This window comes from Nyctibius grandis, chromosome 1 (genome assembly GCF_013368605.1).
Source record: "Nyctibius grandis isolate bNycGra1 chromosome 1, bNycGra1.pri, whole genome shotgun sequence".
NCBI classification, from domain to species: domain Eukaryota; kingdom Metazoa; phylum Chordata; class Aves; order Nyctibiiformes; family Nyctibiidae; genus Nyctibius; species Nyctibius grandis.
Genome location: NC_090658.1, coordinates 64,403,745 through 64,547,923, shown reverse-complemented (window position 1 = coordinate 64,547,923; position 144,179 = coordinate 64,403,745). Strand labels below are relative to the sequence as shown.

The window sequence follows — 144,179 nt, the reverse complement described above, 5'->3', positions numbered from 1 at the left end:
GTCTGCATCGAAGTGCAGACCTCATTTACTCACATACATATGCTACTATATTGCAGCCTTCATGGTGAAATATGAACTGCAAAATCCACAGCATTTTGCTGAATTAATATTAATAAATCAATAATAGACTAAATACAGTAAATGAATAATTTGCGTTGAATATATACACTGTACAGGGGAGTGCATGAAGAGGTGCTGAGCTTGTATAGACCTACACTGGAACATCCACAGCAATGAGCTGCAGCACCGTGAAGAGGTAGTAGCTCCATCATGAAAGCAGTTTGAACGGGTTAATGTGACACCGTGCCTTATCTCTAATCAGAGGTAGCTTATTAGCCTGGTGGTAGATTAGCAGTGGTGTGGCTACTTTGCCTCTCATTCTCCAGTCAGTGCAATTCTGGCTAGCTGAAGCATCCTGCCAGCAGCTCCCCAGTGGTACGGACACGGCCAAATATCCCAGTGGTTGTGAGGTCCATCGGGGCATTCAATAAGCCTCTGTTAGAGCAGGAGACATTTTTACAGATTTAGCCTTGGAATTTGAATGTCACTTAAAGCCAAAGCCAACTATGAAGACACCTCAGTTGCTGTTTTGGGTGGGAAATAAGGGACAACCTCAAGTATTCTTTGTAAAGGACACTTTAGGGAACCACCATTTCCTTAGAATATTCTATATCTTCCCTTGTAGTCCACATTTGTACTATCCACAAATTCAGTTATTGTTAACCTAAATATAATGTTTAAAATGCCATTTACTGGTTCTATAACGCTGCAATAGATCATTTTTTATGCATGATTTTAAAAAATATTTACATTAAAACAAATATCATTTGAAGCTCACCCTTAGTGCAATATACTGGTACCTTCAAGCTGTCCAGGTCTGTTTACACACATTCTTTCTGTTGCCACAGCTGATGTAGAAATGGGCACAATAAACTCCAAAAGATTGAGAGAACACAGATTTGGATTTGGATATTAAATCTTTTTTAAAAGATGGCTTCAGAAACACTCATGCATGTGGCTGTAGCTGAGCCCTCACTCAGCTGTCTGTATCAAGTCTCTTACCAAGTTTCAATCCTTCAAGAATAGTTACAGTTTTCTTAAAAACTCAGCCTTTTTTTTTTTTCCTCAGAGAATCAAGTTAAAGTGATTTTGTAGCTGAAATGCAGTATGAAGTCAGGCATTGTTGGGTATTTGAGGTCCAGCATTTGCTGAACAATAAAATCCTCTTCCCTGCTTTTTGAATGCTCAGTCATGTTTCAGGTAGGCATTTATGACCAAAGGATTTGTCATCAGTTTTTGTTACAACTCCCCTGTGGACGAATGCATGTTTTCACAAATGTTAGCATTTGCGAGATGATACCACAGAACATATTATCACGCTGTGAAAGAAAGATGAGTAGCGTTCAGTCACCGCGGGTGTTTCTGCATCTTGCCCATCTTTGTCATCCTTAAGTAACTTTGAACTACAAGCAATCGTCACATTCAATACAAGGGTAATTTGTGGTATCTGGAACAGCAGAGAGGTAGATGCGTTCAAAGGTGACAAAATGAAGTATATCTCGTGTAATTCTATGGCAAACAGGGAAAAATGATTGAAAACTTTTGTTAAGGAGTCTGTGATTTGAAGTGATTACTTACCCACAATGTGCTTTGTATTTTGCAGTGTATGAGCTGGGTGTTTACATGAAAGCAAATGCTTTCCCCTTTCTACTATCTGTGGAGAGTCCCTGCCGGTTAACCCCACCATCATCTGTTGAAAATGAAGATACATTATCAATGTTTAAACTGTTAGACTGTAGGGCACTTTCTGCACCTGAAAATATTTCTAATGAATCTTCATTGCTACTTGAAGTAATCAAGTAAGCAGTAGGATATTGATAAAACAAACAATTCTATGGCATTAGACCTAAAAATAAAAATATGCCCTTTTCAGCCAAGACACAAATGGTTTTCTCAGTGGAAGGAGAAGCTAACAAATGATTGGCAGCACATTTTCATCCACCTTTAGTCTGCTGACCTGGTCAGCCGATCTATATGAACGACTGGATTGACATGGGCTGACCAGCTGTGGTGCATGTTCATGACTTTTGCAGCAAGCGCATTTTCATTCTCTAATATTCGCACTCTTACCAACAAGAAGTCCCCAGAGTTTGGTTTTTAGAATCTTTTCTAGGATTATTTTATGATCCATTCTCTTGTGTGCTATCTTACATCTAACAAGTCACCCTGAGCAACTGAGAAACATTTTCTGCATGAGCTATCATAAATCTTATGACTATTATTACTATCTTTATTAATCCATTTCCAACCATAGGTCCTTTTTCTCTGGTAATGCCAATCTGCAGTTTCCCATTTCCCTTTGGAGAGTCTTGCACCTTGCCTTGCACCTTTCTTACTTCCCTTAGTGAGGTTACATGTACAAAACCAGAAGATTATCACAACAGCAGGTTTTAACAGCTGAGTCACAAACAGGAGGCTGCATCCAAGGTTGCTGTTTCTGTGATCAATTCAAGGCTGTATTAGGAAAACACAAATTAGGAAAACACAAAATTAGGAAAACAGAAAAGACTCTGTGTGCCTGAGCATGGATTTCATTTTCAGCTAGTTTTTGCTAAAGAACACAGTTTCTTCAGGGTGGGCTTTATACTGGAACAAGGTTTAACCCCAGTTATTTCTTATGGATGCTCTGCAGAAGTTTGAGGAATCCAGCCTACCCCCCAGGCAAATGGCTGACATCAAGGGTGTCCTGTAAACCCACTACACTGCTACCAGCTGAGATGGCTTCTGGCCACTTGTAACTATTGTGAGGGTCTGTATCTTCCTCAGGTGGCTGCCAGGAGTGCAAGCTCTCTGATGGGCGTACATGAAGCTTGTTGCATACAGGGTTTCAATGAATTGTGTATAAGCCGTTTGAGTGGCAGAGTGCAGCCCTGTTCTACATATGGGATAATTTTATGTAAGCTGCTTGCTTTGGGCCCCACAACTTCTCTGTGGCCCAGCTAGGCTAAATATGTAGTCGTCCCATTGTAGTGGATCATAACAGTAACTCCTTTTAAAACATATTGCTCAGCTGCCTTAGGAGAGGAATAAAATCAGCCTTACATAGGTAATTCCCAGGTGCCACACCTTTGCTACTTACATTTTTCTGTCAAAGAAATCGCTTTCATTTACTGTGCCTTATGGGTCAGTTGGGAACAGCACCAGCTTCTTCTTTAAGCACTTTGAGATTCAGAGATAAGACATGCATACCAAGCATATCTTTAAGAGGCCATGAATTTTCACTTTGAGATTCTCCAGCCAAAAGAAGGGTTTCACTGAAACTAAAATGTTATATGGAAATGACTGCTTCAGTTTTAAATGTTTGATACGGAATTGATTTGGGAAGTGGGCTGAAATGAAAATGGTGGTCTCCTATCAACTTTTTTAACTTTTCCTATTGTCTTGATACAAAATGCCAGTTATAATTTTCCCAAGTTTTGTTCTGCAAGTTGTTTTGTCTTTCTATTGCAAATCAGAACAGAAACTAAATTTCAAGTATCATGAGTCATCTAAATTCTTTTTTCACAATAAGCTCTGCTTACTTCTTGTCCTATGGGATTGCTAACACAGAGTTTAAAAACAGGCTGTCTACTGAAAAGGGATTGTAATGGCCACATGTCATCTCCTGCCCCAATTATATACCTCCGTATGTATTCAAGACCACAACAGTCCACTGATGTACTTTAACATGTGATCATTTCCCAGGGCAGCACAGTGGAGGACAGGAGTTAGCTGGCTTTTAGGCTCACAGTTTCACATGTGAACCCTTCTGCGCCCTTTCAAACTCAGTGCACCCTGATTTCTGATGCGTCCCCTTCATGCTTAGCAATTTTTAATACTTATAAAATATTTCCATCACAGAATCACAGAATCAACCAGGTTGGAAGAGACCTCAGGGATCATCGAGTCCAACCATTGCCCTTACACCACCCTGTCAACTAGACCATGGCACTAAGTCCATATTCTCAAAGATCCCTATGGAAAATAATAATGTGCTGCCCACGATCCCATAAACAAATAAAAAGCAACAGTCATACCAGTCCTTCTAGTAAATATTATCCAATCCTTCAAAGACGTATCCATGAGAAATATAATTCGTGGAAAGATTTGTATTTATTATTTATATTATACAATGCATATTGCTTATCATACATTATTATTTATAATTACAATATTTGTATTATAAAGCCCTAGATATGCCTGCATATGCCTGCATGTTTTCCACTACAGTCTTTATTATAAATTCAGTTTATTAAATTTAGGTATTCAAAAATCATCATTAAAAAAACCTTTGGATTATTCTGACAACTCCCAACAATTTTATAGAGGCAAAATTTGAGGGCATTGACTTTTTGCCTGGAATTTCTGGATGTCAAGCTCCATAGCTTGGAGTAGCTTGGCCCACACATTTGAATACGAGGAAAGCCCCAACAAAAGGCTGCTTACTATATCAGTGCAGACCTGCGCCATGGATGCATCAGATCTATCTTATAAATACGCTGCACATGCACAGCAAAATGGACACATTCTTGGTCAATGGGATCTACACAGATACACTGCTGTACCTGTGCAGTAATGCTGACATATCCCAGGTGTTGTGGACTCATTGCAGATGGATTTCACTCCTGTGCATGTACTTGTTACAGGAATTGCATTCAGAAACTCAGCATCCTTACTTTTGGCAAACTTTCTCTTCCTCATTTGATCATGCTTTATTCTGGTTGAGAGTATCACCTCCCAAGTTAATTTTAAAATCTGTGCAACTTCAACTACTAGCACTGGAACCCCTGTTTTTTCAGGGTGCTGTTCCGTATTGCCAGTAACCTCCGCTGCTCTGTGTTGTGGGACCACTACCTTGGCTCTCTCAGCTGCTGTACATCTCCTAACGCATTTTGGTTTCCATTGATGTATGTGCTTGGTTCATTGTTAGCAAGTGCTCAATGATCTCAGCAACTCTTTTTTCTGTGTGTGTAACCTTCCCATTTAGTACATAGGTGTTTTTGTTTCTGTAGTGCTTACCACCATAACAACCCTCCCTCCCACAAAAAAATTACCTTGAATGATCTCTTAATACACTGTCTTGATTTCTATATGTATTCTAGGTCCAAAAGTCCTTAGATGCAGGATGTAAAGGTCAGGTGAATGCTTCTTAGAATTTTACATTGTCAAGGAATTGTCTAGAAAATGAGTCACTTGTTACGTCAACTAAAAATACAAAATCCCAGTGCGGTGTGGCAGCTGTTTCCCATATCCATGAGATTTAATCATTAATCATCCCATTCAGGTCATTTAGCCTTCCCTAGCACCCAGTCTTACATGGTTTTGATTGTTCATAACCTGCCCTGAGACAAGAGCCAAGTGCGCTCTGATTCTCCCAAACTGCTCTCTCCTCTCCAGTGTTGGGTTAGAAGGGGCTACCCTGCAGCCTGAAGCTCGCAAGAGTTGTTCAGGACATTTTAGTGAGCACAGAATTAGGCTGCAACTGAATACAGACTGGTAGGTGAACAAGAGTACAAATGTTCTTCATCAAAAAAATGGGCATTGTACAAACCCTCCAGTTATCTTCAAAGCATTTAGGAAAATCTAAAAGGACCAAAACTACTTTCCCTAATTGTGTATTTAAAATTAAGAGTAATTAAAGGAGGCAAGGGGAACCCAAAAACCAAAAGAAACCCATGCAAGCCGCCAGAATCCAGGGTGGTAAGTGTGTTTCAAAAGGAAGACATTTAAGGAAGAGGACAGCTAAAAAAATCAGGAAAATGGTAAACCTGTCTTTCTAGAAATCAGAAGCTGCAGCTTGGTTTAAGATAGCAGTGGCCAACAGGATATTTGCTCGCTGTAAAAACAGAGGGAGAAAGAGCTGTTCAGGATACGGAATGCCACTAGCACAGGGCTATATGCAGGCCATGCACAATCTGAAGTTAGAAATGGGAAGGTTTCTAATCACAGAAGTGCAGTCTTCCCCTGAAAATAGGAAGTGAGTACTTCATCTTTTTCTCCATATTTAAAGTTCTTGATCTGATTTAAAGTTCAGTATATGAAAACTATTTGGCACAGTTTTGATAAAAAAAGAACAGGCTTCCCACATCTGAGACCTCCTGTAGACCATAATGTTCTTGAAATGTTTAGGGTTCCCCCCTCAAGTTGTGATGCATTTAAGAGGTTTTGGCTTAGCAAAGAGTTGTCTATGCCTGGTACTTCTGATGAAAGCATACAGCCATGCTTTGCAGTGTATACCCAAGCTTATTTGACTAGAAAATGAAGTCGTTGCCTCCTGGACATATGAGGTCATTAACTTCATTTTATTAACCTGACACTTCATGCATACTGATATTCACGTTAAGAGAAGTAAAGATTGGCTATTTGCTTGAGTTTATGAAATAAACCCATGAACCACAAACACCAAGTTTCTACAACCATCAGTTAAAACAGTTTTAATTAAGCCACCAGATTTGAAAGGAGTGCCACATACATTAGTATCACTTGAGAGTAATTAATGAGTATTTGCAATAGCTTTTTCCCGAACATCTCAGTTGTGTAACATGCTGGTTATGGTTCCACCCCACCCAGTGTATTCAGAGCCAAGTTTATTTTACATTTGTGCCTTTTTGACAAGTTATGACAATGCTTATAAAAAAAACATACAAAAGACTTAAGTTATGCTAAACCCTGTAACCATACCATCCTCCCTCTCATTAGGAAGGGTGCCCATTTTCTTATATGTTTTCTTCTCAGCTTTACCTGTGCAAGGATTTTTCAGACTTTGGATTCTCTGCTGTGTTTTGAATTCACTAGAAAGTTAGGTATTAACAGTACTCACGATACAGAGAAGTCTACACAGTATTCCCCACCAGCCAGTATTGTACAGAAAAGGGAGAGGAGAGGAAAAAAAAAAAAAAAAAAAAAGACAAATTTGTCACAGGATTCTCTTCTTCAGCAAGAATCATAAATACAGTTGATTGTATATGCCATGACTGAGCTTGTAACATAGCTCTGAAGTCTGCAGATGTTTATTCTCTGTAAAGCTATAAAATACAGGCCTGGAAAGGACCTTCAGAAGTCACTTGGCCCTTCCAAAACAGGATCACATGCAATATACAGAATTACCAAATTAGAAAAGGTGTTACAAAACAGAAAGCTATACAACAGATAATACAAGAAATATTGGGCACTGAAAAAGCTTAGTTCTAAGAGACTTTAGTTTTACAGTATGCTCGTTAATGCTTTATAAGTTCTATTTTGTACATGTGTGTGAATACATATACCCACACACTTACACTCTCCTAAGTACTGGGTTCACAATAGTAAGAAATAAGTCCCCAGCTGCTCTATACACAGAGTAACACACAGCATTTGCTTTCTACCCTACCTATACCCCCCTCAGAAACCTGTCTCTGCTAAAGCTACTTCCCCCATAGCTGGAAGAGAAGCTCCACAAATAAGCCTCTTCCTCCTTGCTCAGCTGAAGAAAGCTCTGACAAAGATTATAGACCATAATTAAGTCTGCTGTAAGCTGCTGCAGGTCCCTGACCAACACAGACACAGCTCTGCCTTGCTGGAATACTTATTTGGAATCGCTGGCTCCAGAACCACAAGCTAGGAGCCAGCCAGATTACTCTCCAAGACAGGTATCTGTATGGTTTGCATACATAAATTGCTCACAGAACTGCTTTTCTATTTTTACCTGTTATCCCTAGTGACTCACAAAGCATCCCCCTGTTTACTAAACTCTGGAGTACCTACAGTGTGCTTTAGAAACTTTTGGAGGTTTTCAACACCTTGTGCTAAGATTTCCCTCCAAGGCACAACTGATAACTAAAATACCGCAGTTTTTAAAAGGTAGACATAAAGAACAGTGTATGTTTCTACTCAGTTATTTTTCTAAATTAGTATCCCTCAAATACCATGTAAAAATGTATGTAGTCCAACATCTGAAGGTTTATTGATTCTCTCTGTGACAATGTATATTAAATTGTATGTGGCTCCATCACAAGACCTGGAGTGGCCACAAAAACACCCATAAGTGTTACATTACCCACTGTTTTACACACCAGCTCCATGCTTTAGAGGAGATCACCATCCAACAGCACCAATTGCTGGGAAATAAGTTTTAATTTTATTTTCCCCTTAATTCAAATAGGTAATAGTCAACAATAGTCCAGTAACAGGAATGAGAAGAGATTCTTAGGCAGCAGGTGACTGCTATAGTCTCAGGAAGCTCCTTCCTTGGGACTGACTTTGGTGGAAGAAAAAGCATTCTTTAGAAGGTTTTTTTTTTTTTCTAGTTCCATTTAAGGCAATTTTGTCAGAGGTGAAAACAAAATAACTTGCAAGTCCCTCTAATGGGTTCTTTAAAATCTCTCCTCTTCCTTTCTACACTTGAAATACTTCTTTATTCATAAGCAAGTGTTTGAATAAAATAAGGATGACTCAATTAGTTGGGAAGGGAAGGAGCAAGTAAACCACCCAAACAGAACTGACATGAGAACACACAAATAATACTTTAGGTAAAAGCTATTTGCTTAAAGATGCCAATGTTTTTACTAATTTATTACCAGGGCTAGTAAGAAATACTCTGGAAAAATAAGGTGTTTTTTTTCTAGTCTCCTACAATCGCACCAAATTTACAGCAGGGGTGCGCCTCTCTTGTTTTGACAGTTGATTGTACTTGGATTTAATCTTTCAGTTTAAGTACGGTGCTCTCTCTGGGGAGGAGTAGTAATAGGTAGGCTTGATGTTTCCCAGGACTTCATCTTCCCAGTTGGGAAGACAGCAGAAGAAGAAAGCACAACCTATTACAACAACAGTGCTGGCCCAACCAAAGCCATAGGCCCAGCTGAACATATTATCTCCCGTCAGTGGAATGTCTTCTGCGAATTTCACTGGGTAGATGACCAAGCCTATGATCTGGAATGCGGCTAGAGAGAGAAAGAAAGGAAGCAAAGCAGGAGTAAATGACAATGAATGTATTATATTTCCACTAAAAAAGGTACCTGGAGACAACTGCATATCATTTTAAGATATGTAAGGATTAGCTTCAGTCCTACAATCAAATCTGCATTCTTACAGAGGTACATGACTCCTGGCCAAGGCAGATCCCCACGCCTCTCTGGCTGCAGCAGTTACGGCTGACACTGCCAGGTTGCTAAGGCACTCACCTGCATGACATGACTAGCCCTGTCCTACAGTCAGGCACTGTGATCCCTGCAAAGCCAGTTACCTCCCACTTGTACCATAGCCCCATCACTCCGCCCCTCGGGACGGTGGGAAGCACCTGGGTCTCTCAGCTCGTAAGTCTTAGCATGTGACGCACAGGGTCAAAGGTGTTGGTTGCCCCCATAAACTGCTTTTGGGAAAGTGCTAACTGACAAGGCCACTGGAGCTTCCCTAATCATTTTCCTCTAAGAGTATAAATCAACCTGCCCTTGTTCCCCATAAATATGACTCATAAACAAGACAAGACAGCTTATTTCATAAGGGAGGCTCCATCTAGCATGTTTTTCTGCTGATGCCTGTTTTACATCTAAAACAACCTTGTCCTTGTGCCCAGCCTTACCAACAACAAAGAGCAAGCCTCCAATCCCTCTCACAAAGTTGAAGCGGAGTATCTCAACCGAGAATGCGATGACTGCAAGGGCAAAACAGATGACCAGGATCACAAAGCCAACGAGGTACGTGGCAGCTGCTGCTCTCCCCCATCCTTGAAGAGAAAACAAGAAAGATGTTACATACAGCAGTGCACTAAACTGTAGGTCATTGCAGGTCTTTGGTCTCCTTTAATCATTTTTTTATTGAAATCCTTTACTGTAAGAAGCATGCCCTATGACAAAGCAATATTGGATGCCTCCAAAGTGCACAGTTGCAGAGCAGAGAGGCACAGTTGTTGGTGGAGCAGCACAGAACTCCCTGCCCGCTAACTTGTCCTGCTGAAAAGAGGGATATAGTGCAGCATGGTAACGGAGATAACACTGCCAAACTCCGTATCTGTAAGAGACTCACAGACAGCTGAGCAGACGGACACAACCGCTGACAATATACTTTATAGTTACCATTCCTGTTCAACATGCAAGTTTACAAAACCACTTCCATGCGTGGGGAAGTATGAAAGCAGAGAAGAGGGTACCACCACAGGAGATAACTGCTGCAAAATAATACTGCTGTCAGCACACAGCTTCTTGCCTGTTTGTTTATGACAATAACAATGAATGTGGAGCAAAATTAGCATGACCAAAAAGAAATAGATTTGGAATAGCTGAAGTGAGAGATTACAAAGAAAAAGCTCTTGAAGATAAATATCTATTCACAGCTAAAAAAAAATTTAGAAACAGCTAAAATGTAGCAGGTGGAGGAGAAACAGCAGAATCTGAGGTAAAGTGGAAGAGTCCTCTTTGAATCATTACTTTAACATTTGATGGGACAGGGTGGTGCAGATCCTTAGGATCAAGCAACTGGAGGCTGGAGAGGCTCAGGCACGAACCAAGTGGCCTTATCCCAGCAAAGCAGCACCAGAGTCCAGAACTCACCCACTACAGGCCTGGGCAATGAAGGTAAGAAAACCTTCCAGAAAAACAGCATGCAATTCCCCTTCTGCAGTAACATTGGCTTGGGAAAAGGCCCTCATTATGGCCAGACCCTGTCATCTTTAGAAACCAAGGAAGAGTTGAGGTGAGCCCAATGCAAACAATAACAAGCAAGGGTGTTCCTGCCCTGCAGGCAGGATACCTGCCCACATGGGCTAAACCATACGGTTAGTGCTTTGTTTTCCATCCAGCTGTCATCACAGCACACTTCCCACATCTGCATAACATGGGTTTCCACTTCCATGCACTCAGACAGAGGTAGGGCCAGATCCCGAGCTCCCTCTAATGTAGGAATAAAGAGAACAGCGAGATCTAGGTCAGAACATTTTCTTAAAAAAAAAAAAAAAAAAAAAAAAAAAATCTCTCTTTCAAAGCTGTCTATTCCAATATAGCTGAAGCGACTCTGGAGACATCCTGCTTTCAATGTAGCCTCTATTCTTTCCGTGCAAAAGCTAAGAGGAAAAAGACAGTGAGACAGAGAACCTTTGCCTAAAGAGTTACAGTCCTCCACCTTAACTCACGTACTCTACTTAATTTCCATAAATGGGGAAAAACTAGTAATTTGAGACAGAGAATGCAGTAAAACTATTTCAGACACCTCTACTATGTACATCAATTTACCCTCTGAAAGCAAAGCATTGTTTTACAGCTATTTTCATTAGATCAGCCTGAACTGGTTTCTTTCCCCCCTGTTCCAACAGCAAAAGTGAAATACAGCAGCCAACCATCAGCCAGATCTCAGCCCAAAACCCACAGTCATGCTGGCATAGAAAGGGTGAGGAAAAGGGTTTTCTTTCCCCTCTCCCCTCTTGGAGATACTCAAGACAGGAAAAACTTTTCACATTAGTTCTCCTTCAGCCAGTTGTGCATGTTTCATACCCCTTCCCTAAGAGAGGGCTGCAGGGTAAGGAGGGAAGGAGGGAGGACACCCAATGAGCGTCTGGAGATTAAAGCTACGTAAAGGATCTGATAAAATCTTTTCATACAAAATATTCTCTGACATACTTAACGCAGGTACTGGATATTGTCTCCACAATAGGATTTATTTAGGGATAACTAACATAAATGGATATTTAACCATTACACACAGCCAGCCCAGGAAAAGTGATTCAGGCTAAATGACCTAGGAATGCTATTTATTGATATTTGCTCTATCAAGGAAAAAAAGCACAACAACAAGAAGGAAGACTTAGTTATCAAAGCACACTCCCTTTCAAATGCATTACATATGCTGGCACAGTGTAGGAAGCCAAGTCTGGCATCTGCCTGATAAAATTTAGGTTGCAAACTCAAATACACCTCCAGGTTAGACACCTTGGGGTTTGGTGCAACACAAACACGACTGGAAGAGATACAAGACAGAAAGCCCCCAGTGCTGTCTCTGCTATTTCCATATCCTCTATACTTACTTTGCAAGCGTAACAAGCTTTTGGATACAGGTCAGCCCTGGCTCTGCTCACAGTGTTTTATTTTCTTGTTTCTTGCGATATGAAAATGACAACACATATAGTAGTAGGAGATGTCTTGTCAGGAAGATTAATATCAAGACCAGCTTTGTTTCAGGTCTTCAGAAAAACGGCAGTAGTAGGTACCACCATTATGAAATTCAGTGGGTTTTGTGCTCATGTGTGACAGAGCTCGGTGCTGGTGACCCCGTACCATCCTCTCCTTCTCCTGATGGATTATGTTCTCCAGCAGCAGTTATCAGCATGTTGATACTGATTAAGACTGAGTCACAGGTGCTGGCCACAGTGCTGGATGGGTCTACTCTGGGCAAGACTAGACAATAGCCATCAAAGGGCCAGCCTGCCACATGAGCACTGGTGGGAGTCACAGGAAGAGCAGCGAAAAGCTCTGGACTTGTATGCATAAACAATGGAAGAGAATCCTCAAAAAGTTAACTTGAAGTCTTTGAAGAAGCAACTGATCGAAGAGGTTGGGTTGGGAGGCTGCACCCATACCAAGTGTAGGGTGGCACGCTCCTTTCCCTCACAAACTGTTGCTACCCCCACCAATGGGGAGAGCTTTCAGTGGAGGGGCTGCTGCAGGGCTCTGACTGAAATCAGTGTTTCTCCATTAGGGATCCCCCTCATCCTCACACCTATCAAGTCAGACTTTCCCAGCTCCTTCTCCTCCCAGAGGCTCCTGAGAGCTGACTGAGCCGCCGCAGGCACCCAGCACTCTGTCTGCAAGATCCTCCGCCTACAGCTCCTGGCTGCCAGGAGCAGAGAGGTGCAGGTTTACACTCTCACTGCTGCCTTAAGAGCTGGAGAGACCTGCTCACACTCAGAGAAAGACAGATCCATCTCAGTTTCTAGCTGGTTTGTGCTCAGAAGTACCTTGTAATCATGAGACATTTAGCCAGAATTTAAGTTTTCCATAAAAAAAATTGGTAATTCTCAGGTCCCTTCACTTGGCAGAGAGTGTTTCTTACTCAAAATAGGCATAACTATGATGTTTGTTTATGAAATCAAACAATAACACCACGGTAATTTGGGACTGCATGAATAGGAGAGCCGAAGAATAGTTGGAGGTATTAGCATTCCCCAGGTCTGCTTTGCCTCAGAGAGTCAAGTTCTTTGCATCTAACCAGCAGAAAAGTATTTATTAATTAGGTGTGTTGAAAGAACATTAAAAAAAACCCACTGTTTGGGGGGCTGCAGGTCTATAATTATTAGGAAGGATTAAGAGTTCTATTATATAGCTTGATTAAAGATGACTATGGAAAGGAACTAAGCTGCAAATGTTATTGTGCAAATAACTAGGATAGGTCGGGATTACTCAAAGTTAACGATGAGCATGAGTAATATGATGAAATAAAAAAAAAGGCAACAGAGCCTTAGTGTTAGGTATATTTCCTGATTTTATTCAGCCGTGCCTCCGCCTCACCAGGAAGGAGATGGAAGCTCTACAGAGTAGGATATTAAATCTAGATTTCCCTTTAGAAATGAATAAAGGACAGGGAAAATAGTCTAGCAGGAAGAACTGCTACAGGATTTGAAGTAACAAGCCTTTCTCATCTTTGTTCACTTATTTACAAAACCAGAAGCTAGTTGCTAGGTTGTGAACAACTGGAATCTTAGGGTAATGTTTTTACCATGACATGCATAGATGAGGCACATTTTTACACTGTAGTTATAATATTTTTCTGTATATAAGTGGCAGTAGCAATTCTGGTTCGGCCTTGAGACCCCATTACATGGAATGCCCAAAAATATCTGCTTTTGTTGACAAAACAAAGGAGTACTGGACTGCGAGCAAGAGAGCACTGTCAGTAATATTTTCCTGCTCACATGATGTGCAAACTTCCACGGTAGCATGACTGGTGAAGGGAAGGTATTTGCATACCCACCATGAGCACAGGACAGCCCAGAATCAAAGGTATGCCAGAACTGCTGGCTGGGAATTAATACTGGGAATGACAGCTCTGTTCTGGTTTTAGGAGTGCAGGAAAATCAATTGCTATATTATCAAACTATTAAATAAAAGCCCACTAGTACAAGCTTGGCTTCAGCCACTTGGCTCTGCCAGGAGCTCAGAAGAGGCACAATCCTATAAATTTCCAACTTTTAATGCCTTCGGGTTGCTAGCAGTGGAAGTGTGCATGACTGGGGGCCAGCAAAGCCTCACCTGCTCGCTGGGATCTTTTACTGGGGAGTTCCAGTAAATGTTTTCTGGGTGTAGACAAGGACACCAACTGCTACACTTCTTCTATTAGCATTTTCTGAGTGCCTGCACTCAGCTGACACTATAAACTAAGTTAGTTTGTCTCGAATACATCCTGGCATTGTAAATCAGACAGAAGCAAGCCTGGAAAGAGGCGTAGGGAAAAGATAAGCGTACCTGTAACATTCCTCCTTTATTTACCTGGCCCTTCAGTGAAGTCGACACATGCACTCAGCTTCACCAATAATCTGTGGTATCAAAGTCCATGCCTCTAGGGACACAGGTACAGTGGCACAGCCGCAGTGAAACATGATTCACAAAGGCTGGGCTCCTGCTTCTAGGTTCCACTTTTTTTTTTTTTTGGCACTTACTAAGGATCCAGATGAATGCTTCCCTTTTTCTAGGTCACCTGTTGTGTACTTAATTAATACCAACTGGCTGTTAGGAATATAAGAAAGAGTTAACCTCCATGGGATCACCTTTACTGCACACATACACACCCATCTTTTACAGTGATAATTCAAAGCAAAGTTGCTGGGAGCAGCCATTCAGAACCAGGACACAGCCATCCACAAACATTGCTCCTAAACTTACAGCCTCATCACTATAAAGACAACCACCCTCTCCAAGTAACCACATTGCAAACAATCCTTGTCATAACTGATGGCTTACTGATACGTTTTAAACACACAGCCAACAGTTTAAACCTGCAAAGCTCCAGACTAAGTCATCTTGAGTCATATTATAGCACAGTACAGCAGCTCTGCATTGCAACATTTTGATAATACCCAGACGCTGCCAGACAGGTACTTCCCAGATGCAAACCAGTACAAAGATCTAAACAAAATCCTTCCCCGCCTCCCTACTGAATGACATCCCACACTTCTTTTTCCCTTTCCACTTCTTCCCTCTCATGTGGCACTTGCAAATGTGCATTAAGCAGCCATGCAGTTTAGGAGACACTCATATTTGAAAATCTTTGTCTGTTCTTGCCCCTTTTTCCCCCCCATTTAAAGTGACTCGCCTGCTTTTTCTCTTCCTCTTCTCAATACACATGCCACAGCTCAGTTAAGAAACTGTCTAAAGGAGCTTTCTATTAATGGGGATCCACTCAAGTTTTTGTTTCATCAAGAGAGGCACCGGATGGTTAGTGCATACTAGTTATTGTATGCAAAACATAAGTTACGCATCTCAGTTAATTAACTTTTATTTTCCTGCAGCAGTGCTGTAAATGCCTGCTAGGCATTTTTTCCTTTGCAAATGCCCTCATCTATTTGGAGCCTAATTGAATTAGCATAGAAAAAAGGAAACAAAATAAATCAAACCTGAACTCCTATGTTACATCCTGTCTCTAGATGTAAATAGTATTTGAGTAGACAGTGGCATTGATGCCATGAAAATTAGAGAAGAGGCAAAGTCAAGTTGGTCTAAATAAGCCAATGATTTAAATACATTTTGGTTTAAATAAGCTGAGGCTTAAACAAGTGAAGTCAAGGATACTATCCTTCTTTGACAGCTTGTTAACTAGATAAAATAGCAGAAAGTTGCTTTTGCCCACAATGCTCAGGACTGATGCAAAGCACACACCCATGAGTAGTCAGGGACGTGAGAAGCAGTGTCACTACAGGAGAAAGCAAGTTTCAGCAGCTCTACTGTATTACCACTTCTTCCCTGTGCAATGCAAATTTCAGCAACTCCACTGCACTAGCTTTTCTTCTCTGCCTAGTGGGGGAGACAGATATTTTTGTCACACTAGTCAGATTTCTTCCACCTACAGTAAGACCTGCAGTCATCACCTCCCTGAGAAAGGAAGCCACCGTTCTTGCAATATAGTCAAGATTTAGCTTATGCACAAGTGTTGCAATGGAAAGCTTCTGGAAGTCAGTCCACCATGCTCAGACAGCAAGGGATCTGCGCGGGACATCAGTCCCGGCTCTCCCAGCTGAAACACACCCTCCCAGCTTCCCAGTCCCCAAAGTAGCCTTGTCCAGGATCTTAAGGCGTGTATGTTTATTTGTCCAGAAGTATTTTATTTGAGGGAAAAGCAGATGTTATCAGACCCACGCGTTCTAGCAAAAAAAAAAAAAAAAAAAAAAAAAAGTGTCACCCAGAAACTAGGAGTTTGCGGTAAGAATATTACTCTGGCGATGTCAGATATAAAAGCAGCTCAGCAAGTTAAAACAGAGGCACAATTATCCCAATTTAGGACCCAGTGTAACAGGGAGGTATATTCAGTAATAGCATTTTTTTCCATCTGCAAATCCACGTCAGGCCATTGTAAGATGCAGGTCAGGAGGAATCTGAACACCTGAGTTCCCTGGGCCAGGCAGGGTTAAATGAAGGTGCTCTCTCCCTCCGGAGGGCTGGGGGAAGGCAGTTTTGCTGTCATCCAGGTACGGCTCTGCACAGGGCACCCTGTGTGAAGGTCTCCATGCTCACCATCTGACCAGTGAAACCAGCGGCACAGGGAGGGGGAACTGGCCAGTGCTGGGCAAGGCTGCCAGGATCACAGCCTGCAGATCGCTAAGAGAAAGCAAACTGGAGGGCCAAAGGGACTTGTGGCCAGTTGGCTCTCTTACTTTGGTTGTAAAATAACTTTGAAAAAAACACAACACCAGCCACCCTGGCTTCTCAGTGTTGTACTGATCGAGAAGATTGCTCCGAAGCAGTCTAGACCTGTATTTCTTTGCTGGTTTAAGCCCCAAAACAGCATTAGTACTGGTTCTGCGAGGGAAACCCCATCCCAGAGGGCGGCTGCTCCACCACAGAGGCGGGGAGATCCTTCATGGCCTTAGCACCCGCCGCCTCCCAGCCGGTGCCCCGCGGAGGGGAGGGCAGGGGCTGGCTCCCCGCTTACCGTAGTCCATGAGGGACTCGCAGTTCCAGTTGAGGTCGTCCTCGCCCCGCGTGCAGCTCTCCCACAGCGACGCTTGGTGCACGTAGGGCGCCGACTCGGACTCCAGCCAGCCCCTGCCCGCCAGGGCGATGATGCCCATGATGATGGCCAGACCCAGCAGCAGGGGCAGGAGCCACCGGCACCTCCAGCAGGCCAGGCCGCACACCACCATCCTGCCCGGCCGGCGGGGGCACCCAGCGAGCCCGGGTGTGGCGGGTGGAGTGTGGTACGGCGGGGACGCTCCGCCGGGACAGGAGACTGCGTGCACGTCGGTCCGAGCGGGTTTTTAAGGCGCCGGGGGAGGAAGGGTCCCACCCACATTCCTCTGACTAAGCCTGGCGGCGGCCGCAACCAGTGGGGCCGGCGGGGAGGAGAGGCGGGAGCGCGGGGCCGGGCCGGGCCGGGCCGGGCCGGGCCGGGCCCCGCTCCGCTCCCCGCTCCGCTCCGCGCTCTGCCCCGCTCCCTCCCTGTCCGCCCGCCCCGGCTCCCCGCCTGCCCCGCGAACCCCCGTCCCTTCACTTGTCCTACCCTCACCCAGCCTCGCACTTAACCCCTTCCCGGCTGACACCCTCCCGCCTCCGGACCCGCTTCTCTGTCGTGGCCGCGCCACTGGAAAACGTAACCTCAGCAAACACTTGAGGTTCTTGCTAGGTTTCTCCAGCCCTGCCCTCCTCCCGGGTGTGGGAGCTCACCTTGCTCCTCTCTGTTCACTAGACAGACTGACCAGCGTTACCCATCATTGACAGCAGTAACGATGTTGGCCACTTCAGGTACAAAAAGCTTGTTGTAAGTTGCTTTGCAGCTGAAACGGTCAGCTTCGTGCCCAGTTTTTGGACAATTTTAATGCAAATGAGAAGAAGAAAGAACTGTGTTATTTGAGGATGGGAATGTGACATCACTAACAAGGAAGCCATCACTTGCCTGGCATCAAGCTCAGCATTAAATGTGCGTTTCCCAGTGGCCATCTAATGAGCGCTTGATTGCAGTTGTGCTCTGGCTTCTGAGTAGGCTGTGCCAGATGCAGTCCAGGAGCGGTACTCAGGACTCATATGCCCTGATCTTTCCCTATCCCATGTCTGGAAATGCACACCCAAGATGACCAAAATGAAGGCTTCCCCATCACATGGCATGAATGAACACCCAAAATTTTTGTCATGGGAGAAACACTTCTCCACAATAAGACCTACACACGTCCCATCATGTCATCCCATTGCCCAGCACTAGTGCAAACTCTTGTCATATGAGCAGACGTGCCTATCACAGGACCAGGGGTGCAGGCATTTTGGGCACGTAACTCACACACATTTGGTCAAGTCTTGGAGCAGCTTCAAGGCCTCAGCAAAGAGGTCAGTAGGAGAACAAATCTTTGATGTCTGAAGGGCTGAAAAAGAATAGCAAGTAGGGGATATTACATGGGTTTCATGGAGGTTGGGGGCATATGAGTTCTTATTGGACTGCATCAAATGGGATTTTGTCATAGCCATGTCAAACATGCTCAGGCTGTGCCCAATGTCAATTCCTCAGGGGAGGTGTCCTGTGAGGAGGGATGGTGAACCTCGTTTGAGTACCAATTGCTGGCAAATGCCAGGGGATGGACTGTGATGCTAAAACCAGAACAATAAGATGATATCACCATAGCTGCAAATATCTCAGGCAGGTTACCTCAAACCACACAGAGTTTCACCGGCCCTCTCTCTACATCCTCCACAAGGTTCCCACCAGGAAAATCAAGAAAGATGCTACGTGCATCTAGAATGTACCTGAATTTCCATTTATGAATACTGTTGGGGAACTACTTGCCACTTAACTGCCTCGAGGGCTTTTACTGGCAAGTGCATATTGACTGGCAAAATAATGAAGGGCTGGTTTTAAATTCTAATCTAGGTTTAAATCACCCATTTTGAAAAATTAATGGCCTGTATATTCCTGCATAGTAAGTTGTACCATGAAAAGGTATCAATTTTCTCTTTAATAATATATACATATATATATATACCCATACACACACACGTATGTATACTTCTGCACACAAATACTTTTTGTTCATAACTTCTCTTTCACCCTTCAGTTCCTGCCAGTGTTTCCTTGCAATATCGATTCAAATCATATCTACCTTTGTATTATTCTTGAAGCCTTGATTACCATAACTTTGTCCTTTTCAAATCCCACCAAATCCTCAGTACCGCACCACAACCAAAATAATCTTCCTCCTTCATTCTTGATGGTCATGCCCACTGTTCAGGTTTCATTCCAAATACATTACAAAATAGAGCTGTAAATAAATTTTGCCTGAACTACTTCCAAGTATAATTCTTCAGCACACATTTTTTTGCATAAAGGAGAAGTGAGGGCAGAATTGGGCACCATGATCATCTCTTTTTGTCACTATAGCAGAACTTCATTTGGGTGGTGCCGAGAGGTGATTTTCCAGCAGTCTCACTGTCAGCACTCAAGCCACCTCAGAAGCAGATACAGAAGGTATTTTCTTCAGTACAAAAAGGGAGAGCTGTTGGAAGAGAGGGGAGGTTAAATTTCATCCATTTTGCGAGAAACAGAGTAGGAATGCACCACTCAGGAAAGTGCTTGCTTCATCACAAGGTCAAAAGTCAGAGAGTTCCCCCTGTTCAGATGGGAGAGTAGAGCTGGCTGCCATTTTCACTAGTTGCATTAATTGGTTTCCCAAGGCTGTGCCTGCACCTGGAGTGCCTCAGTGCCGGTACGCTGCGGTGGCTGAGGCGGCACGACGAGAAGCACCAAGGGCAGCCTGGCCCTGCTGTGCCACACCACACCGAACCCCTTCAAGCCCACCTCTGGCATTATCAGCTCGTCAGCTACCCTGCTGCTCCCAGTGACCCCATGAAGAGAGAAATGCCGCCTTCTTTGTTTTTAAACATCTGGCTTTTAAACAACTGGGAAATCTAGCTGAAGTTAAAAGATAATACAGCAAAGATTTCATTCTGTGTGACTGAGGGCCTACAACACAGTCAATGAAGTTATCTGGCTTCAGTCCCAGTGTTGCTTGGATTTAGCAGTGAAGAAATCTAGCAAACTAATAAACCAGTGCCTCCTGCAGCAAAACAGGCAGCTCCAGCAGCATATGTAGTTTTTCTCACCTCCAGGCTGTGTAGCCTGCATCTTCACAGAGACCAGATGGTAGGAGTCAGCTCTGTGGGGCTACAACAATGCACGGATGAAAAATATGTAGTGCCATGATCACGAGGAAAAGATGCCCTAATACGTAACAAAATAAACTGGAGGGTTGCTTTGCTAAACAACCAAAAATGCCTGAATCTATCTGGGCATTCTGGACCAAGCTGCCCTGTCAAAAGCACATTATATTTGGCTATGAACACAGCTACGTGTTCTATAGTTATTATGAAAAACTAGATCCTTTTCCCAAATTTTTCTCTTCCCATGGAATAAAGGAATCATAAGCTTCTTTTACCACCACTATCCTTAACTTTAATTATTTCTTATGTAAATAGATAATTTCATAATCTTTGGGGCTCTATAGCAATATTTTTTCTCTGCCCTTCTAGGATATGTGCCTCTAGTAGACAGTGCTTTATGTGGAGTAAATAATTTACCACTGCTGGCAATCATTCACCCAGCTATCAGAGAAAACCAAGCGGCACTGAGTGAAGGTCAGGGATCAGCTCCAGCCCAGACAGGCACGGCTTTGAAATGGGCCAGTGGGAATCCACAGGCTGGTTCCCAAAGGTGCACGTTGGTGGGGGGGGACATGGTAGGCAGCACAGTGCCAAAGGCATGCCTCCGCCCTGCAGCAGGCAGATGTGGGGCAGAGCAAGGGGTCCCCTCAGGGCTGGGGTTCCTTTCCTTTTTCCATTTAATCTGAATACATTTTTTCTAGCCTGTTTACCTCTCAGCTAAAACCATTAGGAAAAAAGCAATGTCTGCAGACAATACCTGTTGTAAATCCAATTATTTTATAATTAATGGGTGTTGTTCTTCAGCAGTGTCTTATGCTCACTTTCCTCCATGTCCAAATGCCCTAATTCTACTTAATCTCTCTTCAGGCATCACAGCCACAATACCTAATTAGCATCACCAAAACAAGGTAGTCATTCAACCCATAAAACAGGATGGGGATGGGAGGTACTTGGTATAACCTGCAACAACCACTCCAGCAGTATTTCCAGATCAAACTTCAATTTCCCCACGTGTGCTGAAAAGCTGCCATTATCTGAATTTAAAAGAAAGCAATTTTTCTGACCAGCTTTTGTCAGTAGCCCTTGGTTGACCTCATCAGACTCATCTGGGGCTGGCACAGCTGAAATAAGCTGGGTCTGTGCAATGGTTGTGCTGTTGAGCCTGCTTCAAAAGCCTTGTGAAAATACTAGGACTTGAGCATGGCCTGCAAAGGTGTGACTAACCCTTTCTCATTCCAGCAAGAGATGCCTTATGTGACTCCATCGGCCTGAGATGACCTAAAATCTTAGAAATAAAAGGATGGTAAAGAGCCCTCCTCCTTCTATGCACACTGTGCCTATGATTGCCCTACAGATAGTCATCAAGGTGCATGTGAGCTCTCTAACTCAGCAACTGCAGTTTTCTACACCTAGGTTGTGCAGAGGCCTCTGTATTGTCTCGGAGTTGCACTGGATGAAATCCCATCTCTATTAAAGAAAAGGGCAGAATCCTTGGTGGCTAGGATTTTACCCCAGAGCTCTCTAGAGGGCTCAGGCTCACTTAGATCATGCCCACACAATATCCGGGGTCTTCGGACAATTAAGGTCTATGGACTTGTTGCTGCAACTTTTCCTCCTTTACCTCCTCCTCTCATTTGCATTTTCAAAATGTAAAAGAGGAAAGCATCAAATAAAGAATTGTGTCATCCTTGACCTCCATATTAATTTTGGTTTTGTCCGTAAGTCCTTTTCCAAGGCTGCAAACTGACCATTTTTTTTGCCTGATGTTAAACAACAGTTTCAGTGTTAGCTAGGTGGTCCTTAGCACTCTGTTACCACTCTTCAACATCAGGCACAAAAATGGTCAGTTTGCAGCCTTGGAATGTGCAGGAATGGGAGCTTGGTGCAGCATGTGAACATTATTTCCGAGAGTTGCCAATATTACTTTTTGAAGCACACCTCCAAGAAAACCCAAGGTATAGTGTATACTTATGAATGAGGGTTTGGGGTTTTTCACTGGTTTTTAGTTGTAACATTAACTTCTGTTTTTACTCAGAGTACGGGGAAGACTTACTAATTCTTACTAGGACTTACTATTCTGAACTGTGTATTCACACCGAATAAGTTGAGAGAAGATGCGTTTTGGAAAATATCGTATTTGTGCAATATCAGATACAAAGCTGGAAATGCAGTAATTGTAACTCTGACCTACGGGGACGCTGTCAGTTTTTCACACTGTCCTGAGTACGGGTGTCAGATTTGAAACCTTGCTGGAGACCTGACATTTCCCCGACGATTGCACTGCTTTTAAAAGCGCCTGTGATGCGCATATGCTCACCCCCACGTTAGCTGCTGACAGCGCAGGCAGCCGGGCGGGACGGGGGCCGTGCCGCGGGTTACCGGGGGCGCGGGGCAGGCCCTGACCGCCAGGGGGCAGGAGACACCGCCGCAAAAGCGGGGGCTGCGGTGCGGGCGGCTCCCGCCAACCCCCCGCCCTGCCGAGGGGCGCAGCGTGCCCCGGGCACCGCGGAGCTTCCCGGGCGGCTTGGCCGGGCTCGGCGGGGCCCTTTCACGGGCACAAAGTCAGCCGTCCTTAGTCCTGCCTCTAGCGACGAGGTCTTGAGGTGCAGGCTGGGAACCCGAGGCGGAATTCCTCTCGCTCGGCTGTTCTAGACTGAGGCTGAAGTGATGGGAAATGTCTGTCTGTCTCCCCACTGGTGATGGGGGGAGTTATCCACTCTGCGGGGTCAGCTCCTGCCCGCGCACGCACACCACAGATAGGCGTATGGTGGAGCCTAACGCCTGTACGTGTGCCTTCCAGTGGGAGCCTGGCGCTGCCTGCCATTTGTGAGTGCGAGTTCACTTGGGGAGCCCGAAGCCACTCTCCTGCTGTCCATTCTTAGCACTGATATTTATATATGTGTATATCTATATTTTTTTTTTACTCAATATTTTTGAGGAAACAGTCAAATCTAGAAAGAGTTTTTCATTCAAATATCTTGAGGAAAAGTTATTTGGCTTGACAGATTTACAGCAGCTTTCCTTTCCACCAATATTAGCATATCACAGAATGGTTGGGGTTGGAAGGGACCTCTGGAGATCATCTAGTCCAACGCCCTGCCAAAGCAGGTTCACCTAGAGCACATTACACAGGGTCACGTCCAGGCGGGTTTTGAATATCTCCAGAGAAGGAGACTCCACAACCTCCCTGGCCAGCCTGTATTTTTTTCGTTGCATTAATCCATACGTGCTGTCTCAGTCCCTCCTTCCCTTCCATAAAGCCATGCACATCACAAACCTACCCTCACAACACTGTAAAAGACCGCCACCTTTTTTGTTCTTTCTAGCCTCAGCACAGGCAGCTCTTGTAAAATGATGTCTTGGTTCCCAGCAGCAGCATCAGGAGCTTTCAAGATAGATTTAATCTCCATGTGCCTATCCAGAAGCAGACAGGGTACATTTCATTGCACAGCTCCACATTAAAGACCCTGTTTAGCTTTTATAAATGACTCACCCAATAGCTCAGTCCACCGAGGCCTGATTTCTAAGAGGCAGTCTGGTCTTTAAGTACATGCTCAAATGAGGGATCACAACACCAAATTAGCAGCACACGTGGACGTAACACTAGATTCACGCAGCATGCATGAACGTCAACACTTTGAGTCATTATTTTCAGGGGCAAATCGGGAGTGCTGCTTCTTACGTAATCTCTCCTAAGCCTTGTTACAGCAGGAGCTGCCTCCGTGTTCCTCTCTGGCATTGACCCATTTTGCTCTCTTATTATGAAAAGCCCTAGTTATAAATAATTATAATGCTGTGTCTTCTCTCCCATACCACTGGACAGACAGGAGAAATTTCCGTCCATTTGTCTTCCTGCAAAAGACTCACTTTCTTCAAATCAGCTTGATCACACTTACAGGGTTAGCTTCCCCTTGCAGAAACAGTACTGTACCTATGATTTTAAAAGCAGACCTTGCTGTGATAGACAGAGCTGAGTGCAGCAAGATGAAAGAGGATTTTGCAGAAGATAGTGTCTACAAATGCCTAAAAATATGGGAGAAAAAGTAATTTTAAAAATACACACACACAGAGAATTCACACAACTGTGCATGACCAAGTGTCTGGGAGCAGTAGGAGAGGGCTGGAAGATGGAGGAGGGAGAAGGGGAAAACACTGTGCTTGGAGGGAGATGTTTCCATTTGGCAAGGGTGCTGCAGGGAAGTGTTGCTTCAGCTCATGAAGTGTGACAGTATCTACCCGTTTCTCTCAAGTGTTGGTAAGCATGTTCTGTAAACACTTTCATGCTTTAAAGCAGTAAACGCTGAGATGGAAGCATTGGATTCACGTAGAAAAGAGTGGAGATGAGGGATTTAGTTTAAATGCTGTCACCGATAACAAGTAAGCATTGAAGATATGTGTTTACATAGAAAGAGAGGAATGGTAGGCAGGGGAAAAATATCTTCATCTTTTGGTCCTCTCTTTCTAGTGTACACATCATACAGTAAATAGCAATTAAATTGAAATATAACCTGTGGTATAGTGTGATCAGTTGGAAAAGTGAGACCACAAGAGACTTCAATTGATCACACGGTAACAGATGGGGTAATAAAACCTGGGACAATAAGGAATATTTACAGAACAAATGAAAGATCAACTTCCCTTCTGTTGCAGAAGCTAGAAAATAGGCAAGTGTTAAAGAACAATCTAAAAGGCAAATTGATGAGGGAAAGAACATATGGCAAAGACAGAAACTGTTAAATACACACAGAGGAAAATGTATGTTTTTAAACTGTCTTTACAGCACGCCTGTTTCTAGCCTTTGCGTGCTTTTTTTTGCTACTGTTTGTGAAGAAATAATTCCTTGGAACTCTGTAGTACAAAGCATGACGGAAATAAGTCTAAAATATAGAGTCAGCAAAAGCTCAAAGAAAAGCACAATAGGCAGAGGAAAGAGAAAATGAGGCTTTATCACAGATGAACTGAACAAAAATGCAACCAAGATTTTTTTTACCACATATATTATTGTAAAGGAGATTATGCCATGTTTAGAAAGTGAATGCAATTAGAAATGGGATGGGAATCAGTTCTGTCTAGGCACTGACACTATACTTTTCAGTGCAGTATCTAAACAGCAACATCCAGTGTATTCCATCCTCCATTCTGTTGGGAAAAGAAGAAACATGAAAAACATGGGAGCCATCAATAAACTACTGAAATACTGGAATCTCTTGCAACTACTCAGAGTCTGCCGGCACATTGTGCTGCAGGGCCGGAGGAGGCTGGTGGGCGAGATGCAGTGGTGGTGCAGAGATCCAGCCTACAAGGACAGCTCCAGGCACAGCCAGAGCTCGCTCGCTCTCTGTGGGACATGCAGGACCTCATATGTCCAGCACCTCAGCAGTCCCAAGTGGTCTTCAGCTTCTGGGTGAGGCAGGTGTGTGGAGAAGAGGTGCCCAGATCAGTGCTCGCTGCTGTCCCCAGCTCGGCGTGTTCAGAGCAGCATGAATGCAGCCAGTGGTCCTCATCCAGCAGTGACCGCTCCAGGGCCCATCTGTGAGCAGTTCATCACAGACTCAGCACTGAGCAGCCTGGATCCTAATGTGGGCAGGAGGGCTGCCTTTAAACACGTGCTTGAACTGTAGATTTCAGTGAGAATGCCAGGCCCTGTTGTTGCCTCATTCTGTGCCCAGCTCATAACTAGAAAGGTCCCACAGAGTTTACTGGGACTGTCCTATATTTAAAAGAAAGACCTGCCAGCTATCTGCCACTTGCAGGGTGATAGAGGGTGACAGGGCTGTGGCTCACGCATGGGCACTGCCCACTCGAGCAGTGCGATAAGCAGCAGAGACATATAAATCCTCCCTGAGCCCAATAGCTGGATCTAGCCTTGTGCAATTCTTTGCCAAGATCAACAGTACAGTTGATCAGAATTGAGGTCAAAACACTTAATTTAGAAGTAATGCCTTTTTTTTTTTTCTATATTTCTATGTTTATTGTAAACAAGCAGTTACTTTTCTTTATGGTGCAATTTGCTTTTCTTACGGTGGTATGAAAAAGACAAATATAAGAAAATGAAATGGAGGAGTCCCTACCTATCCCTGCCTACAGCCCCATGTGAATACATCATAGCAAATCTTGTCATTCATGGTAATATGAGGCCCACAAAACGGAGACAACAGCAACGCTGATGCTTGTCGCCTGGGCTACACTGCAGAGCAGTGTGAGCTGTATTCTCAGCAGAGCTTTTTCTGGGTTATGACTCATGCAGAGCCCTGCTTTTCTGCTCCTCTCCCGCCTACTCTGGCAAACAAGAGTGTTGTAGGTAAATAAATAAATAACCAGCTATTATTATCAACCAGAATTCAATAATGAAATTTGATAAAGATAATTGCTACATCTCCCACATGCAGGTACATCTGGATCCTGAATCCAACATCACACTTGTGCAATGACCTGTGCCTTGCCCCCTCGCACCCACCCTGAAGCCTCTATCGAAGCTCTCCTGTTTCAGGCCTTCTCATTTACGGTCATTTACCTATAGCAGTAGGCCAGCGAAGAAGAGAGGTTTCTGAGGACTCTTCAGCCAGGGAAGAGTAGGTGGACAGGTTGGGAGGAAGAGATGAAAAGGCCAGAAGATGCAAGTGGTAGGGTAATGCAGAAGCAAGTCTGGGCAGTGGGTGAGAGCTTGGTGACAGCAGCTTTGTCACCCTGTTTAAGATCTTTCCAACGATGTAGGTAGGGTTTGGGGTTTATTTGTAAGGGTTTCACTTTTCTCTTTTTTAAGGATGGGCATGTCTATGTGTCTCAGCACAGTTAAAGATAACCAGATGGGAGTTACAAGAGTGAGCCAGAGTTTATCTGGAGTTGGTGGTGAGTACTCTTCACCCTACCCACAGTAGCAAAGCTGAGCCTGCAGAGATTTCAGAAGCTGAATGTTTACTTGTGGGGCCAGTGGTCTTGTACCATCCAGTTAACTTTGACAAAGTGAATTCTGGATGGGAGATGATATGGGCTCTGTGAGCCTGCTTTGCCTACGCTGTGTTTCTTCTTATTGCTGGCTTAACGAAGGGGCAAAATCTTGACACAACCATAAACTCTTGACTGTCTGAAAGTAGGGATGGCCTTTGCAAGACTCACGAAAAAAAAGGGATCTCAGTATCTGTTTCAGGTAGCTAGGCACAACCAGAATGTAAATAGTAATAGTAACATGAGTGTTCATGTATAACACATTAGGATACAATCAGGATGCACAGCCAAATGACTTAATCTTCTATTAAGATACTTTTATTGGGAACCCATTAAAAAGCTGCTATAAATTCATTCTTTTGGCTGAACTGGCATAAGCACCTCAAAACATAGCAACAGCTTTCCAGTTTCTTGAGTGTCAGGCTTTTGGGCTCATCTTTCAGAAGCACTTAGAATTTTCCTCTCCTCCAGTCATTTTATGTTATTTTTTTTTTTTTGAGGGGGGAAAAATATTTTTTAGTGTGCTAATACTGCAACAGTGAAGCTCTTCCCTCAGGCTGGTTTTATTTTGTGGACATCTGAAACATCTGGGATCAGATTACATACTGGCAAGTAGGACAATGGCATTGCCATAATGAGCTCGAGGCTAATTTATAGGCTTTGCAGATGTGAATGCGTTAGCACGCAAATCATGAACAGTCCCTGCCTATAAATAAAAGAACTTACCTTGCCAAGAGATGGCTGTCCCAAAAATATAATGAGTATTATAAATTATAGGCAGGCGTCAGATTTCAGCTTCCTTTGTATTCTTGTTTGTTCTTCTCTAAGGAAGCATTTAAAGATAAAATGTATAATACAATGCATGGCACAGGCAGTTATAATCTTTGCTGACCAGTGCTATTATTACCTTCTGCCAACTGCCACTCCTTCGTTTATTAGAAAAAGAGCTATTCAGACTTGTCAGCAACTTTGAATAATGTGTTACTACATGGTAGTACTCTGAAAAGGAAGGATGAACTGTGCCTAATGCACTGAACTGTGGCTTAGGAGAAATGTTCTGTTCACAGCTCTGTCTCAGACATAGCTCTCGCTCAGACTTTGTGTGTAGCCTTGGGCAAATCGTTTAAGCAGTCCATGCCATCATTTCTTTAGCTAAGAAATCAGCAACATTGAAGTTTGTTTTACCTGTGTTTTCTGTTTAGATAGTGTTTTGGGGTAAAGTCTGTCTTTACTGTCTGTCTGTAGAGGGCTGTATATGTTGGCACACGCTCGGCACTCCTGGCAGCAGAAATAACAGCAGAAATAGCTTCTGAAGTTACAACTTTAGAAGATATTTAGGAATCAGCTCATATCCTATGGGCTAAAATCTAATTTTTCTTTTGGAACTTAAGAAGAACTTAATGAGACTGCACTTACTGATGTGATTGATGAACACATGCAGTGCTGATGTCTCTGTGACTTTGCCAGCTTCCTGCTACTCCCTACTTCCCCAAAACACCTTTTGATGACAGAAGAGCAGAAGCAGCAAAACTGAGGAATTCCTACAAGTTTTGTCAAAACACATTGCCTTGTGGAGGACAGAATCCCAAAGTATTGCTTTCCTCCCCTAAGGGAGAAGCTCTACAGTGAGCTCACAGAGAACCGCAGGACTGTTAACTTTTGCTGCTCATAGAGCTACTCATGTCTTCCTAAAGACATATTTTTTTGAGGTTTATTCCAGTGGAATAAAAATCCTCCTGAAAGTGAAATAGGCTTGCTGGAGAGAAGGCTCACTGACAGATTTGCTTATTTTGTGGACATGTTACATCAACCTAAGCCTTTGCTATCTGCTCTGTCCCCGATTGTAAATGGAAAAAGAACCCCAACCAAACAAAAAGAACAAATCACAAGAGCATCAAGGAGATAAAAGTGATTTAACTGCCTGTATATGCTCTGCCAACAATGCAGCTTGCACTGAAGATGTTCTTTCTCATGATTCAGACAGAAATCACGAGGAAAACAGTTCACACATGACAGTAAATTTCCTGCTGAGCTGGAGTTTTCTTGAAGAAAACCTGACTCCACAAGAGGGTTCAAATGTACTTATACGAAATTATGTGAGCTTTATGTAAAGACTGTCCTTGAATATTTTTATATTGTTTGCAGCTCAGGCAGTAAGGCACAATGGGGTGTGAATTATTTAAGGGATAAGGCCCATGGTGGAAGAATGCATGAGGCAATAAGTGGCTTTTGTAGGTAACTGGCACCACAGCAAGGCTGTGAGGTATCTGAGAAGCACAGAAGGCATTCATTGAAAATATGTCCCAGTGCCATGTTAAACAAGAAAAAAGTTAAACGAACCCAAATGTGAAGATTGTAGTTTTCTGGCCTGTGAGAATTCGGGAAATTTATGCAGCTAGTTTGCTAGAGAACAACCATCAGAAAGCATCAAGGTGAATAGATTAATGGGGCAAATAATTAGGAGGCGGAAAAAAAATGGTGAGATTCAGCACATGCAGGTATCAATAAAGATGCATCATCCGTGGGAAGCTTTCATTTTGCACTAGGGATAAATCTTCGTATTGACATGCAGCTTGCTATATGGTATTCTTGCTGCATTGTTAAGCACAAAGACAAAAGAATGAACCATCCATACAACAGATCATAAATCACTGTAATGCTCATTTAAGGGTTTTCCCTTAAGAAATGAAATTATAATCTAATGTGCTGTATTCATCTGTGGAATGCAAATTCCTGTAGAACTGGATTCATTGTGAGCATAATGGGGAAATATCATTAATGAAAAGATTAACAAGCAGTATATCTATTCCTTTAACTTCTCTTTAAGTTAATTAAGTTAATAAAATTTAATTAGCATCCAGACATTTGGTTTTCTCTTCGGATTATGAAACTAGAGACTCTAAATCATGGTATATATATATGCTTCAGTGTAAAAAAAATATAGGCCTACCTCTTCTGCTGGTGTAACTCTACTGGACCATCTTCTGTGACTTGGAAGGACTTGTGTCCACTCAGTCTTGCAAATACCTACAGTGGCTAACCTCTCTTTACAGCAACCGCCTTTGAGAATGAAGGCGGAGAATACAGGAATTGCTGCTGTCCTTGGAGGGTAGAGTGCACGCACATACACTGAAGCATGCGGCAACTGCATGAAATAGGTGAGGTATGTTAACTTGTGCTCTTGGGAAGGACTGCAGTAGCTACAGAACTTGCTTCCACTTCTGAAGGGAAACCCTAGAACAGTGATTGACTCTTGCTGCAGGAAGGTGTGTCTTCATTCAGTGGCCAATAACAGTAAATTAGTTTACAACGATTTGCACAAGGCTGAATGTGGAAACAAATGGAACTTTATTTTTAAGAAAGAGAAAATTATTCATATTTCATATACTTTGTATTTATATATCCTTAGGCAACATGACTAAATCCTCTTATTCCAATATCTACATTGCTATTCATTAATGAGTCAATGATGCTCTGTTCTGCACCATAAAGATCAGCTTAACCTTAACATGAGCAACTATTGGACTAATTTGTTCCCAAATGAATAAATTATTGAAGTTAGATTCTTGGTATATAAGAAGATAATGTTTCCATCTTCCACACAGATCAGAAAAGGCACAGTAAATTAAATGAACAATATTCTCATTACTAGTGACATGTGACTGCATGAAATAAATATTGTATCTGTAATGTATATGTCATTTATAAAGTTGGCTGGCATTATAGGTGGGACTACCTTAAGGTTACCTGGCAACTGCCACAGCACAAGCTCATTTTCACTCACCTTGCCAAATACTAACTGGGGCTGAAATCTTCCATCTGGATGGGAGCAGGGGTGATTGCTTTGCATTTCCATCAGATTAGTTTCACTGTTTCTAGACAAAAGAGAGAAGATAATATTTTGCCAATGTTAATACAATCTGATAACCTTCCTTTGAGAAGATGTACTGTCCCTGTTTATTGTCATGAAGAATTAAAACAAAATGTATGAGTGGCTTATGTATTAGAGTTAGGCTTTTTGCTGAATTGTTGAAAACTTGTCCAAATCTGTCCAAATTTCAGAAAATCAGTCTACACGTGTTCAGTAAGGTCACTAGTTTTTATCAGCTAAAATACCTAAAGAGTGTTTTTATATTTATATGCTAATACTTTACACTGTAAGGGACTAACACAAGCTTTCCTGTATTTGTAAACCTGCACACCTGTGGGCGGTCATTAGCCTGTGACACAGGAGCTGAGAGCAAGCAGATTTGCTTATCTTGTACTGCAACTGTGTCTGTATAACTTAGCAGTGCCCAACCTAGACATAAATTGGTTACTAATGTCCTAAATGGAGAGTACTGCAGTAACACATAGCTCAGTCCAAGTTACTCTAACTTAATTCAGACTAGAACTGTCCCACATACAGGAATATGTCATCTAACTCCGAAGATCTATGAAGGGATAGATTTAAATGTTTTTAAAGAAAAAAGCCATAGACGGAAGGGCTGACTGAGGTTAGACATTGGCAAGGGGCAAGGCAGGCTAATGCTCGTACAAGGCGATCTGGCCTGGCAAGAAGTATGGGACAGGAAGGCAGTGAGAATAGCTGAAGGTATCTCAGAAAGAGAGATGTGAGAAAGCACAGAGGAGCTAGGGCAGAACTGGGCAGAGTGAACAAAGAGTCTGGGACTGTGAGGAAGCATGAAGATGGATGAGTGTCTAGACTTTACCACAATGCACAGGCTGCACCTCCGTGTTCTTTTAATAGCTGTGCTTTTGTGTGTACATTCTAACTAAATACAAGAATATATGACACAGAATAGCAAAGACAGATGAAAAAGAAAAGAGGACAGAGTCATCACCTCATGTAAACTAGCTGTCAGGAAATCATAGCAATATTAATTCAGAGCATCTTTAATTCAGGCTAAGTGTCAAGTGTTATTGGACACTTCTGAACAGCCATTGGTGTTTAAATTTACACAGAACTTCTGTGTTAAGATCTAATATGCCATATACACAAAATTATTCTGAGAAATTAAATACCTGAAAAGGCAAAAAGATACCCTGTCCTCCAATAAAAGAACAATCTTCTTCAGTCCAGTGGTCTGGCTTCTTACTACTCCTATCTCCCTATTCCTTACAGGCCCAGAAAAAAAAAATGGGCAAACCAGTGCAGCTACTGTGCAGCAATCTAAGTTCTTACAGATCAAAGGAGAGAGAGCACATTGCAAAAGTAAAGGGCTATGGTGGAAAAGCGCTTTTCATATCAGTGAGACCTGAAATCAGACAGTTCTGGTGGTTGCAATTGTGGCAATAAAACATGAGGGAGAAGAGTTGCATAGGTCAAATCATGTATCGCTGAAATCGGGGGGGGCTTACAGTAGTACTGAAAGCAAGGCTGCTGCTAGGTATGTTTAAGATCAAGCCAAGGAAATATATTCACACTGTATCCCTATCAATAGTATTCGTTCTTTAAAGGACCTTCATTCTAATAACATCCCAAACATTTTCATCTTTTTTTTTCTGCTTACCCTATAGTACACTGTAGATAGCAAGGAATCCAGTTTGACTACTAGAAACCAGATGAATCTGTAGCCTTGGTTATTAGATCCCTTTTTCCCCAGGGTTTTTCATTCGTAGACTGAGTATATTTGATCTGGAAGCTACTGAAATCCAAACACAGAACTTTGCAATGATATTCTTTGAAATCTCTTTTCAAAATACATGTTGGGAAACACTGTCTTTCTGCTAGATTTTCCATTTAATGTAAGAGCAATTTCCAAAAGCCTTAAAAAAGATACATTTGGGTAACGGTGCTCTCCCTCAAGCTTACAATGCTCTGTGCTTGTATGACTATTGCTGTAATAAGAGATTTCATGTGGTTCAATATCCACTTAGCATTTTCAGATCATGACTTAGAGGCAATTACTGTCTGCTCTTAGCAAGTTGGAAACTAAATGCATTCCCTCTGATTATATCTCCAGAAAGTGTATGCCAATAACAATCTGAGCATTGATTTCACATTGATTAATAGTTGTAGTGAAATATAAAAGGCATCACTCAATGTGCAAGTTCATCGGTCAGTTTATAGCAAACTGCTCTCTTGAAGACCATTCCAAGAGAGCCTTCAAGAATGTGACTATACCACAGGTCTACTTACAGGTTGACTTTACTATATATTTGCTATTTAAGTGTCAAATTCAGGAGCTCGGTCCTATGCCCAGTCAGATGGCAGAGATATACAAGTAACTTATAGTCTCTTAATTCTTGTTGGAAGTGTTGAGCATGCTCTGCCTTTGAGATGATGAGAAATAGTGTCTGCAGGGACAAGAGCATATGGAGCGTAGCAGATCCTTACACCTTTTGGAAGAGCTTTTGGAGTCCAGGGCTTACCTTCCTTGAAATAAGGACCCACTTATTATTGTGAAGATAAAAGCATACTAAATAGGAACCAAACTATGTTCTGGAGCTAACTTGCTCTCTTAATTCAGAACATTTTACCTTTTAAATCTTCTAAGTTGGCCTTTAGAGTTGGCAAAATAAGCACCATTGACTAACTAAGTCAAACCACATCTCAGAGCATCTGGGGGCAGCATGGAAAAAGTAGAAATTTTCTCATGTTTAGTCTTTATATGTGACTATAATATGAACGCAGAAAAAGAAGGCTCTGACTTGAATTTTGCCACTATTGCATTGTAAAACTGACATTACGCTCAAACCAGGGAATTAATTTCAGATTGATCTATCTGTGGCAGAACAGAATCTGCAAATCAACACTATTAAATAAACTCCTGTTTAACCTCTTCCTTTGTGCTTCTCTTTACTTTGCACTATACTTAACAAATTTAGGGATCTGTCACAGAGGAGCCATACATCAAAATTTGAAACAGTGGCATGAAAATCTATTTATCTATTTTAAAAAGAGCATATTAGGTTGAAAACTTACGCAAGTTCAGCTTTTCTAGGAATACTTCTAGTACTTCAACCCATTTATTTACATGCTTAACACCAAACAGGGTATGCAAATCACAATCCATTTCTTGGCCAGCAGAGATGTAGTTAGTTAGGTCTTGCCGACCTTTCTTGAATTTGCATGACAAGCATCTGACAGCTGTAGATGCCATGATGTCCTTGTTTCCTCATAATGAGAGACATCTTTTTTCTCAGTCAAAGGCCACAACAGATTTCAAAGCAGTTTATGGCCCCCAATATGTATAATACATTTATAACTTTGAGTGACCTACATTTCATACAATTATATGACAAATTATCAGTTCAGTCTCTTTCTAGACACACCTTCAGAGAGTTTGGTTTTGCCCATTTTGAATATTCTGAATACATGATGGCCAGATGGTACAATCCCCGCTTTTGCATTCAGCCCTTGATTGTACTGCCATTACACTTTTAAGCTCTCTTTCCATAGATTAAGACCATGGGAAACCCCTGGATTACAGATAGAAGAGTGGAACACAGGAAGTCCTCTGAAGTTTAGCTGTCTGGCCAACTTGGAACTCTTGTTATATTAAGCTTAAGTCCACAGTTACTTGTAATTTCTTCTCCCCTTGAAGCCTTTTCAGTAGAGTCTGATGGAAGAAAGAGAGCTTGTATAGGTCAAATCTTCATGCTGCCTTTTCCCATGTATTGACCCTTCTTTCCAAACTCTTGTATTTCAGGCTACAGCAGAGCTCGAAATTTTGCAGAGAAGGGCAATCAGTATGACCAAAGATCATATATGGAGAAAGATTAAATAAAATAACCCACTGCAGACTGGAATAAAAACAGCTGAGCGTGGACATGCTCAGTGCATAAGGAATCATGAATGGCAGGGAGAAGGTGAATAGGGAATGCTTATGCAGTGTTTCTCACAGTACAGAAGCTAGGTAGCACCAAAAACCAAACCAAAAATAAGGTAAAACTTGCTGCCACAGAATGGCTTTGAAAGTCAAAAGCATAAAAAGGTTCAGAAGGAATTAGATACATTCAGAGAAGAAAAATCTCTCAGGTATTACTGAATACATAAAAATAAAACTACTGCCTCAGGAAGTACCTAGTCTGCAAATTAACAGCAACAGAGTTTACCAGAGGAAGAGGCACTGTACTGTTTCTACCCTTTCTTTAAGAATCCCCAACTAACTTCTGTTAGAAATAAGTTATTGGGTAAAAAGGACTTTGATTTGACCCAGAATAACTGTTCTGTGTTCCTGATGCCTTGTCTTTGTTTAGCCCGCACCCAGGGCTAAACAATAGCAGTTTTTCTATCACCCAATATCCCTTCCCCAAATGAGGAAGGGAATTGGGAAAAAGAGAGGGAGACTCATGGGATGAAGTTAACCAGATTTAATGAAATGCAAAAAATCAATATAAATGACAACAAAAAGCAGACAACAGCATACTCATCCACAGATCACTGGGAGGTTGCTCCAGGAATCACAGCAAGGAAGAGGGAGTAGAGAAGAGAGGCAATGAGAGTAGGAAAAAACCCCACCTCTTCCCAGCAAACCCTCTCTTTTATAGTGAGCTTGATGTCAATGATATAGAATACACCTGTAGGCCAGCCAGGGTCAGCTGCCCCAGATTTAACTGCTGAGGGCCTTGATCACCCTGGCTGGCCACAAACTGAAACCAAATCTCAGTGAAACCAGGACAGGATTCTACCCCTTATTCTACATCCTTTACATCAAGTCACTACCATTTTTCCCCATCCCTCAACATAAATACACATCCACACAGATACTCTCTCCAGTCCATTGAATCAATTCAGTCCAAATACATGGGTTCCATTTCTCATAGTAGTTCTCAGGGCAGGAACACATATTGGTATGGGATCCACTCAGTTAGGAGCTCAGGACCAGGCCTCCATATGGTGTTACGGACTGTTGAAGTTGGGTACAGCAGGATGGTGTATTGCATCTTGATCTTGCAGTGCATGTATCTGCTGCAGCCCGTGTTCAGGGTCTGGGGCAATTCTTACTATAAGAAATGATACTTAGCATCATACAGTTATTGGCTATTCTCACCCAGAAGTAAATCTCCTTGGGGTACACATTTTGCTTCCCCATCCTTCTGCATCATCACAGAATCACAGAAACACAGAATGTTAGGGATTGGAAGGGACCTCGAAAGATCATCTAGTCCAATCCCCCTGCCGGAGCAGGATTACCTAGATCATATCACACAGGAACACGTCCAGGCGGGTTTTGAATGTCTCCAGAGAAGGAGACTCCACAACCTCTCTGGGCAGCCTGTTCCAGTGTTCGGTCACCCTCACCGTAAAGAAGTTTTTCCTCATATTTATGTGGAACCTCCTGTGTTCCAGCTTGCACCCATTGCCCCTTGTCCTGTCAAGGGATGTCACTGAGAAGAGCCTGGCTCCGTCCTCATGACACTTGCCCTTTACATATTTATAAACATTAATGAGGTCACCCCTCAGTCTCCTCTTCTCCAAGCTAAAGACACCCAGCTCCCTCAGCCTCTCCTCATAAGGGAGATGTTCCACCCCCTTAGTCATCTTCGTGGCTCTGCGCTGGACTCTCTCTAGCAGTTCCCTGTCCTTCTTGAACTGAGGGGCCCAGAACTGGACACAATATTCCAGATGCGGCCTCACCAGGGCAGAGTAGAGGGGGAGGAGAACCTCTCTTGACCTACTAACCATACCCCTTCTAATACACCCCAGGATGCCACTGGCCTTCTTGGCCACAAAGGCACACTGCTGGCTCATGGTCATCCTGCTGTCCACTAGGACCCCCAGCTCCCTTTCCCCTACGCTGCTCTCCAACAGGTCTGTCCCCAACTTGTACTCATACATGGGGTTGTTCTTGCCCAGATGCAGGACTCTACACTTGCCCTTGTTATATTTCATTAAATTTCTCCCCGCCCAACTCTCCAGCCTGTCTAGGTCTCTCTGAATGGCTGCGCAGCCTTCCGGTGTGTCAGCCACTCCTCCTAGTTTTGTGTCATCAGCGAACTTGCTGACAGTGCACTCTATTCCCTCATTCAAGTCATTAATGAATATATTCAATAGTACTGGTCCCAGTACCGACCCTTGAGGGACTCCGCTAGACACAGGCCTCCAACTGGACTCTGTCCCATTGACCACCACTCTCTGGCTTCTTTCCTTCAGCCAGTTCACAATCCAGCTCACTACCCGATCATCCAGACCACACTTCCTCAGTTTAGCTGCGAGGATGCTGTGGGAGACAGTGTCAAGCGCTTTACTGAAATCGAGATAGACCACATCCACAGCTTTACCATCATCTATCCACCGGGTTACGTCCTCATAAAAGGCTATCAAGTTGGTTAAGCATGACTTCCCCTTGGTGAAGCCATGTTGACTGCCCCTAATGATCCCCCTATCCTTGATGTGTCTAGAGACAGCACCAAGGACAAGTTGTTCCATCACCTTTCCGGGGATGGAGGTGAGGCTGACCGGTCTATAGTTCCCCGGGTCCTCCTTCTTGCCCTTTTTGAAGACTGGAGTGACTTTCGCTTTCCTCCAGTCCTCAGGCACCTCTCCCGTTGCCCACGACTTAGCAAAGATGATGGAGAGTGGCCTAGCAATGACCTCCGCCAGCTCCCTCAGCACCCGTGGGTGCATCCCATCAGGGCCCGTGGATTTATGGATGTCCAGATTGCTTAATTGGTCCCTGACCCAGCCCTCATCAACCAAGACAGACTCCTCCTCTATCCTGACTTCTTCTGGGGCCGCAGGGGTCCGGGGCTCCTCAGGACAGCCTCCAGCAGTATAGACAGAGGCAAAGAAGGCATTCAGTAACTCCGCCTTCTTTTTATCCTCTGTCTCCAGGGCCCCCACCTCATTCATCAGTGGGCCTACATTGCCTCTAGTGTTGGCTTTACCTGCAATGTATTTGAAGAAGCCCTTTCTGTTGTCCTTGACCTCTCTTGCAAGGTTTAATTCCAAGGAGGCCTTAGCTTTCCTAGTTGCCTCCCTACATCCTCTGACAACAGACTTATATTCCTCCCAAGTGGCCAGCCCCTCCTTCCATGATCTGTACACCCTCTTCTTCCACTTGAGTTTGCCCAGCAGTTCCCTGTTTAACCATGCAGGTCTACTAGTACCCTTTCTTGACTTCCTACCTGCTGGGATGCTCTGATCTTGAGCTTGGAAGAAGCAGTCCTTGAATGCTAACCAACTATCTTGGGCCCCCTTACCTTCTAGTACCCTGTCCCATGGGATTTCCCCTAGCAATTGCTTGAAAAGGTCAAAGTTGGCCCTCCTGAAGTTCAGGGTTGTAATTCTGCTAAGTATTCTGTTCCTGCCACATGAGATCCTGAACTCTACCATCTCATGGTCACTACAACCAAGGCTGCCCTCAACCTTCACCTCTTCAACCAGACCCTCCTTGTTAGTAAGGATAAGATCCAGCAACGCTCCTCTCCTCGTTGGCTCATCCACGGTTTGCATCAGAAAGTTATCATCAATGCACTGGAGGAACCTCCTGGACTGAGGATGGCTGGCTGAGTAGGCCTCCCAGCAAATATCAGGGTAGTTGAAATCCCCCACAACAACCAGGCCCTGTAATTGCGAGACTGCTCTCAGCTGCCTGTAGAAGGTCTCATCACCCTCCTCATCCTGATCCAGTGGCCTGTAATAGACACCCACAACAGTATCACCCCTGCCAGCCTGCCCCTTAATTCGCACCCACAAACTCTCAACTCGCTCCTGATCCGCCCCTGGACAGAACTCAATACATTCTAGCTGCTCACTCACATAAAGAGCAACTCCACCACCTCTCCTTAGTGGCCTGTCTTTCCTGAACAGGACATAGCCATCCATGACCACATTCCAGTCATGCGAGGTGTCCCACCAAGTCTCTGTAATTGCCACTAAATCATAGCCCCCCGACCGAACATGGATTTCTAACTCCTCTTGTTTATTCCCCATGCTGCATGCATTGGTGTACAGGCATTTCAGGGAGCGAGCTGAGCACACCGATTTCACCCTAGGGGGATGGGAGGCCTCCTGGTCTACCTCAACACTAGAGCATTGCCCCAGTGGTGCAAGCCCAGCTACTACCCCATCCCCCTTCGAATCTAGTTTAAAGCTCTCCGAATGAGCCCTGCTAATTCCTGTCCCAGAACCCTTTTGCCCCTACGACATAAACCTTTCCCATGTATTACTGTCAGGCCTGGTGTCTTATAAAACCAGCCATTATCAAAGAACCCAAAGCCCTGCCTGTAGCACCAGTCTCATAGCCAGGCATTAATAGAGAGAATCCTACTATTCCATCCCACGTCATCACCTGAAAATGGAAGGAGGGAGGAGAAAACAACTTGTGCCCCAGACTCTTTCACCAGCCGTCCTAGGGCCTTGAAGTCTTTCTTCATTCCCCTCAGACGACGGGATGCAGCTTCTTCCCCACCTGTCTGGAAGATCAGCAGGGGGTAGTAGTCTGTGGCCTTCACCAGGTTGGGGAGTTTCCTGGTGATATCCCTGATTCGGGCTCCAGGCAGACTGCAGACCTCCCTGTGATGGGGGTCAGCTTTGCATATTGGGTCCTCAGTTCCCTTTAGGAGTGAGTCTCCAACCACGAAAACTCTTCTCTTCTTCCTTGTGGAGGAGGTAGCTATATGCCTGTCAGGTTTTTCTGACTGTGGTGGGACCTCTGATATAGGTTGCCTCTCCACCACATCCCCATTGGACTGGCTGTATTCCACTAGGGCTTCATATCTATTGCTCAGAGGCACCTGTGGAGGCGAGGTAGGCAAGGAGGGCACTCGCCTTTTGCCACAACCATAAACTTGCCTCCACTCACTCCTTTCATTTAGGTTACTGTTTTCCACCTCAGAGGGGCAGAGTACAGGGGCCCCTTGATTCTGGGAGCTCTCTGGCAGGTGCTCCCCTTTTTGTTGCAGGGAGGGCAGAGCCTGGCTCCACCAGTCTATCTCCATTTCAGCCTCCCTAATGCTCCTAAGCCTTTCTACTTCGGCTTGAAGCCTTTCAACCTGGCTTTGCAGCTGTGCCGCTCGTCTGAGCAGATCATCTACCTGCTCACAGTGCACACAGCCCCCTGTCACCAGGGAGACACTGTGGCATTCCCTGCAGCCTGCGACCTGCACAATTGCCTCCTTCCATGGCAATCATCCACCAGGTGCACCCAGGTCCTTGAGCAAAAGCAATTCCACACATAGGTTTGCCTTTGCTCGAGGCAGGAGTAATCTAAACTGTCTTCCCCAACATATTTCTCACATGAACTACAGGGACTTTATCTCCCTCTGCAGTGTGCAACAGCTCGGATTGAGGAGGACCAGCCCTGTTGATAGATCCCCTGGTATTAACTAACCAGGTGGCCTTTGCTAAGTGCTCATTCCAATTTTTGAAAGTCCCATCACCCATTGCTTTCAGGATAGTCTTCAACAGTCCATTACATCATTCAACTTTCCCGGCGGCTGGTGCATGGTAGAGGATGTGATATATCCATTCAATACCATGCTCTTTAGCCCAGGTGTCTATGAGGCTATTTCAGAAATGAGTCCCATTGTCTGACTATTCTTTCCGGAGTGCCATGTCAGCACAAAATCTGCTTTTCAAGGCCCACAATAGTGTTATGGGCAGTGGCGTGAGGCATGGGGTATGTTTCCAACCAGCCGGTACTTGCTTCCACCATCGTGAGCACGTAGCGCTTGCCTTGGCGGGTTTGTGGAAGCGAGATGTAATCAATTTGCCAGGCCTCTCCATACTTATATTTTAGCCATCATCCTCCATACCACAGGGGTTTCAGCCATTTGGCTTGTTTAATTGCAGCACATGTTTCACATTCGTGGATGACCTGTGCAATGGTGTCCATGGTCAAATCCACACCTCGGTCACGGGCACATCTGTATGTAGCATCTCTGCCCTGATGGCCCGATGTATTATGGGCCCACCGAGCTAAAAATAGTTCACCTTTATGCTGCCAGTCCAGATCTACTTGAGCCACTTTAATCTTAGCAGCTTGATCCACCTGCTGGTTGTTTTGTTGTTCCTCAGTGGCTCTGCTCTTTGGTATGTAAGCATCCATGTGATGTACCTTCACAACCAGCTTCTCTAATTGAGTAGCAATATCCTGCCATAATTCGGCTGCTCAGATGGGTTTGCCTCTGCTCTGCCAGTTGTTTTTCTTCCAGTGCTTCAGCCATCCCCCCAGGGCATTTACTACCATCCATGAGTCAGTATACAGGTAGATTACTGTCCATTTTTCTCGCTTGGCAATGTCTAGAGCCAGCTGGATGGCTTTTACTTCTGCATAGTGACTCAGTTCACTGTCTCCTTCAGCTGCTTCTGTTACTTGTCACGTGGGACTCCACATGGCAGCTTTCCACTTTTGCTGCTTGCCTACAATGTGGCAAGATCCATCGGTGAACAAGGCATGATACTTCTCATTCTCGGACAGTCTATTGTATAGTGGGGCCTCTTCAGCACGCATGACCTCCTCCTCTGGCACCATTCCAAAAATCTTTGCTTTCGGGCAAGTTCGTGATTACTTCCAGAATTCCTGGGCGATTAAGTTTTCCTATTTGGGCCCACTAAGAAAACAATGCAACCCACTTACTCCACGTGGCATCGGTTGCATGATGTGTAGAGGGGGTCTGTCCTTTAAACATCCAGTTCAACACTGGCAATCAGGGCACCAGGAGGAGTTGTGCCTCAGTGCCAATTACTTCTGAGGCAGCTCGAACGCCTTCATAGGCTGCCAGTATCTCTTTTTCTGTTGGAGTATAATGGTCCTCTGATCCTCTCTATCCCCAGCTCCAAAACCCCAGGGGTCAACCTCGAGTCTCCCCTGGTGCCTTTTGCCAGAGGCTCCAGGTAGGACCGTTCCCTCCAGCTGCAGTATAGAGGACGTTCTTTACTTCTGGTCCAATCCGGGCTGGTCCAAGGGCCACTGCATGGACTATCTCTTGTTTCATTTGCTTGAAAGCCTGTTGTTGCTCAGGGCCCCATTTAAAGTCATTCTTCTTTCTAGTTACTTCATAGAGAGGGCTCACAATCTGACTGTAATGGGGAATGTACATCCTCCAGAAGCCTACTACACCTAGGAAAGCCCGTGTCTCCTTTTTGTTCATTGGCGGAGACATCACTGTTATTTTGTTGATTACGTCCATGGGGATCTGACGGCAGCCATCGTGCCACTTGATCCTTAAAAACTGGATCTCTTTTGCAGGTCCCTTGACCTTAGCACATTTGATAGCAAAACCATCTTCTAGAAGGATTTGAATGACTTTTCCCCTTTCTCAAAAACTTCTGCTGTGTCACCCCATACAATGATGTCATCAATATATTGCAGGTGTTCCGGAGCTCCACCCTTCTCCAGTGCAGAGATTTGAATAGCCTCTAGGGTAGCCGGGGTGTCTGCTGCAGGGACTGGCAGGGTCCAAGTATCTGCAATTCCAGTTGTGGGGACTGGGGCAGCTACAGTGGTTGCAGCAGCTGTGCTGTATCTGCCCTTATACCAATGTTGAAGCAAGAGCAGGAACTGAACAACATTCAAAAGACCTAACAATATGACCATGGTGGTCGAGACATCCCATAGGTACGCAAAATTTTCAAAAACCAGTGAGATCCACTTGAAAGGAAAAAGAACATACAGGTTACTCATTCCCATTCCATAGAAATCAGAAATGGTCCCAGTTCCAAACAAATTTATAATACCATAAACCAATACCAAACCACATAGCAGACTGATACCTTTAAGTCCATGTCCAGAAGTGACAAACTGCACAAAACCAGTAACAAACAACGGCCAAACCACCCATTTGATTAGCCATCCCAAAAGCAACTGTAAAACCAAACGCTAGAGAATGCCACCCAGTGGCCCTACTACCGCCACCAACATGACAAAGACTCATACCAAAAAACAGTCAAATCTGTGAAAACTTCAACCCTCAAACACTCTTAAGCCAAAAGTCTATGGTTCTCCCGGGTGATCTATTTACGTTGGGCACCAAATAAACTGTCTTCACTTAGCCTGCACCCAGGGCTAAACAATAGCAGTTTTTTTTATCAGCCAATATCCCTTCCCCAAATGAGGAAGGGAATTGGGAAAAAAAGAGGGAGACTCATGGGATGAAGTTAACCAGATTTAATGAAATGCAGAAAATCAATATAAATGACAACAAAAAGCAGACAACAGCATACTCATCTACAGATCACTGGCAGGTTGCTCCAGGAATCACAGCAAGGAAGAGGGAGTAAGGAAAAGAGGAAGGAGAGCAGGAAAAAACCCCACCTCTTCCCAGCAAACCCTCTCTTTTACAGTGAGCTTGATGTCAATGATATAGAATACAGCTATAGGCCAGCCAGGGTCAGCTGCCCCAGATTTAACTGCTGAGGGCCTTGATCATCCTGGCTGGCCACAAACTGAAACCAAATCCCAGTGAAACCAGGACATGCCCTCTTCGATTGCCTTTGCAATTCTGCAGGGAGATGAGAAGATTATGGTAGATTGAAGGCAGTTAAGGGGATTTTTGCTTTTCCTCTGTCTTTGCAGAACGTGTATCTCAGCAGGGCCAGAAAGTCTTGTCTCTTATTTCTATTCTGTCTTGGGTCTCAATGCTTTACTTTTGCTTCAACTGTTCTTTACAGAATAAACGATGTAAGGTTATGTTGAAAAGACAGTCCTGAATATGTGCTAGCTTTATTCACAGCTCCCACTCCAGAGGGTTTTTCTCCCTAACGCTGTAATCCCTGCCTTCAGCAGCACCCGTTACCACTGTGCTTTGCAGTGCTTTGCCTTTGTTCAGCAAAGTCATGCTGTGGAGGGTGCAGAAAGCAGCACCTGCTCAGGAACAACTTCACTGAGCACTCAGCTAGCCTCTGGTAACTAACGGTGTAATCAGGCAAAAAAAGACAAATGCCACCAATGATGTGGTTACAGTCTAGACAACCAAAACTGAAAAAAAAACCTGACAAGGGTCTTGCTTGTCCATGTCTTGCTGCCCTCTGGGAGAGGGAAGGAAGGGTACCTGCCTCTGGTATCAGGTGTCACAAAGGTGTTGGTGAGCCCATGTCCCAGCTACAGCCCCCTTCACTTCAAGTTTTTTGAGCAATTTGTCATACGTAAGGGGAGTCACATGTACAGACCTTCCTGAGGAAAACTGAGCCCAAGCTTCTTTTGCAAGTCTGGTCAGTCCAGTCATGGGGGTGCTTCTTGGAAAAGAGCAATTTTGAAAAATCTGGCTAAGCACTATTTTTGAACCATGGAACAAGGTGTTTTTCCTGTCATTAGAGGGTACTTCTTAGTATTTTGTAATTAAACTGGAAGTTCTCAGGGACACAGTTCATCTCTTTAGTCTACACTGTCCAGCATCTGAAGTGTACAATGAGTTCCTGACCAAGCATATTGTTAAAATGGCCAAAGCACAGGTAACACATGAGTGATAATGACTAATAGCAAATATATGTGATTATCTTACAGTCTAACATGCCTTTGTCTCATACTTTTCCACTGTACATTTGGTTCTTTTTTAGGATCTCAAAGACTAGAGTGACGAGGCAGGTGTGTGCATGGGCAATATGGCTATATGCTATGGGAAGAGATTTAAACTAGTACCACATTGCCTTCCTTGTACTGGAAGGAGCAGAGCCATAGTAGTATGGAGATCTCTGAAGGTATGCATATACTGCTTCTTAACTCTGCTTACTAGTCTTGACAGAGAATTGTACTAATACAAATCTATTACTCTGGGTGTCTTGGGTAGCTTGGCTTTGCTTACACACTTCTTGGCTGCGTTCACAGCTGTGGATATATCCTGGGACGTAATCTGCATTCACGTAATGCAAAAGATCAGTAGCACTGCCACGTGAGAGTCCCCAAAGCACACTGCATATCTGCCACTGCATCTTAGTGATATATAACCACTGCACCCTGCACATACCAGATCTGCATAGGATCCTTCTGACTTCCAGTTGCACAAGGCTTGAGCTGTGCAGGGGATCATCAGAGCTGAGTCCTAGGTAGCCTGTACTGCTGCAGAGGGCTGCTGGCTTTCAACAGCCAGGACATGGCAAGGAGGACTTATGAGCTATAAGCATGACCATAGAAAGCTTAGTTGCCCTTTCATGGCAGAAGATAGAAGGTTTCTTCACCGTCATCCCTATTCTGTACCTGGACTTCCAGATCTTGTGACATTCTAGGCCACTTGCCTTGAAGGGGAGCCCAAAGTGCATGATTGAATGTGACCTCCTCCCTGTGCAAAGCGCATTCAGTGACTGACTTCCAGCAGGACATGATTACTGTGTATTTATGTGCTTATGGTAGACAACAGAGACAAGGATTGATGGACTCCTGGTCATTTGCAGATGGTGGTCCTTACACGAAAAGTGTCAGCAAGCTGACTTATAGTACTCTGACATACATTTGCTTGGGAAGATTCATCATGGCTTACTTGTTTTTCCATCTGCATAATCTTATAGGCAGACATAAGACGCTGTAGAGAGCCTGAACATGACCGTTGTTTCACTCTGCCGACACAACTACTGGGAAAAGTGTTTAGCAGCACAGAATCCATTTTGCTTGAAGACATTGGACAGTGAGTGAAACACAAATAAATGCAAGTCTTGATTCAGCGACATCAGCATCTATGAAAACACTGTAGCTCTGGTGAGGATTTCAGCTGTAAAGGGCTTCCTGTAGAGACCACAGAGAAATTAACTAGTGAGTTGATGATGCCTATAGTCAGAAAATAATCTAAAATTAAAAATTAATTCAGTTTCATCAGTGGCTTCCTGAAAATAAGCAATTAATTATTTACTATGAATAGATACATATTTATCTTTTAGTGTTCCACAGGTCCAAATGATCTCTGGTACATCGTTCCTACATTAAAAATACCTTAAACACTATCACAGTCCTTTTTGTTGTTTTCCCCCCCAGGAAAAAAAAAGTCAAAGTCTTGAAAAGACAGAAACCCACCCCCATGCTCATTTCCACTAAGCACATCACAGAATAAAGAGGAAGGACATAGGTGGGGGACAATTCATCATCACTTCAGTTTGAGCCTTGACTTACAGCATCATGGTTCACTGGCAACCCTGGCCACTAGCTATTACCAGTTTTTCATTCCAAGGAAGGTGGCAGAGCACGGTCAGACATAAGTAACTTTGGGAAACTACTTCTAGTTTCTTAAAGGTTGGTTTATGCCCTGGAATCTGCAGCTTAATGGTCTTTCTCCTAGAGCTTTTTTTTTTTTAATCCTTTGTATTATAGCTCTAGGCATTCCCTATACATCTCCAGACCTTTCTGGCATCATTGTAAATCCTTTTCTTCAGACACGAGTTTTACACTCTGGCCTTAAAATGCAACTATGGATGATGTATTCATTATACTTCCAAACACAAGCAGGATCAGCCCTTGTAAGTATTTGGATAAGGGACAGCCTTTGAAAGCCCAGTATCCTATGGGAAATGCTATGGCTGATTCAGCAGGTGCCAATATTCTGTCTGGTAATTCGCAATTGGTACTCTTCCAATTAGCGGTAGCAGACATAACCACTGGCTAATACCGCCAGCTGCTACCTTCACCGCCTTTCTTATCTGTTGTCTTTTTCTAGCATGTTTGTCCTCTTGCATTTTTTGAGAAAGATGCTGCAACACCAACGGCATTAAAACAATTAACATTAACTGATGCAGTTGCAAAAAGGGCAAGTGGCATATCCCAAAGACAAGGCAGGGAAACAACAAACTGAATAAGGCAGCAGTTTTGCTGGGTAGAAAGCACTCGGGGCCTGAGGAAGGTCTGAGCCAGCAGAGTGGCTGTTCTCTCTCCCGGGGGCTGGCTCGTTGTGGCGACACAGGGATGTGCGTTCTTCTCAAGGCACAGGTTGAGTCGCGACCTTCTGCGCCTGCCAGCTGGGGAGAAAGGCGGTAGCTCCTCAGGGCTCATGGCCGTTTATTTGATCCCGCCGATTTCAGAGGATGACCAGCGCCTACACACACGCTGGTGTGCAGAGCTGACTCCCTGCGACCCTCCCCGGGTGGCAGCGCCTGTGGCTCTGCAGGACGCTGCGGGAGAGAGCGGCTGCCCTGCGGCAGGGAGCGGAGCGCCGGGCTGGCGGGGCTGGGGAACAGGAATCCAGCCCTGCGGGCCCGGGCCGCGCTCAGCAGCGGGACGGCGGGGAGGCCCGGGAGCAAGCCCCCGCCTCAGCCCCGCAAAGCCCAGAAAGAGTCTCCCAACCCGGGCCACGGGCACGCCGCCCGACCCCTCGGGTCGCCCGCCTGGAGCCGCTGCGCCTAAACCGCAGGCGGACACCAAGCCCACCCTCCCGCTTCTTGGGGGCAGGCAGGGGCTGCCGGCGCCCCCCGCCCGCCGGTCGCCGTGGCAACCGGCCAGGCCGCAGCCCGCCCGCGCCGTGTTCCTCCCCCGGGGGCAGCTGATGCCGCGGAGGCCGGCTCCGGTGGCGCCGTCCCGCGCTCCGCTTCCCCGGGCTCTCCACGGCCGGCAGCAGCCGCTGCCGCAGCCGTCGGGAAGGGTTTCCCTGAGCTCCCGGGGCGGAGAGAGGCCGCAACCGCCCGGCTCTGCCCGCGGCGGGCGGGGCCAGGCCCGGCCCCAGCCCCGCTGCGCCGCCGGGCCCTGCTCGGGGTGGGAGAGGAGGAGGTGGCGGCGGAGGAGGGACTTTGCAGCGGCAACAACTGACGTGTCCCCGCCATGGAGCTCGGCGTGATTCATCAGCGGCGGCGGGGCGGCAGCGGGGTGCCGCGCACCGTCCCCGCGTAGGCACGGCCGCGGCGGGGGCAGCCCCGGCACCGTTCTGCCGCCCGCACCCCCTTCCTCCTCCTCCTCGCCGCCTGCTCCTCTGCCCCCGCGGCTACGCGAGGGTCCTGGGGAAGGCAAGATGGAAGAAATCCTGCGAAAGCTGCAGAAGGAGGCGTCGGGGAGCAAGCACAAGGCCATCAAGGAGAGCTGCACCTGGGCCATCGGTAGGGGCGGGGGGCGCGGGCAGCGGCGCCGGGCTGACCCCGCTGCGGCCGGGCTGCTAGCGGGGTGGCGGAGGGGAGCACGGCCCGGCCATCCCCACAGCGGTGCGGGGCAGGAGCCTCCGGCCGGGTAACAGCGGGGACAGGGAGACCAACAAACTTGTTCCGCGCTGGCCGCGGAGCCTCCGGCTGGCGGGGAGGGACCGGAGCGCCTGGGGCCGTTCAAAATGCCCGGGAGCTCCGCGCTGCTGTAGGGGACTGAGGCACAGGCTGGCGAGCCCCGAGAGCGCCCGTTTTCCCCCCACCCCCGCCTCCTGGGTCTGCTTCGTGCGTCTTGCGAGGTAGATACGGGTATCAGTAGCTATCAGTTTCTGTGTATGTTGGGGGGGGGCTGGGGTGGTGTCTTTTCTCTACAAGCCCTCCCCCTTCCTAAATCATCGTGAAAACCCTCCAGTACAGTTTTCTCTGTTGGCTACGTTCGGGCATCTATTTTAAAAGCTGGATTTTTTTTGACTGGATTCCATGAGCTCTTTTATCCTTGCTGTGTAATGAAAATAATGGTCAATAAAATGAGTTCTTCTTTTAAGGGAATATGAGCTTAGCAGCATTTCAGCATCCACTCATTTTCAGAGATTGACTGTGACTTGAAGTGCTTTTGACGTTAACTACCCGGAGCACTAGTCAGCAAGACCCTTAACTTACATCAGCATAACTGTGATACTTAAAATTGCTTTAAAATTTTATTTTTCATCCATACATAGTTACGGCAATCTGTGGTAGTTCATACCTGTTGCTGTCTTATTACTGGCCTTTCAGCTTGATGTTCTGTGGGTTGCTTCATTAAGTGTGTGTTATCCTCACACAGCAGCCATGCTAATATCCTCTATACTGTTACAGTTTTAGTGTATGTGCTGCCAAAGTGCTGATATGTGAAAGGGAGTTCACTGAGGAAGAGATGGTACTCGGTGCTTTCTCATTGGGCACCCAGTGCCCTGATAGATTCATGCAAATCTTTGGAGGCTTGGAGCAGCAGTGATTGTTGTTCTGTCAGCTGGTGTAGGTATAAACTTTAGGATCATTGGTTCAGAGATTGTAGGCAGATGTATTCCTATGGTTGAAATCAAAAGTTTCTTTTAAAAGCTCTATTGTTTACTTTGGTTATACAGAAACCTTGGATTCTCCTGATGCTGCTATCAAGATACCTCCATATCAGCTAAGGTAAGAACATCTAATGTTGAATCCTGTGGAGCTGTGAGTATTTGTAAACTGAAGTAAAAAATTGAATTAAAAGTGAAGTAGATGGAGGAGAAGGCTGAATCTATGTGATTTCTTTAGTTTGTAGATATACATATCTAGGCTGGTAGTAGTGGATAATTTGCTGATGAGCCCTTGGCCTCTAGCCGTGAATGAAGTATAAGGAAACGTGTTAAAATGGGCATGAGTATGTATAATGGTGACGGTTAGAAGGGAGGGCTGTCTTATTGTCTGAAGAGTTTTCCTTCTATATTACAGCCTTCAGTATAAGTGATGATGCTTCTCACTCAGTGTGTTTGTTTTCTTTTAAATCTAGATCAGTTTTTGTTTACTGAAAATAAATATTCTAGAAACTGAAAGGTTATATCATGATGTAGCTAGGACACTGGGTAGGAACTAAAATAATACAGTTTTGATGCCTACTTCTTCCTTTAGCCTGCTAGATTATCTTGAATAAGCCTTCTTCCTGCCTCCATTTGTATACCTATAAAATGGGAGAGGTGGCACTGCCCTCATTTGTAGAGATATTTAAGATCTCATTTTGGAAATTCTGGTTGCTATGGAGAAAGTAAATAGGCAAAATTATTCACTGTCCCTTCTGACAGAACCACTAGGAAGCACCAAAGAAATTAGCAAGTGCACTGTTCAAAACAGGAGGACACTATTTCACACAACTTAGAGTTAAGATGTGAAATGCTTAGGCTTGCCTTCTTAGAGAATGCTAAAAGTTTGCATGGGTTCAAAAAGCACCTCAACAAATCCATGGAAGAAATTAATTAAAGTCTGTCAGATGCAAAGGTACCCCTTCTTATTTCACAGAATCACAGAATCAACCAGGTTGGAAGAGACCTCAGGGATCATCGAGTCCAACCGTTGCCCTGACACCACCCTGTTAACTAGACCATGGCACTAAGTGCCATGTCCAGTCTTTTCTTAAACACATCCAGAGATGGTGACTCTACCACCTCCCTGGGCAGTCCATTCCAATGTCTAATAACCCTTTCTGAAAAGAAATTCTTCCTAATGTCCAACCTGAACCTCCCCTGGCGAAGTACTTTAGTCAGAGATGATTGAGTTTATAAGAGAGTATGTAGGAGTGTTGCTATAAATTTGGCCTGTCCTGTAGTCCTCCTAGATAGCCGCTATTAGCTGCTGACAGAGGTGACACTTTTTTACCACAATAGTACTCTCCTGGGAGTATTTTTATCACCTCATTACTCCCCACTGCTCCTTTCAGGTATCCTTGGTGCAGCTTTGTACAAGGCAAGTTAGGGATTGAAGAGCTAGTTATTCCAGAGCAGTCACTAAACAGCGAAGGAATAAGAGCAGTTCTTTTGCTGCTCTAAAATCCTGTCAGCTGCAGTCCGCAAGGGGCCTCAAGTCAGTGGGGAATGGATGTCACACAGGTCTGACATGACCAGTGCCAGACACATGCATTTCTAACAGGCTGGGCTGCTGAGAACAGCTGGATGAGTAACTCCCAGTAGCTCCGTTAGAATTAGATTATGTTTACTTGGCACTGTGGTTGGAAAAAACTTGGCACTTTATCTTCCCATTTATCACCCTTCATCTTTCATACAGTGTATGGTCTTTTGTTTTTTAAGTACTGTTCTCATTCCCTTTTAATTAGTTAGTTAGCTGTTACCACATTTCTTCCTTTTTCACTTGCCTACTGCCTTTTTACAGACATGCTTACCTTTTTCTCTTCTGCCTCCAATGTTCTTAATGTTGTATTTGTTTAGCTGTTTTTTTTTCCACTGTAAATCCTAATCTCTTTAAATAAAACTAATATCTTCACAGGTGTAGCTATGATGAAGTGAGCTCTTAACATTAGACTTGTCAGTAACAATGCACTCAATATTACTGGATGTTTTACAAAATGAAGGGAGCACTAGAGAATTTGAATAAAAGCTTTGATTGTGGGGTCCTTGGTATGGTTCTGCCAGACAACCTCAGACAGTAAGCTCAGTACTCTGAGCTTACTCTTCATTCTCTGCCAACAAGCTACTGCCAGACTCCAAATCAGCACACTGGGCCACATCTTGGGCTGGCGTTCTCCTGCATGATGTGCAAATTAGATAAAAGTTCATCTTTGCTTGGTATTTGTTAAAGAACAGCACTGTGACAGCTTGGTTCCTAACACTGTAAAAGAATAGGCTTGAAAGTAGACCAGAAATATAGCCAAGATGGGCACAGGATGGAGAATCCTGACCGTGTCCCTTTCCTGCTTTCATCTTGATCAGGTGCAGATTGCATCATCTGCTGTCACAGACCAGCCCCTGGCTGCTCACCCACTTTGAATCTGCTATTCACCCTTTCTGCTGTAATATTTTTGGGTGTAATAGAGAGCCTGGGGTCATGGTCTGGAATATTCCGTGATACTAGAGTTAGACTGAAGGTATGTATTGTCTTCCCACCAAGCGACACCCTAGTCCACAACTCAGATCTGAGATCCATAGAGGTAACGTACTGGAAGTGTTAAAGGCAGTGTGCTGAATAGTTCAGGAGAAAAAGATTTATTTGTGAGGTCTCTTCCAAGAGCAGCAGCTGAGTATTTAGAGTACAGCATGGTGGGGAAAATGTTCCAGCTTGTTTAGTAGGGAAGTTTGGTGTGTTCTTAGAATATACTGAATACAATGAAAGTGTATCAGCACTTCTCTATAGTATATTTGGGGAAGTTAATGATCTAGGGCACATCTATACTGCATAAGAATGGGGGACAGAGATTCATGATCTGCCATGTCCAGTTGAGATAGATACTGGCTTGGTTTCAGAAATAATGAATCTAGCAAGTACCTGTCTCCATTTAGCCTGCACCCAGGGCTAAACAATAACCAGTTGCTCTATCACCCAAGAGTACCCAAGATCCCCTCCCCAGCCAAGAAAGGGAATTGGGAAAAGGAGGGAGACTTGTGAGCTGAAATTAAAACAGGTTTAATAAAATAAGAAAACCAATAATCAATACTAATACAAAATACACAAAGTTATACTCAGCCCATAAAGTGAGGGGGGGGACCCTCCAGGAATGGCAACCACTGAGAAGAGAGCAGAGCACAGGAACCAGCCATCCCCAGCAAACTTTCCAATTTATAGAGAACGTGACATTTATGGTATGGAACACACCTGTGGGCCAGCCTGGGTCAGCTGCCCTGGCTTTCGCTCCTCATAGCTTAAGCACCTGGCTAACTCAAAAGCTGCTAATGGCCTTGATCACCATGAAAACCTGTGTACCATGTCTGGCCACAAAGTAAACCAAAATGTAACAGAAGATTGATTCTATGATTCTATCCCATCAAAACCAGGACAGTACCCCGAAGAGTATTGTTTCTGTTTTTCCACAAAGCAGCATCTGGCTCCCACTAACAAGTTGTGCTGGTATTACTGCTGTTTAACAGGATGGTTATGCCCTTGCTTAAGTCTTCCTTTTCCTTCTGGAACTGAAGAATGAAGTCTGCTCATGAGAAGCAGAAGGTGTAAACTGCATATTCCCTCTTTTTCCTCTTCAAAAGTAAAAGGCCATTTGCTGGTTTTGAAATCACAGTTCTAGATGAGTAGAGGTTCTTCATAGTGTTTTCTTTTAAGAGAGTGATCCTAGCATGAGAATGGAGAGGACAAATTATCTCTCTTCATTTCTTCAGACTATGACTAGTTGAGTTCAGGGGGTTTTACATATCTGCTATGTACTTCTCTCCACCGTACTGTTGGGATAGATTATTTCTATGTTCTGGCTTGCTTCTGACCTATCCAAAGGTTTCTCTCTTGTATTGATCTTCTGTTACTGAACACCAGACAGGCCACATGAGAGTTTCCTGAGGTCGGTGCAATTAGTTCGGGGGTTCAGCCGTAGCATTTGTATGGGAGCTGTCTCCAGCACTTGTCTGGTAACTGCTTAGATAGCACGTGCCCGCTATGTTTGGGAGCACGTGGGGTACTTTTGCCCCAAGGGAGTGCCGTGACTGGACATTCAGCCTGGAATGTCAATTTTTAATTAGTTTGATAGAGATCTGTTGGGTATATCTTCAGGGAGCTAAATGAGACTATTTTGCTGTTCAGCATCCTTTGATGTTAATTGGAGTTATGAATCCAAATCCCAGGTAATGACCTTGCATATTAATTCTAGTGAGGGGCATCATTTAAATGTCTCACTTCCTAAAGAAATACAAATCTCCAACAAGTATGGACTTCCCCACAGAGTCCTGTCAGCTCTGCCTTGGCATAGGAATATGTGTGTGCTTTTTCAGTACTTTAACTTGTGATCAGACTATTGAGAAAGGATACGAAAAAGTAAAGAAGATTAAAGTGGACCAGAATGGAAATGACCTTATGTCAGTTCAAGGCTTTGCCATAGACGTCCTGTGAATTCTTGAGAAGGAAGACTCACGTAACCCATTGGTAACTGGTCAATTGTGGCCTGCCTAGTATGTTTGTCTCTGATGAACAGATGTTGTGAAGATTCGACATATACTAAGTGCTTGAGGAGGCTGGATGGATGACTTATAAATAATTAATTAGGTAAAAGGAATTGATGTGCTGCTGTTTTAATTGATGAATTGATCACATGGAAAATAGCTTAAGAGAGCTTAATGTTGTCTGCCAGCAAATAATTGTTTGCTACTAAGTTGGGCTGCAATTCACTTCAGTATTTTCAAGGTGACAAATTCTGCCGTAAGGCCAACCACCTACACTGAGCAAGTCTCTCTTCTTGGCTAATTCCTGGCCAGTTTCTTCATTGTGATTTTAGAGGCTGAAATAGGGTCCATAAAAGGTAACTGGACAGACACAAGAAAATAAGCCTTGAAAGAGAATGTTTGATCAGAGCAGTTTAATACTAATGAGGATTATATACATACCAGAGAATAAAATAAGAGGCTAGACAGTGCTTGCCAGTCACATAGTGCCTTGAAAAAACTTGGTTATACTAGAGTTTCTTGGAATGCTTTATGCAATTAAGTCGTGCCTTATAGGCTATATAAAACTTAGTGGCTTTCTATCAGAATGGACATGGTGCTGTAAAGAGGAGGTTGGTTGGGACTTTGGAGGGAGGTTGTGGCTTAGTGGGTAGTTTAGCTATTGTGTTTTGGTGTTTCTGTCCTTACTGGAACCTGGAACCTTATATACAGAATTTCTTACTATGTCCCTGCCATTCTTCATTAGGAAATTTTTATTATTATTCTAAAGAGACTTTCTCATAGTTCTAAGATATTTCCTGTGATTTCCAGGTCTTTCTACTATCCTGTCACTACTTTTCTTCTGACCAGAACAATGGCAAAATATGTTTTTTGACCTTGTCTCAGTGTAGCAGAAGCATCACTGCAGACTTGAGTTTGACCTGTTCTGTGGAGCTTGTGCGGCTGTTGTCTCTTTACTCTCAGAGAAATGTAGCTGAGTGCAGAAGATGCATAGGCAAGACTCTTGATAGTATGAATTGCTGTTCATTCCAGCTTAAAGTTTCCCCTGTGGACTTGAAAGTAATGGCCATGAGACATGTTGATGAGTGAAGCTTTCTGGCATAGTAACAGGTGTAATTTACATTCCTTCTTCAAAGAAGAACCAGAAAGGCTGTCCAAATGCTTACTTATCTCTTCAGCATATCTGTACACTACACATCTCTGTACCTAAAAGTTGCAGAAAGTAATCGAAATCAAATGGAGGTGCAGGCTCAAGCCTTCAAGGCACCAATTCTGGGTGCCTAATCAGAGAGATACAGGTCTTGGCTTTCAGAGGTGCTAAGTGTTTCCAAGTCCTGTTTGTGTTGGTAGCAGTTCTTATATTCATTACTGCAACAGCTTGCATCCCTCTGGTATTTCACACTGGCCTTTCAAAACTAGCCAGTATTTCTGGGGATCAGAGCTGGAAATTCAGAAGTCAGTGGTGAGCGGGATGATCTGTAATAAGCATCTTATGTCCAGTTCTGTTTCCACTCTTTGTGTCCCAGTGCCATTCATCTTAGTGCTTGTTTTTGAAGGCAATTTGTGAACTTTGGGAACCCAGTGCAATGAAGAGCAGTCAGGAACAGATGTAACCCTTAAACTTAGCTGAACTCTGAAATATCTATCCTCCTTGCATTTTTTTTTCCTATAATCATGGGAATTTGGGGATGAAATTGGTAGTTCTATTCTGCCATTTATTTTTGCATTTCTAGGTTTGCATCTGACATACTTCTTGAGAAGGCGATGCAGCTTGCAAACTCTTAAATAAAACAATGTGCTCACACATTTTAGCTTGCATGTGCTCAACAAATAATAAAAACAGTAAGTGCGGTGTGATCATCACCAAACATCTAATGCCATGGAGACTTCCAATCCACTTAGCTTTGCAGATAATTCATCTACTTAAATAATCTTGAGGCTTGGGATGTGTTTTGGCTTCTCCATTGTGAAGAAATATTTGTGATTTCATCATTTCATTCTTCTCTGATCCACTTGATTTTTTTCGTAATTTCTGTTGGTTTCTTTCTACTGGGAGAGAGTGGATAGGGAATCTGGTATATATATAGAGAGAGATATACGATAGATATCTATCTATATCTACCTATATCTATCAGATCCCCTGAACAGAAGAAAGGAGCAGGGAGGGAGGAATGACTGTCTCTGAGTTTTTTGGGGCAGTGTTTTTAGCATACCTCTCTCTGTTTTACTCTTTCTTATTTTTAAAACACTTTGCTTCCTGCTCTTACTGCCACAGCCACCTGGCATTAAGTGCTCCTGTGCTTTCCTCCTGAACCTGGCTGCTGGATATGTGACTCATGCTGCTCAACCGTTACACAGTTGCTATCTGGCAGTCAGCAAGTGGATGATGAGTTCCCTGGCAGGCATCTGGCCAAGAAGAGATTCTAGTGGCAGTGTGGACTGCTGAACTGTGTCTCTAGTGTTGTCAGTTTACAGGCTGAATCCAGACTTTCGGGGTCATTTATCATGGAATCATAGAATTGTTTTGGTTGGAGAGGACCTTTAAGATCATCAAGTCCAGCTGGTGTTTTGAATGGTGCATATGCTCCGGTCTTGATTTAAAATTTTGCATTTCTGGTTCTAATGTTGGTGGGTGGGTGAGGGGAGGAGATTCATGTTTAGAAAGGCAGTGTGGCACTGTCTGATACAGTATTTGGATCAATCTGCATGTTTAACCTGGGATAGGTAACTAGCACTATTTCTTGTCTAATGGGCAGGTATTTTTATCTCAGCAGAACTTTGCATCTGTTCTGGGACCCCAAATAACAGCAGTGTTGGAGAGGAAAGGAGTGTATAGGGTTGGTTTCCATCATGCATGTCTGAACTCTTGCTGTCAAGACAAGATTCGAAAAGTATTGGAAGGCCTCTAGGTCTAGGAGTCCCTAAAAACCTGTCAGCTGGGGTTATGGCTCTTGAAGGTATCAAAGAAGGTTTGGTATTGTCATGGGAAAAGGTGCATGGTTTCTGAAGATTATTTCTGTTACTCTTATTTGTGGATTAGTGTGGGGTTTTTTTGGTGGTGGCGTTCTTTTTTTTTAAAAAGGGCAGTGCTTGCTGTTTCTGAACCGGACTTTATGCCCTTCCTGACATTCTTTGTAGTAGTGAACCTTAATATTCACCACTGGTTTGGGTCTTTGTTCCTTTTATGGATTCTTCTGAAAGTCCATTCTAGATTTGTGAGAAAAGCCCCCAGTGTACTGATTTTGACTGGGCTAGAGTTTATTTTCTTCGTAGGAGCTGGTAGGATGGGAGTGCTGAGCAGCTGGGTGGGACTGAGCTGCCCAATTGGGGTTAACCCTCAACATACTGTGGGATGTACGTAATTCATTCAGTACAGGAATAGCACCAATAAAAGATGAGAGCAGCCATAGTTTTGAGCGTTTGTCTGATTTCTAACAACAAATGCACCTGAAATATTTCCCTAAGGGTCTAAGGATGTTAACGGGATAGCAATGTGTGTGTTTGTTTTAGACATCTGATCACTTAGTGCTTGCAAAGGAGAGGAAAGTGAGAACATCAGGAGGCTGTTGATAATTGCCTTCGAGAATGAAATATGGTTGGGCGGGGAAACCAGGGGATGGAAGAAGAGAAGTGGCACTGAGAGGACTGTTTTCTTCCTAAATGAGGCTTGGACTCTGCTGTGGTCTTTGTGTGATGCTGTACAAAGTCATGAGTTTGTTTTGAAAATGAAGGGCTGAGTGGGAATTTAAAGTCTTTTCTCACAATTCTTTTGTTTACATTCCATGAAAAGCAACAGACTTGCAGGAAATACACTACCTTCGGTTTCCTTGAATGTTTGTTTGCTTAAGAAATTGAATATGCTAAGGTGTAGTGGGTATAAAATTACATAATGCATTGCAAATGTGGGGATATTTTTAACAACCATCCCTTAGGTCTGTCAAGATTTAGCATTGCACTGCTGTGAAAGTTGAATGCAATTGCAGATTGCAGCATTAACCTTCAAAATGTAACTGGTAATGACCAGAAATACACCTCATCCTCCCATTTCTTCATCATACTTTCGTATCTAACTCTGGGCCATCCAGCTGTAATGGAGAAAATAAGGTCATTTGCAAGATGTCTATGCTATAGTACCTCTGTCTGTCTTTTTCTGTCCCCTCAATCCTACCCCATCCCAGCATTCTAAAACTTCTCCTGATGGAAGTTTAATTCTCGTAAGATGCTTTATTTGTTGTTTTCAGTGTACTGAAATTTTGAAACAAAGTTTTCACTGGAAAAATCCTCAGCTTCCCTTCCAGGCTTACCAAGTATAGGGAACAAAGGTTTCATGGAATAGCTTGATAAGCTTTCAAAATTGTAGGCTGAGCAAGTCCAGCGTGTGCTGTACCTAAGGCCAGGAGGCGTACACTAAGGATGGGTGCTCTGATCCTCACCTCATCTTCATGCTCTGCTTCAAATGATAATCAATAACATCACCTAAAGGATACAGATTGCTTTATAGTGAAGACCTTGTGAGGTTTACGTCTGTCATCAAATTCCTTAAGAGCAGAGTTAGTTAAGTGACTGTCATACTTTGTGCACAAAGGGCAGAAATCTGCTGGGGTGGATGTTCTAGGGAGAGTGATGATAACGTACCACAGAGAGATTATACTACAGCTTTGGAGACTGGAAGCATCCTGATTATTATTTTGGCCTTCTCCACTTCAATATTGTGTAAAATCTTCTGTTGTCTCTCTTCTCTCCTCTCAAGCAAAGGTACATGGTGTGCTTATGGTTTTTGTTTTGTTCTGTTTCGGTTTCATCTTGACAACAGTATCAGGCTCCTATCTAGGAACTTTGTGTTTGTGTTCAAATCAATATGTTATTAGCAAGTATAGCAAGGAAGCAAATGACCTTAGAAGCGCACTCCAGCTGAGTGACTATGCTGAGCTATTTAATTATGATTGTATGAATTCTGTGGTCTCAGCTGTGTTAGGCTGGATGGAAGATTAAATTGTTCACGTTTGCCTTTCTCGTGAGTAGAGCTATACTTCTGCTGTTATGGCAGTTCCACATCTCTTGGAAAGTATGTAGATAACAAAAATTAGAAATGCTACTGTGTCACTTTTTTAATACCAAGCAGTATTAAATTGCAATCTCATTCGACATTCCAGGTTGAAAATTGTTAAAGTTCTAGCTAACAAACTGTATGAAGTTACATTTAGGCATTATTCCTCACTTCCTTTTCCCTGTGTCATTAAGTGTCCTCTGATAAGGGACTCATATGCTGCTCTCCAGAGGCAGGTTCATATAAGTGTTGGGTGAAGTGTCTTGGTTTACTTTGTGTCTTGGTTTGGAAAGTGAAAGGATTGAAGGGAATAGGGAATACATGAAGCAAAGAGGAAGGAAAAATGAAATACTGAGCTGGAGGAGAGACCCAGAGGGAACTCCCAGAGGGAGCTGATGTCAGCAGCTGAGGTGAGGGAGAATTGGATACGGAAAGAAAAGCAGAGTTAAACCTTGAGTCAGATGAAAAGAAGCCTTTCCATTGTAACTGGATAAAAGTGAAGAGTTTTGTACTGTGTGGGGAGAAAAAGAATGAGATTTCTTTTAAAAAATAGGCTGCAAGTGGTGCGGAAGAAAAATGAAAATGCTTTCAGCCAGAAATTATAAAATTATTAGTAAAAGTGGAACCTCACCTGGTTATGTGAGAGGCAAATCTCTTGACATGGGAAACATGCATACAAGTGTCTCTATGCTTGTGAGTAACTGGAGTAAAATCCTGGCCCTGCTGAAGCAAGACAGAATTTGTATCAACATAGTATGACAGCAGTGTCTCAACTGTTTTTTTTCAGGACCTGTAAACTGCAACACCGACTGCTTGTTCGTTCTTATGTAGTGCTGTAACACCAAAGTTGTCTAACAGTGCGTGATCATCTGTTAGTGGTACAGCTTCATGAAGATAACTTATTGTTGAGGTTTTTTTCTTTAAAAGGAGGGTTCTAACTGGAAGGCTTCAGATTTTGTCTTTTATCCTATTGCTCTAAGAGGTCTGTAAGTACTATCAACAAACTTGTATTTGCATAGAGATACAAATTTAATACTGGAGAGGTCTGTTGTAGTAATCTGGTCTGACTTCCTGCATTGTGAGGGGTTGAGAACTTGCCTTATATTTATATGCTTACTCTTCGTAAGTGGGACGGTCATACTTCTGCTGTAGATAAAATTAATCATTTCTCTAGAATGTGAGCAAGGACTTAAAATCCTTCTTGAAGAGCTGTTGCTTTAAAAAGGATGTATTTATTTCTGATTCCTCCTTGAGGTTTTAAGTACTTCCATTATGAACCCTAAAGTTGTTGGTGGACTCTTTTATCAGTGTTCTCTAAGCTAGCACAGGAAAAGAAGAGTTATGGATATTTCTAATTTTATATGTACATGTATTCATACATACACTGCTGGAATTTGTTTTACACAAGTTAAATCATCGTCTTTTGTGTAGGGACAGTATTTGCTTCTGTTTGGTTTATTTAAGGGTGACAGCTGGGAGCACCTCCAGAATTTTGAGAATTCATCATCACCATTTATTTTCTCATGGTGGTCCAACTTTTCTGCTGGAATAAGTGAGGCTAATGGAGTTACATGATGTGATACTTTGTCCATTTTAAGCAGCCAAGCCTGAGAAGCTCTTCTCAACTGTCAGTGTTACTCTGACTGAAAAATGTCAGCCTCTGGCTGTGACTGTTACCCTGCCTAACAAACAGTGTATCAGAAAATGGCAACAGCCGTGAATCAAATTCTTATCTGTTCTTTGACTGGGCTGTGAGTTATGCTATGGAATGCAAATTACATGCTGATAAGGCCCTTAGGTACTGAATTTTGCTTCTCCTACAAGCAAAATTCCCCTGAATTTTCAGGGGAAGATAATGCAGACAGTTGTCTTATTTTTAATCCTGTTTCTGAAAATTAATACGGCTATCACCATTTGCATGAAGGGAAATAACTCTTACAGCAGTGACAAGCACTTCATTTATAGTGTCCCCTTCCCTAAGTCGGTATGGTGGATATGAAGGTGGACCATGAGACTCTGTTCCAGGCACTAACAAGGAGTTAAGGTTGGGCCATTTTCTATCTTCATTACAGTATTTATCATGAGAGTGAATTAATGAGCCGTTATTCTCTTCTCACTAAAGGCTTTTTTCCACTACAATGAGAATAGAAAGATTTTTATGATCTCTTACTTGCAATAGTAATTTGTCTTGCTCTAACCTTTTTTGGCAGTCTTTTGAGTGTCATAGCATCCCTTGTGACAGACCTGCAGGGAAAGAGGTAGGTTGATGAGCCATGGCAAACTTGGAGGACTAGAAAAGTCATTGTAACCCAGCATGCTGAATATAAAGGCTATTTACGTTCTCGTGACTCATCCTGCAGTTTACAAAGCTGACGATCGTGGAGTGGGGTAGCTCAGAAAGGACAACCTGTGCTCCTGGAGATACTGGTCCTGGATTACGCACTTAGTTCTGTCACTGACCTTTCAGCTTGACCGTGGGCAGGTCACTTGGGATTCAGTCCAGATACCATTGAGGTGTAGTGGCAAAAATCCAGGTAGCCTCAGTAGGAACAGGACTGAGTCTTTGTCCTTGGCGCTTTCTGCTTACTCTGTTTTGCATGTAACAAGGTCCACACTTACAAACGCTGTCTTGTCTAATGGAGTGCCTGCTAGTGCAAACGGCTGCTGGTTTCTAGTGACCTTAGAATATATATTTTTATATACTTTTTTTTAATTGGTCTTCTGGGTCAGGACAGGAGGGTGGTTGGCACTCTTTATTTTGAAGGGAGGGGGGGTGCCATCATGTTAGACTCATTTGTTCAGTATTTATGTGTTATAACAGATTTGAATAGAAACACCATGATTAGGAAAGCTGTTTCATGTCTCTGCAATTACTTTCTGTGCTGTAAAATTATTCTTCCAGACTCTTGTTCTGCAGTGGCTCTCACCATATCCTTTGCACAGGTGAACTTAGATGACAGTAGCAGGTAAAAAGTGATCCCTGTCTTCTCTTCCGCTGTCAGGGAAAGAACACTACAGCCAGGGTATTGGTTATTGGTGCCTCTCTTTTTTTTTTTCTTTTTTTTTTTCACCACTTTTTTTTTTTTTGAGGGGGGGAGTTGTTTGTTTTGTTTTTTAAACTGAGCTGTCTTTTGAGAGCATTGCTGTGTGGACATATGCAAACAATGCCATTAGTGTGGATTTCAGCATAGTACACCACTTACATCTGAGCACATCCTTTTTCTTCACTATCATTCCTTCTTTATACCATCTCAACTTCTTTCTTCCCTCCAGCTTCTGTTTTCATTGCTCTGTTTCATCTGTCAATGCCCAGGATACCTTATCCTGAAGCTTTTGGTAGCTTCCCCTCCTCCAAGTCAAAGGTGCTCCCATCCTTTCATGCCCCCTCTTTGTTGTACCTGGCTTGTCTCATTCAAGGTTAAGTTGCTATTTGTGCCTAAAATTGTATGTGTGTGTATGTCCACACCTACATGTATCAGTATGGAAACTTAGGAGTTCCAGTGTGAAACTAGTTTCTGCACAGTAACATAAACGGAAAACATTCTTAAATGTTTTCAAGTATATTGATGTGCAATGACTTATTCTGAGAACGTCATATATGTAAAATGTCTTATATGTGTAGCACTACAACTCCTGAATGAAGCCACTTGACAGTGTAGAACTGCAGACAGTGGAGTAAGCAATGAGATTCCCTGGTGTGGGACCACTCAAAACAGGGTAGAATTATGAAAGAGCTGTAAGGTATAAGAGGAAACCTCAATCCCTTTCTTCATTGCACTCCAAGACCAAATTCCAGTCTGCGTTATCTCTTATGCAGCCTTATTGAACCCAGTTCTTAAGTGGTAGACCTTAATAGGGACCGACTGTGTTAATTTACATCATCCTCTCCCATTCTGCCTGAGGATTATCTGCTGTGTCCTTCTGTGTTCTCATACTAGCAGATGATTCATTTAAATGGCAGGTCGAACTGAAGTGTGGAAGATGCCCAAGCTAATCAAATATTGTGAGGTATCTCTGCAGGTGTTTTAGAGCTGTAGCATGGAAATGCTAAAGATTTAATTGACTGTGTGTGTAACAAGAACAGGAAATGACACAATGGCACTTCATTTTCTCTGAGGATGCAGTGAGAACACAGGCTGCAGCAACCTTAATTAGATTTTCAGTTAAACATTCTTAGCAAGGATGGGAAATTCAGCTAATTGAATCTGTTCTAATTTTCATCCTCCCGTTTGTCATTTTTTTGCTCTTCATTTTGGGAGATATCTCAAGAAACAGCTCGCATTGTTCTCTGCTGATTGCAGTATGCGACAACAGATGGCAGGCAGCATGCTGGTGTACAGGGTAGCTACACATAAGCCATAGGAGCTCCCACCTGTCTTCATTGTAATGAAACTGAACTGGATCCACTCCAGTGACTTATGACTGCCTTTCCTTTCCCCTCTCCTCCCAGGCTCCATCCACTTTAATATGAGAATAAGTTTTTTGTGTACTAATAATGCCCCAAATGTTTATACGCTGTTGCAGTGAGCTGTAGAAAGTCTAAAAGAAATGTGATGTTTTGCCCTGAAGAGGTACAGGTCTAAATAATCATCAGTCTTTAGCATCCCTGCAGTTAGTACTATACACTACTGTGATTTTTTTTTCCCTGTATGTGTCTGCCTGATTGAGCACCAGTTAGTGCACAGGTACCTTGTTTTGGCACCTGTTGGTCTACTAATTTCAAACGTGCGTTCTCCCCCGGAGCGTGATAGTGACAACTTGTAAAATAGAGAGTATGTGGAAATCACAATGTAAAAGTTAGCATTTAAGGGTGCTTTGTGGGTTAGAGATGTGTTGCTGTGGAACCTCTCTAATCTAGAAAGTCCTATCACAATTCACCTTCATGCTACATATGTTCTCAGGTCCAGGCAAAGCTGGCGATAGATACATAGGTGGTAGCCAGCTCTGTACTGGCTAGAGGATTACTGTCTGAACCCTGGAGCAGATGTTTTGGCAGTTTCTGTAGATCTGGATGATATGACACTCTGAGGGAATATTTCCTACATGTTCTGTAGATCAAGCTGTTTTAGATGCTAAACTTGTAGGTTTTAAGAGTTCTTCTAGTTAAATTGATTCCAGAAACATTCAAGAAGGAGCTTCTGAGAAAATTGGGCTTTGTGCTTGCCTGTTTCTCAGGATATCCTAAATGAAGCAAATGGTTAGCTTTTAGTTAGAAACATATTTTAAGATATACATGTAGTCTGCTTCAAGTTCTTTAGAAATCTGTGTAATTCATGTTTCTTTCAAAAAGCTTCTTGTAGTGTTACACCAAATGGCCTTTTACAAATTCCCATAACCTGGGAAGAAGGTACAAATATGAAAAGGTCTTTTCATATTTGCCAAGTACAGCAGTTTGCTAGATTGCTTAACTGAGCCATGCTTGTGACTCTCAAGTCTTTTATTCTATCATTAAAGGAAGGGGTTGCATTTCAAGGAGCAAATAGCAGGTTTGTGCCCCTTGGGTTAGCTTGTGATTTGTGCTTTTTTGGGAAAGGTGGAGAGAAAGGAATACCAACTGAGCACACCCAAAGTAGAGTTGACTTTTCAGAGCGGGCATTCAGTCCCCTCTGCAAGCAGGATCCACTGAAGGAGTTATAAGCTAGGTTCCCCAAAGCTGAGATGGCCAGTGTTTAGTAATCTCCATTTAAGTTTTTTAAAAAGCAAGTTCAAGTTGTAGACTAACAGTTTTGGAGGGAGGTTGGTAGGTTATGGGCAGACTGTGGCAAAGCATGACTTCGGGTAGCTTTGACGATATGTCTGAAACTCCAGTAATCACTATTGCTCTAACCTAGGACTTCTCCTTAGCTAGTTATGAAGGGAGGAATTGCAAAAGGAGCAGAATACACATGCCAGTCTGCTGCATGTGTTTCATTCATGTCAGAACTTGAACCTTTAGAGTTGTAAGAGAGTTAGCCAATACTTTTATTTTTATATACTTTTGGGCAAATAAACTATCATTCGGTCAACTGAAACTAGGCGAATTCAGGTCAAAAGCAGCTCACAGGAGCAAAGGAGGAAAAACTCTTCATTTTGGTGTTTTTAGAAATTAAACCTCTTTGACTCTGTTTTGAAAAAACAGGGGTTTTGGGTGTGTGTTTGAATGCATTGAGACTTGACAAAGAAGAGTACTTCAAATGGAACAAGTCAGGGCTTTTTGGTTTCCAGTTGGGTGTGAAAAGACTCAACTAGTTGTTTTCTGTTCCTTCTTACCTCGCACACACTTGTCTCCATGGGGAGGAATTTAATGCTATTGCAAAAGGGCTCCTTGGGGTGCAATGCAGACAGTTGGAGAGCAAAGACTTAAGGGCTGGCACAGAATGGTTTGCCATAAGCAAGTATGTCTATACAAATGTAAAAATAGACTCTGTATGTGCACATAAGTGCCTCTTATGATATGTGACCTAATGAAGTGTTGCAAACCTTCAGGGAGACTGCAGTTGGACATGGGCTGAGTATCTCTGATCAGGAATGAGTTGCCTGCCAACTAGCAGTATTTGCTTAAAGGGCTTGTGGTGTTCCTCAGATGCTGCAGCTCTTCTCTGGTAAGGAGCAAGGAGTAAAGAGAGAAGTCACAGCTCCAGGCACTGTTTGGTTTGGTCACCAAATAAAAAGAATTCGGTATCTGAGCACTGAGTCAAAAGCATCTAAAACAGAATCCTGATTAGTGATTTATTTTAATATTCAATAAATGGTGTTATTCTGTAATCAAAGTATAGCTTAGTCATAGTTCTAGCACGTGCTAATTCAGGTGTAAATCAAACTCGCTAGTGTACATTTGCTTTTGTCTACACTATTTATAGTTGGAGGGAGCTAGCGTGACAGGACATACTGTACTGTAGAGGAGGCCATAGACCAAAACTTGACTAATAGAAAGTGGACTATGAAATCACTTTTCTGGCAACCTGAATATTAAACAGAAGGTAAGTGACTGAAATGTAATGCATATCATGCTGAATTGAAGGACCACCAGTGATCTGTGAATCCTATCTTTATGCTTTGCACATTCATGCCTGCACATGGAGGGCTAACAGTTGGGAAATATTTTGTGAGATTTCAATTAAGAGGCCATTCTTAACAGTATGTGAAGAAATATGCCAGCTTTCTTTAGAGGGTAAAAGTGCTTCACAGAGTTGTGAAATTCTCCTTGATTACTGTATGCAAGTGTTATCTTAGTGAAAGTGATGTAGCCCTTCTGGAACATTACTCCTTTGATTACCAATTTTAGTTCCATTGTTCCCTCACACTTCTATTTTTTAATTTTCCTCAGGGAGAAGTGTCTCCTTCCTCTCCAACTGGCTCTGGAATCGAAGAGCATGAAGCTGGCCCAACAGGCTCTAGCAGGGATGCAGGTATGGCATAGAGCGGGGGGTGTGTTAGTAGGCAGTGGGTGTCAAGGAAATCTAGGCTTTTCTTTTGAAAAATACTATAGAAAAAGTGTCTATCCTTGGGTGGACCTAACAATAATGTTCATGTTTCTGTAACAGTGTTGAGAAGTTAGGATGCAAGTAAAGACTGGTGATTTTGTAGAAGCTAAAAATGTTCTGCAGATAGGTGGGAGTTCCTGGCTTTCAGTGTTGAAATGGAGATACACTCTTCCTTGTGTGGCCCTCTGCTACTCTCAGTAAGCCTTGACACTGCTGAATGTCTTAGAAGCTAAACTGAGTCAAGCCTTTCTGTTTTCTTTGATTAGAAGAAAGGACTGCGGTGCTTGAAAGATGGAGAGGTTAATAAAGGATCTGGGATCTGCATTCTCTGTATATGGGCAGTTTTCAGGGGTTTTTGTACACTGAAAACAGTAGGAGTAGCGTCTGATTTGGAAGTTTATGAAACTGCAAAAGAAAACAGCAGTGCAGCACAAGCAACAAAAAGACTCTTTTGGGTTTGACGGTATAAACACTAAAGCAGTTTACCTTTCTTTTAATTGGACAAATGAGTACATATCAGTAAATACTTATCACTAGTGGGATGCTAGTTGTGGAAAAGGCTGGTACACTGCTGGGGCTTGAAGTGCATGCCAGCATTTTCCAAAAAGAAATTGCTCCCTCAAAGGGCAAGCATGAAGTTGTTTTGGGAGTATAAGGATATAAGTGGATCATTCAAATTTACTTAATTCAGCATATGAGGTGTCAGGCATTTGGTTAGAGAGTGCCCCATATTGAGGCACAACATGGTTGTAGGAGTCTTTAGCTAAGGAAAAAAATTACTTTCTGGAGGTTTCCTGTAATTATTGGGCTCTGCTAGAAGACACATATCACGTTCTTGCAGCCTAGTACTCTGGTCCCCCTCTGAGATCCTGTGCCCTGTGTTGCAGATATATAGGGAGTGGGGGTGTTGTTGCTTTTAAAATGAAAGCAACAGTAGACTAGTGGGACTTGAAGATATGCCTGTTCTTGTACTGGTGCAGGTATGCCTGTTAGAAGAACACTGTAGAGTGATGATCAACCAAGAATAGTGGAGGAATTATCAATGACCCACTGTCCACCGTAGTATAACTTCCTTGGGAACACTCAAATAAAGTATATCTTTTTAGTCTTCTAACTTGCTGCACATACACTTGAGTTCTGTAAGAACTGGAATTGCAAAGTTGTGGATTTGCAGCATGGTACCTTAAATAAGAGTGTTACTTCCTATCTAGAAGCCTAAAAAGGTAGTCCAGGAGACAGTACTGTCCTTCATCTGCATTTATGATATGTGAAGTTTTATGAAGGACAAAAAAGCAAACCACATAACTGATGCTATGGAGATAGGTTAAAAAAATAGGATAAAAGACAAAAATGAGATTAAGTACAACTTGAATTTACCAAAAGTAGGTCACAGGATCACAGGATGGTGGAGGTTAGCAGGAACTCCTGGAAGTCATCTGGTCTAACCCCCCTGCTCAAGTAGGGTTGCCTACAGCAGGTTGCCCAGAATCATATCCAGATGGCTTTTGAGTATCTTCGAGAAGGGAGACTGCATAACCTCCCTGGGCAACCCGTGCCAGTGCTCAGTCACCCTCACAGTAAAGTGTTTCCTGATGTTCAGAGGGAACCTTCTGCGTTTCAGTTTGTCCCCGTTGCTTGTTGTCCTGTCACTGTGCACTAGTGAAAAGAGCCTGGCTCCATTCTCTTTGCACCCTCCCTTCAGGTATTTGTATATATTGAGATACCCCCTTGAGCCTTTTCCAGGCTAAACAATTCCAGCTCTCTCAGCCTTTCCTCATATGAGAGATGCTCCAGTCCATCATCTTAGTGGCCCTTTTCTAGACTCTCCCCAACAGCTCCATATCTCTCATACCAAATGAAACATTCTCCTTTATATAGAAAAACATATTTTTTTCCTTGTAAATTGAGTTAAATCTCATCAGGCTGTACAGTGCTAAAACACTTGATACACTGCTATGTGGGAAATTCTTTAAAACATTGTGGGTTAACCCTGGGTGACAGCTCAGCCCTACCCAGCCACTCACTCACTCCCTCACAGTGGGATGGGGGAGAGAATCAGAATGGAAAAAGTGAGAAAACTCGTGGGCTAAGACAAAGTTTAGTAGGGAAAGCAAAGCTGTGTGCGCAAGCAAAAAAGTGTGAGGGATTAATTCACTACTTCCCATCAGGAGGCAGGAAAGCAGGGCTCCATCACACGTAACAGTTACTTTGGAAGACAAATGCCTTAACTCTGAATGTCCCCATCCCCTCCTTCCTCCTTCTTCCCCCAGTTTTTGTTGCTGAGCATGGTGTCATATGGTATGGGATATCCCTTTGGTCAGTTGGGGTCAGCTGTCCCAGCTGTGTCCCCTGGTAACCTCTTGTGCACCCCTGGCCTACTTGCTGGGGGGCCAGCGTGAGAAACAGAGAAGGCCTTGGCGCTGTGTAGGCACTGCTCAGTAACAGCCAAAACATGGATGTGTTATCAACACTGTTTTGGTCACAAATCCAAAACACAGCACTGTGTGAGCTCCTATGAAGAAAATTAACTCTGTCCCAGCCAAAACCAGTACAAGCATAGAAAATAAGAAGTAGGAATGACCCAGTGAAGTGTGCTACAGAGTTGAAGCTGTGAAGAAGCATGAGTACAAAAATGGTGCAGAATGTACAGGGTGAAGTGGGCTGCTCAAAGTCTGCACTGGGATAGAGCAACGTTGTGTTCCTAGGAACTAAAACAAGGTGGTTTTGCTCCATCATGGGAGCTTCTAAGAAGACTGGAGCTGGGAAAAGACTTGAGTGAGTACATCTGTTGCAGGATGCCTGCCACTAATAAGAAGCATTCATGAAGCTGGTTATAGACTAAATGGAAGAGGCATTTCTGGTAGAATTCTGAGGAAATAGTGCCACTGGCCATGTTGGGAGATACTGACTCGGATACTGGCTTTTTCTAGGTAAAGGAAACCTGATTGGTCTAAAATATTCAATCTGAAGTTCAGTCAATCTGTATTGAATGCCCTCCCGTGTATGTTTGTGATCCTCATGCCAGTCACTTGCTAACAGTACTCTTCCTCCTGAGGACTTCATCGCATCCATGATTAGTGAGCTTTTGAATGACACAAAACACATCTTGTCAGTGATCAGAAGTGCCACCTACACAGTGCTTGTGCTCTGTGCCCTGTTGGAGTGGGCGGGATGACAGCTGACTGTCTCCTGCTGGGCAGGGTATCTGCTAGCACTAGTTTCAGGCCAGGATACTAGCCTGGGTGGGGTTTTTTTTTGTTATTGTTTTTTTGGGTTTGGAGGGGGTGCGAGGGTCCCACACTCTCTCCACTTCTAAAATGCCAAGAGGTTTTGCTGAGGACATTACTTGGAGTGTTTTGTGATCTCGCTTGTCAATTACTGATGTCTGCTTTCCTGTGGACACTGGAGAAGTGGGATGGGGAAAGATGATACTGGAATGGTAGGTGATTCAAAAGATGTTAACTGTCCCCTTATCATGGCACACATCTCCCAGTTTTTGCTGTACTTTCATATTTTATATTATTGGATCAGTTTGAAATTTGTACGTAGAAAACCTAACCACCGTAGTACCAAACACTGGTAGGTTTAGGTGTAGTAGTTTACCACAGAATTGGGCAGAGGCCGTTTTTTCTCAACCTGTACATTGCCATTTTCTCTCTGCAGAAGCTGCTGTCTGATGAGAGGTTTGTATCCATGGAAACAGACTCAGATGAGAAGCAGTTGCTTAATCAGATGCTGAATGCCATCAAAGTGACTCCTTCGCTCAACGAAGACCTACAGGTTGAAGTGATGAAGGTTAGTGTTTCACACACATCAGTGCTTGCAACAGAGGCTGCCTGACTGAATGCTGGGGTTAGCAAACAAATTAGCTGTTGTCTTGGAAATCTTCACCTTAGGACAGTATTTAATTCCCTCCTTCCTGCTGGCAGATGTCAGTTGTTTCCATTTTTACTTGGTTTGTGTTTCCATGGGTTAAATAGGAGATAGTTTATATTAAGAGTCAGTGCACTGGTGGGCCTAGTTCTAGCAAACTGAAACAGGACCATCAATTCACTCCATGGAAGTTCACAGATAAATGACTTGTAGATTTGGAAGTTTGTGTTTGGTATTGAGTTTTAGGGCTCATGAGGTGGTCTGTGTAGGTTTGTAATTTTGAATTGTGTGTTCGCAGGTGCTTTGCAGTTTGTTAGCTCTGTGTTCTCTTTGTAAAATACTAATGATGGAGCATGATTTGTTTAGGCACCAAAATGTCCCTCGACTAGCGTGTAAGGGAAGTTACTGTTTTGTATACTCAGTGAAAGCTTCCATTTCTAGAAACGCTTTAGCATTCTTCTGTGTGTGTTAGGAAGCTCAGCTGTCAGGCGGTACTGTTTTGAAGGGGAGCTGCTGTCAGATTTTCTTGCCCTGTCTTTGGGTTGGTTGTATGACTTGCCAGTACTGCCGTAAAAAAAGTGACTTCTGATACCTGTATTATTTGTGTGAAGCAATACGGTGGTGGGTAGTTCTCAGATGACTGGGTGTAAACTTTGTACTACAGGGTTTGTTGTGCCGTAGCTGATCACTGGTTGAAACCATTGTAGAACAAACCTTGTGGTCCTTTTTTCATATTCACTGTACCTGTACTGAGTGATATATTTGGATCTACTTACTTGACTGTCCTTTACTTCTAAGTGCATAGATTAGTTATTTTTTCTTTCTTACATGTGACATCCTTGTTCTAATGAATATGTATTATCCACTCTGAAACTGCTTTGTACTAGCTGTACTCTTTGCCACTGAAGATGACTACCTGGGTGCAATATGCATTCAGTGTCAGAACATGCAGAAGGGTGAGCCTAGCAGCAGAAAAAAGGGAAGAGTATTTTTGTGCACTGTTACCTGTTTTATGGGAGCAGGCTTCTGCCCACGTACAGGCTTAACTGATGACACCCATATCTGCATCTGTAACCCAGCATGCCTCTAACCCAGCATGCCTCTTACCTGTCTCTTTTGTCGCTACAGTGGGACAGGGGAAGAGGTAAGAAGTAGCACTACTGCACAAGCAGATCTCTCTTGGTATGCAGTAATTTTCTGGAAGTTGTTTTTTTACCTTCTTGAGTGTTGCAGATTCAGAATCTGCATGCACACTGTTTCTTTGAAAACTGTGACATGCATCTGTGACGCATTACCCCCACACTGAGAAGAATGTGAGCACTGTATTTTATTACGGTTATGAGTGAATATGTTCTCAAGTTGTCTTGATATGTGAGAAGCAAAAAAAAAAACCCAAAACACCAAACCACATAAAACCCAAGCCAAAACCGAGGATTTTATTTATGTACACCTTTTTTTTTAAAAAAAAAATGTTCTGTTCCAGTTTAAGCGCAAAAGAGAAAGGGGAACATAGTCTTCATTCCACTGAGTGAAATTTTAATTACAAATTCTTTTCTGGCTAAAAGCACAGCAAAATGCATGTATGGTAAAAATCAGCCTACATCTTTACGTCCTGAGAACAAAGCAAAACTTCTATTTTGATTTAAATAATTCAAGAGACCAGAAGGCCAAAACATATTGTAATCAGGGCAATTAAAACTCAGAGACATTAAATCTGAAGCTTGCCTAAAAGTCAAATCAAGTAGAAATCTTTTCACATTGTAACCTGAAGGTTACAGACACCATTGCAACACTTTAAAATGTTGTAGCTAACCCAGGTCTGACTGAATGGCTAAAGCCTTCGCGGGTTTTTCAAGCAGCTGGTCTCAGCAATGCATTTTTATCCCTGGATCTGCTAAAATGTGTCCTCAAGGCAGCATATGATTGTACATTAGACTGTGTTGTTCCACCTGGAGGAGATTAAATATATCTTTATCCAGTACAGATATTAGACAGTCCTGAGTGTGAGCAGGTTTGTGTGAAACTGGGTCAGCAGTGATACTGGCCTGGTTCTTTGTGACTTGCTGCACAGTTGCATCAGTCTTGCAAGTGTTAAGAATGCAACCATCAAAGATTCCACAAAATCTTTTAGTCATGCAAAATAGATGTGAAAATAGAGGTGCAGGAGTACAGACTTCACTGTAAGTTGCTGGCGTGTAAGCTCCTAAATCACTTAAATGTTTTCTGGTTTTTTTTTTAAATCCTATGCAGAATATCTCCTGATATTCCAAATGGGTGTACACCAGAAATTCATGCTTCACATATTATCCAAAGAAAATGTTTTGAATATTTATTTTAATGGTTTGTTGTCTTCCGTTTGTATTGCAGATGCGAGTGTGAAGGGATTTGATTAGCTGAGGAGGGCATTCTGTAAAGCTTTTATATTCAGGTGACTGCAAGTTGGAATTGGCAGTGAAAGGAAGAACACAGGAGAGAGGCATAAGTGCAGTTAGTTGCCTTGCTTGATAGCTTTTGCAGCCTGTCAGATGTTATTGTAAAGGGGCAGTATTAGACAGGAATGGAATAGAGTAACTGTAATTGTTACTATAAATAAATGGAGATGGGTGCTAGCTGGACCTCTTTTGGTGCTGAAAAAAACAAGCAGTTGGGGCTGCTGTTGTGAAAGTGGAACAACACTCACTAATTTAGGGCTAGGTACCAAATCCTCCTTATTTTTAAGCGTGAGTGTCATGGCATGCTCTACAGATTCCCAGATTGGAGGATCACGAAAACAACATGCTGACGGTGTTCAGACTTAAGAGCCAGGGCTGGGGACTGTGCTGGATTGCATCCTGGACAGCCAGGGAAGATGTATACTGCCCAAATGCAGCTGTCAAGATGAATTCAAAGCCTTCATCTCTCAATACCTCTCTCCTCTCTGCTAGGTGAGGTACCTCTTACCCTTTTTATAAACTTTGATTTAAAGTGGAATTTTACTTTTTGTAATAAGCAAAAATTAAACTAAACTCCAGGTTAGGGATTGCTGCCAGTATCTCAAGTTCTTCTGAATACCAGTTGTGGATTGTACCTTTCTCTTAGATGTTTCATATAGAGTAATTATGTGGGGAAATTCCCCCTTGAATTTCCAGAGTAGAAGTGATACTCTGAAGTCCTTGTTTATCTTTTCGCAGGACACCCTTATTATTACTAAGCACTGGGTAATTCTTATGTCGACAGCAGTTTTGTGCCCAAAAGAAGGCAGTGGTCTTTTCAGTGAGGAAGGGGAATAGGCTGTGATTTCTCTGTGCTGTGAAGGGGCACCTATAACAAACACAGGTGTACTAACTGCATTTGAACCACATCGTAAAGCAAGCTGTCTGGGGTATATAAATTTTGCATTCAGACTTGCATGTTCTTTAACTGCTCAGCCTAATATTTCTTTAGAGTATCTTAATGACTGTGCTGTCTGTGTATTCTCTGTAGCTCTGATACATTTTATGTCAGAGATTTATTAGTATTTTCACACTGGGAACTAAACTGAGATTATTTAGGTCCTTTAAATCATATTAAAAGCCACTGAGAAACCAGGTAATCCAGAAAATGTGACCAGAGGGAGCATTGTATCTGACACAAGGCCACTTTAGCATTCACCTTTGCTGTTGCTGTGATACGTTGCTATCACACTGAAAAGCCCTCTAATATATGTAATATCAGTTTGTGTTTTTACTGTGCTCAGCTGACTGTATCAAGGGAATGGAAAATCACACAATCGTACAGTGCCTTCTTGTTGATCTTCTTGTAGTAAATCAATAGCTTAACTGCAGTTTCAAATGGAATAATCTAATTATTTTTACTTGTATTTTTCTTTACAATATTCATGTGAGTTGGGAAGGAAGAGATCTGTTGATCACTAATCAGATGCAGTGTTTTATCAGTGAGGCACCAAAGTGACTCACTGCTCTATTTATACAGTTGCAGATGTATAGGAAAAAATAGGGGGGACAGTAATTCAACACTTACCTTAGGGGAACATGGTCATGCAATGTGGCTGGCCCAGAAATGGGAAGGATTTTGTTGTGTGACATGGGTCATGTTCTAACTGAGTGAAATCCAAGGGTGTACCTCCTGTTGAGGAGTAGGGACGTTTTGTTGACCTTAAGCACTATACTAGCAAGCGAATAGTCTGCAGCAGAAGAGGGTACTGGACATGTTCTGGATTGAAGATGAATATCATGGGTTTGGGTTTGGTTGTGGAGTAGGGGGATCCTGATTTCTTTCCTGGTTTGATGCTTTTAAATTCTGGCTTCAGATGTTTTTAAAATGGCCAAAGTACTTCTGCTTCATGCAATTAGACCCTTGCTTGCAGGAACACATAGAGTATTGACAAAAGCACTATCAGATGCAGTCAGATCAGCAGTGGAAAAGGAAACTAATTCCCATTATTTACCTATTGTCCATGGTGAACAGCTGTTTCATTTAGGAAAGGTTAGTTTATTCCCAGTGACTCCAACTTGCATTTGTTAGTGGATTAGGTGTACTGCTTGCTGATGGGCAAAATTTTTATGGTTTTCTTCTATAGGCTTTCAGTGAGGAGCCAGCCAGAAGTACTTTTAATCTGTGAATGAGGTTTAATGAACCCTTGCTAAATCTGCTGTGTTAAGGCAATCTTTTCTCTTTGTCTCTTCACTGATCCATTTATACAGCATTTAGGAACTCCCCAGTAATAATACTAGACATCTCTTTTTGTGATTTCAGTTTTCATTTTGGATATATTCAGAAATGAAATTTGAATTAAGTGTGCTGTGGTAAAACTTAGTTCGTGTAAGGACAGGCAGAATGGAGCAAATAGCTCTGTGTCTGAAATGCTTTCTTGAAGTTGGGTGTTTGTAATTGTTCTTTCCAAAATTGTTACCCTAATGCTTTAAAGATGCAAAGTGATTATTTGAGTACTAAGAGCCATCTCCTAGTCTTTATTTATTTTTTTCTGTAATAACTAATTCAATTGATAGGGCCCCAGTTACACTGTCAAATTAGTCAGCACTTGAGAAGGTCACTGTTGAAGATCTACAAGGAGTAGTAGAAAGTTTGGTGACATTTTTTTGTTTGTTCTTAGTTTTTTAACAATCATAGTTGACCTGTTTTAGGTTCTGCACAACCATGTTGTTACAGGTTCAGGGAGATAGTCCTGGTCTAATGCAAATATTGGATTAAGCTGGTTTGTGCTTGAGCAACCGAGCAAAACTCATTGTTAATTTTTTCAGAAAACTTGACTGGAACTTTGTCACCATTAAACAGGAAGCCTAATTTTTTTCTTTTTCCAAGGCATGGAGGGTTTGATGGGGGGCTAATTATTTTTTTTCCTTTGGCCCTCCACGACAGAAAACAAATTAGATTGTGTATTTGAAAAGTAGTTCTGAACTGTTTGATCCAAAATATTGACAGAGCACAAGTGTAAAATCCCAGCCTTCATGGATGATTATATTCTGCACCTTTTTCTTGTATACCGATAAATGAGCTGATTACTGTAGTAAACTCTCACATATATATATATCTTCTCATTGTTTTAAAGTTAATGTTTATGAAATGTATATTTCCACATACAACTTAGTTATGCTTAGTAGAATATTATTTGCAAGTGTTCTGCTTTGTCTTGAACTGTAAAATTAAATGGAGGAAGCTAGACTGAAGCAACTTGGATTTAAAGGTATTATGTAAACTATGTTATTCCCTTTGCTGCTTCTTTGAGACAAGGCGTGTATAATAGTTTTATATAGGAGTAAAAAGAGTTATTTCACTGACCATTAAAAATGAGAATTTATTGGTGCAACAGTAAAAATGTAACTGATAAACGGAGATGGAGAAGAGAGACTATCATTATCAGGATGAGAATCAGCAACGCAATTGCTGATACTTGCCGTTAATCTATATATTTTAATTATTATGTAACTTTGGAATAAAAGATCACTTTTACCCCTTAATATATTTTATGCACTGCATTATTGCAAACATTTTTCAACATCACTTGCAATATAAATTGCAATCCAGTCTCTTTCTGAGCAGAGAAGGACTATGTTTCAAATAAATTAAAAAAAAAAAAAAAATCTTCAACTGTATTTGCATGCTTTAATCCAGAACTGGTTTAAAATTTATATTAACAAGAAAAAATTAATAAAATGCTGAAAATTTGTAAAAGAAAGTTTCATCTGAATGTGTTGGTTAGTTCTTGTAATGGTGGTGCCTGATACAAGCTGTCATAGGCAATAACTGATTTTTGTCCAGTCCATAATTCAGAGATGTGTTAGCAGTCTGCACTGTCAAAGACGGGAGTCTGTAAAGACTTGCACAATGTCGTGCAAATAAGACTCTTTTCTAAGATCAGTCCTGCCCAGGAATGTTAGCTAGAGTACTTAGTGCTTCTGCTTAGCCTTTTCATAAGTTAAATTGTTGTAATGTAGGCCAGCTACAAATCCGGACTCTCTTGGTTTTACTTTTCTCATACTTTTTTTTTTTGCTGGTTACTTTTTTTAAGTCATTTTACGTGTGTGCTTAGTTATAAGTAACCAGGTTAATTCCAATGGATTGAGTGACCTACCTTGCATGTTTCAAGATAAGCTCATCTTTTCCCAAATTAATTAGAACTATGGTAAATGCCTAGTACTCATAACTAAGATTGTGATTAAAGAACTCCCCTGGTTCTTAGATGCCTGACTGTCGTAGCAGAATTCACAGTCTTGAATTAAATATCTGAGCTTTCTCCTTAACGGGTACAAAAGAATGAGAATGGTAACAGCCTGGGTATGGCCAAATGGATACTGGAAGGGAGTTGCCTAAACCAGTCAGTAGTGAATGCAGTATCTCAAAAATTCAGCCTCTTCCCAGGATCTGTGGCTCTTCCTTAGTACCTTTCTGTGCTTGAATTCATAGCCCTGAACAACCTCTGTGGATCTGGGCAGCCATGAGTCTTTAAGAATCTAAGCAGAGCGTTGGTCCTGTCTCTTGAAAGGTTTGCAGGTGTAGAAAAGTAGGGTTAGTTTCTTGCCTGAAGAAATTCTAATGCAAAAATTTTAACTTTCTCAGCGCTCCCTCAGCTGTGAGGTTATTAAAGTATTTTCAGTGCTCGTTCTGTTGTTTTGGAACTGTCCCACTCTGTGTGGCGTAATCAAAATCATTGGGGTCGGGCACAAAAAGTAGGAATTAGAGGAATGCTTTACCCTGGGGCTAAGGCAATCATGGGAAGGGTAAGAGAGCAGGATTCCTGTCTTCTGTCCTCTGTGGTCATTCCTCCTGCAATCATGGATGGATGGCAGAAGGGTTCTTTACTCCAGGTTAACTCAGCAGTGCGTTTCTTTCCAGGTTACCTGATGAATGACTGTTTTGTGAGGGGATGGGGAAATTATTAGCTGTGATACACTGTGATCAAATACTGTATTAAAGTATACATGCTCAGGAGTAGAATTAATACTGCACAGATTTTTCTGTTCATGTGGGGGTGTTTGTTATTTTGGAGTACTTGTGACTGGCATTCTTTTTTGCAGCAATGCGGATTTTGCAGAAATGAAGAAACTTGAACAGTGCTGGAGTTTTATCACTGAGCTGTTCTGGGCCAAGCAGCATATGCAGGCAGGGAGTCATTGGATCATACCTGCAGGTTTTCCAGTGCTACGTGTAAAGTAGCAAGTCCCTAGCCCTGGAAAGCGTAACTTAACACCTGTCCTGCATGGAGGGGAAGTACAGAATCACAGAATCAGTCAGGTTGGAAGACACCTCAGGGATCATCGAGTCCAACCATTGCCCTGACACCACCATGTCAACTAGATCATGGCACTAAGTGCTATGTCCAGTCTTTTCTTAAACACATCCAGAGATGGTGACTCCACCACCTCCCTGGGCAGCCCGTTCCAATGTCTAATGACCCTTTCTGAGAAGAAATGCTTCCTAATGTCCAACCTGAACCTCCCCTGGCAAAGCTTGAGGCTGTGTCCTCTTGTCCTATCGCTAGTTGCCCGGGAGAAGAGGCCGACTCCCACTTCACTACAACCTCCCTTCAGGTAGTTGTAGACTGCAATAAGGTCACCTCTGAGCCTCCTCTTCTCCAGGCTAAACAACCCCAGCTTCCTTAGCCGCTCCTCGTAGGTCATATCCTCCAGACCCTTCACCAGCTTGGTCGCCCTCCTCTGGACTCGCTCCAACACCTCAACATCTTTCTTGAAGTGCAGGGCCCAGAAATGGACACAGTACTCAAGGTGCAGCCTCACCAGTGCTGAGTAGAAAGGGACGATCACTTCCCTAGACCGGCTGGCTACACTATTCCTAATAGAGGCCAGGATGCCATTGGCCTTCTTGGCCACTTGGGCACACTGCTGGCTCATGTTTAGCCGGCTGTCGATCAGCACCCCCAGGTCTCTTTCTGCCTTTAGTCGTAGACATATACCAAGAACCTGAAGATTGCTTACCCATTAAGAAAGTGAACTGGAAAGGCACTGTATGATCACAAAACCAAATACGGTAACCCTTTAACTTTCATATATTGCCATTTAAGCTTTTTCCTGCTGCCAGACATTATTGCTTACTGGAGGTGACAGTGCAAAGTTCTGCCAGCCAAGATGGCCACATAACAGTGGCATGGAAGGGTCACTTGCCATAGCTTTTACATGCAATTATACACATACTCCAGATGTGCCACAGATGATGTGCACCCAGCTTAGATCTTCTCTGCTTATGAGCTTCCCATGATGAGGGCTGCTTCCACCATAGCTGTTAACCCTGTTTGGTCCTGGGGGCAGCTGAGGAGATAACTTGTGTCCCAATAAGCTGTTCTGACACTGCCAGCCAACTCCTGGGGGTTTTCTTCCATAGAGCTCTTCACGTGTACCTCTTGTGAGAGAGGAAATAGGTATGGAAGCTTCATGTGGCATAGTGGTTGATGCTGCAACCACAAAACCAGCTTATGAGATTTTTCAGTATCTCTTTCCTGGATGCAGGTCGGGAGATGGTCTGGGATAGGGTGAAATCCTCTGGCAGGCCAGACAGACTGTGGGACACTGCTTCATAGGTTGTCTTCAGGCTATCTTCTTGCCAATTAATCTAGTGACTTGAAATAGTAATTTTAAGTTAGCTATTGTAAAGTACATTGCCACACAGAAAGTTCCCCTGATGCAGTTTCGGTGAACCCTTGCATGTGTCTGAGGGTAAGGGAGTTGTCTTCCCTCTCCTCTGTCCAAAAAATTCCCTCATTGTCAAGAAAAAATGTCAGAATTTTCCGTCCAGGGCATATACCAGTTCTTTTTTCCCTGACAGCTCTGATCATTTTAGTAGTGGATGCATGTAACTTCATTTTTATTTGAGAACTCTTTAAACTTTTTGTTGGTATTTTTCAGTTTGGTATTTGTTCTTTTTCAGTTTTGTTTTACTCAGATATGTATCTTCTAATTCATAAAGTAATGCAGTATACCTAAATAGGCTGTAACCAGTGAAGGGGGAAATGCCATCCTAGCTGTGCTAGTCAGCCTTTCTTTTAATCTTCCCTGCCTTTAAGTGTTATAATTCTAAAGGTAAAAGCCCCTGTCAGAGCCATTAAGAAAACCTGTTAAATATCTATTAAGCAATTGTAATTTCTTTCCCTTCTACAACTGTACTACATAAGCAGAAGTTTCGCTTGGTTTCATGCCACCATAAATAGCGTTCAGCAGTAGTTCTGTTTTGGTCTAGTGGACTAATGGGCATCATCTCCTGGGAGCGTTCAGCGTGTCACCACTGATAATGTGTGAGATTCTTCTACACCAGATACAGTCCTGTTGTTTGAAGCCCTGGTGCATTCATAATGCTGAGCACCAATTGCTGCTGTGATAGCAAGGCATTTTATGGGTTTACTGATTCATGGGAGACGCTGTCTCCTTTCCCTCCATAATTAAAATCTGCTGTTTTGTACGGTGATACATGGTGACACAATGTACATGCACTTTGTTTCTCTTGCCCTTGTTTTCCTTCAAGGCCAAAGAATGCGACATGAGCAGGTTGCTAGTTACTCTGCCAAATAGGAGGACACCTCCTGTCCAAACTATTTTGTAGAAACACTGGATGACTGCTTTAAATGTCAAATTACTGAACGAGATAAAGGCTTGTCCTGCCTTGTCTTCTGGCTGGGTTTTTCCTCCTGGGGGGAGGATTTGAGAATCACCTGAGCATACGTTACATCCAAGTTTACAAGCGTGCAAGTAAAGTAAGTCAGGAAACGCTTCCTGTATGAATCCCTCAAAGGGATTAGAGGTGGCCGCAAAATTCATCGATCTAAGGACTAAAGTGTCTACGTGCATCCCAATTAGGAGAAACATGAATGTTCAGAGGATTTTGCCAATGGGACTTTGAGTACTGGAACAGAAAAAGGATAGTGGTAGCTTATGGTTGTTGGACTTGGCACTTAATGCGGTGAAGTGCTGAAGCATCCTCAGGTGATGACAAATTACAGTTGCTTTAAAGTTTTGTGCCTTTTCCCTCTTTCTTCATCTTAGGGGATACTACTTTCTTTCTTACACAGCTTGTTTATTTCATGTGACTCCACCATAAGCTCTTCAATGTGAAAATTGCCTTTTACTGTAAATATGTGCTAAGCACTTGGGGAATTTGGCTAGCAACACTTTGCAGTCTTAGAATCTAAAAATGTTCCCTCTTTTTCCCTCTTTAAGAGACCCCTCTTAAAATATGGAATAGACATTGTAATGTCAGTTTAATTACATTGCCGTTTAAATCCTGTACGTTTTGTGTCAATTGACCTTCATTATATCATCAGAAGCACCTTTGTTTGTTTGTTTCTACTTCCTGTGAAAACTATCCGTGCGTGTGCTCTTATACTACAGTTGGTACCCTGGGACTCCAGGGAGTAGGAATTATATTTCTTGTTCCATGACAGTCAGACCTTCAACGGTAATTAAAATGAATAGTGTCACTATGGATAAGCCATTTATGGAAATGTGATCTCATCCAGACATTTGCAAGATAATGCAAGCCGATTAAAACATCCTGGAGGTTGTGTGACTTTGAGTCTATCTCTACAGTCATGTAAGTTCCTTCTTTAAGAAAAAAATGTGTTTTAGAGTCCACACCAATTAAGATCTCATCACAGTATCACACAGTAAAAGCTAATTTTCAGTTTTGTTTTGTACTGAAGATGTTACTAGGAATTGTTTTGTAGTTGTGTTTCTGCTTCCACTACCAGTGGTTGCAAAAACAAAATGTCATTGCCCAAGAATATTTCTTTTCTTTAATTTTTTTAAATACAGAGTGCTTGAGTTAGTGTCATGAGTGGTTAAGCAGCTGATGGGATATACTGTCTGAAGACTCAGTGGTTTTTAGTGGATCTGAATGATTAAGTTTGGTTTTGTTTGTTTGTTTTTAATCCCATTTTTCATCCAATAATCTAAAAGAGAAGCCTGCTGTCTTCCTGTTTGTTCCACATAAATGGGAAGACACACGAGTTGAGTGTCTGGAGCATCGCCAAGACTGTAAATGAACCCTGCAGCGGCGCTGATGGAAATCATAGCTGAGAGCAGTCTTGTGCCTTGGTCAGAGACCATCTTTCAGATTTCACAAAGGATTTGTGAGGGAAGATGGTAGCAAGTGGAGTAAGCCAAGAATATGCTGGCTGACAACTTGTTATGCTTCTGTCGTTTGATCACAGCAGATCATATGCCCTTTCTCTAGCTAGTAGGTTCCCAGATCTCATTTTATACTAAAAGTAGCAGACAAAACTTAACAGTCTTTTCGCTGACGTTCCCTATTGCTTTGTAGCAAGGTTTTTTGATCATCACTTCCTTACCACACTTGATATCTGACTTTTCTGTCATTCACCTGTTACAAGCAGGTTATTGGCACTTGTGACAGAAAGGATTAGGCATACATGTGCTAACTTTTCACAGTTTAGCACTATAAAAGTAGGATATTAAAAAAAAAAATGGAGGGAGGGAAAGAAGAGATTTTGAAGAGCAAGGGCTTATAAGAATGCCTAAACTGGTGTGTACTTCCATGTATTGTAATATATGGCTTCCGGGTTTTGATCTGTGGAAAGCATTAAGTATTAACAAACTGTACAAAGCCAAGGTGGTACAAGAGAGCAGAAAATCTCATGAAACAAACGAGGCTTTACCAGTAGGGATAATCAGGACACACAAACTGCTGAATAAGATTAGTCCTGAGCCTGGCTGTCCATCTTGGCTTTTAGCATGATAAGAAGAGATTTGTCGGTGGGAGGTGACAGTTGTCTGTCTCTGGGTTTGTGACTGTGTTTTACACAGCAGTGTATGGAAAGTACAAATCCCAGGTTTTCCTTAGATACTGAATATATTTTTTTAGCCAGCTGCTGAGCTCTCACAACTATTAGTAATGTCAGTAAAATTTCCGGGTAGTTAATAGTTGACAAGGTGGGCCCCAACACCTGGATGCGAGGCTGACCAGTAGTTTAGAATACACTTAGTGCCAAACAAAATGATTCAGTTTTGAAGTTTTAAATTCTGCAGGTGTAGGCAGAGCAGCAGATGGAAATAGCAACGCTTAACTTATGTACTTATTAACCAAATGAGGTTATTAAGGGTTTGTATAATTGACTGTTTACTTTTCAGCTATTCTGTAGGATTTGTTCTGTGAACAGGAAAAAAGGTGTCACTGTTCCCCCTTGCTGGCACTTGTCCATGTGCCAGCAAATGCAGCGGATTGCAGAGAAATTTGCAGGGTTCATATCAAAAAATACAACGTGCAACTTTCTTAATAATTTGTAATTAGAAGCAGATTTCCTTCTCTGTCAAGTTCAGGTGTTAGTGCTCTATGGCTTGTATCTCTCCTTGTAATACTGAGGTAGACTGTGTAACACTTTTCAGGTGAGAATATCCATTTTGCCCATTTCACAGAAAAGGGAAACTATGAAGAAAATTGGTTTAGAAACTTTGCTTTGCTCTAAAGCTAAGTACTAAATATCTGAAAAAGAGATTAGAGTCCAGGACTGTTGTACTTCAGAAGAGGAGAATGCCTTTTTCTGTTCTCTCTGGTATTTATCCAAATTACTCAGCTTCCATTTATGAAGGACTAAGTGAGAGTCAGGGCAAAATAACAGGAAGACGAATGTAAAATTACCATTACGTAATGGTTTTCTTGGGATACTGTTAGTATCCCAAGTTTAGTAGAAACTTTTTCTGTAAGAATAGGATCGAGCTCCTGACTGGTATTTTATTGACAAAATAAAGAAGCAAAGAAAAAAACCTTGGAGTAACGTGTGAGAACCTGTAGCGAAATACAGTTTTTCTGCAGAGAAAAACGTTTGTAAAGATGCAGTGCATTTCAATAGAAACTTTTCAGTCTCACTGTCAAAATGCGAAGGTGGTTATTTATGTCCTTCTCCAGAAAAACATTACGCTCATCTGTGGACAGGCTCTTCTGTCTGTACCTGTAAGAGCAAGTAACTAATGCTCAAAGCTTCCCTTGTACGGAGAGTTCAAATTCCCCTACAGTTATTAAATGCCTGCTTTCCAATAATCTTTTTTTTTCCCCCTCCCTGGTACAAAATAACCGCAGAGAGGAGTATTCTCTCAAGCAGAGATTCAGTAGTAATGATGGGCGTTAGGTGGTTGCAGCATGCTAAGTGGAGCTATATTAGAGTTGTCTGCTTCTCTTAACCCACACATCAGCGGTTTTTTTTGTTCATTATGAAGGCTCTGAGATGGTTCTAGAGATCATCACTACCTAGAGAGATGATACAGCTTGCACCTGAAAGGTGACCTGGTTTGCTCATTCAAGTTGTTACATTACAATTTTCTACTGTTCCACTGTAATGTGGAAACTGCGCAACACAATGAAAGGTCAGAAAAATGATGCTTTTACAGGGATCTAAGGGCAATAATCTTCCCAAACATGCATCCCTTTGCCTCCTTTTTTTGTTTGTTCTGATCTGCTGATTTGCAAGCTCTGATCGGACACACTGTGGCAAAGTTGTTTGTTTTGCTTTCTATAGGCTAAGGAGATTACCCCAGGGTGTAGTGCATTAGTAGCTGTCACAGAACCTACCTGTAAAATGAAAACCTAGTACCACTGAGGAGCATGTATTAAATAAAAGAAATGGTTAACGATCAGTAATGCTGACTTACCTGATGCCCCAAATTTCGTCGTGAAGCAGAGAACAGTAGTTCTTAGGTGCTGAGGAAGTCGTAGGAACCAATACATTAGTGTTAGCGTGATTGATATTTTCCTGGTATGCTTATCCCCAAAAACTAAAGCTATTTCAGACCAAGAAAAGCATAAATTCTGGCACTGGAAGGATTTTATGCTTTGAAGGAGAGAGGACAGTAAGTAGCTCACACTCTATCAGTCTTCCATGGGGCTAGAGATTGGAAAGGGAGACAGGGAGGGAGGGAGGAGACATCTCCAGACACTAAAGGCATTACACCACAGCACCTCTCACCACGTTTCCCCACTCACCCACCACACTACCCCTGGTAGATCACATCACATTCCCACTCCCCTTCTCTTCAAAGTGAGGTGTTGGACAGGGCTTTTAGTTCTTGAACTCTGCTGAGTTCAAGACAGGATAAGCCTTCCCTCATGAACTGGGGCTTATGAATTGTTTTTTAGCTGCTCATTATCAAGTGACTGTAATATACTTACTGGAAATATCCTAGGCTGGGAAATCCTCATGTCAAACAGTAATTAATGGCTTGTTTCACATAATACATATGTGTATATATCACCTAAGTAATAACTTGTATTGTATGCATTTTTTCCTTCCTCGGTTATACTGATAGAAATGAATGGAAGGACTGATTATAAATAATGCAAAGCTTGTGGATAAAATATGAATGGATTCTAGCTATCAAGTCCAAGGCCAGAGTTGATCACTGGATTGTCTTTCCTTCTGTGGTCAGGCATAGGAGACAGCAATAAATAATCCATTGAGCTGTACCTCTGGGGCCAACACTTGCAACTTCTCGGGAGGAAGCAACTTGATTGTGCCATCTCCTTTATCGCAGTAACACGTGGTCCTAAGAAGCTTCTGATGTCTGCTCTAAAAGTGGAAGGAGCTGTGGCTAAAAGCTGGGGAAAGGAGGCAGTAACAGATTCATCTTAATTTTTTTCCTTCCTCCCTCTCTTTTGATTCAAGGTCTTGCTCTGTATAACATATACCTCCACATTTGAGCTGAATGGGAGTTCAGTGTTGAAGATTGCTGAGGTAAGTGCTTCTGTCATACCATCGCTTGTGTCACTTAATGTTCCCCCGCTACCTAGAGTGTGTCTTCCATACATACCCCGAAACTGAACTAGTTCAAATCACAGTTACCATCTTAAGGACTGGTGTTACCTTACATCTAGTGTGAAGGAATAGCTGCAAGTTAGGCAGGGCTGATGGGCGTGCATGGGAAGGCACTTTTGGAAACTGACTGACGATTGTATACTACAGCATTGCACGTTTACTACTCCTCATATTTACTTTGCTTTGCCTTTCGCAATAGAAAAAATTCCTTGAGTTACTTATTACACAGCATTGTGCTGATTCCTTACCTGGTGCAAGTGTAAGACTAATGAAGTTTCCTCAAGAGAGGTGCGTAGGCCATAATGTGCCATGTTGGCATAAGTGCCACAATGTGCCTGGTTAGCCTTGTGCGTATCTTTTCCCTAATACATCCAAGTAAAAGTTTTATTACACCTCTAGATAAGCCATGAGGCTGTTTACTCAGGTTAGAGAAGATGCAAGGAATACTTAATCCTCCTGTGCAGCACACACTGTTGTGTGCACGATATATTATAAAGTTGTATTGTTAACATGGTATGGCGAGAGCTAATGTCCATGGAGCAATGTAAAGGTTATATGCATGTCCTGTACTCCAAGTGTATGTTGACATTTAGAGGTGTGTTCCTTCTCAGGTTTTGGTATTATGTAAAAAATAAAAATCCCATGTGAAAATAAGCTAACTTTACCTGACAGTTACAGTATTTTCTAAGTTTAGGAATAAAATTGACCTTGCATTGTCCCCTTGGAAGCTGAGAATGGGGTTGTAGGGATAACAGGAAACCAAAGAAAACAGCTGACAGTTTCTAACAAATGGGCTTTAAAGGGCAGGGATACAACATAAACTTTGTGTATATAATGTATATAGGATAAAAATAGTATTCATTCCAGATGTCCTGCACAGCTTATACTTTGGTTTCTCTTGTGCTGTGTGAGACTTCAAAATCCATAAGGTGTGGCTATTTTTGGAGGTCTTCGTAAGCCCCACTTGTAGATGCTGCAGCAAGGATGAACTGAATTGGTATTTAGAGCAAGCCACAACTTTCCAAGTTTTACTAAACCCTTTTTAGGGCAGTGTCCCAAACCGAAGAAAATACAGACAGTTTCCCCTGCTGCAGTTTTTCTCAGCAGACTTTTTAACATTCAAGGCAAAAGCTGATGAATTCAGCTTAGTGCATCTCTTTACTGTAGTTAAAGAGCTCCAGGTTAGACAAAATGCTTGCTGGGAAAAGCATTTAATGGCTCTCAACCCTTCAGATTTCAGTCTTTAAGAGCAATGCCTAAGATGGAAAAATAGTCCATCAGTCATGGTCTGTGTGCTGTAAGCTGTATCAGAAATCATATTTTCTGTTCTCTCTGTAAATTTGGATAACAATAGGCCTGTTATTCATTTAAAGCATCCTGAAAAATGACAGTTTTCTTTCGCAGAGTGGAGTTAAACACTGCTGTTCTTGGTAGTTGTACTTAACTTTCATTCTCAAACAGCTAGCCTGGCTCTTAAAAACTTTTGCTAGTATAGTGGTACAAGTTAGCCCAATGGTATTTTGTCTTTTTTTCATTTAAAGTGAACAGGAGCCCTGATGCAGGCTGATGAGATGTGACAGAAAGCAAACAAAACTTTCATTTCCTTCAAGGAATTGGAACAAGCTGCAATACAGAGCATGCGCATTTCTATTTGGAGTGTTTGGAGGTACAGCTATTTTCCCTGTGCACCTCGAGAAAATATTGTTTCAGTGGATGCCCAGGTCTTTCTAATTAGCAAGTCCTACCAGCATGTACATCCTTTCTCAGGTTCTTCCTGGACAGGTTTTAGGTAAGGCAAAGGCTATAACAGGTGGACTCAACATGCCTTTGTATCTGAATTCTGTAATGTATAAGTGGTAGGAAACAGAAAATTATTTCTGAGTTCAGCATTTGCTTAGCCTCAGCATTTATTGTTCTGACTTGCTCTAAGGGAAAGGTGGCAGAGAGGAGCTTTCTGCTCCAGTGCCCCTGCTATTTGGCATTTCTTTCCGAGTCAGTCCCTTTGTTTTCCCAGCCTGCCCTCTGTAGCAAAGTGGAGCCACTGCAGAATTGGAAATATGCTGCCTGCATTACTGGTAGAACTCTCTGAGGACTCTCTCTGACAAACAAGACTACCGTCTGGCTGTTTTGCACTGCCTGATCATTCTCAATTCATGTGTACAAAATAATGGCACCCCAGACCTTTCTGAATATTATCAGCTTCAAATTACAGAAGCATCCAACATGAAGAGTACTATATTTTGTGGCTTAAGTATTGAAAACAGACTAAATCTTGCTGTGTGTACCTTCCCATGCTGGCCTAGACCCCTGCAAGAAAGTTCAGGTCATGCTCTGACTGTTGCTTGTTTTTATGTGTGTATTTGTTACTCCCATCTACCTTTTGGAGGTTTGTTGTGTTTCACTCTGTTGTGTTTCATTGGCTAACCCTTCTGTGTTTTGCTCTTAGTTGTGTTTTGCATGCCATAGAGCTGGAAGTCCCCGAATGCATGAAATAATCAAAATGTCCATTGCACATCTCCTTGGGGCACTGAGCTCTCGCATTTTTGCTGGTGCTTCTTCATCAGTGGCATTTCAAAAGGTACCTTGCCCAGCCATTTTAGAACACAGGCCTTCTGTAAGATCAGAGCTCAAGTGGGTAGTACTGTTGCTCATTAGCCAGCATGGGGAGGGGAGAGAAAAAGGAGAGATCAACCATGCTCTTTCCAGAAAGTCAGCCTACCTCTAAGAATGGTATTTCATCAATTAATTCAGGTACTTCAGAAAAACACTTAGAGTTCAAGAGAATGATCTCAGCAGCACTGGAATGGTTTGGCCTCTGTGAAGGGCTGTACATGGTTAACAGGCTTTAGGGGTTTTTGTCCACTGGAGTTCAGGTGATAGCTGAGTGATGGGCAGAGTTAGTCCAGGCCTTCTTTTAACTTACAAGACCATCTTCATCACTGACTGATTGATGTCAAACTAAATAAAATCCCATATTTTGGGGGGGTATTATTTGAGGGGATCTTGGAATCTTGAAAAAGGGCAACAAGAATGAAATGTGCTGTTGATTCAGTCCCTTATATCCTGCAAATGTGTTCAACTGTAACCTGTTCTAGTGTATTGTCAAAGGAGATAATCAGTCTCAGTTTATGTCATTTGCATAGTGTGCCTAGCATGAGATAACAAGAGATACACATACACTTGAAAATCTCTGGAATGCTCTCTCTCAGTGTAGTTGGGAAATAAGGGAAGATAAGGCAAGAGCCATAATTAAGTAGCTTCAATGTGTGATCGTCCTAGATCACTCACTTAAGGTACAGTTTGCATCCAGGAAACTCAGTCATGCGTTCTTGTGCTTGTAGCTTTATTGAAATGCTGAGATAGGAGGTCAGAAGGGTCTTAGGAACATACCTATGTTGTTTTCCACTGTAATAAATGCAGAAATGTGCCAGCAACACGTTCGTCCTAAAGTTTATAGTCTCAAACGCACAGCCTTTCTTAGGCAATGGAATAGTTTGGTTTCATTTCAGTGGCAGTTAGAAACAATCAAGAGTCTTGTCCATGTGCCCGTGTCAATACTGATTAGCCTATATAATCAATCACTTCTATTTTTCCCTCTTAAAAACTCATCCTTGGTAGGGAACTATAAGAATGGCTTTACATCATATAATATCCTTCTCATTTGAAAACATACACCAGACACATATATGTATACTCGTCATGCATATCATTTATACTATATTTTTAATGACTTTTTTTTTCACAGCTAGTTTAATCTATATTTATGGTTCTTCTCACTAGCTATGTAACTGAATTATGGCAGAATAAAACCACAAAGACTGAAAAGTATGTGAACAGTCATTTATCATTGTTAATGATAAAACTCTGTGTAGGCCAAAGGACCAAAACTGCTTGTTGGAGTCGCAGTCTGAGAAGATTGTATTGCACAGTTCTGTTACAAACCCACTCAGCTGCATCAAGACTGTGAGACACTTAATAGTTGCTGTGCAGTAGTTACAGTGGTTACTACAGTTACAGCCGCTTTTCCAGAGACCACCACCTCCCACAGAAAATCAGATCAAGGATAGAAACTGCATTTTGCAGTGTGCTGTCCCCAGGATCCTAGCTGCGTTTTGCTTTGGTGGCTGTATAACATCATCTGTGGGCAAAAGTCAAGCACAACTCTGGTCACAGCACAGTGTCGAAAAACTGCAAGCAGCTGGGCATGGAGCTGAGAACTGGGTGATCCATCAGTGTTCTTGCTACCTTGGCTCCTGTGAGGTCTCTGAGCTGAAGAGCCCTCAGGCTAGTTGCCGGTTATTAAAAGGCAATCATTTGTGTTATTTATGGTGAAACACTATTGTATTTTCTGTATTAGGCTTTCAGATGGGCTGCAGTACGTAATAATTAATTATAGAAAAAGTGTCAAATACCTATACAACAGAAGCAACACAGAATCACAGAATGGTTAAGGGTTGGAAGGGACCTCTGGAGATCATCTAGTCCAACCCCCTGCCAAAGCAGGTTCACCTAGAGCATGTGGCACAGGGTCACGTCCAGGCAGGTTTTGAATATCTCCAGAGAAGGAGACTCCACAACCTCCCTGGGCAGTCTATTCCAGTGCTCTGCCACCCTCAAAGTAAAGAAGTTCCTCCTCATATTCAGATGGAACTTCCCGTGTTTCAGCTTGTGCCCATTGCCCCTTGTCCTGTCACTGGACACCACTGAGAAGAGTCTGGCCCCCTCCTCTTGACACCCACCCCTAAGGTATTTGTAAGTGTTGATAAGATCCTCCCTCAGTCTTCTCTTCTCCAAGCTGAACAGACCCAGCTCTCTCAGCCTCTCCTCATAAGAGAGATGCTCCAGTCCTCTGATCATCTTTGTAGCCCTTCGCTGGACTCTCTCCAGTAATTCCTTATCTTTCTTGAACTGGGGGGCCCAGAACTGGACATAGTACTCCAGATGTGGCCTCACCAGAGCCGTGTAGAGGGGCAGGATAACCTTCCTTGACCTGTTGGCCACACTCTTCCTAATGCATCCCAGGATACCATTGGCCTTTCTGGCCACAAGGGCACATTGCTGGCTCATGGTGAACTTGTCCACCAGAACACCCAGGTCCTTCTCTGCAGAGCTGCTCTCCAGTAGATCAGCTCCCAACCTGTACCGGTACATGGGGTTATTCCTCCCAAGGTGTAGGACTCTACACTTGCCTTTGTTGAACTTCATGAGGTTCCTCTCTGCCCAGCTCTCCAGCCTGTCCAAGTCTCGCTGAATGGCAGCACAGCTTTCTGGTGTATCAGCCACCTCTCCCAGTTTTGTGTCATCAGCAAATTTACTGAGTGTACACTCTGTTCCTTCATCCAGGTCATTGATGAATAAGTTGAACAGGACCAGACCCAGTACTGACCCCTAGGGAACACCACTAGCCACAGGCCTCCAACTAGACTGAGCACCGCTGATTACAACTTTCTGGGCTCTGTCGTTCAGCCAGTTCTCGATCCACCTCACTGTGCACTCATCTAAGTCACACTTCTTGAGCTTTCCTATGAGGATGTTATGGGAGACAGTGTCAAAAGCCTTGCTGAAGTCAGGGTAGATAACATCCACTGCTTTGCCTTCATCAACCCAGCCAGTCATGTCATCATAGAAGGCTATCAGATTGGTCAAGCATGATTTCCCCTTGGTGAATCCATGTTGACTACTTCTGATGACCTTCTCCACATGCTTAGAGATGGCATCCAGAATGATCTGCTCCATCACCTTTCCAGGGATGGAGGTGAGGCTGACCAGCTTGTAGTTGCCTGGGTCCTCTTTCTTACCCTTTTTAAAGACTGGAGTGACACTGGCCTTCCTCCAGTCCTCAGGAACCTCTCCTGTTCTCCATGACCTTTCAAAGATGATAGAGAGTGGCTGGGCAATAACATATACCAGTTCCCTCAACACTCGTGGGTTCATCCCATCAGAGCCCATAGATTTGTGGGTGTCCAGTTTGTCTAAATGATCTCTAACTTGATCCTCCTCAACCAAGGGAAAGTCTTCCTTTCTCCAGACTTTCTCTTGTACCTCGGGTCTGGGGTGCTTGAGGGCTGGCCTTAGTAGTAAAGACTGTGGCAAAGAAGGCATTCAGTAACTCCGCCTTCTCTGCATCCTCCGTCACCAGGGCACCCTCCTCATTCAGCAGCGGGCCTGGCCCATGTTTTCCCTAGTCTTCCTTTTGCTGCTGATGTACTTGAAGAAGCCCTTCTTGTTGTCTTTGATGTCCCTTGCCAGACTTAATTCCAAGCGGGCCTTGTCCTTCCTTGTCGCCTCCCTGCATACTCTGACAACCTTCCTGTATTCCTCCCAAGTAGCCTGTCCCTTTTTCCACATTCCGTAGACTTCCTTCTTCCGTTTCGGTTTTGTCAGAAGCTCTTTGCTCTTCCATGCAGGTCTCCTGCCCGCTTTGCTTGATTTCTTACTCATAGGGATGCACCGATCTTGAGCTTGGAGGAAGTGATGTTTGAATATTGACCAGCTCTCATGGACCCCCCTGCCTTCTAGAGCCCTAACCCATGGGATACCCCAAAGGGGGTCCTTGAAGAGGCTAAAGTCAGCTCTCCTGAAGTCCAGGGTTGTGGTCCTACTTATTGCCCTGCTTCCTCCACGCAGAATCCTGAACTCCACCATCTCGTGGTCGCTACAACCCAGGCTACCCCCAACTTTCACATCTCAAACCAGACCTTCATTATTTGTTAACACAAGGTCTAGCGGCGCACCTCTCCGTGTTGGCTCCTCCACCACCTGTGTCAAAAAGTTATCATCAACGCTCTGTAGGAACCTCCTGGACTGTGGGTGCCTAGCTATGTTGTCTTTCCAGCAGATATCGGGGTGATTGAAGTCCCCCACCTTAAAGAATTGGAGGGTATTTACATTGCAGATACAGACTTGCAGAGTGATAGTTAGAAATAAGTATCTAGAAATGAACAATTGAAGCAGCATTTAGAGAATTATATACAGAGCAAGGCAAGTGCCAAAATCACTTGGGTTTGACAGAAGGGGAAGACTTTGCCCGTTTTGCCTTACCATTCCTGCAGCTGTGAGACTAACTGATGAATTGCATGCTACTTCTAGATGCTACATACTCAGTTTTCCATGTTGCTGAAAACTTTGTATGTGCTAATAAAGCAACATGAAATAGTAAGGAAGGCTGACTATCTGCATGCGAGAGACCTTGGTATCCTCCTAAAATGTGTTACTGGTAAGTTACGGTTCATACCTGTGTACTGCTATCTTGTTTCCTCATCAGGTTTGCATTGAGACATATGTATCTAGCTGTCACCAGCGGAGCATTAACACCGCTGTGCGGGCAACCCTCAGCCAAATGTTGAGTGACTTGACTTTACAGTTACGACAAAAGCAAGAGAATATGGTGAGCCTTCTGGCATCAACAAATGGTTCCATGTCCATGGCTGCAGTGCGTTGTACTGGCTTGTAGTGCCTTATGGCTTTTGTTTGATACTTCCATAGTTAATCCTGTTTAAAAGCTTTTTTGTGCTCTGACTCTGCGCCTGCCTCAGAGCAGTCTATCGGAAATGCAGCTCTCACATTGTCAGCTCTACTTGGCTGGCTATTTTTTTTTCTCCTTCCATTAAACAAAAGAGGCTTTGTTCTGATGTCAGGCTGCCTTGGCCTTTTCCATTCTTTATTTTGTTTGCTTGTTTTCCTAAGGTTCATTGAAATCCTTTTGCCAAAAGTTTTTGCGAGACAAATATTTACATAAACAAAACAAATTCTCAACTAAGGAAAGTGTATTTGGGGTTTTTCTTCGACTTATTTTTGTAGAAGAAAATTTAAGTTTATTAAATTCTTTGCTTGGTTGTTAGCAAAAATAATTCTATTTATTGCATTATTAAAACCTATGAGAGCTGTTTGGATGAAATCCCAGCACATTGTCAGCAAAACTGTAAATGTTCTGGGCACATGTGATATTACATTGGTTGTTCGTGCTGCTTTGTATGTTATCGTATCATCAACAAAGTACTATTTGTAAAAGTCAGTTTCTATTTATTAGGAAATTTTAAGGACTGTAGTCATACAGATTATTTTCCTTGCATCTGTTTTGGGTTAAGAGAATCAATTCTAATTTGGATTATTAGACTAGATTACTTTTATCCTAATGAGCAACTGCAGAACAGAATTAATTGGTTTACTTAAACTTATCTTCTGTCTGTGCAAAGTAGGTTCATTTTACTAGCCAAAACATTTACAGACAAAAAAAACCGCAACCAAACCAAAACAAAAACAGTAGTTTTGACATTTCAGTTTGAGTCTGAAAGTTGAATTTTCTTCGTTCTGTCCTTAGCTGAGGAGTAGGTGAAAGTATGAAAGCTGCATTTATTTTCTGGCAGTTTGGTGGTTGAGAGGAGAATTTGGCTTGACCACTTTGTGCACTGATAGGAAGAATCCTATACCGCAGCTGAACCAAATGATGTGAGAGGTCGTTTCCATTTCCTGACTGCCATTAATTGTGTTGGCACTGTACCATTAACGATGACAATGTGATGAACACTCTAATACTCAATTGATTTTGGTTTCTAAGTACTTTGTGAAATCTAGACTATGCTTTCCTCTCAGTCATTTTCAGTGTGACTTACATGCCTAGTTATTACTGAAGTTTTTAGGTGTAGGAAATCCCTTAAGGACTTACGAATCCTAGTTCTGCTTAATGAGGTGTGAGTTCCTTGCATCTAAATGACTGTTAAAACAGATCTTAAGGAATTTTTGAAAATGTTTTGCAAATGCTTCACTTAAAAAAACCTAACAAACAACCCAAAACAGATAAAGGACATGGATTTGTTAAGAAAGCTCTGCTGTTAAAGTATTGCTTTTACAGTGTTTTTCTACCACTTCCACTGATTACAACACCTTTGTCTTTCCTCAACAGACAATTGAAAACCATGACACCTTGCAGAAATTCAAGACTCAAGGTATTCATGCCACTTCTTTAATGACTCCTTCCAATCTAGCTTTTTTATTCTTCACTTCCCTTTCATCAGCACAGTACTGTTTGATGTCACAGGAACAGCATCTTCAGGATTTCTTACCTTCTCCATAGCTTGATGTTACCTGTGGTAAGAACTGAGACAGCCCTGTTAGTTCCTGGTATTTTCAGTCATGTCTTCATTTGGACCATGATAACAGCATTGCACTCAACATAGTAATAAATAGTTGTTTCAAGGTGCTAACTTCTGTAATTAAGGCGTTTCAGTGCTCTGGAGAAAGTTTTGGTAGGTGGCTTTACTTGCTAAATTGAAACATTCATAGAGTAGGACATGGAATCTGGAAATGATTGTGTTACTGTATTTCAGGCCAGAGATGTGGTTTGTATAATGGCAGCTTTTGAAAGCACATCACTAGCAAAGCTGTGTTCACGCTTGCCAAATGATTGTCTTACAAGAGAATTCTTTCTGCTCCTGTTCTGGGTTAACTTCTACCGTCTTCTCTGATAGGTAAAAATAATCCCTGCTTTTGATCTTGTCATTGGATTTCTGCAGGAGAACTTGTGTAGATGGAGGCTAAAACCTTTCAAGTGCACAAGCATCCCCTTTTAAGATCAGGATCTGATCAGACATCAGAAGCTGTGTAGCAGAGACAAACTACAGGGAGAGATACAGAAATTTTAGCTTCCATGTAGAAGTACTGGAGCCAGTCCTTTTAAAATTATTTATTTATATACTTATTTTATTATCTGAATTGGATTTCAGCTAATCTTCTGTAAATGCATGTAAGCAATCAATGCTCTCTCCAGATTTAATACTACTGCTTTTTCATTGTGTGGAGATCCCTTTCCAATCTAGGACTTTTCCTACTGCATCTTCTCTGTGAATTTTGGCAACCCTGCTCATTGTTTAGAAACTACAACCAACTCTGAAAGTCTGTACAGTGAATTGAGGTTGTAATCCAGCTGCACATATGTAATGCCTCTGATCTTTGTCCTTTTTGGAGGTACTTCAGCTGAATCTCTTTGTGATGATGTTGTATCTGTCCTCACTGTGCTCTGTGAGAAGCTCCAGGCTGTCATAAAGTGAGTTACTTCAGTTTATAATTTGTATTTATTACCTGGAGATTGAGAGTGTCACTGATACATGTGATTGTACTGTTGTAGTTCTGGGATTATGGAGCAAAACTGTGCTTAAATGAAGTGTTTCTTAGGGGAAGTGTTGTTCATGATGCATTAATTTAATCATTACTTGAGAAGATAATTTGCCTTCTCTGTGCACTGTTCAGCTTTAAAGAGCTTTCAGTAAATCTAATCTATAAGTAACTCCCATACAGCAGCAAAATACTTGTCAAAGAAGTTTTCTTTTCTGGCTTGAAAGCAACCACTGTAGAGAGAACAATTAGAAGAGACATGGAAAAATCTAACAGAAGCATTTAGTATGCAGAATGGATTAATATGTCCTTCTTAGAAAGACAGCATTTATCCAATTGAAATAATTTGCATTACCAAAGCATTCCTTAAATTTAGGAAGAACATGCATTCTACCTACTTGGAAATGCACGAGCCTGACTTTTAAAATGCAGTTATTATAGGCATTTTATTATTTATAGGCATATTATAGGGTGTTACACTGCATTAAAATACTAGAGTCTCTTGTTGGCCAGTACTGTAACAGTAAATACTTATTCATGAGTTAAAAATTACCTCCTGTGGCATTCTGGCATGGCTTGACCAATGGTCTATTAAGAAGTGAGCAAAAAAGGCCTTAAGTGTTAGAGAGGTGACAAACTGACCAAAAGCAATGCAAACATTATACAGCAATTATTTAAAAACTGGAAATATAGCAAGCTGGAAATACTTTGAAAGTTTTAAGGGAAAAACAAGTTCTTACTTGATGACATTGTTTCTGTATCAGTAAAATAAGATTTAACTTGCTTCTACTGCCAGTTGCAAATCACCTGAGTGGTAGCAAAAAGCCAGTCTGAAGCTATTTTAAACGTAGAATAACATTGTCTCTTTGGTTGGACTGTATGTCTCTGAAAGTAGCCTGTGGTGAACTCGGGGAAATGGGAGAAATAGGAAACCAGCATGCATTGGTACTTCCTTTTATATGCTCTACCATTTTCAGGAAGTCCATGGCTTAGGAACTACCAGAGCCGAAGACAGGACAGACATCTTTGTGTGCAGTTCTTCTATAGATTTTCCTCCCCTAGGTGTTTCTAATTACAGCAAGATTTGAATGGGAAAAGTGCCTGCCTTACTTAGCATTATTTAATCAGTGTCAGCATTCGGGAAAACAAGAGCATGTTTTGGAATCTTCTAAAGGAACATTTTTTTTTTTCAGTTGTGTGCATAGTTACAGGACAATAAGAAGAGATCTTCAAAAGTGTATATCTAACAATAGCAAGTGGCAAAACAAGCTGAAAGACTAATTCTTTGTATCAAATTTTGCCCACACGTGAAGCTATAAACAGCTATCATCTGATAAGTATTGTCCACAAAATGATAAACTCTTTGAAATACTGGTTATGAAATATCAAAGCTAAACTACCCGACAGGATCGCTCAAAATCACTGCAAGTCTTTTCAAAAATTATCTGCAATCCCAGCTCCCCATAAAACTGTACTGAATTAGAACAGATTGAGGCATGCTGTAGATAAAGTACAATAAGAAATTCAGAGGACTTAAAAATACTTACTTACTTCATGCTTGTGTTTATGTACCTAGGCTGTTAGGATCTGTTAATTACATGCAAAGCATCATAAAGGATTCTGATTGAATCTGAGGAAAATAAATTTAATTAGGATGGCTTGTTAAAGAACTAACTCCATGAAAGAAAAGCCTTTATTTCTTTCAAGGCGAATTTTGGTGTCTCCTTCAAAACACTTTGTTGGCAGCAACTTAACTTTCTAATCTTCAGGTCAGTGAAGTGAGGTTTTAGTATGATATACTGCCTGTTCTAATATCTTAGTCTGAAGATTACTTAATTCCTCCTTCTAAATTTCAAGCATAGCTATGAGTGATGAGGAGGAGTTCAGGGAGGTGAATTTTTTTCTTAGGACCACAGGTGACTTTGGTGACTCTGCAATTTTTGGCAGCAGTGATGTCAACACAACAGCTAATCTTAATCTTTTTAGAAATTAAAACCAAAATGTGAGTGCAATTGGCATGGGTTGCTCCTTTCATAAGGCAGACCTCAGCCTTGCTTGTCACCTAAATCCCACAGCTAATTCTGAGAGTAGGTACAAGCACATTGTACGTTACAAGCGCATCAATTCCAGGTGTCCACAGGACCTTTCACGCTCTTTCTCATGAAGCTTACATTGTGTTTATGGTTTTGACAGAGCTACTGGCAAGGCCCTGAAAGGTAGCCATGTCATCATGTGACTTTCTGCCTGCAGACATTGACTTTTGACCATTGTGGCTGTCACCAAGGAAAGAGAAAAAATAACCAGAAGACAGCAGCCTAAATGCCCTTCAGATTGCCTGAAGAAACTATCCAATAGCCAAACTCTTCTGTTTTTCTCCTTTTCCTCTGTTTAAGGGTTCCTTCCTCCTCAAGTTTTTAGATTGAATTTGAATAATTTCTGTTTTCTTCTTCCTCTTTTTTTTTCATATAGTTTTTTTTTAATTTCTCACTCTGAAATTTGGTTCATTAAATCTGTTCTGTTACTTACAAAGAGTAGCAGATCACTGCGTGTGATCAGTACAAAATAAATGGGATGATAAAAGTGATCACACCATTGTAAATTCATAGGAAGAAGCAAAATAAATCACTACTGTAAATTGCAGTATAATTTTCAAGTGAACTAATGTAGTTATTTTAGAAAATTAAATAAGCTTTGTTTTAATGTGATGTGAATGGCATCTTTTCTCTTTGCCAGTGACAATCGGCAACTTCAGCTTCTTTACTTGGAGTGCATCCTCTCCATGTTAAACAGCTCCTCTCCCAGCATGCACCAGCACAAAGGATTCACTGATCTAATATGGTGAGTACATCTGAAGACTAAGGCAAATATTCGGTTTGTGAGTATAAAAGGACCTTCTCCCCCCAGCCATGCAAACAAACCTGTAATAAATCTCCAGATGTGAGTAGAGCTCGCTGTTAACCTGTTATCACTTCATCCTGTGCCTCATTTAAGATTGGTTAGGACCTCATGCTCAGGTAGCACGTTAAATCCCTGTAGTAAATTATCACTGTAATGAAATCTAATGTATTTAGCCAGAACAGAAAATCTCTTAGGCTTTCTGCAATAGTTCAGATTTGTGTGAGGCATTAAACACACAAATATTCTGCTTGCCATAAGAGGGTGCTGAAGAGATTCTTACTGCTCTGATGCAGTAATACAGGAAGATAAGCAGAATTAATGTCAGATGGTGTGCTGGTGACCAGAAATGCTTATGACCTGCATTGTATAAGGGCTGAGGCTAAATGGTCTTCATGGTGCTTCCACTTTATCTTTTTAATACACTTCACGAGAAAGGCTTGATGTCTTTAGTGTTCATATCTATCCCTAAAGTGTTTGATACCGTAACCTCGGAGCACCTGGAATAATCCTTTTCCCTCTTTTTGTTTGCAATAATGTTTTTTTTTTAATAGCATATGTATAATTGAGTCATAGTAATAACGCAAGAATGTGATTAACATGCGGTTCCTTGCAGTCCATGCCCATCCTGTGACCTTGACGGGTGATTGTGTTAAGAAAAGATGTATATGATTGTTAATGGCAAATGTGTTTCTTATGCTTTTACCCTGTAATTTTTGAAATGGAAGTGTTTGACTTGGGCCCAATTCTAAGGATGCAACATGTAGAGGCACCCGTGACTTCCCTTGCTGTCCCAGGAAAATCAGTGGCTGCTGCACTTGGGAGGTCTTCAGGTTGATAACACTTGGCAGTGTTGCACAGGGAGCCTGTGCTGAGGCCTCTGTGAACTCTAATGTAAAAACAGAATTCTCTCTTTCATGGCAATCCCATTTCAGAAGTTTCTGCCCTTGAATTTCACACAACCCTTTGTTTATGCTTATGTGACTGACTGTGGGGCCATCCTATAGCAAGGTCACTGAAATGATCTCAGTTAAAAGAAAACACTTCCTGTTTGATTTTAAATTTACATCATTTTGATGATCCAGTTTACGCTGCAAATCTACGGGTGTTTGTATTTGTAGCTGTGTGTCATGAGGGCAAGCCACCTGGGGCAGGACTTCTTAACCTGCATTGCTGCCAAGGAATATGCATCCTCCAGCTACATGCTTAAGATGAAGTGGGGGAAAAAAAAAAACACACTAGGAAGATATGAAAAAAGTTTAAACTGCAAACATAATTTTGAATATATAGCAGTATGAGTACACACTAAACCATTAGCTGTCTAGTGAAGTTGTGAACCAAACTGATAGTTGTCTTTGTTCTTTAAGGAGCTGTTGCCTACATGTACACAACTTTCTGTCTGGCACTTCATAGTCAGCTCTCAACAGAAGATAAAGAAAGGAACAGACAGAGAAGATTTAGCTCTGTGTTCTTCTGACAGTGTTCTCCATCGTTTGAGTCAGAAGCACTTTAATGGGACTAAGATGTGGGGGGAATATGTTGCTATTGCAACCTGTGATTACGCCTGCTTCGAGGCAGGCACGTTTCTTAAACAGTGAATTGATATGTTTTGAAGTGTACCTGATTGGAGAAAGAAATGGAATAAGCAGACGCAAAGTCAGTATCTGATGTCTGATTAAAAGCTGGTTTTCTTTCTGTGACTTCAGGAAGCTGAGCTGTTTTAGCAAGCATGTTAAGAGAAGCAGTGAAAGTTCTGGGCTGCATAAAAATCTTGAGAAAATAAGATGTACTTACTTAGGAGGATGTGTTGCTTTTTATACTGAATCATTGCTTGTCATTGGGTGCTTGCTCTAGGTGCCAGCTTGAACCTCTGAAGCATGTGGGTGAGAATCGGGTTTGGGACTGCATTCTCATGCAGCACTTGGCTTTTTAAATTAGGGTCTTGCAGACTGAAGTAAAACGTCAAGTGCATGAGTGCAAAGCTGAAGTAACAGCTAATGGAGCAAAGTGCTGAGTTGGTTTTGGCTCTGGTTCCACACAAGAGTGATCTGCTGGTGTGGAATCGCTTAACTTAAGTGTTAATGCAGAAAGACAGTTGAAGGAGGGACGGTGTTTTTAGTGTATAGTGGCATATGAGGAGTTGCAATGCACACTTTGGGTTACCATAGAGGGCTTTAATTATGTTCTCAAAAGCCAGCAAAACACAGGCTCACAGCTAAGGGTGATTGCTAAAATATATGCATGTGCAGTTCAGTGATGGAACGTCAGGCCTTCTAGTTAACATAGATTAGTTTTTGTTTGGTCAGGTTTTTTTAAAGCTCCCAAGTTGGACTGAAGAAGAAACACTTGGCAGTAGAAACCTAGATTTTCTACCTTGCGATACGTTGCAGCCAATAAAAGAGGCAGGCATGCTATCCTGTAACAGGCAGCACTGTGCAGCAGCATGAACTTGCAAAATCAGTACCATGTTTATAAAGCACCCAAAAGTATTTCCATATCTACTAGCATGCTGATGCTTGGGAGATGAAAAAAGCCTGACGTAATTTGTTATTCTATCTAGCCACTGCTGTTGACAGATCATTAAAACAAGAGTGTGTATCTCATTTAACCGTGGACTATTTTCAATCTGTGCCTGTGAGATTATTTTTTTTCAGTTACCATCTGCTGCTTTTCTCTTTTTCTCAGGAAGCAACTGTGTCCAGCCTTAGTAGTAATCCTGGGAAATCCAATCCATGACAAAACTATCACCTCTGCCCACAGTAGCATCTGCCTTGAGGCTGATTCACCTTCCTCAGGGATCTCTGATCATGGCCGGGGTTCAGGTTGTTCCTCCACAGCACCTGCCCTTAGTGGGCCAGTTGCGCGGACCATATATTATATTGCAGCAGAACTGGTTCGACTGGTGGGGTCAGTGGAATCCATGAAGCCTGTGCTGCAGTCTCTCTATCACCGGATATTGCTTTACCCACCACCTCAGCACCGAGTAGAAGCCATCAAAATTATGAAAGAGGTAGGATAATTACATGTACAAATCCAGGCACATAAAGGAAAATGTTTATTTAGTAAATGTTACTGACACATGCATACCAGTCCATTCCATACCTTAGCACTAGGGATGCTGAAATCACCCTTTTTGAGCACAGCTGTTACATCAAAGCCACTCTGACGAACGTTTTTAGTTTTAAAAAGTTGTAATAGCTATATTTGTCTCCATAACACAATCTGCTTTGGCAACTCTGTCAGTGTTCATGCTGTGGTACTGCATGGAGCAGATCTTATCACTGAGTCATGACTGCTCTTTTGGGTGAGATACAGTATAGTGATCCAGTTCTCAACTTCTTTGGCATCTTTCCCCACTCTCTGCTCTTGCTAGAAGGAGACATTCATCCTCACAGTGTGGTATTCCAGGCATTAAGGTGAATAGATGCTTTGATTACGTGCCAGGTTTTTGAAATACAGTTTCCTTGAGCTTTATTAGAATAGCCACAAGGAAGCTGCCAATGTCTTAAGCAGCCTTGTCAAGACCAGTCCATTCTGGCTTCTTGCCCAGTGCCTCTGACAGCACTAGAACTGGAGCATTGTGAGACTTCTTTGGGCAGCAGCTGAAATCATGGGCTCTTCCATTTCATGTGTGCAGCTTTCTTCTCATGTTGTGGAACGCAAGGCAACTTGCATAATTTGTAGGAACAATAATCTCTCTTAGAGGTTTTTTGTTCTAGCTTGTGCATACCTAGGCTGTTCTGTGTCTGAAGATCTGTTCTAACACTGCACAGCCACCCACTGGGTTGTTGTGTGAACTGGCAGTCACCCTGGCACTTGTCTTCCTCTAATTTTAAACAATAGCAAGATGATAAGGGAAGTTTTAGGAAAAGTTCAGTCTAATGTTGTTTCCTGCAGGACATATCTTTTGCCTCTTTCTGCTTATTAATATGGGCTTGTTTGTAAAGCCTCTCCTTGTATTTCCTGGTGGGCATTAACAGGACGCCACCCAGAAGGCTGAGTCAGAAGGAATCGCTTTGCCTGTCTTTGCATGACTTTATCATTTTGTAACTGGATGACTGAAGAGAAAGACCTCCTTTGGTGTATTATGTAATGCAAGATACTTGCTCTATATTTAGGCATAAAGATTGTCTTGTGTGCAGTATCAGTTGAAACATATTCAGTCAAAAATGTACAGCACTGCAGAACATTCTATATGTGATTCTTGTTGAATATTCTGCTCTTCTCTATCTGCTTTTCTGCCTTTAAAAAGAGGAAAGGTAGCTTTAATAAGTAGAACATCAGTGAGTTGTTTTCCTTTGCTGTGAGAAATTACAGTACTGCTACCTCGAGTTCCAGGGCTTGATAGAAATATGACTCATTGTATTTAAATAAAGCTTAGATAATCCTCTAGTAACTTCTATTTCCTTTCCTTTCAGATCCTTGGCAGTCCTCGGCGGCTTTGTGATTTGGCAGGGCCCTGCTCTTCTGAGTCAGAATCCAGGAAGAGGTCTATTTCTAAAAGGAAGTCCCATTTGGATCTTCTCAAGCTGTACGCTTTGGTTCCTCCTTTAGCCTCTTTTCTCTTAAACCTGTGCACACAGGACACTTAAACAGTTGTACCTTCAGAAGCATACCCAAATATGAGCCAGGATGTCTCCTTGGTTAAATAAACTGTGAAAATGGAAGAGGGGTAAAAGCTCTTACTGGTTTGTTATCAGTCTGGGCCTGTTTGTAAAGGCATAGATAACTACTTTATGGAGTTTGCCAAAATACCGAAATATGTTGGTTTACAGCTGGAAATTCTTGGGTTTGGGTCCCTAACCTTGCAATGAAATAACTGGGTGCTTATTTAGAGGTACATTTCCAAGATGAAATCAAAGGAGGTAATCGAAAATTTAAACATTGTCAGATTAAGCAAGAAGGATTCTCAGTTCTTATACAGATTATATGTTGTAGATAAGATAATTTTCAGGACACAGATGCCTTTAAATTTAGTTTCAATTTTTTAGCTTCAGGTTTTTTTTCAGTGTAAGTGCTTGTCTGTAAGGGGAAACATGCTGTGCATGCTGATACAAATGCACAGTAACTGTTTCCCTGGTTCGCACTCCCTTTACAGAATGGCCGTGTCCACATGGGAGACATAATAATTTGTTCTAGTACTAGCTGTCTTTCTCAGGAGTAGTCTTACAGGATAATTTAGCTTCTTTTTTTCCTGGTTATGGAGGGATGTTGTTGGATGATAGTGACATGTGCTCACTATATGTGCTGCATCACTTAAATAAACTCTGTTTTAATTGTAGTATCATGGACGGGATGACAGAAGCATGCATCAAAGGTGGTATTGAAGCATGTTATGCTTCAGTGTCCTGCGTATTTGCCCTGCTTGGAGCATTAGATGAGCTGAGCCAAGGGAGGGGTCTTAGTGAAGAGCAGATCCAGCTGCTGCTCTGGCGCTTAGAAGAATTGAAGGATGGGACTGAGACGAGCAGGGACTCCATGGAGATCAATGATGCTGACTTTAGGTGGCAGAGGCGCATCCTGTCCTCAGAAAATCCTGCCTGGGAATCGGGAAATGAGAAGAGTCCTGATATTAGCATTAGCGTTACCACAGACACTGGTCAGACCACTTTGGAAGGGGATATGGGACAGACAACTCCAGAGGATAATCCAGAAAGTCAAAAAAACTCACTGCCATCTCCAGCTGGACACGAAAGCAAAGAGATTCATTATAGAGACCCAGAGTCAGAAGCCATCGACCAGCCGGATGTTGTTCAGAGAAGCCACACCATAGTCTATCCAGATATAACTAACTTCTTATCAGTTGATTGCAAGACCCGGTCCTATGGATCCAGATACAGTGAAAGTAACTTCAGTGTAGATGACCAGGACCTTTCTAGGACTGAGTTTGATTCATGCGATCAGTATTCTATGGCAGCAGAGAAGGACTCAGGGAGGTCAGATGTCTCGGACATAGGCTCTGACAATTGCTCCCTGGCTGATGAGGAGCAGACACCACGGGATTGTCCGGGTCACAGGTCCTTACGTACTGCTGCTCTCTCTCTGAAATTGCTGAAAAACCAAGAAGCAGACCAGCATAGTGCACGGCTGTTTATCCAGTCACTTGAAGCTCTTCTTCCTCAGCTTATAGCTCTTCCAAGCATAGAGGAGGTGGATGGAGCACTGCAGAGCTTCTCTTCAACCTTCTGCTCAGGTTTGCACGCAAATATTTACTGTCTAACCAGCATGCACACTGTGACAGCACTGTGCACAGATTCTCTTGTAGGTTTTTATCTTCAGAGAACATATCCCGAATAAGGAGGTTTGTGCTTTACCAAGCACATTCCTCCACAGCAGCACACTTCATTTAGGGCAAAGCAAATTGCATATGCAGGCACTGATCAAAGGGAGGTCAATCCATTAACTCTTAACAAGCTCTGGATTACATCCTCAGTCAATAAAGAAATCAAACTTTCTGTAATAAGATACCTCTTCACAGGTCTGTTGCAAAAATTTACACATGCTGTCATTAAAGAAAGGTTGGGGTTGTCCCTTAGCATGAAAGGGGTGTGGGGAGGACCATCACCTGTCTTTAAGCTGAAAGGGTAAGAAAAGAGGAGCGACTGTTTTCTTCACTCTTGTTTTTCTTAATACTACTGTCTGTCATTACAGGAAGTGCAAAGCTCAAAGCCCAGACCAAGTGAAAAATAGTTAAAGATCTTACCTTTTAAGAGATTAAATACCTGCGGTTCTTTCAGGGTTGGAACCTTTGGGATCTTGACTTGGTCAATCAAACAAAAAAATGCCATGCAAAGGCTACTTTGTCCTGTTGATAGTATATTTAAAATGTGTATAAATATATATATATATATATATATGTATATATATATTAGAAGGATTTCTTTTTCCTGACAGTGGCCAAAGTAGAAGTGTTTGTTAAAATATATTTCTCTGTTTCTTTTACTTAATTCACCACAATTGCCTTTCCTATTGCTCCTCTCCTAATCATTGCTTCATTCATTTCTGCTCTCACACACATAAACTCATACAATGAGTCAGAAGGGACATCTCCCATCATCATACAGCATAATTTAGATATGAAGCTGGGTGAATAAGCTGATATTCCTGATATCCTGTTTAAATGCTGCCCAAATAGGCCCTAACTCAGGAAGGTGGTAGATGACATTCTTAAGAAACATTGGCCATGTTATATTACAGAATGGAGATATCTTAAAGGGGACATTAATATTAATTACATTCCTAACTGAGGTGCTCAAAAGCATGCTTTCTGTCACAAGGGATTTCTTTTTCCTGAAAAAGAGTGAGGTTATGCCAAAAGACCAGGACTAGAACTCTAGCTCAAACTTTTGTGCACCTCTTCCCTTGTGCATGAGTATACCACTTTTCTATTTTGGCTGTTAAATCCCTTTAGAACGTTTTAAAGCATTGGAAGAGGTAGACCTAGCGGACTTCTAGATTTTAAGGCTAAACGTGGCTTTTGTTGTCATCCAGTATGACTAATACAGTGAGAAAGATGGAATAATATCACTCAATTTTTGCATTAAGTCCATAATTTGTGGTTTGTACATCTCTTAAAAAGATGCCGGGTCTCGGACTTAGACTGTTGAGTTGAGGAAGACCTTTCACTTTCCTAAGAAAGCCACCTCCATGGCTAAATCTGTACTTAAAAATGTACACCATGTTTCCAATCTGATTTGGTGAAATATTCTTAGAAGTTGCCACTCAGTAAGGAATCGTGGAAAAATATAGTAGCAAGTTACTGTATTAATATAGCTTGGAAGAGGTATCCTGGTGTTTTTATAGAGCAGTGGCTGTTACAGAGGTATAATTTTATTCTCTCACAAGATCTGTGCAGATCATGTTTCAGTTGGACACCTGGAATGAGACTCAATCCAACTGAAACAGTCCCTTAACTTGTACCTCAGTTGTTAAGCGAAAGTCCATCAGTCCTCCTGAGGTGAGGACTTGTGTTCATGTGTAGGTGAGGGAGGCGTGAGTTTGAAGACCTATAGAGAGAGAGACTTACTAAAGTTGAAATACGTCTTGGGGTAGGAACTTCCCCTGGAGAGCTTCTGCGACACCAGTCTGATCTGCCTCTATAGGCAACGTTTGAGTCCTTACTTCAGGGCTCCTTTGTTAGCACCAACAATTCAAGGCACAAATTAGGTGATGAAGTCAGAGGAACTGGTCCTATTCATTCTATGTACAACATCTATTCATGTATAATTCCTGAAGAACACATTAGGAAATTTAAGTATTGATTAAGAGTCGAGTTGAGAAAAGAGACAGGTGCAGTTCTGAGACCAGCCAGTACAGAAGCAGTATTTTTGTGTTTCTGAGAGACCTTATTTAACTGCTTTGTTTAATTTTTCAATTCTTCTTACACTTTGGGGGAAAAAAATACATTAGCTATGATTTAGTAGTCTTTCCTACAGGCTAGGTCCTTAAATAGTATTGTAATATTATTATGTTTTCATAGGATTGAAAAGCAATGAAAGGAGGTAGGAATTTGAGGCACTGGTGTGGGAGTATAAGCATGGAAAAACTGAAGTCAGCTGAGCAGAGTTACGGTAAAATTAAGATTTGGAAGTCAGTTGGTTAAAAGCCTTCCTAATCTACAGTTTTCATCTTTCCTCAGAAAGTTCCTCCTTGTTGCTAGATAAAACCAATGCCAAAAAATTCCTTAGTGACACTGGAGTGGGATGTCTATCTTGAAAAATATTGAATTATCTAATAATGCTCAACATTGTCTTGACTTGCACAAAACATTAAGTTTGCATATTTTCAGGACCTCCTTTTATCTGGCCAATTTAAATGAACTGTTGTCTCTGTTAAAACAGTGTGCTAACCTCATTGTTTAATTACAAAAACCTGCCAGCTATATTAAAGTTGATGATCAGTATTATCTTTATTTGGACATAACTATTCTCATGAACTGCAAGGCATTAATTCTAAAAATAGCGTGCCATTGTGTGAATAATCATAGCAAACATTTTTAGCACCTCTTTTCAGTTTTGATCCCATAGCTTTTAGCAGCAAGGTTTTTATGTTGTTAAGCGTCATCGCAAGTTTACGCATCAGCTAATCTGCTTTTGAGATCTCAGCATCTCTCAAATGCAATTGTCTATTTTCCCATATTTTAGAGGAAATTAGGGACCAGATTTTTCCTAAACACTTCTGGGTGCTCAAATACATACCTGCTATGTAGTCACCACTTTTATGTGCAGTTATACACCTTTCTTTTTAATTGTAGTCTTGTATAGGAAGTTGCAGAATTTTAAAAATATTTTAATGCAAAATAAAGTGGGCTTTTTTTTTTTTACATACCTCTCTGCCTTGAGGTTTTTATTACTCTCTCAGATTCTAGTCCCCAAGGTACATATTTAAGAGAGAGAAGGCATCAAATCAATATATTCTAGCTACATCAATATCATGATCCTCCATCCCAACAAAGTGTTAAGATACATCTTTGCCTTCAGTGATGAAGGAGTCACTGGAGCTACTCACAGGCTACTTTTGAGCACGTGGTTGTGGTTTTGGTACTAGGTAAAGATTCTCTGTTAACGTTCACCACAAGAAATCTACCCCAAGCACACGCCAACCCGTGTGGGTATGGTTTGTGGCCAGCCCTATTGCCCCTCTTCCACAAAGGTTGCTCCCTTGAACAGCTATTCATTTTTTAGACCCACCCTGGAACAGTTACTCTCTTTCTAAATCCGCCCTCAAACAGTTACTCACCTTATCCACGCCCCCAAAGTGACGACAGTGGAAAGTCCGAGAAGGCAGCAGCACAGAGCTTTCAAACCCTCACGAGGCAAGAAAAACATTTGCTTCTTTTCTGTGTGTGGATTTTTATTTATTTTTTTTAATGTTAATGGTTTGTTGTATTTTGTCTAAGAAGAGGCATGAGCTTGATGGTGGGAGGAATATATTCGCAGTAAACGACTGCAGCTGTTAACAAATGACCCAGCTTTGCTTCGTCATATAACTAACCTTGGAAGCTGTTTTTTTGTTTCCTTTCAGACGTTCCTCTAGGATAAAGCTTACACCTTAATCTTCCCTAATTGAATTATATAAATGGATTTCACAGTTGATGTGAAAGCCATGAAATATTGTCATGTAGAGGTATCTAATATTTGTTTTTTTCATGGCTCAAACTACAGACCATGGGGATTCAATTAGGTGTTGCTCACACTTGAGTTACGTTTTTCTACCAGTAGGTCAGCTAACTCAGAGGAAAATGTATGTGCTGTCCATCCTACCTGGGAAGAAGAGATTGTGCCACTGGGCATGGTTGTAGGCTGTTGTTTCATACAAATAGCTTTTTCAGGAGCACTGAGCGCTTACAGGTGGCTTATGGATCTGACAGAGCTGCAAGTGCTCAGCTGTCTAGAAAGTAGGTCTTGTATGAACTAAACAGGGCTTGGAGTTGTAATGAGTTCCAGCCAGCTTGGCCCTGAATATTTGTCCACATACCTCTAGGCCATGGTGAGAATGATGATTACAGCCTGATCCTGCAAGTTGCTGAGCACTCCAGTCTCCATCCAACAACTCACTTAACCAGGACAGATTTACTGGGGGGGTTAAAAGGGCTGTCACCCTCATTAGCACCATTTGATGCGATATATGCTCAGTTAAGTACACCAGCTTTGCCTCTGCCCCTTCCGACCTCATCTTTCCAGTTAGCATTGCAAATGTATCCTGCCCTTTGCTTTGTACCTGGCAGTCATCCCAATGAATGCTGGTGCTCCTTGTGTATTTCAAATTTAGCATGTTGCTTTGCTGGACTGTGACTGGAGTGTTCAGTTTGTCTTGCAGCACTGCATTCTAGATGGACTACTTTTTTTTCTATTCCCTATTCTAGTACATTTAGTAGAGTAATTTCTACTGATGATTCATTAACTATTCTAGCAATCTGTTGCTGCTGAAATGCTAGGGTTAGTTTCAGGGTCTTTTTTCCAGGCAAAATCTGTGTAAAATGTGAGAGCTCACGTGGTGTTTTTATTAGGTATGATGCACTCACCAGGATTTGAGGGAAACCTAAATTTCAGCTTCCAGACTCTGATGAATGCAGACAGTCTCTACATGGTCTCACATTACATTCTGCTGCTCAACCTAAAATTGGCCAACTCAGATTACTACAGGAAGAAGCCTGCCCAAGCCCCTGTGTTGCTGGTGAGTTGGGGAATATGGGAAAACTGTTAAAAGAAAATTTGTTTTTCTTCCTTTCCCATAAAACAGCCCACACATAAAGCCTCCAGGCTTCTTGCTAAGTGGAGAAATAATAATTGCAAATGAATCGTTCTCCAAGCTGCTTATGAATCTTGCATGATAAATGCCGTGTGTCTGAATTACATAGCTTCTCTGTATTTTGGGGGGTGGCGGGGAGGGGGATGAATGCTGCTTACTGGTTATCATTAAAGTAGCAGTCATTTTGATGGATACTCTGTCTTCAGAACATATATTCGTTAGCATCATGTGAGTATTGTTCGTGCATGTTATGAAGGGACATACCTTCATCTTGCAACTACTTTTGAGCATAATGACAAATTTCTTGCTTAATACTTGATTTGTATTTATGCAGGTGGAGACATGAGAAGTTAGGGTGAAAAATAATTAGGTTTTAGTAATATGAACTGATTAATTTTTTCGCTCCTGGGATTCCTCAGCTTCTTGGGCTTTTAAAAAATTGTTTTGAAGGCTGCAGGGGTTATAAAACATGAATCTATGTTTTTCAACTCAGTTATCCAAGAGAAGTCATTTCAGAGTTTTCCTAAAAATGAACAAATAGGTGATATATGAAACAAAAAAATGAAAACAAAAAAAATTCCATCAAACTGTACCATTATTGCTGAGCTTTCTATGTAAGAGAATTTATATTCTAGAAGACCTCAAAAACAAGTGGGTTTTAACATCATTGACAGTTGTGTTATGTTCTTCAGCAGCTGCGAGAGCAAATCTGTGACTCAGAACCTTCTCGAGGGGCAGCACTGTGCACAACAGGGCTGAGCATGGCCTAAGTATTGTTGAAAATAATTCAGATATCTAATTGGACCCCAGTTCATCTGTGGTGACTGTTCAATGCAGAAGGGCCTGATTGCTGGACAGGCAGCATTAGGTGCCACAACTTCTTTTTATTGGAATTGAGATCCTACCCCTACCTTGTGGGAATAGTGAGAGATCAGCATGTCCCATTGTCACTGTGCAAGAACTGTCATTAAGATTTGCATCTTGCATGAACTGCAATAAGAGAAGGGAAAGCTCCTTGTTCATGTCATTCTCCACCACAGAGACACATTGCGATCCTTGGTTAATTCTTATTTTTGCGTAACTTCATTTCTACTCCTGCATTCCCTTACGCTCAGGAGTAGATCGAGGGGCTGAGGCTCATGCTGTAGGGCTTACTGTTGTCTTGCATCTGGCCTTTATGGTTCTCTGCAGAAGGAGTTCATGAAGCAGGTCCAGTCCAGTGGAGTGTTGATGGTACTTTCCCAGGCCTGGGTTGAAGAACTGTACCACCAGGTACTAGAAAGGAACATGCTGGGAGAAGCTGGATACTGGGGAAGCCCTGAAGAACACAGCCTTCCACTTATCACTATGCTGACCGGTCAGTACTATGTTATGGTGGCAAGGCTGCCTTTCAAACAGGTGTCTAAAATAAGCTACAGTATCATGCTGCTTCATTGCGTTACATACAGAACAGCACGTCATCATGCAATATCTGGTGTTTCACAAAATTACCGTTAGAGAAGGAATCAGGCTTAACTGTGGCAGGTACTTAAGTGTTTGTTTTGGATCAGGCAGAAAGCTTTTGAAGCACGGGTTTGAAAAAAAACTGTCCTTGGGAGACAGGGAGAGTAGGTTTGTTCACTGAACCAAACCATCTCTTAATTCTGTCAGCTTCAGTTCTGGTAGATTTGGTACCTGTTAATGATAAGGGGTGAGGCTGCTGTTTTCTTGATGTCATAGCAAAGCCATTTCAGCGTGCCTGTGGTGCAGTACAAATATAAATAGTGGCATCTGATCCTGGAAGCCTTCCACAGATTGGGCTCCCCTTGGTTCAGGTTTGTGCTATGCCAGGGATATGCCAAATGGTGCTAGAGAGAAGCTGAAAACCTGGAGCACCTCTAATAAATTATTAAAAACAATCCTTAGCTTCATTTGAGGGGGAAAAAATCAAATGGCATCACCTGAAAGGCAGCAGGATATCTCTGATATTGTAGTGATATAAAATGCACTGTCTGCTTGAATGTGTATACTGTATGATTACAAAGAGGTAATTAAAACAGTGTGTGCAGGGAGAACACTGGCTTCAACTGGGTCATTAACTGGTAATCAAAGTGCACTGCTCTGAAAGTTTTTGCTGATTGTATTGAGCTCAGTGTTGCTTTTAGCTGTTGAGCTGGGAAGCTGAAATAAACACTTTGGAAAAACAATAGCCATGAAGTATGTGGAGAAGAGACAGACAGACAGGGGTTTCTAGAAAGGAAATCAACCTGACATCCCTAACATTAAACTCTCTGTGAGAAACTGGTCTTTTGTTGAGTTGGAGAAAGGGTTGCATTGCTTTTGTTGAGATTGAACCTACACAGGTTTAGTAAAAATCACGTTTAGGACATAGGTTCCCAGTGCATCTTGAGGCCTCAGACTGAGCTCTGGGAACATCTAGATACAGGATTTGAAAGGTTATACTAAGAAACATGGAGATTTAAGGGTGTGGAAAGTTCTGAACTGTAATAAATACGATGAAATCTTTGCTGAGAGTTCTCTTGACTGTGTAACTTCAAGGCGGGGCAGGGGAGGGCTTTTGAGAGTGAGATATTTCCCCTCTTCAAGAAAACTGTGGTTATACTGGCCAAAGCATAAGACACTACAGCTCATGTTTATGCCAAGGATTCATAAGGCTGCCAGAAAAGAGCAACTAAAAATCATACCTGAGAAGTTAGGAGCGCTAGTGCTTATATGAACAAGGAGCCATCAGGAGATGCTTTCCTTTTACCATCTGTGTGTTGAATAATAATCTGTTATTTTTTTAATGTTCTGGCAGACATTGACGGCTTGGGAAGCAGTGCAATTGGTGGCCAGTTGATGGCATCTGCTTCAGCTCAATCTCCTCTTTCCCAAAACTGGAAGACAGATGATTCTGTTGTTGCAGGTATTGAGACTGTATTATAAGCACAAGTGTATCTACCAGCAGTGTGTTGTTATATATCATAAGCATATTCAGATAAATTGTGTTTTAGAACAACAGTTTAAGGGTTGAGGGAAGTATGTCGGTACATCCTACACCTGAATTGGTAGTCCAGCATGCAGAGGACAAATATGACTCGATTTTCTACCACTGATGATAAAGCTGCTGTTGTGTCATTTTCCAGTAGTAGTAATAATGCATTTCTCACTCCAGGAGTTGCTTTTGCCCGATACCTTTTAATTGGCTGTTGGAAGAACTTGATTGACACTTTGTCCACACCACTGACTGGCCGCATGGCCGGCAGCTCCAAGGGGCTGGCCTTCATCTTGGGAGCAGAAGGAGCCAAGGAGCAGAACCAAAAGGAGAAGGACTCCATCTGCGTGAGCCTGGATGGACTGAGGAGGGCAGCCCGGCTGAGCTGTGCTCTAGGTACTGCTGCATGTGGGATGTCACGGCAGTCTCATAAAATAGGATGGTAACCTTCCTTGAAGGAATTTGGGAGAGAGAAAAGCAGCATCCTATTCCAGTCTTGGATAGGAACCTGGACTGTAGGAATCCCCATAGAGCCCACCTGCCCTACAGCATAGGCATATCCAGCCAACTTTCCTTGACACAACCTGTTGTTGCGATTGCATGGGATTGGGGAGGAAATGCTGGTTAAACAGCAATTGTGTTGTTGCTTTACAGGAGTTGCTGCTAACTGTGCATCTGCTCTTGCCCAAATGGCTGCTGCCTCCTGTGTCCAAGAAGAGAAAGAGGAAAAAGAAATCCAAGAGCCCAGTGATACTATAGCTCAAGGTAACTATGTGATTAAATTACCTACCTTACCTCATATTGCCTGCAAAGATGCAACTGGAAAGTACATTGCCTACACATAGAAGAAGGACAGTGGGGAATGCACCACTCACTTGTAGGCATATGGGATGTATGTCTAGAGGCTTCAGTACATGTCCTGCTGTCCTAGGTTCTTAACGTTATCACAGAATAGTTATGTCACACTAGTTATATTTTATATGGAACTGAAATCAGTGGAACAACAGATAAGCCAACAGCATTTTTGAAATGTGCACTTTTTAAGCCTTGTGATACTAGTGCAACCAGAGGGCATCAGAGAAAGAGTCTTTTTTTTTTAGTGTGTTGGGTGGTAATATGAGCTAAGTTTGCATCCCTCTCCCTGTCTTGTGTATACATCCTTGGTTGTCTTTTGTCATCATCAGATATTTAAAACTGTTTCTGAATCATGTTAAAGGAAGCTGGAATAAAAAAAATTATATATGTATAACATGTAAAAAGTTCTGCATCTCTACACCACTACTTCAAACCCAGTGGAAGTCAGTAAAGTCAATTGTTGTCTCCAGTGGCTGTTTGGAGGAGCACATAGAATGTGTCTGACATCTGATTTCTAATGGCAAGAAGCCCATAACAAAACACAGTGTTGCACAAATGACCCTGCTTGGCACTTAAATTTGGTGTCTCAGTAGAGAAAACAAAACTGAATAGGCCTGAGCACAAACTAGCTTTTGACCACTCTGCTAGATATCACTGAAGCAAGTTGGCCAGGCCATGCTGAAGCAAAGAGGAGGCAGTAGCAGTAGCCAGACACCAACAGATCTGTTCTATGAAAGCTTGCAAAGCTTCAAAATTTATTTCCATTCCAATGCAGCATGAAATCTAAGCTTTTCAGAGATTCTCGGGAGAAAGAATGAGGTCCAAATGTTTGTAGTTCAGCTCAGGATTAGCTTTGCTTTGACAAGAGTATCCATTAACAAAAGCTCTTTGGTGAAACTTTTGTATGGAAATAAATGTGAAATCTGCAAATTCTTTTTTTTTTTTTTTCACTGTAGCAACGGAGATTTTGGTAAAAATAAATAAATATCGAGCCAGCTAGCTCCAAAGAGAAACATGTAATATCACTGGCAATCTGCATCTGTTCTGTGGGCAACAAGATGTGAATTTGGGGGTGGAGCGTGTCAATCTGGCATTGATGTTTTTCATGCATGTAAGATCGGTTAAAAGGGATTTTAATTTTAAAACTGCCTTATGTTTATTAGGAAGAAATAGGTTTCTCTGATTTGTTTTTTCTCTAAAATCCACGTTTTTTTATAGCTTTCAGACTGTATGCCTTTGCCATCACCCTGTATACAAACCAGTGTGTGTTTAAAAGCTGGAGAAGCTAATGTTTTTTGTTTTTTTTTTTTTTAATTTTTCATGCTGCAGTGAAACAGAAAGTGGAGCAGAAACTGGAGCAGATGGGAAAAGTGCAGGGTGTCTGCCTGCACACTGCTCATGTTTTGTGTATGGATGCAGTCCTTAACGTGGGCCTGGAAATGGGAAGCCACAATCAGGACTGTTGGCCTCATGTGTTCAGGTACTCACCAGCTTTCCCAAATGAAACAGAATTTCTACAATGTTGCCTGAAAGTAACAGACTGAGAAAAAGGATTTTACGTGCTCTGAGAGTGTTCTGTATAAACTGTGTCAGAGTGAATTAACGGCCATTATCTGTAAGAGAAAAGACAGTGCTGTTTTCCACACTATTCAGAGACAAAATCAATGCTTAGAAACTTCAAAGTTACTGGAAGACTGTGGCAGACCCAGGAACCTAAATGGCCTTTTCAGGCACCTCCACTAAACTATTTGCTATCTAGGCACATGGGAGGCCAAAGGATGTAAGAAGACAGGTTATCTGTGTGTAGTCTGAGAGTTAGAGATCATCTGTTTACAGTTTGAGGAAAAGATCCTGTGCATTGTATCTGGTTCAGATGTAGAAATCAGTGCCTGTGAATTGGCAGCAGGTTTCCGTGTAAGCTGGCTTCTCACAGTGACGGGGCCATGAAGCATCCGAGAGCTGTACATGCACTATCCTTCTGACTCACCTCTGGAGTGCCAACCCAAGTGTTTCTTCAGTGAGCCTGGTGATTAGTGGAGGGGAGGAGTTGTTGTTTTGGGGGTTTTATTCATCTTTTTCTTCTTCTGTTTGTTCTCAGGGTGTGTGAGTACATCAGCACGCTGGAGCACACCCACTTCAGTGATGGTGCTTCCAAGCCCTCCCTTACCATCACCCAGTCACAACAGGCACCTGGAGGGCTGCACCCAGACTCTGAGCCTGGGGAATCTCCCCAGGCACTGACCCCCGAGCAGGAGACCACCCTGAGCAGCAATCCTGTCATTCGGCCAGTTTCTATCCAGGAACTCATCAAGGAGAGCAGTAAGGGCAGAGCTTTTGACTTCCGTGGAGGCAGCCTGCTGTATGGGACCAGTGCTGCCAAGGCTGTTCTCACACTCTCCACGCAAGCTGACAGGTAAAAGCAGCACTGTCAGGAACCAAAATCCCTGGTCCCAAAACAGGACCAAAATGTACCTTTCTGTGGTGCAGTAGGGCGTGGTCTTTGTTGCCACTTGCTTCAGTTGAGTTTCACATGAGAGCTGCCTGTGTGTCACAACCAGCAGTTCCTAAAAGACCTGGTTTTCTGCATGTCTGCAGTACCTGCCCTGCAGGTACCAGACTGAGTGTGTCTTTGCGAAACAGTGAATATGCCAAGTAAATCAAATGCATCCTAAGAGTGGTGGATTTATTGCTTGCGTGTAAATTAATCAGTTGTGTTCATTAAAGCAAACAAAATAAGTGCGTGTCTTGTCCTGACAGGAAGGGTTGTCCTGACAGAACTGGTGTCAGTTAGAAAGCAGCTACTTCTGACAGGATTGTGTGGACAGCTTGTCAGCCTGCCCTAATGTGTCCGGAGGAGGAAGGGCCACCAAGCATGGTCACGGAATGGCTAGGTTACATGTCGCTACAACATGGTCTGTAGACTGATATGTCACAGACTTTTTCTCTATTTCTGCTATTCTTTTGGTAGCCCAGGCTAGAGTTCAAAATTTCCTGAGTTTGCATGCTTCTAATACCCTTTTTTCTCCAGCTGACATTCTGCATTTTTGATCTCTGCCCATAGGAGGGCGTTACTTGTAAATTCAGAGGAAAAAGTAATACATACTGACACTGCTTGTAGGAGTTTGACTCCATGCATGGAAAGTACCTTTTATTCAGGAAGCTTACAATACAACTTGGTTCCAAGAATTAGAGAAGAGCAGTACTGTAATTTTGACGATGCAGGTTTGATTTCTGCACTGTCACTTCAGTGCAGACATTATTAGGACTCAATCCTCAGTTTCCTAGGGCTATAGAAAGTTTTTCATGAAAAGCAATGTCAGAAAATCATATTTGTGTCAACTTGTGGCTGCACCATGTGAAATTTCACTATGATCTCTGTGGAACCCACCTCCTAGGTAAGCACAAGTTACTTCTTTAAGGGTACAGATTTTAACTCTTAAATGTTAGGAGCTCATTGCAGCTGAAAATAACAACTCTTGTTTATATTCCTAAATAGCAATTCAGGTACAGCAACTTTAGGTCTAAGACTTGAATTAATTTGTGTTTCAGGTAAGGGTTTGTAACTTCAGATGGAGCAGACTGGTGTAACTCTAAAGTCAGTGAAGCTATGATGATCTGTGTTGTGCGGACTGGGCATATTCTCACTGTTTTTTTGATTACTGGCCCATGAACTGCTTATAGCATTAAGATACGGTAATGGGGAAGCGTTGATTCCTTGAAAAAGTGACTTTTTGTTTTAGTACTGCAGTTGAATCTTGGAAGGGTTCTGGTTGGTCCTACAGCACTCTGCTTTCCACCCACCAATTAATAAAGCTTCTGCATCAAAGTCTTTCTGTAGCACTGTATAAATGAAAAAGCCCTCAATAACCGAATGTGTTACCAAAGGCAACACATAGCAGCAGTGTACAAATAAGGGTTTTCCTCTAACACACACATTTAAGTCTGCGTCTCTTGAATTTTTCAATTAGATTCTGTTCTTTTACTCACAGGCTCTTTGAAGATGCTGCTGACAAGTTAAACTTGGTGGCATTGGCAGGCTTCCTTTCCCAGCTCAAGAAGGCTTCGCAGGCCCAGCTTTTCCATTCAGTCACAGATACAGTTGATTACTCCCTTGCAATGCCAGGTAAATTGCCCGAAGATCCCTTACAGAGTTCGGTGTTTCATATACAACTGTGCTGCTTACAGGACTTGCTTTGTATTCTTACAGTTTTAATTTTTCCAATTGAAATTTCAAGGTATAAATAAAACACAGTATTTAGTCTAATAAGATCTTTCTGTTGGATCAATTCAAAGTCTTTAGAAAAGGTTGAGTGCTTTTTTTTGGACAGGGACCACATCCACAGCTGCTATGAAACACTTCAGAGGACATTCATTTGGTTCTTGGACTTCGGGGGTGTTAATTATGCACAGATATTTAATCACAGCTCCATTTTGGAGCCAAATCCAGTAAGGAAACTCGGGTGAACGTAGACCTAAGACAGTGGATTTAGGTTAGACATTTGACAGTGGGATAACCTCAGAAGCGTTCAGAAAATGAGTGATAGCAAACAAAGCACACAGCTGAAGAATGTTAAGTATCACAGTGGGATTTGTCCTGCTTGCTCTTCCCCAGCAGAGTGGAGCATATGCCTTACAGTACAAAGCCTGTAAATTGTAATTTCCATCACTGTATCAAACAGAGCAGAAGGATTGGACCCAAAGGAAGATACTTCACTTAAATTTGTGCTGTGCCTTTAGAAGTTACATTAGTCATACGGGCTTTATTCTGTCCTGTGGCAGACATGGATTTTATCTGGTATATGTCTCCAATTTAATCGAATTCCCTTCTCCCTGAAGTGCTACTTGTCATTTTCTCAATGTGACCCTTCAGGTTGTTCACTTTTTGCTCTTGCTTGTTTCCAGACCTCAACATTCGTCACTGTTTTTAATAAATAGTGATCCTCTTATCATGCACGTAGTAGTCAATCAACAGTAGTTAGTAATAATGAAATTAAACTTAGGATAGAACAATTAATTGCTTTTTTATATATATATATTAAAAGTGGTATGTCCCCTGATTACATCTTCTGTTTGAGATAAAAGCACCAGTATATTTTAAATGAGAGAATGAAATGTCTTTCCAAATGTTGTAAGAGCAACAGAAGATTAATCTCTTTCAATACGAAATAACAAGTATTACTGGCTGGGGAACAGGAAAGTATTTTCTCACATTCTCTGCTCTGTATCCTTTGCTTCATAAGAAATGCAAAAGGACAAACCAAAACTAAATAATTTGCAGTTTGTATTCTTTCCTGTAGATGTCATCAAGGGTTTTTGCAACTACTATTTTGGGTCTTAAGCAAGGAGTTAAATAATTGATATTAACTTTTCTGCACTACTTCTCCAAGCCTAGGTCTTTAAAATGTTTGCAAAACAAATGATCACTTAAGTAAAAAAAAAGTGTGTTTAATAAGTTGTTCTTAAAACTTGGGTCCATCTCCTGTTCTTTACCTACATGGGCATAGGATGTGTTTTACATTGATTTTTTTCTTTTTTCTTTTTTTTTCCTCCACCCGCACCCTCCCCAATTTAATACTAATAATTTCTGCCCTGATTTAAATTCCAATGTAGACATTTAGAGATGGAGGAGCTGCTGTTGCTTAGCTTCCATTTATTTTCTTATACTTTCTTGTAGGTGAAGTAAAATCTATCCAGGACAGGAAAAGTGCACTTCACTTGTTCCGACTTGGTGATGCCATGCTCAGAATTGTAAGGAGTAAATCTCGCCCATTGCTCCACCTCATGCGCTGCTGGAGCCTGGTGGCACCCCACCTTGTAGAGGTAGGAGCAGGGGGAAAAAATGGGAATGTGTGCAAGAGATGGCAAAGCTGAAAAAGGTGGAGAAGGCTTGATTCCTCTTAAAATGTATATCAACCCTCAACATTGTCAAATCTGGTTACAGTCCAGTGGGGGTATTGTGCATACTGTGTCATATATTGCGATACTGCCACCGAGGAGTGCACTTTTAAATAACTGAAATGGGCAGGTCCAGGGGCAGCGTGTTGGATTTTTTTGTAACATGATACTTCGTGTGTGTCTATGGTGAAAAAACTGAAACCACCCTAAGAGGTTACAAGTAATTCCTCCATCTACCTATTTTCCCAGTCAAGGTCTGCATCCTTGCAAGTCTTCCCATAAAAGGATGCAGGCTTTCTTTTCCCCCGTGAAGCCAGCTCAACTGGGAAGATGGTGACATTTTTCCCTTTTCTTCTCCTTCCTTGTGAACCCTGGTCAGTGGCATGCCAGTAGCAGCCATGTAATGGATTTCAGTCATAACAAATGACCTTTCCTCAGCCGAACTTTCAGTCTTATCTGGTGAAATGCTGGTGTCTCGACTTCTCAGAGCTTTTTGACTTGTATCATTGTTATGAATAAACGTGCAGTACTTCCTTTCTTTCTGTTGGTGAGGTATGTGGTGTCTGTCATCTGCCCAGGTCTGTTGGGAGCATGCTTCTCTGGAGTTTTAAGATGAGCTGTTCAATAAATTGCCATAGCACTTCATTTCATTGACTCAAGAAAATGTGTGGACTATCTTACAGCAGAGTTCAGACATTGGGGAGTCTTAGTGGAATCCCTCTAAGTGAAGTAGAAATAGCAGAGAATAGCTTTGTTGTATGCTTTAACAGCCCTTTATCTTGAAAACTAGTGTCTCACTTGCCTTTGGATGCAGCCTGAGACCAGTTTAAATACTTTTCATGTTTTGAACACTTTTAAGTCTTTTATGATCTCAAGCCAGTTTAAACTCAAGTACCTTCCATGATTTTAGAATGCAGGGGTGGTCAGTCTTTTTGGTTGACTTCGGTGCAGACGAGGGCATTAGTGGGAAGGAGCAAGATCAAGGAAAGGACAGAATTTAGCATAACCTGCGTAGTTGCTCAAAACAGTAACTTTCTGTCCAGAATCACTGGTGTTTAATTTTTTAATAGTGTTTCCAAAAGTGATGAGAACCTTCTCACTTTAAGTTCCATAAAAAGCCAAATAGAAACTGACATTTTGTCATTCATAGATAGGTATGGTGAATATATGCAGAAACTACCTTTGTGAAGGGAAAAATGGTCACATGGTAGAAACAAAGTCAACATTTCACACGAGTTCTGTTCTGTGGGTTTTATTATTTAATTTATTTGATTTTAGCTCTGGGCTTTTTGAATTGTCAGCAAGCCTTCATGCATCTGTGGAACTCCAAGCAGCTCAGAGTTTCAGTCATCTGTTTCCATGGCAGTACTCACCCATTTTAATTGCAGTGGGGTCCCTAGTCACATTAGTGGTGAAGCCATTTTTAGGGTTCGGCAGCATGAAGTGCTTACCTCCCTTAAAAGTGTCTCACCGAAACTCTAATACTCCTCCTTTCCCTGCAGGCTGCCTGTCATAAGGAGAGACATGTGTCTCGGAAGGCTGTCTCCTTCATCCATGACATCCTCACTGAAGTGCTGACAGACTGGAATGAGCCTTCTCATTTTCACTTTAACGAGGCGCTTTTCCGCCCCTTTGAGCGTATCATGCAGCTAGAGCTGTGTGATGAGGATGTCCAAGACCAGGCAAGTCAGCCCTGATCAGGGTATCTGTATCTGGCCTACCACACCCATAAGAAGGATGGTCTCCAGAGTGTACTTGGTTCACTTGAGAGTGTTTACCAAATTCCCTTCAAATGGTGCCCCTTGACCATCTTCAAGGAATCAGGACGGCTCTGCCTACCTAAGCCGGCATTGTGGTAGAGCACAGAGACAGTGCACCTGGCTTTAAAGCAATTACATAAAACTTTTATATTATCTAAAAAAAATAATAACAACTTAGTCTGGACTGACATAGTGAAATCTAGGAATGTGTTTAAAGCCATCCTCATTCCTTCTGAAGGTCCATCTATGTATCAGTTCTGTTTTTTTGGTGTTATTCTTTTAACCTCTCCTACACTGTCTGCAGGTGGTCACCTCTATAGGAGAGTTGGTGGAAATGTGTTCTACCCAGATCCAGTCAGGATGGAGACCCCTGTTCAGTGCCCTGGAAACAGTGCACAGCAGCAGCAGCAAGTTAGAGGTTAAAGAGTACCTTGTAGGAGAATACTCTATGGGTAAGGACTTACTGCACTGTTTCATATGTGCTTTTGTTTCCCTTTCTTATTCCTTGGGGACACAGTAACTAACTAAATATATTTAAATGCCCTACCTGAAAAGTGGCACTTAGCAGTGGTACTGCAATACTCCAGGACCATACTGAAGTATCTGGTTTATTAGTTTGGATGTGAGGGAAAGCAGAGGTATTGTTCTGACTTTTTATCTTCTAGATTCTAGCAGATGAGTAGAATGAGAAAGAAATGTTTCAAACCTACTTGAACATTTCTGGGCAAAACAGTAGTGAAGGAGTACTGAGCTTGGCTGGGCCCTTGTCACTGTCCTGCTAGAGAAAGGAAAGGACACTGTGTACAACCACCACGTCTCATGTGGACTGTCTTTCTTACTATGTGATACCTATTGCTTTTATACATCAGGGTAAGTTACTGTAATAATCTAGGCAAGTGCTTATCCAGGCGCTTAATCACAAGGCTTCAAATTGCTAGCACTATTACAAACCATGTTTGCTGTAAGAATGATTCCGCATCCCTCGCAGAGATGTTTGCTTGTGTGGAAACTGGGTAATATGGGAAAATCACTTTAATCTGGTCTTTTGCCCCATTAGAAGGTATTTTTAAATGTTACAAGTCATGTGTAAAGGATATGGTTTTCCTCCTAAATTTTGTCTTTCAGATCTGTTATGATCAATGGCAAAATGCAAGTGTATAGAGCTTTTGAAGACTGAAAACCTACTTAGGAAAGCAAGGCTATTTTGTTACTGTATAGTCTGAATAGTTTTCCATGTGACCACTGTCATCTTGGCAGTTGTCAAGAACTAAACCAGAAACCTCCACCAAACAGAAGTGTCAGCTACTGAGCTGAGTTCAAGAGCTCAAACCTGCTCTTACCATTTGGGCAAGCATAAGCTGATATTTTTCACAGATAAGGCAAAGGAGGGAGTCTGTATTACTTCCTATGAAGGGCTACATGAGTTGTCTCAGGAGCAAGAGAAGGCTATACCTCTAAGATCATTTCTGTCTCTGCCCAGAATAGAAGAGATTCTACGGATTCAGTTAAATTGTTGAAAAACCTTTGAAAAATCACATTTATGGGGGACGGGGAATAGTTCTCATCTTGTTATTTCCACAGGAAAACGCCAGGCTCCAGTGTTTGATGTCTTTGAAGCATTTCTAAACACAGACAGCATCCAGGTCTTTGCCAATGCTGCCACCAGTTATATTATGTGCCTTATGAAGTTTGTCAAAGGACTGGGTAAATATTTTCATTTTCCTTTTATCCTATTAAGTCTTGGTATGTCAAACTTGATCCTGCAGAAGAGGAGAATTCTGTTATGTAATACATAGTATGGTAGGGAGGAGAGAGGCAGTGAAGAAATTGAGTCCAGAATGCTTTAAAAAAATAAAATCAAGACCAAGGGATTATTTCAGAAATATTTTTGATGCTATCAATTCTTCAAGTTGTTATAGCAGCAAAGACGCATCTCACTATTAAATGTCTGTTTCATTTGATCTTAATTTGCATCAGGACTTGCTTATGTTCATTTAATTAAAAAAAAAACCTCAAAACCCAGATTATTGCAGAAATGGCCTAGCATTGTGCAGTGATAGCATGGATTGTCTGCAACAGAACAGAGTATGTTTTATATTCAGTGGTCAAAGCCACATGGCTCCTTTTTACCCTTGCTTGCCTCAGCAGCAGTAGTTTGGCATATGCAGTGCTGAAAACCTTCTGAACCTTCAGTGAGATCATGAGCATTGCAACTAACAACACTCTGTCCCCTTGATTAGTTTTTTTGTTGTGTTACTGAGGGCAGTGGAGACCAGGCGTGTCAAGTCAAGGTGACCCTGCAGAGTAATTGTGATGCTTCATCGAACTTCAGAACAAAGGCAAATGGTGCTGGGTCATTCTGCCCCCATGTTCATGTTCCCTGGCTTGCTTTTATCATTAGAATTTGACACGTTTTGTTGAACTGTGACAATGATTTTTTTTTTTCCTTATGTAAATTGCAAAACTTCTAATGAGTGGTAAAATGGGGCTTTTTTTTAATATGTATATTAATTCACAGAGGTATCTAGGTCTGTAAGCAACTCCCTTCGATTTAAATGAAGCACCTAACTGCAGCAGATCTGGTCTTTAATGTTACTCTCATCTTACTAAGCCATTTCACCATTGATTTCAACGGAGGCAGAATTCAGCTTGTGATGACAGACCGGTATTGTAATTGTTACTACAAAAGAGAAACAAACTTACATGTCCAGTACCAGTAGAGGGAACTCACGTTCCTTCTGGAGAACTTAAAAGCCTCTCTTATATTTCTTTACGTTTCTTACTTTCATGAAATAAGTTTGTCCCCTTTATGGTTACATGTCAAAAAGCAAGATACTTTTTTGTATTAAAGGTAGTAGGACTATGGGATACTTCAGTACTGAGTGATAGCAAATATACTAGTTTTATGTTAAAATGCACATAAATGGTAAAGGATTCAAACTTCACTGGCTAACTTGGCTGATCTCAATAGTAGACCAGACTTTAAAATACATTATGGAGGAAATAGTTAAGGGCATAGAAAAAGCAAATAAATGTAGTGAAAGGAGAATAAAGTAGGATTTAATAAAAGGGTTTAATATTTATCTTGTGTTTTTTATGAGAGGAATAGCTTTTAAGGCAATAAAATGTTAATGTATATAGGCATTTAGTAAAGCTTCCGATTTGGCACTGAATGAGAAGTAGTTGGCTAAACTGGAAAAATGGTTATGAGCCAAGTATTCTGGGGTGAGCAGAACACTGGCTGAGCGGGGAGAAAAACAGACTGTGCAGACAGGGAAAATGCTGGAGTGAATGGAGTTATCCAGGGAGGAGCTCTGCAGCAGGATGCCTTGGAACTGGTCTGCTTATTTAATACAGTTAGTGAAGCTGACCTAAAAGTAGGAGTCTGCTGGTGCCACAGAGTTAGTAATACCTGTGATACTGAGACACTAGAGCCTGAGGATATCATGCAATTGAAACTTTGAGACCTTGACACCTGAGTTAGACAGCAGAAGGAAATATTGTAGCACAGAATATAAAATGGTGCATTTAAGGAGTGAGAAAACTAAAAGGAAGAACTTGTGGTAGAAGAATTCTCCAGGGCACTGAGGTGCAAATGAATAGAAAAAAATTAGTATATTGATTGAGCAAAGGGTGAATATGAGCAAGTAATTCATACACGCATGGAGAAAAGTGAAGTGGAGTCAATATGACATGGCTATAAGGTATGATTATAAGAACTCCCAAAGGCTCTACTACAGAGTTATTAAATAGGCATGTATTTATTAAAGCACTTATTCATATAGAAGTCCATGTATAAACTGTGACCAGTATTACTGTATTGTTTGTATGAGAATCACCTGGTTGTCATCTAATAAGATCAAACAAAAGATGTTTTCTGGATTCTATTCAGACATTAGGGCACAACTGAATGAAAAGGAAAACTAATGCTCTGTTTGTTTCTCTTCTGTCCTTCCCAATGCTGCCTTTCCTATCCCCAGGGGAAGTAGATTGTAAGGAGATGGGTGACTGTGTGCCAGGATCAGGATCTGCGTCTACAGACTTGTGCCTTCCCGCGCTTGATTACCTCAGGAGATGTTCTCAGGTATGATGAACAATCTTATACAGGTACTAACCTGGCCTAGGAAGCAGTTCTAACCTCCAGGCTTTGCATCAATGGTTAAATGGTTTGCATGAACACAACAGAATCTGTGGTAAGCCTGATGGTAATAACCTGCGCTGCCAGATGGAGAGTGGCAATCTGAAGGAATCTCGTACCTTCTAGGCCAGCTAACGGTGGGAAAACTGAGGAGATGAGAACACTCAGACCCAAGGCGCATGTGGGAAAATGTGAATGTTCAAAACCTAGTAGTAACGTATTCAAAGCTACATTCATTCTTATTTAAACAGTTACTGTAAACAGTGTTTGGAATAAAGGAGGGAAAAAAAAAAACCCTGAGAATTCTCCGATCTTAAGAAGAGCAAGAGGTTACACACTCTAAAACACAGCAGCAGCTTATCTGTACCATGAAAACATATCTGAAGCTCAAAGCAAACCTCTAACAATTAGAGTGCTGGCATGTTTCCTGTAATCTCCTTGCACACAGCACAGATTATTATCCAGGGTTATTAGGACGCTTTTTGTCTGATTTTATAATGTTGTTTGTATTTCTGTAGTACCTGCAGGTTGGTACTACTTTTTGTTGGACCCAGGCCATGTTTTTTCTGGGTACAATACCAATGCATAACAAAGGATATTACCACAGCTGAAAGGACTTAATATCTAAATTCAGAGATAATGGGTGGATTCAGTACAGAGACTGACAGGAGAAGGAAGGACGAAAGCAGCTCAAAATAATAAACAGCAGACATATCAAACTGTACTTGTTCACCTAAAAAAATTTAGTGAATATGTGTATATCTAATGTATGTTCTGTCTATACATTATGCGTATCACATCACTATTCCTCATCCTTACAAACCCCAGTCCACAGTGAGGCAGAAATATTTTCTCCTCTTTAAAAAGAAGTAGCCATTTTTATGTTGTTATACCTTTGAACTTGCCAGTAGAAGAAGAACAGGAATGACTAAAAAGAAATTCTGTCTGTATATTGCAAATACATGGTTGACTTTAGAAAGGCCTGCTAAAATCCTGGTGTCATCCCAGATATAGCACAATTCTGCAAAGTTTGTATTTTTTGTGTAATGGACAATCCAGGCAACGAAGCTCTGAAGTAAACCTGTACAGGTCCTTTTATCAGTATTTGCTTAGTCCTTCAGAGCTCCAGAATATTCTGTGTACAGCTAATGGAGCTTCTTAGGTCATAGGTGCAATCAGTAAGCAGTAACATTTGTCTTTCACAAATAAGGAGGAAGCACACTCCCTTCCCAAAATATGTTATTTAAATTGCTTTTCTCCCTCTCTTTCTCCCCCCAACACCTTACTTGTCAATGAACAGAAGAATTCTGGCCTCTAGTTGCGTTCTTCATTTACACTATTGCTGGATGAACAGAACAGATGCTGACATCATGGTGCTTTCATAGCTTTTATTTTATTTTACGTACCTGTGTTGTATGTGATAGCTTTTACAAACTTTCCCATATGTATTTATCTTCTCTTCTCTTTTTTTTTCTCTCTCTCTTCTCCCCCCTCCCTCCTAGTTGTTAGCCAAAATCTATAAAATGCCCTTGAAACCCATCTTCCTCAGTGGCCGGCTGGTTAACTTGCCCCGAAGAGTGCAGGAACAGTCAGCCAGCAGTGAGGATGGTATTGAGTGCATCCTTTCTGACTTTGATGATGACACGGGTGAGTGCATGGAAAGCAGTAAATGCGGAATTAATCAGTTGCTTCTTCTACATGTCTCTCTAAATTTTGCCAACACACACACACACACACACACACACACACACGAACACACGAACACACACGAACACAGAGCTTGGAAGTTCAGGTCACATCATCTTCTTTATGTTAAAAGGTACAGCTCATATATGAGAAAAATACAACCCCTCTCTTGGGACAAGATAATAATATTTTAATTAACCTGATATTCATAATACAACCAGTATATATTTCTGAGAGCTAACACAAAAATACTTTCTAGACCACAGCTGAAGTAAAGGAGTGAAAACCTTTTAAGGTTGGTATTGGCAGGCCTGCCTTTAACAGAAAAAATATCAGTGTAGAGTTAGAGTTTAGAAAGATGAAGAATACTTGTTTAAATATGCTTCCAGACTTACATCCCGTGGCCTGTTGAGCTAAATGGTGTATTTCTAAAGTCCATGAAAAGCACTATGACCTCCAGAAAAACAAACAGCATTTGTCTCCCGATTATTTGTGTGGCTTATGTGGGTTGTGGATTAATCAGGTGTTTGATGAACTAGATCTGTGTGGAGCCAAGTGGTAGAGGAATGCAGCCTTACTGCTTCTGGACTCATGACGGCCCTTCAAAGCAGTACATTACAGTCACATGTGAATATCTGAACTACTGAGCTGTTCCGACCTGGCTGCCTCTGTGAAGAGCCAGCTCCAACCAGGCAGAAAGCAGGTTGACTCCAATGCATTTCATTCACATTCCTCACCAGAATGACTCTTGGTACTTACTTTTATCTAGGCTCTTCCACCACATGGATTGTCCCGTTCCACTGCTACCCTGGATAACGGAGAGAAAAGCTATTCTCTGAAAAAAGCAAACCACAAGTCCTAGTTTGTTTTTTTTTAAAAAAAAAACACTTTTACTTTCTTCTTTCTATGTTTGTTTGTTTGTTTTTTTTTTCTCTCTGGAAATTTTAGGATGTTCACCTGGGATGTGGGAGACCCAAGACACTTGAAGTGTCTGCTTTGAATCAGGCTTGAGACTTGACCTAGGGTCTCCCCACCTCAGGTGACCACCACTTGCCTACTGTTCTGAAGTGGCTCTGCCTATCAATGTCTTGCTTTCCATGAATAGAAATGCCACCCTGCAGCAAAGAAACCTTCTGATCTGGTTCTTGTCAGAGCTAAGCGCTGAAACTTCACACTGTTTTTATTTAGCTGGTAATGGTATTAGAACATTGCTAGGCAAACTGGCTTTACGAAGACAGAAGACAGTGCTTCACCTGGCACTCTAGTGCTGAAAGTCAGTACCAAGATGGGGCAAAATGTTTTAGCCTACTTTGCCAAATGGTGATGCAGTGTGTATTTGATTCCATGTCAAACTCTTCAAGAGGATGTTTCTAAGAGATACTCAGTTCTTCCAGATTTGAAGATACCCAAATTTCGTGCTGAGTGATTTGTGCTGTTTCTTTATCTAGAAACATCATTGAAGTCTATATGACTCCAAACAACGTCACCATACGTACTGCCCTGCGGAAATGGTGTGAATAAATAATCAACCCAGTTACTCAGTAATGATTTTCACTGCATTTTCCTTGATTCTCAGGAAGACTCTTGCAGTCAGCAAACTCAGTGCATCTTAAACAAAGTTCCCTTGCAGCCTTTTTTTATTGCTTTTGGACCATAATTAGCCAGCAAGCATCATGCAGACACAGACTACATCAGCATGGCTACCAGTGGCAGAGAAGAAGGGCTTATTAGTGAACCAAAGTAAAATCCATTTTAGCCTAATAAACCCATAGCCTTTTAAGGAGACTTAAATCAGGAATAACACTATACATTGCAGGAGCATTATGAGTGTAATATGGGATATCTTTCTACTCATTCATAATATCATGGGGAACTAGCAAGTACCTACGTGATCTGTGAAAAATTAAAGGGCAGCAGTTCATAGCCATCTTCAAAATTGTATTGAAAACTAGTTGTATCCCATAATCTTTTAGGGATACATGTTTGCTAATGTAGATATGAAGTCACAGTACTACCTGTATCCTAACTGCTATTCTGGTAGTTGTCCAGCTCTGCCATATACACATTTATTACTCTTCTATCTGTGACCTCTTAACATCTAAAGATAACACATGAGGCAGCCTGATGGTACTTCATGAGGCATTATTGCTGTTCAGTTTTGGGTACCAAATAGAGTTAAATTATGGCAGGTCACCTTAGGATCCTTACCTAAAAGCATAACCTAAATGGGTACAAACCTGTCTGGGCAGCATTTGCAATGGTAGTGAGATGTATAAAATGCTCCATTAAAAAAATTTAAAAAACCCCAAAGTTAAAGAGACTGGACTACTGGGAGTAGTAAACTAAGAAAGAAGTCCAGAACAGGATGTACATGAAAGGAGGAAGGAAGGGACAAAACACAAACTTAATAAAAAGGGAAGGAAAAGGAGACCGTCATTTCAAAAATTGATACTGCCCACAGCCATTATACAGCAACAGTGAACATGCAAGAACCCATGATCTTTAAGTTAATTAATTTCTTAGCCTCCATCACTTTCTGAGGGCAAGTTCCACTAGTGGTCAACGCAGTATCTCACTCATGGCTTTTAATCTTTATTTCCTTACTTGTAGGCCTTATCAATGTCTGGATTATTCTGCTGGAAGAATTAACAACTGCCATATCCAACTGTCCCCGCCAGCACCAGCCTCCTACTTTGGATTTGCTCTTTGAGTTGCTGAGGGACGTTGCCAAGACACCTGGTAATGAAAGGGCTTGATAAAATATGAGCTAGTAGAGCCCTGACCTGAACCTCTTAGGATCCTAAACCACTTCTGTAAAGTGTGTTACTCGTGCTAGAACTGCACAGAGACATTCTCGAGTAGAAAGGGATTTTCTCAGAGCATGATCTGTTGTTCCAGTTAGTGCATCGTTCTATGTTGACAGAAGGCATCTTTTAAGAGTATGATGAACATACTCTTACATTTATTGCACAAATAAAGAGGTGTCTGTCGATGCCCTAGCCACGGAAAATGTTTGTCTGGTGTCCAGGAAATGGAAAAAGAAAATTACATAGTCCTGTGGACCTGCTGGGAAAGACAGCAGGTAAACAGTTGGCTAAATGTTCATATACTACCTCACAACTAGATACAAAACTGCTTACCCCTCTCATCCCACAAAAAAAGTTTCACAACGTGCTTTCTTTAACACCGCCCCTGGCCTCAAGCTTGAAACAACTTAGCAAATTTACTGTGCATGTAGGCTTTGTAAGCAAAAATATACAACCATCATTGTGTTTATTTTAAGGCCCAGGATTTGGCATTTATGCAGTTGTACATCTTCTTCTTCCCACGATGTCTCTTTGGCTCCATCGCAGCCATGGTGACCATTCTTACTGGGATGTGGCATCTGCTAATTTCAAGCATGCCATTGGCCTTTCCTGTGAACTTGTGGTGGAGCATATTCAAAATTTCATACACTCAGGTATGTTATTGCACTATCACATCTACTGACAATCATCAGTGGCATGTTACTGAATAGCTACTTGAAAAGATGGTTTCATTGCTTTTTGGTTACTCAAGCATAAAATAAGAGGAAGAGGGTTGAAAATTACTGTTTCTTTGGGGTTTTTTTTTTCTTTATAAGGTTTAGAATTATGGAAAAAATTAACTTGTAAGGGACCTAGGGAATTTATTTAGTCCAGCCTCCACTCAGAGCAGGGCTATTTTCAAAATGATACATCATCACAGTCTATATTATACTTTCCAAAAGAAGATACTAAGACTTTGATCATAAAGAACAAGAATATTCAGAAACAGAATCTAACAGAATTTCTCCAGTACCACTTAAGCCCAGACATTTTATATTGTTCACATCAAAAGGACTGTTCTTATTTCAGTTTGATGTGATGCATGTTTCAAAATTGAACTCTAGTGATAGCTGCATAAAAAGATTCAGTTTTGCAAAGTCTCTGAACAGCAGTAAGTGTAGCAAGACTGTTTATCTCTAATTATAATGAAAAGGCAATGATGTTAAAACCAATCTATGTCTTTTCCTTATAGATATTGGTTATGAAAATATGATCAATACTATGCTGAAAGATCTTTTCAAGTTGCTGGTAGACTGTGTAGCAGAACCAACAGAAATTATTTCCAGAGTTGGCTGCTCTTGTATCAGGTAAGACAGTCTATTCACTCCGTTAGCATATTCAAAAAAAAAAAGATGTCTTTATAGAATCATAGAATCGTTTTGGCTGGAAAGGACCTTTAAGATCATCAAGTCCAACCGTTAACCTAACACTGCCAAGTCCACCACTAAACCATGTCCCTAAGCACCACATTTACATGTCCTTCAAATACTTCCAGGGATGGTGACTCAGCCACTTCCCTAGGCAGCCTGTTCCAATGCTTGACAACCCTTTGAGTGAAGAAATTTTTCCTAATGTCCAATCTAAACCTTCACTGGCACAACTTGAGGCCATTTTCTCTTGTCCTATCACTTGTTAACTGGGAGAAGAGACCAACACCCACCTCACTACACCATCCTTTCAGGTGGTTGTAGAGAGTGATAAGGTCTCCCTTGAGCTTCCTTTTCTCCAGGCTAAACAACCCAGTTCCTTCAGCCGCTCCTCATAAGACTTGTGCTCTAGACCCTTCACCAGCCTCGGTGCCCTTCTCTGGACCTGCTCCAGCACCTCAATGTCTTTCTTGTAGTGAGGGGCCCAAAACTGAACACAGTATTCGAGGTGCGGCCTCCCCAGTGCCGAGTACAGGGGGACAATCACTTCCCTAGTCCTGCTGGCCACACTATTTCTGATACAAGCCAGGATGCTGTTGGCCTTCTTGGCCACCTGGGCACACTGCTGGCTCATGTTCAGCCGACCATCAGCCAACATCCTCAGGTCCTTTTCCACCAGGCAGCTTTCCAGCCACTCTTCTCCAAGCCTGTAGTGGTGCGTGGGGTTGTTGTGACCCAAGTGCAGGACCCGGCACTTAGCCTTGTTGAGCCTCATACAATTTGCCTTGGCCCATCAATCCAGCCTGTCGAGATCCCTCTGCAGAGCCTTCCTACCCTCACGCAGATCAACACTTTCGCCCACCTTAATGTTATCTGCAAACTCACTCGATCCCCTCATCCAGATCATTGATAAAGATATTAAAGAGAACTGACCCCAATACTGAGCCCTGGGGAACACCACTTGTGACCGGCCACCAACTGGATTTAACTCCATTCACCACAACTCTTTGGGCCCAGTCATCCATCCAGTTTTTTACCCAACGAAGCATATGCCCTTCCAAGCCATAAGCAGTCAGTTTCTCCAGGAGAATGCTGTGGGAAACAGTGTCAAAGGCTTTACTAAAGTCCAGGTAGACAACATCCACAGCCCTTTCCCTCATCCAGTAAGTGGGTCATCTTGTCATAGAAAGAGATCAGGTTAGTCAAGCAGGACCTGCCTTTCATAAAGCCATGCAGACCGGGCCTGATCACCTGGTTGTCCTGTACATGCTGTGTGATGGCACTCAGGATGATCTGTTCCATAACCTTCCCTGGCAGCAAGGTCAGACTGACAGACCTGTAGTTCCCCGGATCCTCCTTCTGGCCCTTCTTATAGATGGGCATGACATTTGCTAACCTCCAGTCACATGGGACCTCCCCGGTTAGCCAGGACTGCTGATAAATGATGGACAGTGGCTTGGTGAGCACTTCTGCCAGCTCCCTCAGTACCCTTGGGGGGGATCCCATCCATCCCCATAGACTTGCGTGTGTCTAAGTGGCGTAGCACGTCACTAACTATTTCCCCTTGGATTATGGAGGCTTCATTCTGCTCCCCGTCCCTGTCTTCCAGCTCAGGGGGCTGGGTACCCAGAGAACAACTGGTCTTACTGCTGAAGAGTGAGGCCAAGAAAGCATTAAGCACCTCAGCCTTTTCCTCATCCTTTGTCACTATGTTTCTTCCCCGCATCCAATAAAGGATGGAGGTTCTCCTTAGTCCTCCTTTTGTTGCTAAAGTATTTATAGAAACATTTTTATTGTCTTTTATGGCAGTAGCCAGATTAAGTTCTAGATGACTACATAAAGAGAAAAAGCAAAGGAGAAAAAAAAGACAAAACTACAGAGTAATTACAAAAATAGGTCAGGGTAACAACTGAGGAGGTGGGATATCATTAGCTAGCTACTGAGTAGGCCTTTTGTTCTGTTTTCAAGCTTTTTCCATTAGAAGTAAGAATTGTCTAGTTCCTTCTTTAACATGGTAACGTTTTCCTTTGTCCTTGCAGGTATGTGTTAGTGACAGCAGGGCCTGTTTTTACTGAAGAGATGTGGAGGCTTGCATGTTGTGCCTTGCAGGATGCGTTCTCTGCCACTCTGGAGCCAGTAAAGGTAAACTGTCTTTTTTCTGACAGTTAAAATCTAATCACTCTAGTTATAGAGTCACTAACTTTTGACAGGTTGCTTTTTCTTTTTCAGAAAAGTTTTTGGGTATAGAGCCAAGAAAAGAAGTGTAAGAATTATGTGGTAGCTTTTGTTATTTTGTCAGTTCACTCACAATGAAAGGTGTTGGATCAACAATGGAGATTGAAATCAGTTTTTCCTAAATGTGTGCAGACAACACTGATCACTAATAGTCCAGACTTATTTTAAATTGCCCTGCCACTATGAAATCAGAAGAGTTTAGTAGGTAAAAACTTACCTGTTGGTCTATTTCTTCCTTTGGATTAGTTAAAACTAGACAGAAGACAAAGTTGCTTACTTGATCCTGTAGCTGCATGCTCCATATAGATTATTTCTTAACTCACTATCTTTCTTGTAACAAAAAAATCCTTATCACAGGCCAGACTACATAAGAAGTTGTAATGCCTTTGCATCAAATACATCAAATGCTAAGCAGCACGTGACCGGCTGATGGTAATGGGACAGGTCACTCCGAATCTCGTATTACACATGAACAGGCTGGACAACACTACAGTCACTGGCTTCATTTAACGCACAGTGAAAGTCTGATGTTGTGTCTCTCTATAGAACCTGTTGGGCTATTTCCACAGTGGTTCTGAAAGCTTTAGTGGAGATGCCTGTGAAGTGAAGGTGGCAGCCCCCTCCCTCTCGCCAAGTGCTGAAGCTGAATACTGGAGAATCAGAGCCATGGCTCAACAGGTACTGACTGATGTTTTGGGGGAAGTCAGAGAACGTTTTAAACTTGGGCTTTTTTTTATGAAAGTACACCTTTACCACCACCTTCCTCACAAACCCTATGGGCAAAGAGTTCCTCATCACCAGACTTACATTTATTTGTCTAACAGTAATATTGAGGAAAAAGTAATAAAAACTAGAAAAAAGCCCTTAAAACTGTTCCCCTGTAAGTAGGAATTAGGAATGCCTAGGGTGGGGAAAGATGCATAGGTACCTGAGGAGGACTGACGATGACCCTGTTGTGTAATGTATCTTTAAAAAAGGCAACCTTAGTGTACATCAGTGGAAATGTTTCTGATAGAGAAAAGGAAATAGTAGTGGCACTATGAATTCTCATCTAGAATGTCATATACATTTTTAATTACTCTGTTAAAGAATGATCATTTTGAAGGGAAAAAATGCACTAGAACAGGGATTGTGATATGAAACTAGAAAAACAAGATTTGTTCAACTTATCAAAGCAGAGTTTGAAGAGGAATGTAGATTTTTTTCTCCATAAATAGATTGCAGAGAAGAAAAAGAGTTACTGAGAACTAGAGGATAAGCTGACATTTAACAAATGATTTAAAGCTCACCACTAACTCCTGATCAGCAGAGCAAGCTTGGAGACAACCTTCTCAGGGTCCTTTTGACTATGATGGAGGTGGTTCATTTTATGAAACAGGTTCCTTGAAATACAGCAGACTGAACTTAATGACCTGCAAGTTACCATAAAACTGTAAATACTGTATGACAGTTTCAGCATGGGAAAGCAGCTGGATTAAAAGAGCCAACAGATGTTTGGTGTCAGTTTCTGACTTGATTAATCATACCCTGATGCTGCTTGAAAATCTGAGACACACAGACCAGGATTTGTGATCACAAATAATGTGGCTGTGGCAGACTTTTTTTGAATAGAAAAAATGTTTTAAGTTAAGTTTTAAAGATGCAGAACTCAAGAAAGCAGGGAGTGTAGCATTTACACTTTTCTTGTAGAGACTGTCAGTAGCACTCCCTGAGTCCTTCTCAGTGGGGATTTGACACAACTACTAATCTACAAAACAAAGCTACAGCAACTGAGAGTTGTTTCCCTATTTCCCACCCAAAGAATTGTGAGTTAGGTGTCTGTTGTATCTTCGTGGCTGAAAATAATCCTTCCAACAACCAACCTTTCTAGGTACAACACGCTAACTATGCAAACAGGTCCTTGTCTCCACTATACATGATATTTTCTGATAGTATACGGACAGCAGAAAGCTTGTTTTGGCGTTTGGTATTATGCCTTATACAAGTTCAAAGAAAAAGATATCCGTCGTTTGTCCTGTGCTCTGCTGGGTGTCTGGAGGTAGCCCATGGCTCTGAGGCTGTTTTACCAAAGCAGCATGCTCCAGGGAAGGTCTGGCAGGGGGGATACCTTGCATTCTCCCCATCATGGTAAAATAAGTCATCATAACAGATCTTTCACAATGCAGGAAATCCTATTCTCAGACCCCCCAAAGACCCAGTGCAAGTGCTGAACTGATTGTTTTATGTAACTTGTTGTTTTCTAGGTCTTCATGCTGGAGACTCAGTGCTCCCCAAAGACTCCTAGCAACAAGGAAGGGTTTGAACATGCCCAGTCGTGCGTGCTCATCATTGACCTGCCACCAGATAAGAAACCAAATGGGCATACCCAGAGAAGGTAAAATATCTTCTCAGGAAAATACTGTGTCATTAAAAGCAAAATAAAAATATTGTCAGGCTGTCAGAGATGTGAACAGAGCCTGGCAAACCATGCCACTCCGTAGGTCTCATCAAAAAAATGGAACACACCGATCAAATAAAAATTAGGTTTTGTGGCACAGATGACAATAGTTTACTACTATCTGCTCTCCTGTGATCATACACTGGTGAGCAGGCATGTCCAAGAGCTGTTATAGTTATAGATAAACCTGTGTCAGGGTCTATAAAGTGGCCCTTAGAAAGCTAAATAAGGAAAACACTTCTACTAGATAGATAGTAAAAGTTGGTAGGTTACAAATACCTGAAGGATACATAAGGTCATGCAAAGCCTTCAAGTAAGAGGAAATGCAGATTAAATTAAGAAAAGAATTCTCATAGGAAGTACTAGGAAAATCTTTCCAATATCGAGATTATTTTCTTTAAGAAGTAGAGTTAAAAATATCAGTTTGAAGAAAGCTTTGTAAGTACTGTTATGTTTTTAATGATACCTAGCAAATGAAATAATGTCTGCTTCACTAATGGTCTTTGAAATTCAATGTTACTGGATTAAGAAGGTAGAAGAAGTTAATGGATAAACTGGAGCAGTATAAATTGAAGAGACTACATCCAAAGCTGTGAAACTGTCAAGATATTGATCTAGGGAACATTGGTTTTGCTTGGCACTTTATTTTTGTGGAAATCCTTCTATATGTTACCACCTCAGAAACTCATGCATTTGCATGACAGTCTGATTCTTTCAAAGAATATTTCTTTTTGCTTGTGCTCACTTGTTTAAACAAGTGCTGTAACATCAGTAGGGCCAAGAACTAGAATTCTGCATTCAGGGTTTGTGTTTGTCTTGCAAGGCATGTAATACATGGCATGAAATTGTCTTTTACTAGATACCAAACCTGCTTCTGTACCACTTCAGGCATTCTCATTCAAAACTAAACTGTTGCTTGCAACAAGGAGCCAGAATGTGATGGTCCTTCTTTGGACGGACAGGAGGAAAGACCATGCAAGATGTCTCTAGTCTTACACATCTGTACAGAAGTTTCCCCCAAGAGCAGGTGCTCTGTTGCCTCACCTTCAGAGAACAGGGCCCTGTGCAGAGATGAAGAAAGGTTGAGATCACAGTCTAAACCCTTCCTTCTTGGTGGGAAAGTACCTGCTTTATCCAGAGGTTTGCAGATCATTCTTCTTGTTCTAATGAATGCAAAGCAAAAGACTGGAGTACTCCCCTCTCATGGCACGTAAGGCCATGCAATCTAACAGGCTGCGTTCGTAAAGTTAGTGTGGGTCTTGCTGGTCTTTAAACAAACAAATAAATAAAGCTTGCAATTAATACAAACTCTGAATGCTCTCACACTGCACCTTGTCTAAACAACTGCAAAAAGTGTATATGCCAACAGGCAAATATTACCCCAGCAATGCTCATTTTTCACCAAAACAGGGCTCAAAAAGTTGACTGTGCCACTGTTTTTCATATTATTTGCTACAGCAGTGCAGTAATATGCCAGTCTTGCATGCTACTAACTGTGGCCTTTCAAAAGTTTTACTTTAACCTTAGTGGGGTTTCTCTTCTCCCTTTTTTGCTTTTGTTTCCTTAATGCTGCATCGTTTCACAGGAAGCTGGGGTAAGGGAGCTTTTCTTCTTCCTAAAAAGTAATAATACATTTCAGTTTGAAACTTCAGGCAGAATAAGAAAATACTATCCTTAACCAGCTTTGGCACTGTGTGTTTCACCTATAGCTCTGTAGTAGTTTCTTTTGGAATTGAGCAGTACTTTAAACTGTCCTTGGAAATTGACTTTTTGGCTGTTACAAGGAAAAGCAGATCTCCATTCTGATCCTGCTTTTGAAACAGGATTAGTCTGTTGAAATCAATGCAAGCACTCATTTAACTTTATACATGCTCTTAAGAGCTTTTCTGAGTCAGAGCCTCTAGTCATTTTTACAGTGGAAAACTACTTCTCCATGAAGAGTTCCACTGTATGTATTAATCATTAAGATTTTAGCACTGTCAGATAATAAGACTATTAAATTTCACTGATGTATCAGCACTGGAGCTGTATCCTGGTAAGTGAACTGACATAGGTAAATTAACCCTAGAAGCACAGTTTTGTCTGACCTATAGCTTCTACATGGCCAAGCATATGATAGTCTGTCAACTCAGGACTTTTTTTTTTTTTTAAATCAGGACAATTTGTGTGCTTTTGTAATTCAATTAACATAAGGTAAAATTTTGAGAGTTAAAATATGTATTTTGCTGGATTTTTTTTAAAGTGTTGCATTCTCAAAACAAGTTTTGCTATGATTTCTCAAAAAAAAATAGGCTTTTTTGTTTTGGTATTTTGAAAACACTTTTGAAAGTTGTTTAATGAAAGTAGAATAATTTTTGCAACAAAAAAATTAAAGGTCTGCAACTGAACATGTCGTGCTATATGAAGATTTACTTTGACTTAGACCTAAAACTTCAGTATTGCAAGCAAACTGAAAAACCTCTTCCTGACTAGATAGCAGTGCTAATTAAAATGTGACCCATCATAGTTCCCTAAATCAAAATAAGTATTACTATGTGTACCAGAGCACCAGCTCCATTTAAAACATTGACACTGCAATCTTATGGAAAGACTTTTCTTTTTAAATGCCTAAAAATAGGCTTCACAGTTTATAATTTTAAATCCATGAGATACCAAACAACAATCCTGTCCCACCTCTTCTTCCTAGCCTCCCTTCCCTGTAAGCCTCTCAATGTTATTTACTAGTGAATGACCTGAAAACTTTGGCTGAGGGAATTTGCCATTCCTGGGTTCCCTGTGCAAATCAAAAATCAGTGAAATCTAGAACAGCATCCCTCTAACAGAAGCACAGCTAAGAATCACCCAGTATTACATGTGAGAAACAGGGTTAGGAATATATATTTCCATGCTAGGCTCTCAGTGTTCAAGTTGACGTCTTAAGAGCAAACAGTGAAATGTGCCTTCAGCAAGACTTAAGCTTCTTTGCATGCTCCATTGCACTGCTGATTTTTCTGTAGATGTTTTTTTATTGGTTGGTTGGCTCTTTGTGTTTTATTTTTAAGAAGTACTCCTGGCATTAGTGGAAATGGAAACCGCGTAGTAAACTAGTTTTGGCCTCAGTTTGTCATGGCAAAGTTAAGGCTGGCTGAAATGCTGGTGGAGGAATTTTAAGGATATTTCAACTTAACCACAGTTCAGCAACAAAACCAGAAAATATAGTCAGGGACGAATGGCAGAAGTGCTGCATAACTTGTGTGTTGACAAATTCCTCTGTCATAGCAGGCTGAAATATTGAGAGTACTTGCAGCTGCCATGAAATTGAAACACAGAATATTTAATCCCTCAGTGTTAGACGTCTCTGGAGAAAAGGACAAAAATTATAACAGAGCCTTGTTTTAATACCACCTCTGCACAAGTGCCATTAGTGTGCTTGCTGTGGACAGTTATTTTTCCTAACTAATGTGTCTTCCCTTCTAGGAAAGTATTTGAAAGAGTAGCTGAAAGACTATTCTAGACAACTTTATCTTCCTCCACTTTTTTGTAACAAGGCTGTGAGAATTTGGCCTTTCATTTGCATCTTTCATATTAGATTCTAAAATATGAAGTATTCCTGTACTTCTAGTAAAAGCACAATGCACCATTTTTATATTTATTTTTTTTTTTGCTCCCCATGCTTGGTTTACCAAGTATTCCTTTCAGGACGATAGTGGTGAGCTTGCTGTCCCACCAAGTACTGCTCCAGAATTTATATGACATCTTACTGGAAGAATTTGTGAAAGGCCCTTCTAACTTGGAGGAGAAAATGACAATACAAGTACCAGAAAACAAGTTGGCTGGTTTTCTCAGGTACATCTCCATGCAAAACCTGGCTGTCATCTTTGACTTACTGCTGGACTCCTATAGAACAGCCAGAGAGTTTGACACCAGACCTGGGTTGAAGTGTTTGCTGAAAAAAGTGTCTGGCATTAGTGGAGCTGCCAACTTGTATCGGCAGTCAGCAATGAGCTTCAACATCTACTTCCATGCTTTGATTTGTGCAGTCCTGACAAACCAGGAGAACATCACTGCAGAGCAAGTGAAAAAGATCCTCTTTGAAGATGATGAGAGAAGCACAGACTCATCACAGCAGTGTTCTTCAGAAGATGAAGACATTTTTGAAGAAACTGCACAGGTCAGTCCCCCACGAGGGAAGGAGAAGAGACAGTGGAGGGCTCGAATACCATCTCTGAGTGTACAGCCTGTCAGCAACGCAGACTGGGGATGGCTAATCAAGCGTCTTCATAAGCTTTGTATGGAACTGTGCAACAACTATATCCAGATGCATCTGGACTTGGAGAATAACGTAGAGGAGCCTCCAGTGTTCAAAGGCGACCCTTTCTTCATTTTACCATCCTTTCACTCAGAAACCTCCACCCCATCGACCGGAGGGCAATCTGGGAAGGACACACCATCAGAAGATGACCGGAGTCAAATCAGGGACCAACTAGGAGACAGCCTAACACCCCGAGGAGGGACTGGAGAAATGTTGCTGCTACCCCCACCCCCAAGTCCTAAACCAGAGAAAAAAGAGCAAACCAGGAAAAAAGAATGGTGGGAGAGTGCTGGCAACAAGATCTACACCATAGCCACTGACAAAACTATCTCCAAGCTCATGACAGAATACAAGAAAAGAAAGCAGCAACAGGCCATGACATCCTTCACTAAAGAGGTCAAAGTGGAAAAGAAAGGGGAACTCCTGGGTTCAAGAGGGCCAGATTCGCCCATACTCCAGCGGCCACAACATCTTATAGATCAAGGTCAAATGAGACATTCATTCAGTGCTGGTCCAGAGGTCCTGAGACAAGAGAAGAGACCACGCTCAGGATCCACAGTCAGCTCCCTGAATATATCTGTTAGGGATGCCGAGGCCCAGATACAGGTAGGACGTACTTGCAGAATTCTAATAATAGTAGTAATAGTTAAAAAGATACCTATAAATATTTTTTCTATTGCTTTTATTATCATGATTATAATCTCTTCATTAAATGTCTTCGTTACATAAAGAAGTCGTCATGATGAGGACTGAATATTTCAGCAGCTGACACTGATAAAAACCTGATCCTGTCCTATCAAAAGAAAATCCGTGGAAGTGTTGCCAGGCATATACTAGTACAGCTTTCAAGAGTGCTTCTGCGAGTGGGGCCAAAGCTGCACTTAGTCCTAAGAACTAACAGCCTACAATGAATTCATTGCTTACTGCTGAGGGCTCTAGCCCACTTAAGGGCTTTTGAAAATGTGATGCTGCTTGTCACAATGGCTTTTGTACTTAAGAAGGTATTTTTGTTCCCAGAACAAAAATTTCTGAAGGGATTTTTGTTCCCAGAACAGCAGAAATAGTGGGTTCTGTTGCTAAACAGAAACTTGCTTCTTGCATGTCCAAGTGAACAAATCAGTGAAAGCACCAAACTTGTAAGTCTTTGTTCACTGTGGGATGAAATAAAAGGTGATGAAGGGTGAGCATGATACCTGCAATACAAAGTCAATTACTTACAGTACTGAATGTGAGTTAGGAAGACACAGTGAACATTAAATGAATATGCTGGCATTACTCAGTCCTCTTCATGAGGCTGCAACCACCAGATGTCTTATTTTCTGCCTCAACCGATGAGCTCGTCTATTCAGAAAGGTCTTCTAAAGAGTCTTTTTTTGTATCCAATTTGTTTGTAGGCATGGACCAACATGGTGCTGACAGTTCTCAACCAGATTCAGGCCCTGCCAGACCAAACTTTCACAGCACTGCAGCCAGTGGTGTTCCCCTGTATCAGCCAGCTGACTTGCCACGTGACAGATATCCGTGTCCGCCAGGCAGTACGGGAGTGGCTGGGAAGAGTGGGCCGAGTTTACGATATCATTATTTAAACCTAGCTGTGCTCTGTTGCAAAGGGGAGAAGACGTCCAAGGTATACAGCAGAGAAATATTTGGGGTTCATTCATTGCCTATTTGTTGGTGATAAATTAAGAAACAATGAGCTTGTCCATGTATATCCTCTATCCACTTGAGACTGTGTGTCCCTCACTCACACTAGCAAAGGAGGCAAAGCATGAGTGTGTCCAGGGGGTTCTGGAATGGCCCCAGAACCCAGAAACTGACAGTAAATCAGGCTAGTACCTGAAGGGGTGATACATTTCAGTAGCCTTCATTTTAATTCAAATTTGCAACAGTGGGAGCCACATGAAACTGCGGCTGAACTTCTATACTTGCAATTAGCTGTGAATGCAACTGTCATCTGGATGTCTAACCAGGCCAGTAAGTCTATGTAACTTAAAAAAAAAAAAAAAAAAAAGTCAGGAAAAAGGTGGGGCTATAGGACAAATGAAAAGGTGACACTTGTTTAGGGTAACTTTTTTTCCTTCTGTAATTAGCATGAGAGAAAAAAGCTAAATAAATATTATTGTAGTAACAGTATGCCTCACTCACTAGAGAAAGTGGAAATTTATTTTGCTCTGAGAAGAGCCTTTGAAGTCTGGTCACATTTAGGATAGCTAATAAGTGACTATTAAAGTATCCCAGGTCTTAAACTGGTGAACCGAGCACAGACTATTCATCATTTCATTGCTCTTGTGGAGTATTGCTTGAAGAGAAATGGCACCATCAAGTTGCCCTCTCTATACCACTACCCTGGCTGCCTCTTCAGCTATGCCTACAGCTGGTCATTTTTCCACATGTCTAATTCCTCCTAAGGGCAACAGGGAAGTTTGTTTTGCTGTTTCCTGTGAAGCTGGGGGGAACACACACCACAGAGTAAATACCAGCATGTGCCAATACCCAGCATTCAACTAAACAGAGTAGAGATAAAGTGTTCCAGTTTAAGCAACACTGCAGCTAAGTTAGCTTATTCTTCGACTGGAAACTTATATGTTTGCTTATATAGAGCTGCTGTAGCCAGGAACACCCTTATCACCTATGTTAAACTTAGCCTATCACTCCACACTGAGCTGAATCAAGATGGAAAATAGTCTGAAAGAAAGGTATCATCTTTCCTGTTTCTCTCCCATTTCTTGTCTGCTGCTGTAAATACAAGGGGACAGATCCTCACGGAGGTACATCCCCCTCCTATAGTGACTACTACAATTTGCTGATATTATTAAAGGGTGGGAAAATGGGAAGGATTGACTATTGTATTGTCAAATACATGTGATGCTGTTCACACTAGACACAGCAAAGGGTTACCTTGCTGCACAAGTTAAGCCCCTGGGACTTTCCATCTCATACTCCTGTACTACATAATTTGTTGATTAGAAGTTGAAATAATTTGTTGAAAATAAGTTGATCTTAATCTTGGATAACCCCTTAATGATGTTAACCCCTTAATGCTGTTCTCCCAAGGCTATTAAAATATGCACACCAAATAAATATACAGCTTCAGTTCCTGCTCCAAAGCATACTCAAAATGGCATCCCTTTATATCAGGCCTGGATTTTGCACAACTTTTAGCATCTTAAACCTAGGAAAACAGAGGGAGCCAGGAGGCTCCACTGAACAGCCGTCACCCAAGCTGATGTGTTTACAAAGTCTGCCACTATCCTCCTGCCTTTTCCCTCCGTTGCCCACTTCCCGTTTGTTACCTGCTACACTTGTGCAGGGAATATTTGTCCCGTAACTTTCTGTAGTGTCAGTCACACTGTTTCCCTTTGTTTCAAAACTTCCCTTTGCTAAATTGTTTCAAGGACATAAAAATTCCTTAAAAACAACTCTTTCTTACCACCTACATTGACTTTATAAATGAATAATTTAACAATTTATCAATTGTCAGTTTTCTTCTGACAGTTTTAATACTTTGTTGGGGACAGGTGAGATTTGCCCTTGGGAGAGTAGTGGCATGGTTTGATTTCTGTTGCCATGTCTTTCTTACACATCTTTAGGTAGAGTAAAAGGGTGGTTATATTTTTGTTAAAGTTTTTATTGGGCATCTATACAGAACTGCTTTTAAAGGAGTACATTAATTAGGCAACAACAGAAATCAGAATAATAAACTGTATGCAAAACACCCAACTCTGCTGTTTTTCATTATGCATGCATTGAATGGATGCAGATCCTTGCTGTACTAATCTAAAACTAAAGCAAATCCCTGAACTGTGTTAGAGAAGTAAAATTGATAGCAGTACCAACGGAATCACTCAGGACTCCAGGAGAGGGACTAGTATCTCGGAAACACTGTGGTTATGTGTTGTGGTTGCAATACAAAAATCCTTCTGTAAAACAGAAAGGAAAG

General features: G+C 42.0%; 2 protein-coding genes across 2 annotated transcripts; one reads left to right on the top strand and one right to left on the bottom strand.

Annotated features, from left to right (window-relative positions):
* Positions 1–6,458: 6,458 nt before the first annotated feature.
* Positions 6,459–17,407, bottom strand: PERP (p53 apoptosis effector related to PMP22). Its single transcript, XM_068404991.1, has 3 exons — positions 17,143–17,407; positions 9,596–9,739; positions 6,459–8,957 (listed from the first exon to the last, which is right to left on the bottom strand). Exons 1-3 carry the CDS (start codon positions 17,351–17,353, stop codon positions 8,722–8,724), a joined length of 591 nt encoding a protein of 196 aa, XP_068261092.1. The 5' UTR covers positions 17,354–17,407; the 3' UTR covers positions 6,459–8,721.
* Positions 17,408–48,107: 30,700 nt separating this feature from the next.
* Positions 48,108–143,754, top strand: ARFGEF3 (ARFGEF family member 3). The gene is made up of 34 exons (XM_068401787.1): positions 48,108–48,192; positions 49,356–49,407; positions 66,206–66,287; positions 70,026–70,157; positions 85,351–85,419; positions 92,765–92,887; positions 94,403–94,445; positions 95,464–95,542; positions 98,344–98,448; positions 101,191–101,515; positions 102,924–103,036; positions 103,788–104,698; positions 109,514–109,680; positions 110,947–111,112; positions 112,553–112,660; positions 112,910–113,125; positions 113,384–113,494; positions 114,914–115,064; positions 115,683–115,997; positions 117,574–117,707; positions 119,259–119,404; positions 120,982–121,161; positions 121,544–121,691; positions 122,821–122,943; positions 125,220–125,323; positions 126,880–127,024; positions 129,674–129,802; positions 130,347–130,523; positions 131,102–131,216; positions 133,316–133,418; positions 134,058–134,189; positions 135,755–135,885; positions 139,615–140,845; positions 141,634–143,754. Exons 1-34 carry the CDS (start codon positions 48,108–48,110, stop codon positions 141,823–141,825), a joined length of 6,543 nt encoding a protein of 2,180 aa, XP_068257888.1. The 3' UTR covers positions 141,826–143,754.
* The last annotated feature ends 425 nt before the right edge of the window (positions 143,755–144,179 follow it).

Excerpts from the sequence above, each read along its gene's own strand:
- ARFGEF3 (XM_068401787.1), top strand. The coding sequence starts at position 48,108 with ATGGAAGAAATCCTGCGAAAGCTGCAGAAGGAGGCGTCGGGGAGCAAG. Across the intron at positions 66,288-70,025 it reads AGGCTCTAGCAGGGATGCAG|AAGCTGCTGTCTGATGAGAG; the intron begins GTATGGCATAGA and ends TTCTCTCTGCAG. Across the intron at positions 117,708-119,258 it reads TTACTCCCTTGCAATGCCAG|GTGAAGTAAAATCTATCCAG; the intron begins GTAAATTGCCCG and ends ACTTTCTTGTAG.
- PERP (XM_068404991.1), bottom strand. The coding sequence starts at position 17,353 with ATGGTGGTGTGCGGCCTGGCCTGCTGGAGGTGCCGGTGGCTCCTGCCC. Across the intron at positions 9,740-17,142 it reads CGAGTCCCTCATGGACTACG|GATGGGGGAGAGCAGCAGCT; the intron begins GTAAGCGGGGAG and ends TTTCTCTTCAAG. Across the intron at positions 8,958-9,595 it reads AGGCTTGCTCTTTGTTGTTG|CCGCATTCCAGATCATAGGC; the intron begins GTAAGGCTGGGC and ends TTCTCTCTCTAG.